This window comes from Sciurus vulgaris, assembly GCF_902686455.1.
Source record: "Sciurus vulgaris genome assembly, chromosome: 10".
Lineage (NCBI taxonomy): Eukaryota > Metazoa > Chordata > Mammalia > Rodentia > Sciuridae > Sciurus > Sciurus vulgaris.
The window spans coordinates 47,319,722-47,463,900 of record NC_136470.1 but is presented as its reverse complement, the minus strand read 5'-3'; the positions used below and the strand labels follow the sequence as shown (position 1 = coordinate 47,463,900).

At 35.6% G+C, this 144,179-nt stretch overlaps 3 protein-coding genes and 8 pseudogenes across 11 annotated transcripts; 8 read left to right on the top strand and 3 right to left on the bottom strand.

Annotated features, from left to right (window-relative positions):
• Positions 1-6,573: 6,573 nt before the first annotated feature.
• On the top strand, positions 6,574-7,716 carry LOC306637623 (cystathionine gamma-lyase-like; annotated as a pseudogene). The gene has a single exon. The product of its transcript is annotated as a cystathionine gamma-lyase-like (transcript).
• A 14,691-nt stretch (positions 7,717-22,407) lies between these two features.
• LOC306637622 (olfactory receptor 5K3-like) lies at positions 22,408-23,236 on the bottom strand (annotated as a pseudogene). Its single transcript has one exon. The product of its transcript is annotated as an olfactory receptor 5K3-like (transcript).
• A 14,723-nt stretch (positions 23,237-37,959) lies between these two features.
• Positions 37,960-38,887, bottom strand: LOC306637621 (olfactory receptor 5K3-like; annotated as a pseudogene). The gene has a single exon. The product of its transcript is annotated as an olfactory receptor 5K3-like (transcript).
• Positions 38,888-46,684: 7,797 nt separating this feature from the next.
• Positions 46,685-57,998, bottom strand: LOC306637620 (neuronal acetylcholine receptor subunit alpha-5-like; annotated as a pseudogene). The gene is made up of 2 exons: positions 57,946-57,998; positions 46,685-47,480 (listed from the first exon to the last, which is right to left on the bottom strand). The product of its transcript is annotated as a neuronal acetylcholine receptor subunit alpha-5-like (transcript).
• Positions 57,999-64,480: 6,482 nt separating this feature from the next.
• On the top strand, positions 64,481-65,434 carry LOC306637763 (olfactory receptor 5K16-like; the record flags this gene model as incomplete). Its single annotated transcript, XM_079100554.1, has 1 exon — positions 64,481-65,434. One exon carries the CDS (start codon positions 64,481-64,483, stop codon positions 65,432-65,434), a length of 954 nt encoding a protein of 317 aa, XP_078956680.1.
• Positions 65,435-71,618: 6,184 nt separating this feature from the next.
• Positions 71,619-72,845, top strand: LOC306637783 (neuronal acetylcholine receptor subunit alpha-5-like; annotated as a pseudogene). Its single transcript has one exon. The product of its transcript is annotated as a neuronal acetylcholine receptor subunit alpha-5-like (transcript).
• A 4,499-nt stretch (positions 72,846-77,344) lies between these two features.
• Positions 77,345-81,292, top strand: LOC306637619 (olfactory receptor 5K1-like; annotated as a pseudogene). The gene is made up of 2 exons: positions 77,345-77,363; positions 80,354-81,292. The product of its transcript is annotated as an olfactory receptor 5K1-like (transcript).
• Positions 81,293-82,571: 1,279 nt separating this feature from the next.
• LOC306637618 (large ribosomal subunit protein eL15-like) lies at positions 82,572-134,473 on the top strand (annotated as a pseudogene). Its single transcript has 3 exons — positions 82,572-82,657; positions 83,121-83,578; positions 134,270-134,473. The product of its transcript is annotated as a large ribosomal subunit protein eL15-like (transcript).
• On the top strand, positions 100,720-101,700 carry LOC306670385 (olfactory receptor 5K3-like; annotated as a pseudogene). The gene has a single exon. The product of its transcript is annotated as an olfactory receptor 5K3-like (transcript).
• Positions 109,941-114,356, top strand: LOC306637755 (serine/threonine-protein phosphatase 1 regulatory subunit 10-like). The gene has a single exon (XM_079100538.1). It carries the CDS (start codon positions 110,478-110,480, stop codon positions 113,202-113,204), a length of 2,727 nt encoding a protein of 908 aa, XP_078956664.1. The 5' UTR covers positions 109,941-110,477; the 3' UTR covers positions 113,205-114,356.
• Positions 129,930-130,874, top strand: LOC306670384 (olfactory receptor 5K3-like; the record flags this gene model as incomplete). The annotated part of the gene is made up of 1 exon (XM_079155073.1): positions 129,930-130,874. One exon carries the CDS (start codon positions 129,930-129,932, stop codon positions 130,872-130,874), a length of 945 nt encoding a protein of 314 aa, XP_079011199.1.
• Positions 134,474-144,179: the final 9,706 nt, after the last annotated feature.

Here is a 144,179-nt window from a genome sequence, read left to right as displayed (position 1 = left end):
TATAAAGTAAGGAAGGAAAACTCAGGACCAATGTATAGATATCAGAAAGTGTAAGAAATAATCAGATATTGTATAGAAAAGTAGTTTGGCCGAAACTTACAGTATGATATAAGGGAAAACTTACAAATGACATAAAGGAAATGAGAGTTTAATTGGAAAATTTTCTGGTAGGTTCCTTCCTGTTTATTCTTTGTGCCTCTGCCATTTCACTGAAACTTTTCTCTGGTAGTTGACATCCAACTCTAAATGTCATTTGAAAGAACATCTAAGTAACTTCTCCACCAATTGACCTGTTCCATTATCTAGCTCATCTAGAGATTTAACTGTCCTGTATGCTAGGGATTTCAGCAGAAGGCAGATTGCCACGAATTCTTTGTACATTAATATCAGTAAAATCACTTGAAAATTATTTAAATATTGACTACATATTTGATATATACAATGCTATGTATATTACAAAACATAAAAGTACAAATGAAAAAGAAATAAGATTGGGTGAATAAATAATAGATATTTTTTATGTGACTGACACAGAATGTTGTATAACATTCATATTTTTGCTTTGAATTATATGATTTCCTCCTATATTGTGTTTATCCTTTCTTTTTCATATGACTAACTAGCAAATATTTTATCCAACCCTTAAACTTATTTCTTCACAATTTCTTGTTCCCTTTCACATGCAGAAACTTCTTAGTTTGACATTATCTCATTTCTCTACTTTTATTTTTGCTGTTGTGATTTTGGGGTGTTATAAAATACAATTGCCTGTACTGTTGGCTTGAGTTGTTTCCCCCTTTCATTATTGTCTAGTAGTTTCATACACTCAAGCCTCTCATTTAGTTCTTTGATCTATTTTGAGGTTAGTTTAGGATATGGTGAGAAAATAAAGGTCTAGATTTTTCTGCATGTGGATATCGAATTTCCACCTTTATGAAGAGATAATCTTTTGTCCTGTGTTTATTTTTGGTGCCTTTTGTCAAAGTGAGTATTGTCCAAACAGGCGAGGAATAAATGGCATGATGGCAGAGTTGGGGTATCTGTCAGTTGCTAGGGTTGCTTTGGAAGGAATGTTGCAGTGTGCCCAGTAACAAGGGGTGAGCACCTGAAGGGTCTGAGGACTGCATGGAGGGAGGCTTTCAATAGTTGAATGGATAGTGGTGCCTATTTCTGATATTTGTGCAGGTGGCTTTGTCAGGCTATCAGAGGCCACTTGTCTCAAGGCAGGCTGCCGACTTTCTCCTTAAGGTAATGAGACATTGCATAGAGCTGCCAGTGTCTTCTTAGTATTGGGGTGGATAGGAAGATTGAACCATTTTGAATGGCAATGTGGCTGTTTTAGTATCTGAGGTGGGTGAGGAACCAAGATAACAGTGTGTGGTAGGAGCCTATAGTGAGGTAAGGTGTAGGCTCAGATTTTTCATGGCAATGTAGTAGAGTCATTTACTACTAGCTCCTGAATGTGGGTCCAGAGTCTGAGAGGGTTGCAGTCTTCTCCAGCAATAAATATTTCAGGTCTCCATGCCTGACTAGGGGCTACTGGGCACCTCTTGATTACCTATCTTGTGAAGTCCCTCTTAGTTAAGCTTGATCTCAATTAGAGAGAGAGGACGTTAAACATTTTTTCACACCTTCGTTATAATACCATCACAAGCTCCATGTTCCATATTGTCTTAGCCACATCCCCTGTGGACTCTGGCACTCAAACAATCTACTGAAATAGCAGTTAAGTTTTCATAGTTTTTGCTCCTTTTTGTTTTGGGAAATATACCAAGTACCACTGGCCATTAATTTTTTGCTGTCCTATATTCAAATGTTTCTTAATATCTGACACAGTTAAACATATATTATATACAGATGTATTTGTCCAAATCAGAGAAAATGCTAGTTTAAAATGGGTCCAACCAAGGCAATATACACCAACGGTCAATGGTCATTAGAGGGTGATATGTCTTCAGCAGGTTTAGTACTTGTGTTGAGCATCTCTCCTGAAGTATTTGTTCTCTGTGTCCATCTCTGAGCTGTAAGGGACTAGAGGTCCTGGTTCTCAGAAAGATATACTCTCACCAGGAAATTCTGCTAGGGTCCCATTAAATATAATTCTGTTCCTATACTTTGGGTTCATATTTTCACAAGACTATCAATTAAGAAAAGGAGTCACAGGTTTGCTGAAGTTACCGGCTGATAATCAGGAAGAAGTAGAGCTGCACTTACAATATTATTTTTAGCACCGTGTGATCCAAAGGCATCACACGGTTCTTAAATTTAACAATAAATTGATGAATGTCAAAACACTAATTATAAAAGTCATGTTGGTATGATGCTGAAATCCCTTAGGAACTGGTCTGCGGAAAGCCACCATGGTAGACATCTAACACATGACTAGGAGAGGATTTAGGCAAATATGAAGGGAATCAAAAGAGACTAGTAGATTACTTCTAGTATAGCTTTGATACTAGAACAAAGTGAGGATTGCACATTATTCTATTAGACTTCATCTCATAAAAGTCCTAAGAAGAGATATCCAAATCATGGGGGAGGGTCTGTTCCTAGAATTTATGAGTATTATGTAATTCTGAACAATTAAAGAGGTGTCCTGCAATGGATTTGTCATTCACAACCTAGAAATCACCTTATTTCCCTAGTTGTGAGTAAACTGTCAACTGACAGGTACCCAAAGAGCCCCTGTCCAGGAAATAGCCTAAGCTGAATAAAAATCATTGAATAGAAGAAATAAAATGAATAAAATAATAAAAATGATAAGAAAAAAGGGTCAAAAAGAGTACAGAGAACAAGATGGGTATAAAAATTTAACTGGGATGGTACAACACAGAAAGAAATCAGATATCTGTAAAGAAGAAGAACTAAAAAAAATTTTTTTTATGTCACAATCCAAAATTTTAAGTAAATAATCATATTTTAGTTTTTTGTCTCTGTGATCAAAATTCCTAACAGGAGCAATGTAGAGGAGGAAAAGTTTATTTTGGCTCACAGTGCCTCTCATTCAGTCCATGGTGAGCTAATTCTATACCTCTCAGCCCAGAATGAGGCAGAACAACATGGAAGAATGGCATGGTGCAAGAAAACTGTTCAGTTTGTGGCAGACAGGGAGCAGAGAGAAAGAACTCTGCTCACCAAGAACAAAATATAAACCCTAAAGGCATGCACCCATTGAGTAAATTCCAGCAGCCAAGATCCATTTAAACCATTAATCTATGAAGACTAATCTGATTAAATTCCAACTCTCATAATCTGATCATTTCATCTTGGAACATTCCAGTGTTGTTGCAAACATTAGCTTCTGGGGATACTTCATATTCAAACCATAACACAGAGATTTCATCCATGGTCAGCGATTCCATCACTCTGGCCTTGAGATGAAGCAGAACATAAGTGCATACAGATGAAAGCTGCTCAGCTTATGGAAGCTGGAAATCAGGGAGAGGAAGGGAGGGAGTGAAGGAGAAAGCGAGAGAAAGAGAGAGAGAGAGAATGAATGAATATGAGAAGCTGAGTTCCCCAGTGACCAGTTTCTTCCAGAAATGCCCCGTTTGTCTACATTTACCACTTAGTAAGTCAAATAATTAATCCATTAAGTGGATGAACCCACTGATTAGGTTTCAGTTCTATTTATCTAATCATTTCAATTAAACAATCCTGTATTGCCACATGAGCTTTTAGGGATATACCTTAATTAAACCATGACACTGTGGCACTGGTCCCCAAAGCTTGTGTCCAGCTCACACTGCAAACACATTTAGTCCATCTCCAAGAGTCCTCATAATCTTAAGAATTCCAATACCACCCAAAAGTGTAGGATGCAAGTTTATTCTGAGAATAAAGGTAAATTTTTGACTGTGAGACACTGAAAAAAATCATAAGGAGTTAAACACATTCAATATGCAATGGCACAGAGTAAACATTGCTATTCCAAAAGAGAGGAATAGGGTATGATGCAATCAAATAAATCCATATGGGCAAATAAGTCCTGTAGCTTCACCTCCAGCATATGGGGCACATGGTAGCAAGATGTGATCTTCAAAGTGCTTGGGCAGCCCCATCCCCATGTCTTTGCTAGTTGCAGCCCACATGCCCTCTTACTTAGGCTGGATCTGTCCATAGTTTGCTAACTTTCCTCAGAAGATATTCCATGGCATCTCATAAGTCAAGGGATCTCCATTGTATCTTCAGCTTCATTCTCACAGTTGTATGCAACCCCTTGTCAGGGAATACTTCCATGAATTCTGACCAGGAATCACACTGCCCAACTTCCTAGCCCAACCTTTGAAATATCAGTGAAAGACTCTGTGACCCCTAACTCCAGCACCCTACAGTCCTGCAGAACAACACCACATGGAAAGAGTCAAGGTCTGCTTCCAGTTCAAACAGCAGACCAAACCTCTAAGAGCATGTTTTTGCAGTAGCCACTGAGTAACTGTGTGACTGAGCGTGGTAAATGGAGTCTTGGAAAATCTACTTCCTAGGCACTCCTGTGAACAGTGTGTCCTCATTGTCTTTTAAATGAATTTTTGCATTTGTATCCTTTGTCCTGCCCATCACTGGGTTCCTGGTGATTCTTGAGATGCATTCAAGGCACCTTTCTTATTTATTTTTTCTATTAAATGAAAACCTCCATCTTATATTATGATATATATTATAGATCATGAAAACAACAGATACTGGTTTTTTATTTAGGTTTTCACACACCGGAATATATATATATATATGTGCATATATGTATATGAAATATGTGTGTATGTGTAAATTTAAATGGTCTAAAATAAAGGGATCAGAAGGGATATTTCAGGAAAAACATTGGCAAGAATTTCAATATTCATGCATAAAAAATTAGCTGAATAAGCACATAACAAAATATTATATATTTTTACAGAGAAGGGATCAATGACATTTTACCAGATTGAGCTACTGGTATGGAGTGATTTACAGTTATGTTGCAAAGTTATTAAAAGCAATGCCAGGATGTCTAAACACCCCCCACATGACCATTTGAGTAAAAAAGTTAAATAAGGATATGCATATTTTTGTGCATGATTTGTTTACTTATTTTTTAAATAAACAGAAAATACAGACAAGAAAATAGTGAAAATTATTTTGTATAAGTTCTCTTTATAAATGTATAATTCTCATTCTGGACAGAAATTACAATGCCATGGACTATATTTCGGATGTCATGGAGTGGGAAACCTTTTTGAGACTACTGGAATGATATCAGAAAGATTCTGGAACAAACATGAAGTTTTTGAGAGGAGTTCCCACTGGTAAAAGAGTAATAATTTAAGTTACTTAAGGAAATATGCTGAAAACCAAATTCATAATGATAATTTTAAAATATTAAAGATTTTCATGGGATAGTAAGGTATACACTTACTCTGAAAACTGATAAATGGATTTATATATTCTACTTTTTCTATGTAAAACATATTTGTTTTGTACCATCAGAATTTTTCTCATTAAGGAAGTAAAGCTTTAAATATTTAGAGAGAGAAAGAAAGAAAGGGAGATTAGGAGAATAATAAAGAAGAAAGGAAAATGAAAGGAATATAGAAAATAAAGAAATAAAAAAGAAAACAAGAAGTAGTAATTAGAGGAAGAAAGGAAGTAAAGAAAAAAAGAAAAAATAAAGAAGAAGGAAGGATAAAGAATGGAATTAAGGAAGGAAGAAGGGAGACCAAAAGGAAAGGAAGTAAAAGGAAGTAAAGTTGAAGGAAGACAATGAAGGCAAAAATAAAATGAAAAGATAAAACAACTGGGAAGAAAGGAACTAAGGATAGAAATAAGCCATCACCATCTTAAAAAATAAAAACACACCTGGCCAGCACTTGCGTTTCGAATACAGCCACGCTGGAAATCCCACCAGGAAGTGCTTGGAAAAAGCAGTGGCAGCACTGAATCGGGCCAAGTGCAGTTTGGCCTTTGCTTTGGGTTTATCAGTCACTTTGATCATTACTCATCTTTTAAAAGCGGGAGAACAAATTATTTGCATGGATGATGTGTATGGAGGTACAAACAGGTCTTTTAGGAAGGTGACTGCTGAATTTGGATTAAAGATTTCTTTTGTTGATTGTACCAAAATCAAATTGCTGGAGGCAGCAATTACACCAGAAACCAAGCTGGTTTGGATTGAAACCCCCACAAACCCTAACTTGAAGCTGATTGACATTGAAGCCTGTGCACATACTGTCCATAAGCACGGTGTCCCTGCCCGCAGCAACAACCCCGAGACTGAAAATCGGAGGCAGACTGGGAATGAGCACTATCTTTATTTAGGCCGAAGTTACTTCCTTCCCTTGCACCAGGGAAGGAGCGTCTTATATACAATGGAACAGCCAATCATCTTAGAATAGCCCGCACATGATCAGTGCAGGAGCACAGGCACTGTATAAGAAAGAGTAGGGAGCAAGAGTTGTCCACGAGTATGGAAGGAAACCTGACCAATCAGAGTAGAGATTACATATAAGCAAGCCCTACTTAGGCCACACATGCACCACAACTTGGCTCTCTGCCAGCCGCCGTCTTAGAACTACTTCCTCATATGACTATACAGAATATGTAATGTGTCTCTCACAGCATGGAGACATTATTTTGGTCGTGGATAACACTTTTATGTCAGCATATTTCTAGGGACCTTTGGCTCTGGGAGCTGATATTTGTATGTATTCTGCAACAAAATATATGAAAGGCCATAGTGATGTTGTAATGGGCTTAGCGTCTATTAATTCTGAAGACCTCCATAATAGACTTCTTGCAAAAGGCTCTTGGAGCAGTTCCGTCTCCTATGGAATGTTATCTCTGCAATCAAGTACAGAAGACTCTGCAAATCCGAATGGAGAAGCATTTCAAAAATTCAATGGCTGTTGCCCAATTCCTAGAATCTAATCTCCAGGTAGAAAAAGTTATTTATCCTGGTTTGCCCTCCATCCACAGCATGAGTTGCAAAGCACCAGTGCACAGGTTGCCCAGGTGTGATCACCTTTATTATTAAGGGCACTCTTCAACATGCTGAGACTTTCCTCAAGAACCTAAAGTTATTTTCTCTGGCTGAAAGCTTGGGAGGATATGAAAGTCTTGTTGAGTTTCTGGCAATCATGACCCACGCGTGCATCAGTGCCTAAGAATGACAGGGATATCCTTGGAATTAGTGACACACTGATTCGACTCTCTGTGGGCTTAGAGGATGAAAAAGACCTGCTAGAAGATCTAGATCAAGCTTTGAGGGCAGCACACCTTTCAAGTGGAAATTGCAACTAACATTCCAGAACTGCATTAGAAGCTGCTTGCTGAGAAGATCAAATCCTCCGAATAATTGAACACACCATTAACGAGCCTTCACAGAATGTTCAAATGAAAATTTTAGGGCACGGTATGAATTTTCACTGTAACCTTCTAAGGATCTTCCCTGTTAAAAGCAGTTTTCTATACATCTTATTGTAACCGACAGGCCAGTTCTGTTAATGCCTTTTGTTAATTCTGCTATACACATACCTCTGAAGGAAATGAGATTCGTGCTGCTTTTGGGGATCGTGTTCTTCTTTTCATAGCCTAAGATTTATTTTGATCATGTTTACAATATAATGGTTATTCAATTTTGATGTTTTGTGAAGATTAAGCATGATTTTTGCATATTGTTGAAAAGAACATTCCAAGCAATGGTTTACATTTAATTGCAGTAGCCAAAAATTAAATACGTGAAAAGCCTACTGTTAAATTCTATTGGTTTAAGGTAGTAAGTAATTCTCCTTTTTTGTTTAAAAATAAATCTAATTATCAAATCTCAAATAAAATAAAATAAAATAAAAACATTAGGACCCCCGCCCACCCGACCACACCCTGCCTTCAGGAACCCCAGTCTGCCTGCACCCCAGGCAGATTCAGCATCCACGCTGCAGCTCCTCATTTGCCAACGTGTGTGGAAGCTGGTGCAGTCATCTTGGATTATCTCAGAAGTGGAAGCCAACATTTTTAGGTGGGGGACTCCCATCCTGAGACGCCTGCTGGAGATTGGAAGCTCATTGTCAGTTACCGCTCATGCATCAGGCTACTGAAGACTGGGAGGTTTGGATAGTATATGACTGTTATAGTGTAGATTTTTTTCTCCTTTTTGAATTTTTAATTTTTTATTAGTTCATTTTTCTCACTCTCTCCATTTTCTTTTTGTTTACCTGTTTCCTCAGAGTCTCTTTCTCAATTTTCTGATGCTAAAAACCAACTTCTTTTGATTCTGCTTTCACTCTTCTTTCCATCTAGTACCTCTATATACTCTATTTTATTCCATTAACAGTTACATCCTATGCCCTTCCCGAACCTCTTCATCCACCATTAGAAACTGTAGACTTCATTGCAAATCAATTGGTTATGCTGTAGATAATAATCAAACTCATCTGTTTATTAGAACAATATTGTAATATCTTCATAGAGGTTATTTGGTTTAGGGCTGCATATTGTCTGTACTGAGTGCTTGGCATTAAAGGAGACATTTTGGAAAATTGCAGGGTCACTATAAGCCCATAGGGCGAAAATTGCAATTCTAAAAATCTGCAGTGCTAGAGGGGAATATACATGAACAACATGAAAAAACAAGGGAAGAATGTGTTCCAAACAAACAAAGATGCTATTTTAATAGAATCCAATGACAGCATGGTAGAAGAAATGTGAGAGAAGGAGTTCAGGATATACATAATTAAAATGATTCATGAATCAAAGGATGAGATAAGAGATAGAAAGCAAATCACTCCAATAAACAGTTAAAAGAGCAACTGCAGGAAGCAAAATTCCATCTCAATATAGAGATAGAGATTCTGGAAAACGACCAAACAGAAATACTTGAAGGAAACAATAAACCAAATAAAATACTCAATAGAAAGCATTGCCAACAGACTAGATTACTTGGCAGACAAAACCTCAGACAATGAAGACAAAATATTTAATCTTGAAAATAAAATTGGCCAAGCAGAGAAGATGGTAAGAAATTATGAATGGAACCTCCAAGAACTATGGAACATCATGAAAAGGCCAAATTTAAGAATTATCGGGATTGAGGAAGACACAGAGACACAAACCAAAGAAAGGAGCAATCTATTCAATGAAATAATATTAGAAAATTTCCCAAATATGAAGAATGAAATGGAAAATCAAATACAAGAAGCTTACAGAACGCTAAATGCACAGAATTAAAACAGATCCACACCAAGCACATTATAACAAAAGTGCCTAACATTTAAAATAAAGATAGGATTTTAAAGGCTGTGGGAGAAAGGCACCAGATTACATATAAGAGGAAACCAATACAGATATCAGCAGATTTCTCAGACAAAACACTAAAAGCTAGAATGACCTGGAAAAATATATTTCAAGCTTTGAAAGAACATGGATGCCAACCAAGAATCTTATACCCAGCAAAACTAACCTTCACTTTTGATGATGACATAAAATCCTTCCATGATAAACAAAAGTTAAAAGAATTTGCAAATAGAAAGTCTGCACTATAGAACATTCTCAGCAAAATATTTCATGAGGACAAAGTGAAAAATAACAATACAAGTCAGCAAAGGGAGGAACTTCCCTGAAGGAAAAGCCAATCAAAGGAGAAACCAAATCAATTTAAAAACCAAAAATAAGCCAAAATGACCAGGAATACAAATCATATCTCTATAATAACCCTGAATGTTAATGGCCCAAACTCATTAATCAATAGACGTAGATTAGCAGATTGGATTGAAAAGAAAGACCCAACAATATGCTGCCTTCAAGAGATCTATCTCATAGAAAAAGACATCCGGAGACTAAAGGTAAAAGGATGGGAAAAATCATACCACGCACACAAATTCAGTAAAAAAGTGGGAGTTTCCATTCTTATATTAGATAAAGTGGACTTTGAGCCAAAGTTAGCCAGAAGGGATAAAGAAGGACATTTCATACTACTTAAGGGAACCATAGATCAGCAAGATATAATGATCATAAATATTTATTCCCCAAACAATGGCAAACCCATGCACATAAAACAAATCCTTCTCAATTCCAGGAACCAAATAGATCACAACACAATAATTCTGTGTAACCTTAACACACCACTCTTACCACTGGATAGATCTTTCAAATAAAAACTGAACAAAGAGACTATACAACTCAATATAACAATAACTTACACTTAACAGACATATATAGAATATTTCATTCATCAATGAGTGAATACACTTTCTTCTCAGCAGCACATGGATTGCTCTCTAAAACAGACCATATGCTATGTCACAAAGCAGCCTTAGTAAATAGAAAAAAACAGAGATACTACCTTGTATTCTATCAGATCATAATGGAAGTAATTAGAAATTATGATAAAATTAAAACAGAAACTACTCCAACATCTGGAGACTAAATAATACTCTATTGAGTGAAGCATGGATAATAGCAGATATCAGGGAGGAGATAAAAAATTCTTAGAGGTAAATGAGAACAATGATACAACATATCAAAATCTCTGGGACACTCTGAAAGTGATACTATAGGGAAAATTCATTGCATGGAGCACATTCAAGAAAAGAATAAAAAGTCAACAGCTAAATGACCTAATATTACATCTCAAAGCCCTAATAAAAGAAGAACAGATCAACACCAAAAGTAGTGGAAGACAGGAAATAATTCAGAGCTGAAATCAATGAAATTGAAACAAAAGAAACAATTTAAAAAACTGACAAAACAGAAAGTTAATTCTTTGAAAAAGTAAACAAAATAGATAAACCCTACACACACTAATGAAGAGGAGAACTCAAATTACTAAAATTTGTGATGAAAAGGGAATTATCATGACAGACACCAGTGAAATACAAAACATAATAAGACTACTTTGAAAATCTATAGTCCAACAAAATAGAAAATCTCAAAGACATCAACAAAGTTTTAGAGACATGTGATCCTCCCAAACAAAATCAGGAGGACATACATAGTTTAAAATGATCAATTTCAAGCAATGAATCAGAAGAAGCCATCAAAAACCTAGCAACCAAGATAAGTCTGGGAACAGACAGATTCTCAGTCGCGTTCTACAAGACCTTCAAAGAACTTATACCAAAACTCCTCAAAGTATTCCATGAAACAGAAAATGAGGAAACTCTTCCAAATTCACTTTATGAAGCTAATACCACCCTAATACCAAAGAGACAAAGATGATCAAGGAAAGAAACATTTAGACCAATATCTCTAATGAACATAGATGCAAAAATTCTTAACAATATTCTGGCAAATCACATACAAAAACATATTAAAACGATAGTGCACCACAATCAAGTGAGGTTCATCCTGAGGATGCAAGTTTGGATCAATATTCAGAAATCAATAAATGTAATTCATCACATCAATAGACTTAAGATTATGAATCACATGATTATTTCAATAGATGCTGAGAAAGTGTTTGATAAAATACAGCATCTCTTTATGCTCAAAACACTAGAAAAAATAGAGATAGAAGGAACATAGCTGAACATTGTAAAGGCTGTATATAGCCAATGTCATTCTAACTGGAGAAAAACTGAAAGCATTCCCTCTAAAAACTGGAACAAGTCAGGAATTCTTGCTCTCACCACTTCTATTCCACATTGTCCCTGAAACACTAGCCAGAACAATCAGACAGACAAAATAAATTAAAGGGATACAAATAGGAAAAGAAGAACTCAAACTAACTATTTGCCAATGACATGATTCTATATTTAGAGCATCCAAAAAACTCCACAAGAAAACTTCTAGAACTAATAAGTGAATTCAGCAAAGTAGCAGGATATAAAATCCACACTAATAAATCTAATGACTTTCTATTCAAAAGTTCTCTGAAAGAGAACTTAGGAAAACCACTCAATTCACAATAGACTCAAAAAAATAAAATAATCAGAAATCAATCTAACAAAGGATGAAAGACCTCTACAATGAAACTACAGAACACTAAAGAAAGAAAGTAAAGAAAACCTTAGAAGATGGAAGGATCTCCCATGTTCTTGGATAGGCAGAATTATTATTCTCAAAATGGCCATACTTCCAAAGGCTCTATATAGATTCAATATGATTCCAATTAAAATCCCAATGACATTCTCATAGAAATAGAGAAAGCAATAATGAAATTCATCTGGAAGAATAAGAGACCCAGAATAGCTACAAGAATTCTGAGCAGGAAGAGTGAAGCAGGAAGTATCACAATACCAGACCTGCAACTATATTACAGAGTAATAGTAACAAAAACAGCATGGTATTGGCACCAAACTAGACAGGTAGACCAATGGTGCAGAATAGAAGACACAGAGACATACCCACTGCATACAGTTATCTCATACAGACAAAAGTGTCAAAAACATACAATGGGGAAAAGATAACCTGTTCAACAAATGGTGTGGGAATACTGGAAATCCACATGCAGTAAAATGAAATTAAACCCATATCTCTCAGCCTGCACAAAACTCAACTCAAAGTGGATCAAGGATGTAGGAATTAGATCTGAGACCCTTTACCAAATAGAAGAAAAATTAGGCCCGAATCATCATCATGTTGGCTTAGGATCAGACTTCCTTCCAAGAGCATAGGAAATCAAAGCAAGAATCAATAAATGGGATGGATTCAAATTAAAAGGTTTTTTCTCAGCAAAGGAAACAATCAATAATGTGAAAATGGAGCCTACAGTGTGGAAGAAAATCTTTTCCACATGCAATTCAGATAGAGCACTAATCTCCAAATTTTATAAAGAAGTTAAAAATTTTACACCAAAAGTACAAAGAACCCAGTTATTAAATGGGCTAAGGAACTGAGAAGACACTTTGCAGAAGAAGAAATGCAATTGATCAACAAATATATGAAAAAGTGCTCATCATCTCTAGTAATTAGAGAAATGCCAATCAACACCACCTGAATATTTCATGTAACTTCAATTAGAGTGGCTATTATCAAGAACACACGCAACAATAGGTGTTGACATGGATGTGAGGAAAAAGGTACACTCATACATTGCTGGTGAAGCTGAAAATTGGTGCATCCACTCTGGAAAGCAGTACAGAGATATGACCCAGCTCTCCCACTCTTCCGTTTATACCCAAAGGACTTAAAATCAGCATATTACAGTAACACAGTCACCTCATTGTTTATAGCAGTTCAATTCACAATAGCTAGATTTTGGATCCAACCTAGATTCCCTTCAGTTGATGAATGTCTGAAGAAACTGTGGTATATATACACAATAGAATACTATTCAGCCATAAAGAAGAATGAAATTATGGCATTTCCAGGTAAATGGATGGAGTTGGAGAATATCATGCTAAGTGAAATAAGCCAATTCTAAAAAAACAAAGGTCAAATGTTTACTCTGATAAGTGGATGATGATACATTACGGGGAGTGGGGGTGTCAAGGAGGTAAGGGAAAAAAGGAGGAAGTTTGGATTGTGTAGAGGGAAATGGGGCAGGAGGGAGTGGGGGAAGGAAAGGATAGTGGACTAAGACAGACATTATTACCCTATGTACATGTATGATTACATGAATGGTGTGAATCTACATTGTGCACAACCAGAGAAATAAAAAGTTGCACCCCATTTGTGTACAATGAATCAAAATGCAGCCTGTAAAAATAAAACTTAATTAATTAATTAATGAAAAAAACAACAAAATACATTGTGAAATCAAATCAAGACCAGGATAAGGAAGAGTTTCTGAAAATCATCAGAGAGACAAATGTGTAATGGAAAGAAAACAACAACATGCAATTCCTTAAAAGTTACCCAGCTTGCTAGAATATAAATGAAGAATGTGGTCACATTTCAGCAAAATGTAATTCTAAGAAAACCAAATTCTTAATTCTGTATAAGGAAACATTCTCAAAAGGCAGTCAAGATTCCTTAGAAAAATGAGAGTAAAAACCATTAAGTGGATGACAGAGCTTGAAAAGTATCTCACACAGGAAATGTTCCAGGGAAAACCTAAGAGAACCGCTAAGCATTGACCTAGAGAGAGGCCTGTCTGGATTACAGCAGGAGGACACAGTGCACCAGGAAGGAAGTCTCCAGCGTAAAAGGAACAACAGCTTAATGTGGTGATGTTTTTATGCAAGATTCTTGATAGACATACAACAGATCCAGTTGAGCCAAAGGGGAAATGACATTTTTATTAGCTTTAATAATAAGCATGTTAAAGAAACAAACATTAAAGAGAATTCGTCCCTAATAAAAACTGATTATCAAGTAATCCAAAATCATATTATATTGTCAAAGATGGAGAGGAGAGATCCTAAATCAATCACCTAATTAATATTAATTTTTCATAAAATAATGTGATTACTATGTCTATGATTTTAAGGAAGTTGACTATAAGAAATTACTAAAAATGATTCAAATGTGGTTGCAGATGAAATTCATGGGTCACAGTGGTCAGGGGACTACAGTTTTTGACATGCACCTTTCAGTAAGTGCTATTTTATTAATTGTATTATGTGCAAAAATTAAAAAGAAATAAAATCAGAAAAAGTAGATAGACTAATTTGAAGCTGTTTGATTTTGTTTGGGTGAGAAAGAACTGTGTGCAGAAGGTGTGAATGATGAGATTTGTCACACTGAGGAAATATCTCAGAGAGGGAGTTGGCAGTTCTTGTGAAAATTTTCCCAGTTCATTGCAGAAATCTACCATTACAGTAGGGACAGACAATATTTAGGGGAAATTCAAGAGCTGTTTTTGTCATGTTAAATTTGAGATACCTTTGAGGCATTCAAGTTACCATGTGAATCATATGTTGAATATGAGTCTGGACATTAGGTGAGTGAACCCAGCTATAAATATATATTCTGGATCATCTTGTATAATGATAATAAAAGTCATGAAATGGAGTATATTATATTTCATGAATGACTGGTTATGTCAAAATGAACCCCACTAGTATGAATAACTATAATGCATTAATAAAAAACCTTGAAAAATAAAGTCACAGAAATAGAAAATAGGGAAAATGATATTTTCTGAACCCTTAATAACAGAATGTATTAGAAGCAAAAGTGTCTTCCCCAGTCATTTCCTGTTATGTTGTACTTTTGTTATTTGTTTTCAAGTGTCCCTCTCATCTCTCAGGATAAAAGCGAATGCACTGGTCCTGTTTTTTGCTGGGCGAAGGTTAGAAATAAACTTGCCTATCTACTACACACATGTGATTGTATCAGCATACCCATACAAAAGGAGGCATGAAACTCAATAAGTAAGGGAAGAGTTGGTTAGCAAAAGTTTCTGGAACTAATGGCTAGTCCAAAATCAAATTTTAATTATGACTTTATAGCATTCAAAAACAAATTTAATCTACTTCAATGTCATTAAATTAAAATTCAAGTTCTGAAAAAATAAAAATATACAAATTTGTTAATAACAGCTTTCTCAAGGTGGGGTGAGGTCTTTTTGTAGTAATGGAAAAGATAAATATGTACTCAATTGTCCCAGGACCAAAAACCAATCCTTTATTCTTGCTGAATTTTTATTCCCTTCTTATTTTTTGTGCTAATTTACTTTGAATAATCTGATTTGTTGCATTCATATGTGTATCCATTCTTGATTTTAAACCAGTGTTTAAATTATTCAAACTTTATCATATATTCAATATATAATATATTACTATTTCATTGGTTTTTCCAGAAATACCTAGAATTTAAGAATTTAGAAAAATTTTTGAATCATTCTCCAGAATTCCAAAGCAATATTTTGATGCTTATCTGAATTATAATATTTATAATTTAGATAAAATAATATATAACTCAAATAAAATAGCATATTCAGTATATAGAAAACACATGCTAAATTTATTCTAAGATCTATAAGGTCAATGATTCTATATAACAATACTGTACATTTCAAAAGGCTAGCAGAAGGATTTTGTAAGTTTTCATAGTAGAAATGATAAATGCTTGAGATAGATGTGTTTAATCTGATTTAAGCATTATCCTATGTACAGGGTAAAATAAACGGGAAATTTCATCTTTTTGAACATGTATATCCAATTTTTCAAGTATCATTTATTGAAGAAGATTTACAAATGTCAGCAGTACCTGACTACAAGCATTATTAGCCATCAGAAAATATTTTATATGGATGTATATGTAGTACCTATGTACATATTATGTAGGCGTGGATATGAATTGTTCATGTCAATGTATAATTTAAAGATTTTCACAAATTAAATTCAGTTTTGAAATCTCAATTTTTTTTAAATTCAGGAAAGCATTTATATCACATATGCAAAATGAATGTAATACATCTGGAGGGTATTAATAAGATAAATTATTTGTAACATAAATTAAAGGAGCTCTTTGAAATTAGCTTATAAAGATAAATGAGTATTTCTGTAAATCGAACTTATCAAAAATGCACAAAAAATTATGGGATTGTATGGTTACATTAAGTGATATACAAGTGAGGATCCCTCAGAGAAAAAGAATCAATAGGAAATAGATAAGCAGGAAAATATGTATTATTTATTCTGGGAATTGGTTCACAATGTTGTGGAGGCCCAGAAGGTCAATTATCAACCACTCACCCTAAACAGAAGTAGGAAACTCCTTGAGTAATTTAGAATTATTTTGAAACCCTGAGAACGAAGAGATCTGATAGTGTAATGCCCAGTACGAAACCAAAGCTTTCAGAGAGAGAGAGAGAGAGAGAGAGAGAGAGAGAGAGAGAGAGAGAGGGAGAGAGAGAGAGAGAGAGAGAGAGAGAGAGAGAGAGAGAGAGAGAGAGAGAGAGAGAGAGAGAGAGAGACGGGGAAGAGAGGAGAGAGAGAGAGAGAGAGAGGAGTCAACTGTTCCTCGGTATTACTGTTCTATTCGAGCCCTAAAATATTGGATAATGTCCATCCTCATTGGTAAGGATGAATCTTCTTTACTCAGTCTTCCAATTTAAGTACAATAGACTATGGTTACAACCCTTTTCCTTGGGTAAGAGAAGTAGTTTATGGCAGTTAATTGTCAGCTTGTTCTAAAATATGGAAAAATCTACTGAAAAACAAAACCTTAGGAATATTTAGAAACATTGGGAAATTTGGCAAATGCATGATAAGGATCAACAAAAAACAGCAAAGATTATTCTGGGGGAATATGGAGTCTCTGCTCTCTGAGAAGATTACATAGAAGGTTAAAAAATAACCTTTTTCTTCCCTCTTGAAGAGCTTTAAGACCAATTTATTCTTTTACCAGAATAAATGCCAGATTCTAGTTGTGCATGACTACATTATATGACATTACAGATTTATGAGTTCCCCTTAATATTATCCATAAGTGAGCCCTTGATAAAGAGAGAGTTTCACTGAAGTTTTAATATCTTATAGTCTCTCTACAAATTCAGCAAATACAAACTAAGGCATATAGAATTCCCTTTCCTTCAATTGGTTTTTATTCACAATTTCTGAATCAGGCAGCCTTCAGAATCAGAATCAATTCAAAGAATTCTGGGCTGCAACGTGGGCAAGCATTTCTGGATCTAAAACAGAATTGATATGTAAAGACAGGTTAACTAGTTACAGTTCACTGTGTCTTATTTTATTCAGCTGCACAACTGTGACTGAAGCTGTGCTGCTGAAATTAACTAAGAATCAGCTGATGCTTGCAAGAACACATCACTAATGTAGGCTTTCATTTGCTTTACATACTAGATTAGGTTGAAGTTAATTACATAAGGACTCAGATGCAGAGGTGTTAGGCTTAAATTTAATTTAATTGAACTATATTATGTGTATAATATGCACAAGTATACACAATATATGTAAAAATGTATGTATATGTTCATCATATGTGTATATTTATTGTACATATGCACATATATTTTATAAGTATGTGTATAAACATTTTGAGATGAATAAATGTAAAAAAAGTGACACTTCTTCTCTCGGCCCCCCCATCCCACTACCCCATTATGTATTATCATCCACTTACCAGGGAAAACATTTAGTTTTTTGGGATTGGCTAATTTCACTTAGCATGATATTCTCCAATTCCATCCATTTATCTGAAAATACTATTATATTATTTTTCTTTATGACTGAATAATATTCCATTGTGTATGTATACCACAGTTTCTTTATCCATTCATCTAGGAATGATTCCATGAAGGGCATCTAGGTTGATTCCATAATCTGCTATTGTGAATTGAGCTGTTATAAACATTGAATAATAATAATAAAAAAGAAAGTGAAATAAAAAATAAATAAAAATTCAACTTGATTAGCATCAAAAAAATCTGAAAAAAAGTGTCAATTACTTATTTTATTAATTGACTAAAAATGCATGTGAGTTTTAGTTGTATTGCTTTCTCAAACATTTTCTGGATTGAAATTTTTCAAACTAAATTTGGGGATAACTGTAAATGAGCCACATCTCTCTTGAAAGTCTGCTCACTTAGATTCACAGCTTAGAAGCTTAAACATTGATAGGTATGCTATGGTATTTCTTTTATGACTTCATGGTTTAGACTATGGATTCTGAAGTCAGATAGCCTGCATTAGATTTCTGTGCTTCACCATTGTATTTCTGTGAACAAATTGAGATCTCTTAGTTTTTATTGTGGGATTATTGAAATTGAAAAATAGTAATGAGAGTAAAAGACTTAAAAGATGTGTTGAAAGATGATATAGATACCACCAAAAGCAAAAATTGTAAGAGGAATGGAGGAACATTAGATTATGTAGAGGAAAATGGGAAGGGTGGGGGTATGAAAAATGGTGGAATGAGACAGACATCATTACTCTATGGACATGTATGATTACATGAATGGTATGAATCTACAACGTGCACAACCATAAAAATGAAAAGTTGTACTCTATTTATGCACAATGAATCAAAATGCAGTCTGTAAAAAATGAAAAACAATAATTAAAAAAATAAAATTGTATGAGGATTAATTTAGATGTAAAGGGACATTATAAGAAAGAGGCAAGAGACATGAATGCAGCAATTAACATTTAATCATTTGCAAATAAAACACCTTCAAACGAGCCTGCATAGTAGTAAGATCTATTGCATTATATAACCGGAAGGAGGGCTTGGGCCAGATGTTTTTGTGTCTGTTTATCTCTGAATACTTCAGCTCTTGCTTCATTTCCCTGTTGACCCCATGTCTAGGCTGATTGTTTTTTGGAGGTAAAATGGAAATAGGCTCTGAAAGCTTTCACATTCATACATCCTGACATTCAGAGATGGTATTTTGTGTGTGTGTGTGAATTTCTTTTGAAATGAAGCAAACTTATTCCCTAGACACATAAAAATCACCTTTTTTGTCTCACTGACTCTAAATAAGTCACAACTCTTCCATCAGCAGATGTCTGAGATTCTGTGCTTATGAAGTTTAGGGGTTGTTGATGAAGAAATATATAACGTAAATCATGGTATTACTGGAAAAGGGAAAGGAAATCTAGACAACTGAAAATATTCATTAAAATACAGATTGTGCACTCTCCATTCAATTCAGAGCTTCTCAAGCTTTTTGATCTCTGCATTTGTTTACTAAAAATGTATTTAAATGTCGAAAGAACTTTAATTTCAGTAGGTTGTATCTATCAGTATTTAATATATTAGATATTGAATTTTTTTCTGATTGTTCTCACACAATTCACAAATTTTCATGTACAGATGTCTGGTATTCAAGGTTGCTATGGATTAGGGCTGAGTGATGAATAAATACTCAGCAAAAATCATGGTATTTCTAAGAAAGAGAAATAAAGAAATGTATTTAATTCTGACAACTCAAAATGTTCATTAAAATACAGTGTGTAACTGGGTATGGTGGTGCACATCTGTATTTCTAGTGGCTCAGGAGGCTAAGGCAGAAGGATCACAAGATCAAAACCAGCCTCAGCAACTTAGGGAGGCCCTCAGCAACTTAGTGAAACTCTCTCTCAAAATAAAAAATTAAAAGGGCTGGGGATGTGGCTTGTGGTTAAGCACCCCTGAGTTCAATGTTTGGGTACAAAACAAAACACTACACTGTAGTTTGTATATTTATAGATATACACATCATAATTTTCTCAAATTCATTATGGAAATAGTGGCCAAATTATGTTATGTGCATTTTAAATATAAATATAAATGTATATAACACAGTGAATTTCACCTGTATGTATATCTATAAAGCACCAATCATAAAATAAATAAATGAGTGAAAGGAAGACCAATAGAGTAGAGGAAAGAGAATGGGGGAGAGGGAGGGAAAGTTGGGGCACCAGGTACTGAAATGTAGTAAATTATTTTTCATTTATGTATTTTTGTCAGAATAAACTCAACAATTATATATAATTATAATTATCTTAAAAGGGAAAAATACAGCGTGTATACTATGCATAGAATTAAGAGCTTTTCAAATGTTTTGGCCCCTGGAGTTTCTTTTATTATTATTATTTTTTTTTAGTAGTCTGAAAATTCTATTTAAGACCCTTAAGAGCCATTGTTTATGTAGGTTGTAGCTATCTGTATTAACCAGATTAAAAATTAAAACTGAAAAACTAAAAAAGTTACTTAACATTCAAACCTAAAATAATTGTACATAAACTAACATAATTATAATAAGATCATTGATAACTAAATAGAACAAATAATAAACCTTTTTTAAAAAATTACAGTTAAGAAATTTAAAGGAAATACTTACTGAATGACCAAACATATCAGGGACTGGTAATATAAAATCAGATGTAATTCGATGGATGCAGGGAAGAAGACAGGATTTCATTTATTTCTACATAGTAGCAATATATGATATGATGTTTTTCTTTTTAAATGCTATTTGTATGTGTGTACCCCAGTCCTTTCTGAACCTATTCTCATCCCATCTCATCACCTAGGGTGTGAATCACTGAAACTAGTACATTCCAGTCTCTTTCCAATCAATTGCAAACTGGTTTTCTGAAAGATTGACTCTGCTGCCAGGAAGATGATAATGTCATGCCTCAGAACCAACTCAGATTCAATGTTCCTAGTGATCAGTTCCACTTTCGCCCTCACTTTCCCACATTCATTCTCTCCTACTCCTTGCCGACTTTCGAATCTGTCCCATTGTTCACCTCCACTTCCCACTCCCAGTGACACACTCACTTCCACGCACATTGATTCTGGTCATGCTAATTAATGTTTTGCTCTGTCAACATGGTTTCCATCTTTAAATAAACAGTTTACTTCTGTTGTTACTTATATCTAAATACCATAGGTAATATAACCTCCATTTCCTGAATCCCATGCATGTGGAGGAATGGCAGTATTGATTCACACTCCAGCTCCCTCTGACGTACCTGGATGAGGTTGGCAAGTTACTCAGTATGTAAATATATGAGGCTCTCATTCAAGAAAAAAAAAAATAGAAAGCATAACAAAGAACACCTAATTAGTTCATATATAAGTGATATATCTAGCTAAGGGCCTAGTAGATAGCACATTTTAATAAATTATTCTTCTTTTGTGTTTGTACATTTAGTTGAAGAACAAATTTTTTTAAAGAATTAGGATTTTTGTTATTTTTCTGCCTATGATACTTGAACAACTTCTCAATCTTTTGTTAATACTCTGAAATATCAGCATTTTTTCATTGGAATCAGTGCATGTTTTGTACTCCTAATATACAAAAATCAATGATAATGCTATCAGGAAGAAAAGTCTTGATTGAATTGATATATTCACTAATTACATGCCATATGTGATGGAAAATAAACAAACTACAGAAAAATTAAAATATATAGTGATTTCATTATGAATAGCACCAATTTAAGCTATAGGTTGATGAATCACAATATATAGATACTTTCAGAGTATTTGAATGTAAAAATGACTAGCAATATGAAACTACTCTCCATCAGAAAATAAGTACTCTGCATGAATACATATTCATAAATAATCTAAGGAAAGGACCAAATTCAAGATGAAAAGCAAATTCAAATATTTTACTTCCCATATATGGAGTTGCTTATGTAATGTTTATTATTTTTGAACTGTAAATAAACCTCTGATAGCAAATTATATTTTGGGACTTGAAAATTTTGAATATTAAACGGGGACTACTTTTATACGTACTGACTTTTGTTCCCAGCACTTTTGATTTTCTTTTTCAAAACTGTGACTGTTTACACTTTGACATAATGAATAATTATTTAGTTCACTCCTGATGAATCTTGCTGCCTTGGATTTTGAAGATGTTTTAGCATAATTTCTTGTCTACAAATTAATTTGAGTCAAATACCATCATGTTTAAATAATTTACTACTTTGACTATAAAGTGGCCACTTCCACTTTATTAGTATTTGTAGGTTTAAAAAAATATTAAGTTGAAATCAATTTTCCAAGGGAGTTTCTTGTTTCACAATGTTACAAAATTGTCTTTTTTTAATACTTCTTTTTCTAACATTCATTACTTCCTTATTTCTTAGACTATAAATGAAAGGATTTAACAAAGGAATGACTAGAGTATAAAAAATAGCCACAGGTATATCCTTATCCCCTTCATTAAGTGAACTCGGTCGAGTATACATGAAAAGAAGAGAACCATAGAATATGGAAACAGAGAGAAAGTGGGATGCACAAGTTGACAAAGCTTTGCCCCTTCCCTCTTTGGATTTCATTGTAAATATGTGAAAAGGATATAAAAATAAGAAATTACAACAATAGTAACTGTAAATATTAGCACTGACCCTGGCAAGATAAATATCCTCAATTTGTTGATAGAAGGGTCAACGCAGGAGAGTCTGTATATTGGAAGGACATCACAAAAAAAATGATTAATTCGATGAGACCCAAAGAAAGTTAACCTGAACAAAAGTCCTACATGAATCATGGGATGCAGGTTTCCAGCTACATAGGCTCCTGTGGTCATCTGAATGCAGAGTTTCTTTGACATCAGGGTGTGGTACTGCAGTGGTCTGCATATGGCCACATAGCGGTCATAGGCCATTGCTGCCAGAAGAAAGCAGTCTGTAGTCGCAGCAAAACAGAGAAAATAAAATTGGGCTATGCACTCATAGAGGGAAATCCTTCTGTCCTCAGAAAAGAAGTTCTCTAACATCTTGGGAGTGATGGCACAGGAACAGCAGGAGTCCATGAGAGCCAGGCTGCCCAGGAAGATGTACATTGGTGTGTGAAGATGGCGCTCCATGCAAATCAAGGCCACCGACCCTAGATTCCCCACCATGGTGACCAGATAGATGGCAGAGGACACCACAAACAGAAGGGTCTTCATGTCTGGGTGATCTGTAAATCCCATGAGGATAAATTCAGTTGTAAATGATCTGTTGTCCTGAGTCATCTCTACCTTTTTTGTTGAGATAGAAGTTAAGTAGACATAAGATCCTAACAGAGCGCATATAATTCTTCATTCAGTTTTTCTTTTAATAACAGAAGAGTTCTTCAAGCATCCCCTTCTAACTATGGTTTACAGCTTTATTTGCTTCTAAGGGCTGTTTGTTGCCTTATAATGTCAGCATCTCTGGCCTCAAGCTGTGATTCTGAACATTTACGAGGATATTTTGAAAAGTTCAGGGAGGGATTTGAAAATGTTTTACCTGCATGCTTTTGTGTAGTGAAGCATAAAATTAATGTTCAACATCTCTAGTAATAAGAGAAATGCAAATCAAAACTACCCTACGATTTCATCTCACCCCAATTAGTATGGCGATTATCAAGAACACAAGCAACAATAGGTGTTGGCGAGGATGTGGGGAAAAAGGTACACTCATACATTGCTGGTGGGGTTGCAAATTAGTGCAGCCACTCTGGAATGCAGTATGGAGATTCCTCAGAATGCTTGGAATGGAACCACCATTTGACCCAGCTATCCCACTCCTTGGCCTATACCCAAAGGACTTAAAATCAGCATACTACAGAGATACAGCCACATCAATGTTTATAGCTGCTCAATTCACCATAGCCAGAGTGTGGAACCAACCTAGATGCCCTTCAGTTGATGAATGGATAAAGAATCTGTGGCATATATATACAATGGAATATTATTCCGCCATGAAGAATGATAAAATGATGGCATTTGCAGGCAAATGGATGAAATTGGAGGATATCATGCTAAGTGAGATAAGCCAATCTCAAAAAACCAAAGGACGAATGATCTCGCTGATAAACGGATGAGGTCATACAAGGGGGGGGTAGGAGGGGTAGCGTTAGGGCTAGGGTTAGGTTTAGTGTTAGAGATAAGGATGGTGGTAAGAATGGAGGAAGGAAGGACTGTAGAGAGGGAAAAGAGGGGTGGGAGGGGTGGGGGGAGGGAAAAAAATAACAGAATGAATCAAACAATATTGCCCTATGTAAATTTATGATTTTTAATAAAAAAATGGAAAAAAAATTCCTTTGATTTTCATACAAAAAAAAAAAAGATGCTATGGGGAGAAGGCAGAATTTACCTACCTCAACTCCATGAACTGCTTGGGTGACCTTCATTTCAGTATCTTACTAATGATCTTCAGTGACCTCTTTGTCTCTGCTTAATGAGACGGTTAAAAAAGCATCTACAGGGGAACTTTCAAAATCATAATATTAAGAAGCCTTGATATCTTCCTTTTTTGTAACTTGATTCATCTCTACTTTTTTCCCTTTCCTCAGAACATTTTGTGTAAGATTCTCTAAAGTGTTCTACAACCAATGAAAAGCTAATAAACCAGAAACTCTATTGAATTTTATTTTTAACACTTACTTATAAAAAGAGAAACCTTTAAGCCCTAATAGTGTTTTTAATTAATTAATAAATTAAATTTATTTTGCCTCAAAAGCCTATTTCCTCTTATTACTTAGTGATTTATTGGGATTATATTAACTGACAAACATAATTATAGATTCTGTATTAAAATAGATTTGTATTTATATAATCAAAATATAAAAATAAAGGTAGTAGAATTTGTTCACTCCAAGTATTATATATAAGCTGTATAGTCAAAGTTAAAAATAACTTGCTTGAATTTTTCAAAATTTTTTTGGATCTTACTTGTCAATTTTGAAATTATACCTTATAATCTGGAGGTCAGATGACTACAGTATCATCCTACTTCCCCATTCCAGTGGGTTTTGCTAAGAGCTAAAACAAAGAGAAAGGGTTTAATTTAGAAACAATGAAAAATGATAAATTAGGGAAGTAAAACATTAAGTATTAATATTTCTCTTATCTACATTTCAGTGAGAAGAGCTTTTTGAAAGTTCCTTGTTTGCTTTATGGAAAACGTTGCCAAATTTAGGAATACAAATGTGTACAGTCTCGCTAAAATATTTGGGATTCAGAAAATGAAAATCTCAGAGATTACCTGTGGGTCAGTGTTAAGAATACATCTTTGCACTGCCAATTTAGTTTTTCATCAAATTCTGAAGGGATTTTTCTTCACTGATATAAGTGCACTTCCGTGGAAATGTTAAGTCATGAAAGCATGCAAACCACTTGAAATTAACTGAAGATGTCCTTCGAGACAATTAGGCTAAAGCAAATGACATGCACTAAAGTCTGATGATCACCTTGTAACTGGCTTGATTTATACAATTTATAAAATTCTCATTATTGTACTAACCACAAAATGGCTCAGCTGGTTTGACCTCTTCTGGAGGAAGTAGAATTAATGTAGTTCATGAAAACAAAATTAATTTGGAGAGGAAGCTAGAAGATTGTCAGGTTCAGTGAAGGTCAAAAACTTCTTCTCTCTGTGGCTGGGATTTATCCCCATATTCTACAATGCACCTAGTGGAAATTTGATTTTATTATTTTTCCTGTATACAAATTACTGAGACATTCTCTTTGACTTCTTTTCTTATAACCTACCTTTAACTTTTCTTATCCGATTGTTTTATTTATCTTCATACTGCTAATCACACTTCACTAACCTATATCTGTCCTTCCATCTATAATTGGTCATTTCTTTCCCTGTTCCCACACTTAGCACATTGTCTCCATGAGAAAGGATTTCTTTCATATATCCATTTCTATGTTTGCAGAACTCTGAATAGTGCCTGTCATTTTCTAGTATTTTGTTGAATGAATTTTTAAAAATTATAGCTTCCTGCTCAAGAATTTCTCAGAACTGTGATATTCATTTTCCTTGTTTTGGAGTTCCAGATACTCCACAGGCTGTCTGCAACTTGTCCTCTTGCTTCTCCTGTGCAATCACTTCCCTGTTCCTCACAAGCCTGCTTCTGATAATTTGATAGCAGTGTTCCCTCACCTATAGTAACTTCTCCTTTTTCTTTTCCATTGAACTCATCTTTGAGCTCAAACATGAACTTCTCATGAGAACTTTTCCTGGTCTTTGTAATCAGATTTTTCTTCCCTTTCTTCAGCTAAACGGTACTCACTAGACTTTATAGAAAAATTCCACTTAATCAGTCAAGATTTGAAATACATAGATCACAGTGGGCAGGAGACGACAGCTTTTGTTGCACCTTTCAGTAACTGCTGCTTCAATAATAGGAATATGAACAAAAATGTAAAAGAAATCAAATCAGCAAAATCAGGTAGACAAATTTGAAGCTATTCATACTGCTTGGCAGAGAGAGAACTGTATGTGTGTGGTGTGCATGGAGAGATTTGGCACATTGGAGAAAAACGGAGGAAGCTGACATTTCTTGTGAAAGTTTGGTTTCAGGGGAGAGAGAAACGGAGGATTACTGACTTGCCCAGTTTGTTGAAGGAAGCTAAAATTACAAAAAAGACCATCGAGGGACAATATTTAGGGGGAATTCAAGAGTTGTGTTTTGAGCATGTTAAATTTCAGATGTCTTTGAGACATTTAAGTTACCATGTGAGATATGCAGTGGAGTGTATGAGTTTGGAGATCAGGGGAGTTAACATAGTTGGAATTCCATATTTTGGGGACCTTTTTAATATTAACATATTAAGAGTGATAAAAAGAGTCACATATAAATCAAGAATAGAGGAAATTGATATCTTATATATGAACTCTCTTGAATCCTAATAATGTACTTGGGTAGAAATGATAAAGAGCATGAAGAGCAAGCATACAAAATAGGAGAGAATCTTTGCTAGTTACTCTTCTGACAGGGGATTAATATCCAAAATATGTAAACAATACAAAAAAATTAACATCGAATAAATGAACAAAAGACCCCAAAGAATCCAATCAATAAATGGGCAAGAAACTAAACAGACATTTCTCAAAAGAAGAAATATAAATGGCCAACAAGTATATGAAATAATGTTCTACATCCTTCGTAATCAGAGAAATGCAAATCAAAACTATACTGAGATTTCATCTCACCCTGGTCAGAATGGCAATTATCATGAATAAAAATAACAACAAATGCTGTTGAGGAGGAGGAGAATGTACACTCTTACACTGGTGGGGCATCTGAAAATTAGTATCATCACTATGAAAAATAATATAGAGACTCCTCAAAATATGAAGAATGGAGCAACCATATGACCCAGCTATCCTACTTCTTGGAATTTATCCCCCAAATCTAAAATCTGCATACTCTAGTGATACAGCCACATCAGTATTTAGAAGTGCAACTCACAAAGCCAAGATATGGAACCAACTCAGGCACTCATCAACAGATGAATACTTTAAGAAAATATGCTATATATATATATATAAAATGGAGTTTTACTTGTCCATTAAGAAGAATGAAATTAACTGCACTTGACAGTAAATGGATGGAAATGGAAAACATGCTGAGTGAAATAAGCCAGATTCAGAAAATCACAAGGGTTGAATATTTTCTCTTACATGTAGACTCAGTAAAGTAAGGGGAAAAGGAATGAGGTAGGGGTCTGATATCCTCAAGATAGAGGGAAAGTCAGTGAACTAGAAAAAGGAAGTTGAGGAAAAGGAAGGAAGGATGGGGAAGAGGAGGAAACACAGAGTGATTTTGACAAAATCACACTCTGTGCTTATATAAATACTCCACAGTGTGTTCTGCCTTTATGTATATCTATAAATGCTCAATAAAAAATGAATGAATAGAGTAAAACATAGACCAGCAGAGTAGAAGGGAAATAGGGAGGGAGGAGTGGAGGTAAAGGGGGAAACCAAGGAATGAAATGGAATAAATTAAATTCTGTGCATGTATGATTCTGTCAAAGTGAACTCAACTATTATGTACAAGTATAATGTACCAATAGATGAAAAAAAAAGAACAAAATTCAAACTATAGAAAAATATACAAAAATTCATTTATAAAAATCTCTGAATGTGAGATAAGGACTTAAAAATTTTAACACAAATGGAAAGGGTAAGTGCTCAGCTGACCCAAGACCACAAATAATTTTTCTTTTCTTTCTTTCTTTTAAACTTTTTTTTTACTTATTGCTCTTCTAATCTTATGTGGAAATTTTCTTTTGGATAATATTAGTTGCTCCATTGTTCTATATATTATTTCTTCATTTAAAGCCAGACTGTTGTAATTTTTACAACTTTATTATATGTTTTGGTATATGATGCATCATTTATTTTACTGATTATCATTGGGTAGAAGTATTGAGAACTTAAGAAAAATTTAAAATCAGTTTCCCTGATTCGCAAGGAAATTCCTTAATGTTTCTCTGAATTAAAATAACCTGTGGGTTAATTTTGGAGGACCAGGCCAAATAAGTAACACTTTCCCTTATGCCATACACAATCTTCTCTCTAAGAGAAATCAAGAGAACTTCCACAAATTTAAACTTTTCTAAAAAAGAGAATAAGGAGGAGGAGATGAGCCTTCAGATTAAAACAAAACAAACAAAACAAAACTGTGGACCAAAGGCATCATACAGATCACATAAGAAACATAAAATAATAGGAGTATTTCAAATTAAAACATTTGTAAATTATAAACATTGCAAACATGTTAAAAGACTGTCAGCACACAGAAATCATTTGCCTCAGAGTTGAAACATTTTAACTTCTTTACTCTATAAACTGTGTTACAAACAAATCTGTGCAAAAAGTTTTGTTTAAAGGAAAATAATAGAAAAATCATAAAAATTAAAAGTGGCCAAAGAATACATACAATTTGGGTACATCTTATTATTAATAAAATATAGAAAATAAAGCAACAATGTCTTCACAATTTTAGATGTTTTATTCAGTGTTTGATATGCAAGTCACTGTTTTTTATTCTGCATGTTCTTGATGATTTCAAAATGAAAAAGTCCTTAATCATAGTCCAAATTAAGGTACACATTCTTCTTCAGGATTTGGTAAACTTCATTGTTAATTATTCTATAAAATATGTGTGTTTATTCTTTCTCAATTCACTCTTTATATTCTTGGGATCTTATTTAAATAAAACTTTATTATTTTAAAAATAGATTACAGCAATTACTTTGTTTCTCATTTCTCTTCCTTCAAATTAGCCTACAAGTTTCTGACAGATTGTTTTTCTGAAAAACAATCATTTCATAATTTAACAATATTTTGGATACTAAGTCAATTTACTGAGGCTTTGAATAGAACTTTCTCACTATTCCATGAGACCACTGAGAGTTCACGATTACAGTTACCTTTAAGTTTCCCTTGACTTACCCTGTTCGCATAATTTGGATTAAAATTTGCCAAATGATTTTTTAATTCTAGTACTTATCCATTTATGTATGATTTATCTAAATGCATAAATGCATTCTACTGTCATGTATAACTAATTAGCACAAATAAATAAACAAAAGAAATATAACCAAATGATTTAATGTCACATATTGTGTATAAGACATTTTATTTTTCTGTTTCTCATTTATGCAAACTTTCTAATAGATTGAAATCCGTTTGCTATAGATGATGAAGTTTAAAGATATTATAAGTTCTCGATTTTTCTAGAATATTTATTGCCCCCTTAGTTCTTGGGCTCTATATAAAGGAATTTAAAAATGAAATCACAATATTGAATTATCATCACTAGTGTATCTAGAATGGTCTAATATACATGAGGAGACAACTGTAGATATTAAGAGTGAGAGAAAGTGGGATGCATATGTTGAAAGTACTTTACTTCTCCCCTCCTTGGATTTTATTTAGAAAATTGTGAAAATAATACAGAGCTAAGTGTCCAAGGTAGTAGAAATGGTAAATATTTGAATTGGCACCAAAAACATGTATATAGTGTCAGTTCAAAATAAAAGTTATTACAGGAAAGTCTAGAAAGATATTACAAAAAGTGATAAATTAGATTAAACCTGAAGAACATGAATCTTAATTGAAGCCTTACCTAAATCATCTCTGTGGACGTCTGAATGGAGTTCCTTTGACATGGTGGTGTGGTGCTGCAGAGAGCTACATACGGCCACACAGTGTTCATAAACCATTGCTGCCAGAAGGAGGCAGTCTGCCTTTTCAGCAAGATAGACAAAACAGAATTGTTCCATACATCCAAAGAGGGAAATCCTTCTGTCCTCAGAAAAGACATTCTTTAACATCTTGGTGGTGATGGAACAGGAAGAGCAGAACTCCATCCCATCCAGGTTGCCCAGTAAGATGTACATTGAAGATAATTTCCCATGTAAATCAAGGCCACTAAACTAAGATTCCCCAAAATTGCCATCAGAGAGATGGCAGAGAGTACCACAAACAGAAGGATCTTGAGCTCTGGGTGATTTGTAAACCCCATTAGGATAAATTAATTTGTTAAGGAGAAATTTGTCTCAGTCATTCCTGACTTCTCTGTTGAAGCATAAATTGATGAATTATAAAGAAAATCATTTGAGACCTGGAGATCTTCCCCTTGGGCCAGCTGCCCCTAACATTGCTGCCCCTAATGCCATGGCTGAGGATGCCTGGAGGTATTTTCTCTAGGCGTGGCTGCAGTCTACACTGCTGCCACCAACATAACTGCAGTTAATGCAACTTCTACTGTCTGGAGGTCGCCTGTGGTCTTCTCTTGGGGTGCCGCAGCTACCACTGATCCACTGCCTGCTGCCTACCACTACTGCTTCCACCATCACCCAGAAGGAGACTCCAGGTTTGGTTGCATGTGGATGCATCCATCTTGGGAGGCAGGCCAGGGTCTGGGGAATTAGGGTGCCAGCAGGTTTGCTGCCAATGCCATCTTGGGGCACACTGCTCTGGTCAGTTGATGCTGGCCAGGACCTGAAGGTTCAGTGACAGGGTGCCTACAGGATTGGCTATCCCTAGGGTATTCCTCCTGGGAGTGCTGGTGGTCACCATCCAGTTGCTATTTCTCAGGATTGCTCATCCCTGGTGGTCTCTCTCCAAATTACAGTGACATTGAGATCTTGGGATTCCAAAGTGGTGGAACCCAGAATATCTAAACCTAGTTTGATGGAATAGTGACTGGGTCTTCCAGAGCCAGTCTGGGCCAGACAATGCAGTGAGAAGTCAAAGACAGAGCTGAGAAACTTTTGAACAACAACAGAAAAAGTTGTTTTCCATTGAGATTTATTTTATTTCTAATTTTTTCTTCTCTAACATCTCTCTCCATCATATTTGGAACAAGGTATTTTTCATGCATCAGTTTGGTGAGGACAGGATATACTCATGGTGTTTTGCAGTTCTGTTGTATATTCTTACATTTTTAATTCTTTTCTCTTTGTATGTATTCTTTCTCTCACTTGTCTCTTTCTACGTTTTCTCCACCTAACAGCCAATCTCTGTTGGTTCCTCTTCCACTCTTCATGTGAATTTTTACTTCTAACTTCCCTCTTCTTCCCACATGAACATGAGGTCCTACACTATTTCTGTTCTCCCTTTGTTCACCATTTGAAATTGTAAACCCCTTTTAGTAAATTTTCTGTTTATATTGTAGTTGCTGATTGAACTCATCATTTCTATTTAGAGCAAGAAAGCACTAGGCAATTTAGTGGGATCTCTTAGAATTAAGGTTATATATTGTTTACACTGGGTGCTGTTGATATTGGTCTCCCTCTTAAAAGAGCGGTACTGGAAATCTTCAGGGACAATATAAGTCTACAGGGTAAAATCTGAACTGCATCAGATCCATACAGCAAGAGGGAAAAACACACAAACTACATGAAAAAAACGAGGGATCAAGTGCCCAAACAAACCAAGATGCCCCAATAAGAGAATCCACTGACAACACATGAGAAGAAATATCTGAAAAGGAGTTTAGAATGTACATAGTTAAACTGATCTGCAAAGTAAAGGATGGTCTAAAAAAGTGAAATCAAAGAGAAAATACACTGAAAATTGACTCCATTAAAGAGTTAGAGATTCTGAGAAAAAAAAAAAAAAAAAACAAGCAGAAATGCTTGATATGAAGGAATCAATGAACCATATTATATATTCAATGGAAAGCATCATCAACAGACTAGATCATTTGGAAGAGAGATTTTCAGGCAATAGAGACAAAATATACAAATTTGAAAATAAAGTTGATGATGCAGAAAAGATGGTAAGAATCCATGAACAGAATCATCCATCCCAAGAAATATTGGATAACATAAAAAGACCAAATTGAAGAGTTCAGGATTGATGAAGGAGCAGAGGATACAAACCAAAGGAATGCACAATCTTTTCAATGACATATTATCAGAAAAGTTCCCAAACCTAAATAATGAAACAGAAGATCAAACACAAGAGACTTATATGTCAATAGACTTAAAAACAAGAATCATATTATCACTTCAATAGATGCACAAAAAGCATTTGATGAAATACAGCACCCCTTCATGTTCAAAATGCTAGAAAAACTAGGGGTAGTAGGAAGATATCTCAACATGGTAAAAGCTATATATGCTAAACCCAAGGCCAACAAAATTCTAATTGGAGAAAAACTGAAAGCGTTCCCTCTATAAACTGTAACAAGAGAGGAATGCCCTCTTTCACCACTTCTATTCAACATCATCCTTGAAACTCTAGCCAGAGCAATTAGACCAAAGAAATTAACGGTATACAATAAGTAAAGAAGAACTCAAACTATCACTATTTGCAAATGACATAATTCTATATTTAGAAGATTATAGGGGATTCTGCCACATCCTGCATGGGTATGGGAAAGGGTTTTTGGAGGAAGAAGGTGCTGGCTGTGGATTAATCAGTAAGAAACTTATTTAATAGAATAATCAAAGGAGACAATTATCTTTTTAAATTGAACGTGGGGTGATGGAGTGAGCCATGCCAAGATCTGGCCTCTGCCCTTTGGGGATTACATTTTGTTACCGAGTACCCCTTATACTTGAGAATAAGCTACAAGAATCATTTGCCTTGCTGGGTTTAGATCTTGTTTTGTTCCAATCCTTTCTTTCTTTGCCCCTGCACAGCCCTTTTGGAATAGAAATCTTTACTCCATGCATTATATGTAGATTATATGAAACTTACTTTTGATTTTTTCAAGGGTTCACACACAAGAGCCTGCCTTGAGTCTCTGATGAGACTTTTGACTTGTACTTAGGACAATCATGGACCTGTTAAGACTATCTCTAGGAGATGCACTAAGTGTATTTTTCATTGTGACATGGATATGAGCTTTTGAGGGTCAGAGGAAAAATATTATTGTTTGGATATGAGGTACCCACCAAAAGACCCTGTGCTAATGCAAGAATGTTCAAAGGTAAAATTATTAGATTATAAGAGCTATTATATAATTGGTCCATCCTAGTTTGAATAGACTATGTAAGCACTTGGGTCATGACTGGAGAATGTGGGTCACTGGAGTCCTCCCTGGGAAGGGTTCATCTTCTCTGTGGCCCCTTCTCCTCTCTCTGTCTCTCTGCTTCTGGGCCACCATGAGTGAAGTTGTGTTCCTCCACCACACCTTTCCGCCATGATGTTCTACTTCACTTGATCCCCAGAGTAATGGAGGTGGCTAATTTGGAGTGAACATCTCATATTGCTTTTTGTTTTTACACTGTTGAGCCTATCATGTGTGGCATTTTACTGAGTCTTGAGATGCCCTTAAGAAAGAGTTCAAAGAATTCATATTATCTCTGTGCAAGGTCCTTAACTTCTTTAGGGTGGCAGTAAAATCTTCAGAGTATACAGGTTTACACACGATTTTCTGGCAATCTGCAATATTTGAAAATCTTTCTTCTCTCCTTTTTGCTCCCAATTCTCATTAAAAAAATACTTATGCCAATGCCTGAATGCTGTGTTGTTTTGAAATTTCCTCTGCCAGATTAATTTGTTCATCACCTTTAAATTCAGCTTCACACTAAGTCTCCAGACATGAGAAAATGTAGACAAGGTTTTTGCCAAGATATAACTCAAGGTCTTTGGTCCAATTTCCAAAAGAATTCTCATGCCTCTCTGAAACTTCATGAGCAAAGTGTTTTTTTTCCTCATTCAAATATCTGTTCTGTGTCTTCTGATCTTCCACTAAAATTGCCCATTAATCTCTGTTTGCAGTGTTCTAAGGCTTCTCCAGCTTGTATCCTCAAACTCTTTGGAATCCTCCCACAAATCAATATGAAAAGCTAAACCACATGGTGTCATTAGTCACAGCAATGTCCCCACTTCTCCACACCAATTTCTCTGTTAGCTTTCCCTTGCTGTGACAAAAACACCTAAGAAGAACTAATTAGAGGAGGAAGAGTTCATTTTGAACTCCTGGTTTCGGAGGTTCAGACAATGATCTGTGGGTCCATTGACCTGGGTATTAGGGGAGGTGAAACATCATGGTACAAAGGCGAGGCTGAGGAACACTACTCTGCTTATGGTGGTTGGTATACAGAGAGATAGGAAAAGATTTCAGGGAAGAGGATGCTTCCATGGCATAACCCCAGTGACCTACCTTCTCCAGTCATGTGCCACCTGCCTACTTACCACTGAGTTAGTTCACTCAAAGTAGGACAAACTAATTACTTTAAAGCTGTCATAATCCAATAATTTTATTCCTGACTATTCTTGCATTAACATAAGAGCTTTTGAAGAATACCTTAGTTCTCAATAATAATAAGGCACAAAGCATATTTGTATAATGGAGAATAAACCAAGGACCTAGATCCTTAAAAAAGAGTCTTTATAATAGTAACAGCCTCTTGAAGTAGGTTTATTCTTTTGTAAATAGTGTCATTTAAGGAAATATTTCCTTTCAGAAAAAAGAACTGTACAAATAAAACACAGGATTGAACTTCTTAAAAATGTGGGCTTTAGTTGAGCTCACACTTTTCTACATATAACTCAGATTTAGGATTCTCCCATCCAACATGTTTCTAAGCAAAATCAAATTTAAAAGTCTGTGCTTGCAAAACTTCAAGAAATCCAACCTCTTAAATAATCCAGGAAAGTATTTTATCATCTCAATGACATTGTATATTTTATCACTTGCACCAAAAAAAAAAAAAAAAAAATTACAGAGCTGGATCCAAAACTCACCTAATACAGAATTTGTTTTAAATGCATTATCCCACACAGTATGCTCTAAATACTGACATTTAATTTCATAATAAGTTAAAGACAAGAAATGCTTATCTTTTTAGAAACAAGATACACCATCACTTATCATGTTCAAACACTATTGCATTTTGACTTCCCTAATTTGATAAAGCATTCATGAAATAATCTGCCAACTAGTATTAATGCAAACATAGTAACATCTTTAAGCAGCTATAACTGTGGTAAATTGTTTATTAGGTATGAACTTTACAAATATTGTTTAACAGTGAAGTGGGAGAGTATAAACCTTTCTCAAGTTGCATGGTGGAGATGCCCAATAGTGGGTTTGACTTGTGACCCTTTCCAAAGCCACCATTCTTGTGGTCAGTGGATATCAGCCTTTGCTTTTCCCTGTCTTGTGAACTGGTTTGGTGATTCACCGTGTCTCAGGATATCTTCTGACAACTTTATGGAATGGGTCAATGAGGATAAGCCAAAAGAATCTGTATGTGAAATCTTCCCTAATCCAGTCAGAATTCAAGACGCTCAGAACCCCAGTGTTGCATCCAGCTCACTCCTGGCCATCGCTGAAGATTTTGAGCAAACTTTAGCTGATTTACACAATGATGGATAAGTTTGCCATAGGTTGGACCCTTGGAAACTGGGCACATATGAATCCTACGAACAAGAAAACCTTGCTTGGCCTTGTATCCCAGTCTGTTTGCTTTATCTGAATGGGAGGGATGGGGATTTCTGTGGAGCACCGAGAACTAGTGGTGTTGCCAGCAGGGGACCCACAGAAGAAAACACATCACATTGGAGTGCTTCTTCCTCCATAGCTCCTGGACGTATGTGAATGCTACATGTACCCATCTTGACTTATCTGATGACTTTGCCAGATTGAAAGGAAAAAACCTCTCTCCACTATTCAGATGTTTTTAGTCCAAAATCCATTTTCCAGGAATTTCCAAAAACATCACTTCTTTTGTCTCACTAGCTCCAAATAAGACATACATCTTCATCAACAGATGCCTAAAGTAATTGTTCAAAGAATTAGGAATGGGGGATATCATAAAACATGATATTATTAGAAAAGGGAAAGAGAATCAAGGGATGGAGTTCTGGCAATGAAAATGTCCATTAAAATAGAGTGTGCGCATTCCATTCAATTTAGAGTTTCTCAAATTTCTGATCTCAGCATTTGCTTAAGTAGAGTTTATTTATCAGTATTTAACTTATTAGGTGCAAAAACAGAAAAAATTTAAAAGGTTATATTCAATCATAATAAAATAATCAACCAATTGTACCTTAACATAAAAACAACTTGAAGGAAATATACACTGAATGCCCTCTTATTTTTGCACTGCTTGACACTGGGAATATAAGTCAGATGTAACATGGTGGATGCAGGAAGCAAGTCGGACTTCATTCTATTCTCCCATAGTTAAAGTTAATGTTCATTTTTCTTTTAAAATGTTGTCCATAAGGGTTTTCCCTGTTCTTTCTTAAATTATGGTCAAGTTCTGATCTTATCACCTAACATGAGTTATTGAAGTTGGTCTCTTTCTAGTCAACTGCCAAATTAGTTTCTGAAAGATACAATCATGTTACTCTGCTGCCAGGAAGACACCAAGGTGTTATGGCTCTAGAAAAATTTAGATTCCTCGAAGTGTCATTTACGCTTCTCAGTGATATGACCCATTCCCCTTCTTACTTCCCACACTCATCATGAGTTCCCTACAACTCTTTGCCACTTTGATGACTGTCTCACTGTTCACTTGTGTTTCTATACACATAGACACTCATTTCCAAGAACATTGATCCTGGTCATGCTAATTTCTGGTTTGCTCTACTGATCAAAAATTTTTCCATCTTTAAAGGTATTTTTTACTTATGATGCTATGTAATAACTAAATATTTCACGAATATAGTCTCTTGTTTTTGAGCCTCCGAGCAGGCAAAGAAAAGGCAGTATCAATTAATACTCCAGCTCCCTCTTACTTACCTGGTTGAGCCTGAGCAAGTTACTTAACATGTCAATGTATGAGGCTTTTATGAAAGAAACGCATAAAAGAATGTCTCTCTAGTTGGTATTTTAATCACATATTTAATATGTAATCGAGGTATACAGTAACTCAAAGCGAATTGGAAAGTGAAATTAATTTATATTAACTATGAAAATATTCATTATTAGAAACTAAATATTCTGCATGAATATTTACTTTATGTGAATGGAATGTTAAGCATATTCTCTTGAAAGACTAAAGTTAATTCAAAATCAAATACAACCATACAATATATATTCAATTGATGGAATTAATAAGGAAAAACAATTCAAACTTGGAATATGCCTGTGATTGTAAAATTATGCTTGGGATATGAGAAATATGACAACAGTATTAAATAGAGGCTAGTTTTTCATATATTGACATGTATTCCTAGATTTGATGGTTTGTTGAAAAGTGAAAAATTGCAATCTGACACTCATGAATAATTATTTAGTTCACTCATGATGTATCTCTTGACATTTAATTCTGAAGTATATTTATGCACACACACTCTTTGGAACTAATTTGTATCAAATTCCATCAATATTTTAATGATTAATATTCTGATTATGAAGTGAACATTTGCCATTTTCTCAGTATTTGCAGGTATAGAAAAGGTAGTATCAAGTTCCAATCAATTTTTAATGAGAAATGCTATGTATCATAGAAAATTACAAAATTGACTTTTCTTCATAATTCTTTTCATAATATTTATTACTTCCTTGTTTCTTAGAGTATAAATAAAAGGATTTAATGAAGGAAATATTAGAGTATGAAAATAGCAGCAGGTACATCTGTATCCCCTTTGTTAAATGAACTTGATTTGGCATACAGAAAGAGCAGAGAACCACAGAATATTGAAACCGAAAGGAAGTGGGATGCACAGGTAGATACAGTTTGCCCCTCCCCTCTTTGGATTTCATTGTGAATATATTGAAAAGGACATAGAGATAAGTGATTAGCACTACAGGAATTGTAAATAGCAGACCTAATCCTGCCAAGATAAGTATCATCAATTCATTGATATAAGGGTCAACACAGAAGAGTCTGTATAATGGAAGGACATCACAAAAAAAAGTAAGTGATTTCATGAGATCCACAGAAAACCAACCTTAACAAAAGACCTTCTTCAATCATGGAATGCAGGACTATGTAGGCTGCTGTGGTCATCTGAATGCAGAGTTTCTTTGACATCAGGGTGTGGTACTGCAGTGGTCTGCATATGGCCACATAGCGGTCATAGGCCATTGCTGCCAGAAGAAAGCAGTCTGCAGTCTCAGCAAAACAGAGAAAATAAAATTGTGCCATGCACTCATAGAGGGAAATCCTTCTGTCCTCAGAAAAGAAGTTCTCTAACATCTTGGGAGTGATGGCACAGGAACAGCAGGAGTCCATGAGAGCCAGGTTGCCCAGGAAGATGTACATTGGTGTGTGAAGACGGTGCTCCATGGAAATCAAGGCCACCAACCCTAGATTCCCCACCATGGTGACCAGATAGATGGCAGAGAACACCACAAACAGAAGGGCCTTCAGGTCTGGGTTATCTCTAAATCCCATGAGGATAAATTTCATTGTCAGTGAGTGATCGTCCTCAATCATCTCTACCTTGTCTGTTGAGATAGGAATTATGGAGATATTAAACTGCACTTGAAAACATCTAATTCTTCTTTCTTTTTGTAGGTAGAAGTATTTCTTCTTTCGATCCCCTGCTGTTCCCATCAGACAGCTCCACATACTTCTAGGGGAACATTTCTTACATTGAAGAGTCAGCATCTTTGACCTAATGCTGAAACTCTCAAAATCAATAGGATTCAGTAAATCCACAGAGGATATTTAAAGTGGAGAAGATTATCATTCAGTAGTAATACATGATAGCATGAAAAATTTGACCCATTTAATTAATTTTCCCATTTGATTAACCTTCCTCAATAATTTCAGTGTGAATTTTTAAGATTCTAAAATACCCAGGGTGTAGTGGCACCCACCTGTAATCCCAGTGATTTGGAAGGCAGAGTTTGGAGGACAGCAAGTTGGAGGCCAAGTGTCAACCACTTAAGAAGATCCTGTCTCAAAATAAAACTAAAAACATAAAAAGAATTAGGGATGTAGCTCGGTGGCAATGCACCTTTGGGTTTAATCCTTAGTACCCCTCCCCCCCCCCCAAATATGTCCAAAATAATTTTAAAATCAATTTTCCTGTAAGCACATATTTTTTTTATTAAAAATCATAAATTTACATAGGGCAATGTTGTTTGATTCATTCTCTTATTTTTTTCCTTCACCCCCACCCCTTCCACCTCTCTTTTCCCTCTATACAGTCCTTCCTTCCTCCGTTGTTACCACCCTCCTTATCCCTAATCCTAAACCTAACCCGAAACCTAACACTAATGCTTCCTACCCCCCATTATACGTCCTCATCCGCTTATCAGCGAGATCATTTGTCCTTTTGTTTTTTGAGATTGGCTTATCTCACTTAGCATGATATTCTCCAATTTCATCCATTTGCCTGCAAATGCCATACTTTTTTATTATTCTTCATGGTGGAGTAATATTCCATTGTGTGTGTGTGTGTGTGTGTATATATATATATATATATATATATATATATATATATATATATATATATATATATGCCACAGTTTCTTTATCCATTCATCAACTGAAGGGCATCTAGGTTGGTTCCACAATCTGGCATGGTGAATTGAGCAGCAATGAACATTGATGTGGCTGTATCTCAGTAGTATGCTGATTTTAAGTCCTTTGGGTATAGGCCAAGGAGTGGGATAGCTGGGGCAAATGGTGGTTCCATTCCAAGCTTTCTAAGGAATCTCTATAATGCTTTCCAGAGTGGTTGCACTAATTTGCAACCCCACCAGCAATGTATGAGTGTACCTTTTTCCCCACATCCTCGCCAACACCTATTGTTGCGTGTGTTCTTGATAATCACCATTCTAATTGGGGTGAGATGAAATCTTAGGGTGGTTTTGATTTGCATTTATCTTATTATTGGAGATGTTGAACATTTTTTCATATTCCATTGATTGCTTGTACATCTTCTTCTGTGAAGTGTCTGTCATTTCCTTAGCCCATTTGTTCACTGGATTATTTGTATTCTTGGTGTAGGGTTTTCGAGTTCTTTATATATTCTGGAAATTAGCGCTCTATCTGAAGTATGATTGGCAAAGATATTCTCCCACTCTGTAGGCTCTCTCTTCACATTGCTGATAGTTTCCTTTGCTGAGAGAAAGCTTTTTAGTTTGAATCTATCCCAGTTGTTGGTTCTTGCTTTTATTTCTTGGGCTATGAGAGTCTTTTTAAGAAAGTCTGATCCTAAACCAACAAGTTGAAAGTTTGGACCTACATTTTCTTCTATAAGATGCGAGGTCTCTGGTCTGATTCCAAGTTACAAGATCAATGCTCATAAATCCAATGCATTTTTATACATAAGTGATGAGTCTTCAGAAAGAGAAATTAGGAAAACTACCCCATTCACAATAGCATCGAAAAAAATAAAATACTTGGGAATCAATCTAACAGAAGAGGTGAAAGACCTCTACAATGAGAACTACAGAACACTAAAGAATGAAATTAAAGAAAACCTTAGAAGATGGAAAGATCTCCCATGTTCTTGGATAGGAAGAATTAATATTGTCAAAATGGCCATCCTACCAAAAGTGCTATACAGATTCAATGCAATTCCAATTTAAATCCCAATGATGTACCTCATGGAAATAGAGCAAGCAATCATGAAATTCATCTGGAAGAATAAGAAACCCAGAATAGCTAAAGCAATCCTCAGTAGAAAGAGCGAAGCCGGGGGTATAGCAATACCAGGTCTTCAACTCTATTACAAAGCAATAGTAACAAAAACAGCATGGTATTGGTACCAAAATAGACAGGTAGATCAACGGTACAGAAAAGTGGACATGGACTCAAACCGAAATAAATACAATTTTCTCATGCTAGACAAAGGTGCCAAAAATATGCAATGGAGAAGAGATAGCCTCTTCAACAAATGGTGCTGGGAAAACTGGAAAACCATATGCAACAGAATGAAATTAAACCCCTATCTCTCACCAAGCACATATTTTTTTAAACTAGGGGACAGTTTTTATACCTACTCCTGGAAAAAAGAATATTTTAACATATATTACACATGTGTTAATTAGATTGATTTCCACAAAACCCAGTAAGGACTTAGGAGAATACTTATTTAGAAGGAAAATTAACATGGAAGGCAAAAGGTATAAAAGTCCATAGATCATTCCTTTTTTTTCTGTTTATGAATAAATATTTTTTAATTTCATTAAAAAATACATAATTTTATATTTAAAAATACAGTGTTATAAGGCTTAAGTCAGAAAGAACTTAGAATGATGTCTATATCTTATAAGTGCTGTGTATATTTGGGTTTTTTTTTTTGTTTTTTTTGTTTTTATTTTTTTTCTCATCATCCTCTTTATTTGTATGTTTTGTTTTTTTGTTTTTTTTTTTTGATCCCTTTTCCCAATGTTACACCCATTGTCATGAACACTGATTCTGTGAATTCCATTATTTCCATTGATATTTTTCCAAATTGTAAATTATTTCTCTTTTGCTGAGGCACAACTGTTTGCAGGTAATGCTACTTAATAAAATCTTAACTAAGTATTCTAGACCCTACTGACCTTATTTTTGAATTGTAGAGCATATGTTCTTTGCTCAACACAATCTACAATTTTTCGTGGGTTATCTAAATTTCACTGCTCAGTCACATGTTTATGTATAATTTCCTTATTATAATCATTTTCAGGCGACTTGTAACATACTTCTATAAATGAAGGCATACAATTATAAGGGGAGAAGGCCAGATTAATTAGATGTGTTATGGTGAACAAGTGTGGGTCACCTACTTTTCAGTTTCCTACTCATGATCCCTATTGACCTCTTTGCCTCTGCATATTCAGACTGTTAGCTTTGAGAAAAGGTCCACAGGGAAATTTTTCAAAATTATCATCTTAAGAAATTAAGGTATATTCCCTTTATCTAAATTACCTCTTTTCTATTAGAATATTATATGAATTCTTAAAAGTTCACCATAGTAGCTATCAAGGAAATAAGAACAAATTAACCTTTATACTTCAGTTTTATCACTTGAAAAAACAAAAGATATTTTAAATCTTTATAGAAAGTTAGAATTCAAATTTTGTTTTCCTTTTAAAGTCTATTTCCTCTTACTATTTAGTAACCTGTTGGGGTGTATTGACTGAAGAATCTTATCATATAAATTCTATAATCAAAATGTGTATTGATAAAGTCAAAACATTAAAAGGCAGTAGAAATTAGTTTTTCTCAAATATTAAAATGAGCCAAATATTAATGTAAGCCATGTAGTAGGTTCATTATATATAAATAGCTTTAAATGTATGTCTAAATTTTTAATAGAATTTTATGATCTAATATTTGTATTTTGAAATTCTGTTATAATTGGAAAATCAGATGGCTCACAGTATTGCATATTATCCTAGTTCACAACATTATTGAATTCTCAGGAGTTAGAGAAATAAATAGGCAATTAAAATTTAAAATTAATGAAAAATGGTAAAAACTAGAAGTAAATATTTATTTACTAAAATTAATAATAAAAAATACATTCAGCCACATCTTTACCTAGAATGCATTGAGAAGAGTTTTGTGAAATGGCCATGTTTCCTCAATGATAAAGTTCTCAGAATTTAAGCATGTATTGGTGTATATTTTTGCTAAGTTTAGAATGAAGGGAAGGCAACTCTGAGACTACCTCTACAGGTCGATGTTAATAATGTGTCCTTTCACTGCCAAGTTAGTTTTCCAGATCCTGAAGGGATTTCCTTGCACTTACATCAGTGTATTTCTGAGGAGATATTAAGTCCAAAAACCATGTGAACCACTTGACATTCATTAAAGTTGTCCTTGAGACAATGAGATTAAAGCAAATGAGCTTCTCCGAAGACCATTTGATCCTGTTGATTTTTATTTAACTGATGCCATTTCTACAATTCTCTTCATCATGTTGTCCATAAAATATAAAACAGGTAGGAAATAGACTCAGGCTCTTTGAACCCCTTTCTGGAGGAAGTGGAATTACAATGGTTTATGAAAACAATTAACTTTGGAGAGGAAACTGGGAGGTATAATAACTTCAGTCAAGGTCATCGACTTTTCACTCTGTGCTTTGAATGCCCGTGTCCTAAACACAATGACTGGTAATTCGATTTTCCTATTTGTCCTGTATACAAATGCCTGAGATTGTTCTGTGTTTTCTGTTCATACCATGCTCCTTTTACCTTTCTTACCTTGCTATTATCTCTTCTTCCTATAGTTAATCACTTTGTACTAATTATGCATTTATTTGGGAGTACATCTGTAGTTGGTCACTCCTTCAGCACCCCACAACTGATGCTGTGGTTTAGGGAGAAGAGATTTCTTTCATATGTCCAATTCTGTATTTCCAATGCTCTGGATTGTTTGTCATTTTGTAGTGCTCATTGTTGAATGAATTTAAAAAGTGATACTTCTCTTCTCAAGAATTTAACAGGACCTCATTACTTTCAAACCAGAACTATTTCCCTAACTTTGAAATCCCAAATCTGCCTGTATCTTGTCACTTTGCTCTCTCCTGTGCAGCAGAGGGAAGATGGCCAAGGGCACCACTTCCTCTATTCCTAGTGCACCTGCATCAATCTACCAAGAGCAATGTTTCCTACATCTAAAAGAACTCCTTCCTTTTTTTTTTTTTTATTTAAATCTTCCTTGTCTTTAAGCTCAAACGTACATAAACTCCTCCATGAGAATTTTCCCTGGTCTGTGTAATTAAATTCTTTTTTTGTCTCTTATTCACTTAAATTATACTCCCTGCCTTCATACTAGTTTCCAGGTAATCAGGTGTGATTTGTATATACCTGGATTATGTAACTGTACTAAATGGCCTTAAGGTAGGTATCATTTCATAGTCGTTTTGGGTTCTTTACAGCAAACTGAGCTAAATTCACAATATATATCAATTTCTTTGATTACTAAATTATATACAAGGCACTAGAAATGACAGTGGGTAGAGGGGGCACAGGGTAACTTAATGATGTTTGTGTTTACCTGGGTTCTGTCCCTGTCCTTCATATACTTTAAATCTAGAATATTCCCTTAATTACCAATATCTTCTAGAATTGCAGTTGTCATCTATCTGCTTGTGAGTTCAGATGAGAGATTGCAATAATTTTGTTTGTAAATTGACATCAGTAAAGTTATTTTAAAATTCTTGAAATACGTGCCTATTCTACAATAAAAGATAGATGTAGTAATACACTACAATGCTATGCATTTTCCAAAACATGCAAATAGAAATAAAATAGTAAGATTGAATGAAAGAAATGGAATAAAATTTTCGGTTTTTATACAAATGATACAAAATCACTTTGTACTATTCATATACTACTATTAACTGATTTCATAATACAATATTCAGAAAAAAATTGATGATATGTGACTATTTTTGAATGACTGTGTGATATAGCAGTTCAAGGATATATTTCCAAACTTTTATTTTTGAAAATTTATTTTTACTGGCCAATAGTCATTGAACAATTTCTGGGCACAAGGGATAATTTGACACATTTTAAAAATGTGTAGCTATCAAATCAGGATCGTTACAATTTCCAACTTCATAATCATTTACTTGTGCTGGAAACCTATGAATTCTTCTGTTCAATTTGTTCAGAAAAATTATCATAAGTTGTTGTAAACTGTTGTCACCTGCTGTGCTGTTGAACACTTGGTTTTCCGCCTATCTAGTTGTATATGGGTTCATATTATTCCACCTTCCTTTGTCTCTTCTCCCCTATCTTTCCTAGCCACTGGGCATCACTATTTCACTTTCCTCTTCTAGAAGACCAACATTTTTATCATCCACAGATGACTGAAAGCTTATGGTATTTACCCTCTATGCCCAGTGTATTTCACTTAAGGTCTTTCAGTTCCATATATTTTGCTGCAAGTGAAAAGTGATTCTTTGTTATAGGTGCATAATATTTCATCATGCATGTATAAAACATTTTCTTTATCCACTCATCCTTCATTCTATACTTCAGTTGATTCCTTATCTTGGCTATTGTGAATGATGGTGTAATAAACATTGGAATGCAGGTATCTCTGATAAACTGATTTTATTCCTTTGGATAAAATGCAGACTTCAGATAAATGGGTGATATGGTAGTTTTATTTTTTGTTTGTGGTGAAACTCTACTGTTTTTTGTAATAGTTGTACTTAACTTTATTTTGATCAACAGAGTGTAAGAATTTCTCTTTCTCCACATCCTTGTAAATATTTTGTGTTTTTTGTCTTTTTGTAGATAGTCATTCTAACTGAAGAGAGATGAATCTTATTGTGGCTTTGGTTTGCATTTTCCTGATGACTTGTGACTGTAAACATTTTTCTTTCACTCTGGGTGTTTCTTCATTTGAACAATCTCTATTGATATCATTTGTCCATTTATGAATCAGATTATTGGTATTTTTTATTTTGATATGAGTTCCTTATTTGTTCCTTTGTCACATGAATACTTTGCAAATACTTCTCCCACTCTGAAGTTTGTTTCTTTACACTTTTAATTCATTTTTTGTTTGTTTGTTTTTTCCAATCCCCATTTTTCATTTATTAAAAATGTTGGTTATAAAACAGCAGCATCATTTTGTCACTACTATACTTTACTTACTAGAGCAGTAGAATACACTGAAGATTAGCTGTTACTTATTGACTACAGGACAGACAAAGAATTTTTAAATGTATCCCTTAGGCACAGTGGCACACAGCTCTAGTCCCAGCTGCTCAGGAGGCTAAGGGCAGGAGAATCACTTGAATCCAAGAGTTTGGCCAGTCTGGACACTTTATCAAGATCCCATCTCAAAAAAAAAAAAAAAAAAAAGTATACTTTTACCAACTCCTGAACAAGTTTTAAAATCTGTCATCAAACACAACTAGAATTTTCCAGCACTCAAAAGATGAGCTTGGGCTGGAGGTATGGCTCAGAGGGTAGAACACTTTGCTTGGATGTGCCAGGTCTTGGTTCAATCCCCAGTAACAAAAAAAATAAAAAATAAAAAAAAATAAAATCCCAAGAGATGAGCTTCACTGTTGATTACAAACTCTGAAAACATTAGATTTTCACTAGTACAGTTAGGATAATATTTTGCTGCTATTTTTAGTTATTACTTCAGCCATGCAGGTAGATGTTCTAATGAACAATCTATTAGGAAAACCAATGTTAGCAACTATTAATCCGTTACAGCTTGCATCAGATTTTAAACACAACTTTATGTTCACGTAAGTGTAGACATGCCATGAGAGATGTATATTTTTTAACTAAGTTCAAACCCTTGAAAGTTTCACTTATTTGTATTTCCAATGTGAACTGGTACAATTATATTTGCCCATTCATAAATCACAGGAACAAAAAGCCCAAGAGATCCAACAATTGAAACCATAAGAAAAGTCCACAAAAACGACCGATCAAGAACCTAGGCTATGAATTTCCAATCTTCAACAACCTCACAGGCATCATTCTCCTTCATGACATGTCTTATAATGTAGCAAACAGAATCAAGAGCAGCTTCCAATGTGTTTCTAGAAGATTTTGGTTCACTACCATTCTCGGTTTCCTCTCTGACTGAAATACCTGTGTACATGACTTCTCATGCAAAGCAGTTTGGGAAGCTTGTGAAGAAATGTCTTGCGGACCCAGGGTGCCATAGCATTGTGTGTTGAGGAAGAACAATAGTGAATGTTGATGGCGAAGACAGTCACCATAATTGATAGGGTCACAAAAATCATGGTAAACACCAGGTGCTCTCCAATCAGAGGTATAACTCTGGAAGACAAGGGTCTGATCTCTTCAATAACCAGAAGAAAGTCAGTCAGAGAGACAAGGACTGAAGTGCACAGACTAATCTTTTCACCTTCATTGGAAGAAAGAAGACAACTACCATCAGGATGAGAGCCCGATACAGGGTATAATAAGGAACAAGGTATAAAAGAGAGGTAGTCACTTAATTACAAAGGTGTAAGTGACATAAGGGCACCAGCAGCAGCTGTCAGTTGTTACCTTTGCTCCCCGCTGCACTCACGATCTCCCATTTTCCCTTATCAGAAAAATCTGTCTTGTCTACAATTAAACTGCTATCTCTCACCCTCCACAAAACTCAACTCAAAATGGATCAAGAACCTCGGATAAGACCAGAGACCCTGCATTTTATAGAAGAAAAAGTAGGTATAAACCTTCAACTTGTTAGCTTAGGATCAGACTTCCTTAATAGGACTCCCATAGCACAAGAAATAAAAGCAAGAATCAATAACTGGTATAGATTCAAACTAAAGAGAGAGCCTACAGAGTGGGAAAATATCTTTGCCACTCATACTTCAGATAGAGCACTAATTTCCAGAATATATAAAGAACTCAAAAAACTCAACACCAAGAATACAAATAACCCAGTCAACAAATGGGGTCAGGATATGAACAGACACTTCCCAGAAGATCTACTGGCAATCAAGAGATATATGAAAAAGTGTTCAACATCTCTAGTAATAAGAGAAATGCAAATCAAAACCACCCTAAGATTTCATCTCACCCTAATTGGAATGGTGATTATCAAGAACACAAGCAACAATAGGTGTTGGCAAGGATGTGGGGAGAAAGGTACACTCATACATTGCTGGTGGGGTTGCAAATTAGTGCAGCCACTCTGGAAAGCAGTATGGAGATTCCTCAGAAAGCTTGGAATGGAACCACCATTTGACCCAGTTATCCCACTCCTTGGCCTATACCCAAAGGACTTAAAATCAGCATACTACAGAGATACAGCCATATCTATGTTCATTGCTGCTCAATTCACCATGCCAGATTGTGGAACCAACCTAGATGCCCTTCAGTTGATGAATGGATAAAGAAACTGGCATATGGTTTCAAGATGGCGGCCTAGAGGGTGGCTGCATTTCATGTTGCTCCAGGACTCAGGATTCAAAAGAGGAGATATTGAGAGACATGGGACCAACTCAAAGCAGCCGGTGAGTCTCTCCCGTTGGGGAGGTGTCCCGGATAGGACGGTAGTCCCGGAATGCAGGGAACTTTGTGAAGTAGAGCTACCGGCGAGACGCCCCTTCCCCCGCTGGAGCAGTGAACTCGGACAACTGGGAGCATCGGAGAGGAGGCCATTCAGCACAGCGCTGGGACTCGGAGCAACCACTGGGGCTCCGGCGGCTGCCCAGGGGAGGAGCGGCGAGGAGAGCTGTTTGGACTCAGAACGAGCATTTCTGAACACTCCTGCCCTGAGGAGGAGGAGGAGGAGGAGCGCGGCGGGTCGTTTGGACTCGCAGTGACTTCATTAGAGCTCCAGGCGGCTGCTTAGAGGAGGGGCAATTGGTGAGTTGTTTGGACTTAAAGCGACCACTCCTGAACACAGGGGGGCTGCCTGGAGGAGAAGCGCGGTGGGTCACTTGGTCTCAAGTGGCTGCACCAGAGCTCCGGGCGGTTGCCCAGAGGACGCGTGCAGCGGGTCACGTGGATTCAGAGCCACTCAGAGCGACCGCTCCTGAACACCCAGGGGTTTACCTGGAGGAGGAGGAGGAACAGGGAGGGTCATTTCGACTTGGAGTGATTGATTGCCCAGGGATATGGGTGGTTGGTGGGAGGAGGCACACAGTGAGTTGCTTGGACTCCTTGACGGCACTGGAATACTGGGCGGCTGTCTGGAGAAAGAGGTGTGTGGCAGGTCTCTAGAACTCAGAGCGATAGTATGGCGCCGCAGGTGGCTGCACAGGGGAGAGGCCGCATAGCCAGGCGATTAGGTGCAGACCAGGGTCCCAGGATCTAGGAGGCTTCTTGGTGGAAGAGCCCCACAGAGACACGCCTAGGGGCGGAGCGAAGGTTCCAGGACTGTGGGCAGATTTTCTGAGGAGGGGCAGCCTAAGGAGATTCATCTGCGAAGGGTGAGGCTCCCAGGCCCAGGAAGTCGGGCCGGGCCACTGGGAACGTTGCAGAGGAAGGCAGCCCAGCCCAGGCGGTAGCTGTAAATTGAGGGGAACCTCTAGGAGGGAACTGACCAGCGAGACCTCCCCACTGGGTGAGTCTTCCATGCCGGGTGAGGTTTCCCCACAAGGACGGTAAAACCAGAGACACAGGCCCAAACAGGCCTTGCCTCAGCCCGCAGCCTAGTTCCCCTTTGGATGACCATTGGTCAACAAGTGGAGGCACCTCTGCCCAATAGCAGGGACTATATCCAACCTGAAGGCCACCACTCCTAGAGAGGCAGCTTCCTTGTGGAGCACCGCGCTATCAACTTCCTCCAAGACTTCAGCCTACTGAAAGCTAAGAGGGGTTATATATAGAAGTCTTCAGGGACATTGTAAGTCAATAGAGGAAATCTGCAATATCTCAGCGGTCCACTGATACCTGAACAATATGAGAAAACAAGGAAAGAAAATGCTGCAAACAAATCTAGATGTTACATCAATAACACCCAATGGCAGCATGGAAGAAGAAATGACAGAAAAGGAGTTCAGAATGTACATAATTAAAATGATCAGGGAAGCAAACGACATGTAAGAGCAAATGCAGGCATTGAATGATTGCACAAATCAACAGTTAAAAGAGCAAATACAGGAAGCAAAAGATCATTTCAATAAAGAGTTAGAGATATTGAAAAAAAACCAAACAGAAATCCTTGACATGAAGGAAACAATAAACCAAATTAAGAACTCCATAGAAAGCATATCCAGTAGGATAGAACACCTGGAAGACAGAACCTCAGACATTGAAGACAAAATATTTAACCTTGAAAACAAAGTTGAACAAACAGAAAATATGGTAAGAAATCATGAACAGAATCTACAAGAACTATGGGATATCATGAAAAGGTCAAATTTAAGAATTATTGGGATTGAGGAAGGCTTAGAGAAACAAACCAAAGGAATGAACAATCTATTCAATGAAATAATATCAGAAAATTTCCCAAATCTGAAGAATGAAATGGAAAATCAAATTGAAGAGGCTTATAGGACTCCAAATACACAAAATTACAACAGACCCACACCAAGGCACATTATAATGAAAATGCCTAACATACAAAATAAAGACAGGATTTTAAAGACTGTGAGAGAAAAGAACCAAATTACATTCAGGGGGAGACCAATACGGATATCAGCAGATTTTTCAATCCAGACCCTAAAAGCTAGAAGGGCCTGGAACAACATTTTTCAAGCCCTGAAAGAAAATGGATGCCAACCAAGAATCTTATACCCAGCAAAACTGACCTTCAAATTTGACGATGAAATAAAATCCTTCCATGATAAACAAAAGCTAAAGGAATTTACAAAAAGAAAGCCAGCATTACAGAACATTCTCAGCAAAATATTCCATGAGGAAGAGGTGAAAAACAAACAAGCAAATCAGCAAAGGGAGGAATTATCCTAAAGGAATTGTCAAATAAAGGAGGAGCCAAGTTGTGTCAAACAAATAAATAAATAAAATTTTAAAAATGAACCAAATGACCGGGAAACCAAATCATATCTCAATAATAACCCTGAATGTTAATGGCCTGAATACATCAATCAAAAGTCATAGACTGGCAGATTGGATTAAAAAGAAAGATCCAACAATATGTTGCCTGCAAGAGACTCACCTCATAGAAAAAGATACCCATAGACTAAAGGTGAAAGGATGGGGAAAAACATACCATGCACATGGAATCAGCAAAAAAGCTGAAGTATCCATCCTCATTTCCGATAATGTGGACTTCAAGCCAAAGTTAGTCAGAAGGGATAAAGAAGGTCATTTCATACTGCTTAAGGGAAGCATAAATCACCAAGATATAACAACCATAAACATCTATGCCCCAAACAGTGGCTCATCCATGTATGTCAAACAAATCCTTCTCAATTTCAGAAACCAAATAGACCATAACACAATAATACTAGGTGATTTTAACACGCCTCTCTCACCACTGGACAGATCTTCCAGACAATAATTGAACAAAGAAACCATAGATCTCAATAACACAATCAATAATTTAGATTAACAGACATTTATAGAATATACCATCCAACCAAGAGCGAATACACTTTCTTCTCAGCAGCACATGGATCCTTCTCTAAAACAGACCATATATCATGCCACAAAGCTAATGTTAGCAAATACAAGAAGATAGAGACACTACCATGTATTCTATCAAATCATAATGGATTGAAGTTAGAAATAAATGAAAGAGTAAAACACAGAAACTATTCCAACATCTGGAGATTAAACAATATGCTATTATATGATGAATGGATAACAGAAGATATTAGGAAGGAAATTAAGAAATTCTTAGAGGTAAATGAGAACAAAGAAACATCATATCAAAATCTCTGGGACACTATGAAAGCAGTACTTAGAGGGAAATTTATTTCATGGAGCGCATTTAATAAAAGAAGTAAAACTCACCAAATAAACGACCTAACATTATAGCTCAAAGCCCTAGAAAAAGAACAGAACAGCACGAAAAGTAGTAGAAGACAGGAAATAGTTAAACTCAGAGCTGAAATCAATGAAATTGAAACAAAAGAAACAATACAAAAAATTGAGAAAATAAATAGTTGGTTCTTCGAAAAAATAAACAAAATTGATAAACCTTTAGCCGCACTAACAAAGAGAAGAGAGAAAACCCAAATCACTAAAATTTGGAATAAACAAGGAAATATCACAACAGACAGGATTGAAATACAAAACATAATTAGAAGCTATTTTGAAAATCTGTACTCCAACAAAATAGAAAATTTCGAAGACATCAACAGGTTTCTAGAGACATATGAATTGCCTAAACTGAATGAGGAGGACATACACAATTTAAATAGACCAATTTGAAGTACTGAAATAGAAGAAGTCATCAAAAGCCTACCAACAAAGAAAAGTCCGGGACCAGATGGGTTCTCAGCCGAGTTCTACAAAACCTTTAAAGAAGAGCTCATTCCAATACTTCTCAAAGTATTCCATAAAATAGAAGAGGAGGGAACCCTCCCAAACTCATTCTATGAAGCCAATATCACACTGATACCTAAACCAGACAGAGACTCATCAAGGAAAGAAAATTTCAGACCAATATCCTTAATGAACATCGACGCAAAAATTCTCTACAAAATTTTAGCAAATCGCATACAAAAATATATTAAAAAGACAGTGCACCATGATCAAGTGGGTTTCATCCCAGGGATGCAAGGTTGGTTCAACATCAGGAAATCGATAAACGTAATTCACCATATCAATAGACTTAAAGTCAAGAATCACATGATGATTTCAATAGATGCAGAAGAAGCATTTGATAAAATACAGCACCCCTTCATGCTCAAAACACTAGAAAAAATAGGGATAGTGGGAACTTTCCTTAACATTGTGAAGGCCATTTATGCTAAGCCCATGGCTAATGTCATTCTAAATGGTGAAGAACTGAAAGCATTCCCCCTAAAAGCTGGAACAAGGCAGGGATGCCCTCTTTCACCACTTCTATTCAACATCGTTCTTGAGACTCTAGCCAGAGCAACTAGACAAACCAAAGAAATTAAAGGGATACGAATTGGAAAAGAAGAACTCAAACTATCCTTGTTCGCTGATGACATGATTATATATTTAGAGGAACCTGGAAATTCCACCAGAAAACTCTTAGAACTCATAAATGAATTCAGTAAAGTAGCAGGTTACAAGATCAATACTCATAAATCCAACGCATTTTTATACATAAGTGATGAATCTTCAGAAAGAGAAATTAGGAAAACTACCCCATTCACAATAGCCTCGAAAAAAATAAAATACTTTGGAATCAATCTCACAAAAGTGGTGAAAGACCTCTACAATGAGAACTACAGAACACTAAAGAAAGAAATTAAAGAACACCTTAGAAGATGGAAAGATCTTCCATGTTCTTGGATAGGAAGAATTAATATTGTCAAAATGGCCATACTACCTAAAGTGCTATACAAATTCATGCAATTCCAATTAAAATCCCAATGACGTACCTTACAGAAATAGAGCAAGCAATTATGAAATTCATGTGGAAGAATAAGAAACCCAGAATAGCTAAAGCAATCCTTAGCAGGAAGAGTGAAACAGGGGATATTGCAATACCAGATCTTCAACTCTACTACAAAGCAATAGTAACAAAAACGGCATGGTATTGGTACCAAAATAGAAAGGTAGATCAATGGTACAGAATAGAGGACACGGACACAAACCCAAATAAATACAATTTTCTCATACAAGACAAAGGGGCCAAAAATATGCAATGGGGAAAAGATAGCCTCTTCAAGAAATGGTGCTGGGAAAACTGGAAATCCATATGCAACAGAATGGAATTAAACCCATATCTCTCACCGTGCACGAAACTAAACTCAAAATGGATTAAGGACCTCGGAATCAGACCAGAGACCCTGCAGATTATAGAAGAAAAAGTAGGTCCAGATCTTCAACATGTCGGCTTAGGACCAGACTTCCTTAACAGGACTCCCATAGCACAAGAAATAAAAGCAAGAATCAATAACTGGGATAGATTCAAACTAAAAAGCTTTCTCTCAGCAAAGGAAACTATCAGCAATGTGAAGAAAGAGCCTACAGAGTGGGAAAATATCTTTGCCAATCATACTTCAGATAGAGCACTAATCTCCAGAATCTATAAAGAACTCAAAAAACTCTACTCCAAGAATTCAAATAATCCACTCTACAAATGGGCTAAGGAAATGAATAGACACTTCACAGAAGAAGATCTACAAGCAATCAACAAACATATGGAAAAATGTTCAACATCTCTAGTAATAAGAGAAATGCAAATCAAAACCACCCTAAGATTCCATCTCACCCCAATTAGAATGGCGATTATCAAGAATACGAGCAACAACAGGTGTTGGCGAGGATGTGGGGAGAAAGGTACACTCATACATTGCTGATGGGGTTGCAAATTAGTGCAGCCACTCTGGAAAGCAGTGTGGAGATTCCTTAGAAAACTTGGAATGGACCCACCATTTGACCCAGCTATCCCACTCATTGGCCTATACCCAAAGGACTTAAAATCAGCATACTACAGAGATACAGCCACATCAATGTTCATAGCTGCTCAATTCACAATAGCCAGACTGTGGAACCAACCTAGATGCTCTTCAATTGATGAGTGGATAAAGAAACTGTGGTATATATATACAATGGAATATTACTTATCCATAAAGAATCATAAAATTATGGCATTTGCAGGCAAATGGATGACATTGGAGAATATCATGCTAAGTGAGATAAGCCAATCTCAAAAAGCCAAAGGACGAATGATATCACTAATAAGTGGATGATGACACATAATGGGGGGAGGGAAGGGTTAGTGTTAGGGTTAGAGTTCGGGTTAGGGAGGGGGGCAAGTATGGAGGAAGGAAGCACTGTATAGAGGGAAAAGAGGGTTGGGAGGGGTGGGTGGAAGGGAAAAAATAACAGAATGAATCAAACAACATTACTCTATGTAAATTTATGATTACACAAATGGTATGCCTTTACACCATGTACAAACAGAGAAACAACATGTATCCCATTTTTTTACAATAAAATAAAATAAAATAAAAATCTGAATCACCATAAAAAAAAAAAGTGGCATATATATACAATGGAATATTATTCCGCCATGAAGAATGATAAAATTATGGCATTTGCAGGCAAATGGATGAAATTGGAGGATATCATGCTAAGTGAGATATGCCAATCTCAAAGAACTAAAGGACGAATGATCTCGCTGATAAGAGAATGAGGACATATAATGGGGGATGGGAGGGGTTAGCATTGGGTTAGGGTTAGGTTTAGGGGTAGGGATAAGGAGGGTGGTAAGAATGGAGGAAGGAAGGACAGTATAGAGGGAAAAGAGGGGTGGGAGGGGTGGGGGAAGGGAAAAATAACAGAATGAATCAAACAACATTACCCTATGTAAATTTATGATTACAGAAACGGTATGCCTTGACTCCATGTACAGAGAAACATCATGTATCCCAATTGTTTACAATCAAGAAAAAAAAAAAAGAAAAGAAAATACATTCTCTGAAGGACCAGGCTAACCTTACAGAGTCAGAAGGTTCAAATTGATGGACAGTAGAAACCAAGGGTCAATAGATACATGAGGCTCGACTAGGAGGGCCTTTGAAAGGCAGGTCAAGTTGTTTCAATTTAACCTAAAGGACAATAATTGCTAAATTTTATTTCACATAAACTTTGTTAATATCTGTTACACACACACACACACACACACACACACACACACACCAGTTTAGTGGCCCAATGATTTAAAAAAAAATTAAAATAAAAACAAAAACAAATGAACAAACAAACAAACAAAAAACCTCATAAAAGTAGAGACCAGTAGAGTAGAGAATGGGGACCAGGGAGAGGGAGAAACATAGGGAAAGCAAAAATACTGGAGAATGAAATTGGTCAAATTACATTATGTGGATGTACAAATATATCACAGTGGGCCCTGCCAGTATGCATAATTCTAATGGACAAATAAAATAAGTTTTTTAAAAAATTGCAAAGATAATATAGTAATTAAGAAACTATAATATTACAGTAATAATTAAGACACAGACCTTGGACTCTGGAATCAAACTTGCTGGGTGGTAGTACTAGGTTGTTACAAACCAGGTGTGGGACTTTCAGTGATTACTAAGATTCTTATATTAGCTTCCCTTCCCCTTCTGTAGAACTGAGATACTTATTGTATAGGAGAATGAAATTGAAAGGACTTAGAATATTAAGTTTTTAAAAGAATTTCTAGAATGAAATAACTGCTTGGTAAATGTCAATTTTATTATGCAATATTCATTTTATTGTTTTATAAGTTTTACTAAATGACAAAAAGTTAAGAAGCCCCTATTGAGGTGACTTAAAGTAAAACCAATAAGCAGCATATCATTGAGAAAACACTTGTTTCTCCTTACTCAGTAAATAATTGGCATGGATTTAAAAAAAAAAAATTGGTAGAACGATACAAAAAAGCAATATGTCCACAAAGTAAATTGGAATCATTATCAGTAAGAAACTGATACACTTAATTTATGGGTGTTAATTTTTTTATACACCAATGATGAATCCGTTGAAAGAGAAATTAAGAAAACTATCCTATTCACAATAGCCTCAAAAAATATTTAGCAATCAATTTAACAAAAGAGGTGAAAGACCTCTACAACAAAAACCACAGACAATAAAGGAAGAAATTGAAGATGACCTTAGAGCATGTAAAGGTCACCTACAGTTTTAGATAGGGAGAATCAATATTGTCAAAATGGCCATACTACCAAAAGTGCTATTCAGATTTAATGCAATGACTATTAAAAATCCAGTGATGTCAAAAAAAAAAAAATAAAATACTTGGGTATCAATCTAACCAAAGAGGTAAAAGATCTCTACAATGAAACCTACAAAACACTGAAGAAAGAAATTAAGGAAGACCTTAGAAGATGGAAAGATCTCCCATCTTCTTGGATAGGCAGAATTAATATTGTCAAAATGGCCATACTACCAAAAGTGTCATACAGATTCAATGCAATTCCAATTAAAATCCCAATGACGTACCTCACAGAAATAGAGCAAGCAATCATGAAATTCATCTGGAAGAATAAGAAACCCAGAATAGCTAAAGCAATCCTTAGCAGGAAGAATGAAACAGGGGGTATCGCAATACCAGAACTTCAACTATACTACAAAGCAATAGTAACAAAAACAGCGTGGTATTGGCACCAAAATAGAAAGGTAGATCAATGGTACAGAATAGAGGACATGGACACAAACCCAAATAAATACAATTTTCTCATACTAGACAAAGGTGCCAAAAATATGCAATGGAGAAGAGATAGCCTCTTCAAGAAATGGTGCTGGGAGAACTGGAAATCCATATGCAACAGAATGAAACTAAACCCCTATCTCTCACCCTGCACAAAACTCAACTCACAATGGTTCAAGGACCTTGAAATCAGACCAGAGACCCTGCATCTTATAGACGAAAAAGTAGGTCCAAATCTTCACCTTCTTGGCTTAGGATCAGACTTCCTTTACATGACTCCCATAGCACAAGAAATAAAAGCAAGAATCAATAACTGGGATAGATTCAAACTAAATAACTTTCTCTCAGCAAAGGAAACTATCAGCAATGCGAAGAGAGAGCCTACAGAGTGGGAGAATATCTTTGTCAATCATACTTCAGATAGAGCACTAATTTCCAGAATCTATAAAGAACTCAAAAAACTCTACACTAAGAATACAAATAATCCAATCAACAAATGGGCTAAGGAAATGAACAGACACTTCACAGAAGAAGATGTACAAGCAATCAACGGATATATGAAAAAATGTTCAACATCTTTAGTAATAAGAGAAATGCAAATCAAAACTACACTAAGATTCCATCTCACCCCAATTAGAATGGCAATTATCAAGAATACAAACAACAATAGGTGTTGGAGAGGATGTGGGGAAAAAGGTACACTCATACATTGCTGGTGGGATTGCAAATTAATGCAGTCACTCTGGAAAGCAGTGTGGAGATTCCTTAGAAAACTTGGAATGGACCTACCATTTGACCCAGCTATCCCACTCCTCGGCCTATACCCAAAGGACTTATGATCAGCACACTGCAGAGATACAGCGACATCAATGTTCATAGTGGCTCAATTCACAATAGCCCGAATATGGAACCAACCTGGATGCCCTTCAACTGATGAATGGATAAAGAAACTGTGGTATATATATATACAATGGAATATTACTCAGCTATAAAGAATAATAAAATTATGGCATTTGCAGGCAAATGGATGAAATTGGAGAATATCATGTTAAGTGAGATAAGCCAATCTCAAAAATCCAAAAGAGGAATAATCTCACTGATAAGCGGATGATGACACTTAATGGGGGGTGGGAGTGGGGCAAGAATGGAGGAAGGAGGGACTGTATAGAGGGAAAAGAGAGGTTGGGAGGGGTAGGGGGGAGGAAAAAAATAATGGAATGAATCAAACAGTATTACTCTCTGTAAATTTGTGAATATGCAAATGGTATGCTGTTACTCCATGTACAAACAGAAACAATATTTATCCCATTTGTTTACAATAAAAATAAATTTAAAAAAGAAAAAAAAGAAATTATTAAAAAAAAAAACTCAATAGGGGAGGAGCAGAACAAAATAAAAAAAAAAAATTCCAGTGATGTTCTTCCTATAAGTAGAAAAAGCAGTCATGAGATTCATTTGGAAAAATAAGGGGCCCAGAATAGCTGAAGCAACCTTAGTGAGAAAAGAGAAGCAAGAGGCATCACAATACCAGACCCTTAAATTATACCACAAAACTATAATAACAAAAACAGCATGGTTTTGGCATGAAAACAGACCTGAAGACCAATGGAACAGAACAGAAGACACAGAGACACACCCACAAAAATAGAGTTATCTCATCCTAGACAAAGGTGCCATAAACATATATTGGAGAAAAGACAGCCTCTTCAACAAATGGTACTAGGTAAACTGGAAATCAAAATGTAATAGAATGAAATTGAATCCCTATCTTCCACCCTGCACAAAATTCCACTCAAAGTGGATCAAAGACCTAGGAAATAGACCAGAGACCCTGTGCCTATTAGAGGAAAGTGCAGGACCAAATCTCCATCATGTCAGCTTAGAAACTGCCTTCCTCAACAAGACACCTAAAGTGCAAGAAGTGAAATCAAGAATCAATAAATAGGATGGGATGAAACTTAGGAACTTCTTCATAGCAAATAAAACAATCAAGAATGTAAAGAGAGAACCTACAGAATGGGAGAAAATCTTTGCCACCTGCATCTCAAATTGAGCATTCATCTCCAGGATTTATACCAAACAACAACAACAAACCCACATATACACAAAAACACCAAATAACTCAATCAAAAAATGGGCAAAGGAACTGAACAGGTAATTCACAGAAGAAGAAATATAATCAGTCAACAAATATATTTTTAAAATGTTCAAATTTTCTAGCAAGTAGAGAAAAGCAAATTAAAACTGCACTGAGATTCTCATTCACTCCAGTCAAATGGCAATTGTCAAGAATGTGAGTAATAATAAATGTTGGCGAGGATTTGAGGGAAAAAGTTTCACTCATAAATTATTGGTGGGACTGCAAATTGGGGCAACCACTATGGAAAGCAGTTTTCCTCAGAAAACGAAATGGAACACCATTTGACTCTGTTATACCACTCCTCAGTATACCCAAAAGACTTAAAATCAGGATCCTATAGTGTTGCCGCCACATCAATGTTCATAGCAGCTCAATTCACAATAATGAAGCTATGGAACCAACCTGGGTGTCCTAAAGCAGAAGAATGGATAAAGAAAATGTGGCATATATACATAATGGAGTATTACTCAGTCATAAAGAAGAATAAAATCATGGCATTTGCTGATAAATGGATGAAACTGGAGACTAGAATGCTAAGAGAAATTAGCCAATCCCCAAAATACCAAAGGCTGAATATTTTCACTGATATATGGGTGATAACACACAATAACAGCAGTTGGGTAGAGGGAAGAATAGAAATTCATTGGATTAGACAATGGGGAATGAAGGGAAGGGAATTAGAAAGATAGTGGTTAAGAATCCAACCTAACTTTCTTATGTTGATATGTGAGTACAGAACCAGTGAAACTCCACATCATGTACATCCACAAGCATGAGATCCTAATTAGTATAAGTTATACTCCATGTATGTGTAATATATCAAAAACACGCTACTGTCATGTATATCTAAAAAGAACAAATTAAAAAGATGAAACTGATGCACTATCAATCAATGAATAGAACAAGTGGAAACACCACTCCATTTGAAAATAATCATTTTCATCATTTATATGAAAACTATTGCAGTACAGAAACTATTGTCAGGAGTGCATGAAAAGACACAGAATGTCACTGATGTGATTAGATTTTATAAAAAAATGATTTTTGAAATACTAGACATGTTATGATATTGTATACAAAGATTTGATTGGAATAATGTCAATACTTAAAATTAATTGCTGAATTTAGGATAAACCATATACATACATAACTTTTAATAAAAATAGGTGTTCTAAATTTGCTGATCCATTCTCTGATGATAAAGTTATTTGTCAAATACTTCAAAAGTAATTAACATAATTGTCCTTTAATATAAGTGTGATTGATATTTGGTTAAGTGAAATGTAACTGCTTTGTAAAAAGAAACCATACAATACAGATAAAATTTTTATACTTGCTTGACATAGTTTCATATATCACTTTATTCTAAGAAAAATGATATGAATAACATTTTAAAACTTTTATGTTAGCATGTTTATAAAAAGTTTGATGGTAAAATTTTCTCATCTTTGTAATGATATTCTAAAGAATGTTATGAAAGTTATAAATATAGATGTTTGCTTTGTGTAAAGTCAACAAGAAAATAAATCTATCTGAGAAAAACAAACTCGACCATGAAGATCAACTGGATGAATGAATCCCGATTCAGATATCTTTGCATCATAAGGACAGCAATTACTCTGCACATTAAAAATCTGAAGATAAATTCATGGTGTGAATCGGACCTCACCCAAAAATTGAATAGATTTAGATAGAGAAATAGCCAAGAGGGCATTTCAGATAGGACGAGAGTCTGAATAAATACCCAGGATTGAAATCTAGTACATCGAGAGCTAGAGGAGTGATGAGGATATTCCTAGAGATGGGTTCATAAAGGAGAATGGGAGAAAACAAAGGAATAGGTGCCATCAACCCCATCTGCAGAGTCCTTGGAATCCAAGATATAGGACAAAGACTTGGACTATAGGGTCACAAGCAGTCAGCAACACCTCCAGTGTGAGAAAGCATATCCATAGTAGCGAAAGGATGAAGATGGGAGACCAATAAAAGCTGCCTTATGACTGTGGCATTGTTGATGGTGACGGTTTCAGAGTATAATAAATTTACGTGTGTGTGTGTGTGTGTGTGTGTGTGTGTGTGTGTGTGTGTACTGTTTTAATTTTGAAAATACTTCAATAAATTTTTGGTTTCTTTCATATTATCTTATGTTCCATAAGTGAAACTAAAGAAATACAATGTCAGACAATTTATATCTATAGGATTTAGACAGATTCATTGTAGGAAGTAAAAGAAAAGGAATTCAACAGAGGTTGATCACACCACACTTTGGCTTCTTCTCTTCAAATCCAATCTCTCCTCAAATCTTTGTTTAACGTCCCCTTGATTGAAATGAATCTTTCTCCTTAGTCCATTTTAGTATTCAAGTAAACAATGATTGAGAGGGAGAGAGAGAAATCAAGTTTTTGAAAAATGATGATGATCCATAAGCCAACTTTATTGATGGCCATTGGATTTAATCTCAGAATCTCAAACTTCATGTATCCTCCACTTATTTCTTTGGTTGGTGTTTGGGGAACCATGCCTCTCAGATTAGGAATCTCTGTAAGGTTACCCTGATGTCATTGCCAAGGAAATACTGTTAGGATCAGTGGATTACTTTAACTTTGCCCTGTGGCTAACGTAATTATTGTTACTGACCTATGAATAGAGAAGGTATTCTAGATTATCATAATTTATTCCCCAATGTTTTAAACACCAAAGATTTTGTTCCCAATTTTCCTAATTGAGTGTGTGTGTGTGTGTGTGTGTGTGTGTATAGTCAATGAGCTTGTATAAAATGTTTTAGCAAACTCATAATATGAGGATGGATTTCTAACTTGTTTATATTATAAATGAGGAGAAATACATATTTCTGTAAAACACTTCAGTATGTTAAATTGTTTTTAGATTTTATCCACCTTATTATTTATTTAGTTTATCTCTGAATTGAGGATGCTAATGAAACTCAATAATTAACGATCATTTTGGCAACTGCAAGTTCAAAGTGTCATAGTTTAATCAGCAAATATACAGGTAAGTCTGCCAGCAACTCTGTAAAATAATTCTGGGTTACATAGTAAAAGTGATTTATGACTCAAGTGAATAATTATATTTTTCACTGGTAAAGAAAATGTTATTTTTTTTACATTTTGGTACTATATCTTCTAAATAAAATGTTAATGCTTGATATCTAAGCCAATTTTTCTGAATTCCACATAGGTATTTTCAGTTGATTTACCATTAGGTGTTACTAAAATAATGATTAAAAGCAGTATTTTTATAATTTTACAAATAATTTTTAAAATGTTATAATTCTGAGGGATATTTTAAAAGTGTTAGAGACCTAAAAATAAAGTACAATTTAATTTTATTCATTGTATTATAGACTACATTGTGTGAGTAAATAGTAAATAGCACATAAAATTCAGTATAGAAAATAATAAGAAACAGAAAAATACTAACCAAAATATGTTTTTAAAACACCACACTTTGAGTAACTATTGTAGATTCTCTCCAAAAATGTCTTCTATCTGAAGTGTGTTAAATCTAAAAATGTGCAGCTATTTCTGGAAGAAAGATGATCATGTCATATTTTTAAAACACATTACTGCTTCTGCCCCTGAAATGTTGTAATAGTATGTTCACCAAACTATATAAATATGTAATAAATTTGGGTGATCATTGAACTAACACATAAATGTGTGGCAGATCAGAGGTAAATGAGTTTGCAAATCTAATTAAATATGAAATCTCCATAGGATGCAATGAAAATGACTTTATTTTCTAGAGATGTTTGAAATGGTGCAAGAGAAGTATATATCATGAAGAATATGCACACTGTGAGTGGAGACTGTCAACAAGTCTTATAATGTCAGATATGCCTATAGGACAACTTTAAAATTAGAGGGAGAAAGCATTAAGACAAATTTTTTAAGAGTAATAACTGCTTCAGAAGTCTGTCCTCCAACATAGGAGTAGGATTCCAAATATGTTATAATGAATATAATTAACTTACATTTTATATTTCTATCATTTTAAAAATTCAATAGATCTGCTGGGCATGGTGGTGCGTGCCTGTAATCCCAGCAGTTTGAGAGGTTGAGGCAGGGAGATTGAAAGTTCAAAGTCAGCCTCAGCAACTTGGGGAGGCTCTAAGCAACTTAGCAAGACCTTGTCTCAAAAATAAAATATAAAAATGACTGGGAAAGTGGCTCAGTGGTTAAGCATCCCTGGGTTCAATCCACAGTAAAAATAAAAATTAAAAAAAACAATAATAATAAATAGATCTTTTTTTATTTTTTTTTAATTTTTACAGACTGCATTTTGATTCACTGTACACAAATGGGGTACATCTTTTCATTTCAATGGTTCTGCATGATGTAGATTTATACCATTCTTGTAGTCATACATGTACAAAGGGTAATGATGTGTGTCTCATTTCACCATTTTTCATACCTGCTCCCTCAGATCTTTCTTTAAGATATCTCTTGGTGACCTGGTCTGGGAAAGATTACCAATATAGAGAAAACATTTTTCAAACTCAGAGTGATTCTGCAGTTTCAAACAGACATTTAGCCATTTAAAATTTCAAAAGATCAATTTATTTTTAAATGCTTCATAGGTCCCATAGGATAACATTTAAAACTTTTTATCTTTCTTTTTTATTTTATTGATTTCTTTTAGTTATACATGACAGAAGAGGAAAAGTGTTTCTACATGCATTATCAAATCCCCACGTAGAAATAAATAATTTGGTATTTTCCAAATTAAAAGGTATTTTCTTATGGTAACTTTCTCTAAAGAAAGATAAATATACAGTCATGTATTTCTTTATATGCTGTTATATATTTATGTAATTTATACTTTATTTACATACTATCATGCATTTGTCTTTATTTAGAGGAAGTTACATAAGAAATATCTTTTAATTGGGAAATGGCAACTTATATATTGACTGTGAATTTATACATGGGGATTTGATAATGCATGTGGAAACACTTTTCCACCATAGGAATTCACAAAGACATTTTAAGCCAATTCCCGTGTACACAATGATCGTGAATCCTCTCAAAAGACTAGACATAATGTGAGTGTGCTACTGATCAGGACACAGGGTAGGGTGATTGGAAGAAGAGGTGCTCTTGATACATACAGTAGTTGGAGCAGCTAAATTAAATGCGTTCTGCTTATAATCTCAATTGAGTTTCTTTATGATTTATATCACAGCACAGAAGTCGGGAATGCCTGAGGCAAATCACTCAATAACAACTGAATTTATCCTCATGGGGTTTAGAGATCACCCAGATATGAAGGCCATGCAGTTTGTGATGTTCTCTGCCATCTATCTGGTCACCATGGTGGGGAATCTAGGGTTGGTGGCCTTGATTTACATGGAGCTCCGTCTTCACACACCAATGTACATCTTCCTGGGCAACCTGGCTGTCATGGACTCCTGCTGTTCCTGTGCTGTCACTCCCAAGATGTTAGAGAACTTCTTTTCTGAGGACAGAAGGATTTCCCTCTCTGAGTGCATGGCACAGGTCTATTTTCTCTGTTTTGCTGAGACTGCAGACTGCTTTCTTCTGGCAGCAATGGCCTATGACCGCTATGTGGCCATATGCAGACCACTGCAGTACCACACCCTGATGTCAAAGAAACTCTGCATTCAGATGACCACAGGAACCTTCATAGCTAGTAATCTGCATTCTATGATTCATGTAGGACTTCTATTAAGGCTAACTTTCTGCAGGTCTCATCAGATTGATCACTTTTTCTGTGATATCCTTCCACTTTATAGACTATCCTGTACTGATCCTTTTATTAATGAACTAATGATATATATTTTTTCAATGCCAATTCAGATCTTTACCATTTCCACTGTTTTGATCTCTTATTTTTGCATTATTATTGCAATTTTCAAAATGAACTCCAAGGAGGGGAGAGGTAGAGCATTTTCTACGTGTGCATCCCACTTTCTCTCAGTCTCGATATTCTACATTTGTCTCCTCATGTATATTCGGCCTTTTGAAGAAGGGGATAAAGATATACCAGTGGCAATTTTTTATACAATAGTAATTCCCCTTTTAAACCTTTTTATATACAGTCTGAGAAATAAGGAGGTGAAAAATGTACTTAAAAATGTTCTGCAGTCGTATAACATTCTTAAACCAACTTCATCCCCTATAGCAAATTAATTTTAATTTATCAAAATGTTTTCATAAATAATGAACATAGAAAAGGGAAATAATGTTTTACATAATTATCTTTAAGTCATTAAGTGGTGTGTATTAAAGGTTATATGATAGAATTTCATTATCATTCGACAAATCTTAATCCATATTAAACAATCAGAGTAAATCTAAGGAAACTCAAAGGTCACTAGTTTACCAACTCTTATTAGTCTCATGAAATTATGTGACTGTATTGTTACAAGCCTCAATAAATCAAAAGAGAATCAAAATTAAATATTTAAATGAGAAAAGAATCTCCTTTGATTAATATTATCCAGTTAAAGGAAAAAAGTTTTTTTTTTTTCTGATTCTATGCAGTGTTTGAGACATTTAATATTCCAAGGGCAACAGGTTGAGATGATATATATTTTTTTATTTTCAGAAAAATGGTATGGCAGACACTTGTAGTTAGTACAGAGGTAGAGAAATTATAAACTAATTGCAGTAGTCCATAAAGTAATGAAGTTTTATTTAGATGTTTCCAAGAACGGGAAAAGAATGGAATGAGTTGAAATAAACACAAATATTTTGTAGAATAATTAACAGTGAATTATAAAAAATTAGATAAGGTCTACTTTAACCTGAGTATGAGTAAGATTCTTTTCTTTCCTAAAGGCATCAAACATGTTATATGTTATGCAATATAAAACAATAAGTTACTTACACATCAAGCAGTTACTAAAAAACTTTAAAACATATTAATGATGACTATTTATTTTCTATATTAACTAATAGTAATAGGTACCCCGAATATATGTGTTTATCAGCCATTTTTACTCCTATGAAGTGTCTATTCATTTTTCTCTACCTTACATTTTTCATAGTTATTTGTACCACCAATTTCAGAGAAACCATTCTAAATTGTTACATATATTTATGGCATAAACTTCTCTCTGTGTTGATAGTTTTTAAAATTTTTGTGATGTTTAAAATCTACAAAAAAAAGATTTAAAAAATTTCCTTAAACTTTCATATAAATACTGTGTTTTCAATTAAGAACTACACAATGACAAAAAGCTACAGTCAGTAAAACTTTCGAATGAATATCCTTTTTTTAAACACAACAATATAAGTGTCCATTTGAATCCACATTTTGTGAAATATATGATTTGTTCAGAATTTGATTTGTTAAGAATTTTAGATGTGAAATGATCTTTTTCTTAAGCATGACCACATTCTTCATTTATATCCTAGCAAGCTGTGTTACTTTTAAAAAATTGCATGTTTTTCATTCTTTGATCATCTCTTATAAAGATTTTCAGGAAATTTTCCTTATCCTGGGCTTTAAATTAAATCTATGAATGGATGTTTTTGGTATTTTTTCACTTGTTTTGCTAGAACTTTCTTTAGAGCTTTCCATCTCATCTTTTGTCTTCTTTTCTCTTTTCTATTCTTGTCTTGAAATTTTTCTCTTTTCCACTCCTTTTCCTTTGGTCTTTCCTTCCTTCATTCCTTGTTTCCTCCCTTCCTTTCCCCCCTTGCTTCTTTACTTCCTTTCTTCCTTCAATTATCTCCCCTTCTTTATTTTGTCATTTCATTTCTTCTCACATTCTTTCATTTCTTTTTTATTCTCTTAATTTCCTTTCTTCCTTCTCTTTCTTACTCCAAACATTTAAGATTTTATTTCCTCAATGAGAAAAAAGCCCAATGGGTATAAAATAAATATGATCCACATGAAAAAGCAGAATTTATAAATCTAATTATCAGTTCATAGAAGTTTCTTTCTTATTATCCTATGAAAATTTTTGATATTTTAATATTATCATCACAAATGCAGAGATTTAAACATGCTTCTTACCTTGTTATAATTATTACTCTTTGACCAGTAGGAACTCATTTTAAAACTTCAAATTTGTTCCTGAGTCTTTCTGATATGATCACAGTAATCAGTAATTTCTAAAAGGTTTTCCCTTTTATGATAAAAGAAATCAAGTTCAATGTATGTATTGCAATTACTGTCTCAGAATGGAAATTAGATATTTTTGCAAAGCAGTCCTGTAAGAATTTTCACTAGTGTAGTCTATATTTTCTGTTTGTTTTAAAAATAAGTAAGCAAATAAACCATACATAAAAAATATACATTCATTTCACCTTCTTCTTTATGCAAATAGTTGTGTGTAAATCTTGGCATTGATTTTTTAAGCTTTACAACATAAACTTAAAATCACTTCATTCCAGTATCTAGTAAACCGTCATTTATATCTCTTTTTAAGAAAATGTAGTTATAGTACTCTGTTACATGTTTATTTAACTGTTTTTATGTCTGAGTATTGAGATTCTTGCTGATATTTTTTTCTGAAATATCTCTACTAATGCCTTTATTTGTAAAGAATAGAACTTGGGTTCATATTTGAACAAATCTGAAAATCTTATAATTGATGAGTTAGTAACATGTATATAAACTTTTATGACTAATTTGACTTAACCCTGTTTACATTATTTCTTTATTGTTTACACACTTTATTGTGTTATAGTTATTGCTGGTTAATTTAGATGGTTCTTTAATTTAGTTGGTTTTTTTTTTTTTTTACTTCTTTTTTGCTATTTCTTCTGCTATTTTAGATGGTTTTGCATTTTCATTTAGTTGTCTCATGTTAATGCTTTTATTATTTATAATACTGCATGTGTCATGCTACTTTTGTTTTGTCAGATGTTAATTATTTGACCACCACTAGCATTATACAGCAATTCAGGAACTTAACTTTAGCTCTTTCCCAGTTGAGGTACATACTCTAACCCCTCCCTTCTATTTTATTTGTTGTTACTACTTATTAGTAGTGATGACATTAGTTTTATAAGAACTTACAAGGAGAGTTCATTGTATACTCGATCAAATTTCCCCAATTGTGAATATCTTACAGAATCATGACATCCTTTTCAAAGTTAAGATGTTAACATTGGTACAATACTATGAATTAATTATAAGCTTTATTTTTTATTTCAGCATTATTTCCATTAAGGTTTTCTTTCTGTTCCATGACCCAATCCAGTATTTCAATTTGAACCTGTTGTTGACACAGCTTAGTTTCCAACAATCAATGACAGTTTCAGTTTTTCTTTCTCATTCATAAACTTGACATTTTATAAGAGGTTTCTGCAGCTGTTTTGTACAGTGTCCTTTGGTTTTGGTTTGTTTTGTGTTTGCTTATGATGAGACAATCTAAGGAATTTGAGGAATAATGACACAGAATTAAAGTTCTTTTCTCATTGTATCATATTAAGGGGTGCTTGATATAAACATGACTTATTACTAATACTGTTAGCTTGGGTCACTTGGTTAAAATGAGGTCTGATAGGTTTCAGCACTATATAGATAATGGTTTTCTCCTTCTCCTATGCCATTCTTTAGAAACAAGTCACTAAATACAGATCTCACTCCAGAGAGTATACTGATATTTTATCTCTTGAAGGGAGTAGTTTGAAGAATAGTGAAAATATCTTAACATCATACAAGTAATTTAAAATATTTGAAAGAGGTAATAGGAAAATATACAAATAACTTATTTCTGTAGAGAATTTTGCACAACTATGGATTTCATCAATAATCCCTGCAGTATTATAATGGTGATTTTCAATTTTCCTGATTCTTTCTACATGTACCTGGAAATTACAACTTAACTAGATGTACAATCATTGGAGAATACTTTTTGCCTTGAGTTTATTGAAAATATAGATTCAAAGTTATCTTACTTTGTATGTTTTGAGAAGCCAGATGCAATCAGATTTCAAGGTAGACTGATTTTCTACACTAAGGTGTAGGTATTCTTTTATAATGACATTTAATACTATAATGACATTTATTTTATTAATAAAACATGTTGTTTATGTTTCTGGGCCAATAATCACAAGCAGGTTTCAATACACATTCAGGTCATCTGTTTGATGGAGTATGCCAACCATGAACTGAACCTCTGATACCCTGAGCTTGAAATAAGCTTTTCCTACTATAAGTGAGGGAGATATAGAAGGGCTTAGGCAGCCAGGGCAAAATGGCAAGTGAGGAGGTTACAGGCAGGGCCAGAACAAAGGAGCATGGAGAGGGTCTTCTGATGAGATCGACTTCTTGCTTGTCAAAAGTGCTTATGGACATAAGCAGGGGACCCAATCAGTCACATCTGTACTTGTACTCCTAGTGGGGGATTCAATAGAAAAACTAAAACTAATGCATGGACAGAGCGGGTACCAATCAATAATGGTGATGAGAACATGGACAGGAGAGGAGATAAGGAAAGAAGGAATTTCCAGAGACCATAAAAAGAAGCCCAAACTTCCCCCACTGGATTCCCAGCTCTGGGCCCCTTTCTATTTGGCCCCCTTCCATCTCTGTCACTTTAACAATAAATCTCCTTCTTGCTTGCTATTTCCTCAATTCTTGTTCTGTTCCTCAATTCTTTGCTGAACAGAGACAATGAACCCAGTGCTACTAGCGGGTAACCTAAGTAGTTCTTGTCAGGTTTTTGGTCACAGTGACAAAAAACTGACTAACACAGAAATTGATACTAAATAGTGGGTCTTTTCAGTGACTCACCTGACCAGGTGATATGAGAGCCTTTAGGAATGGTTTGCAGGAGACTTTAGAAAGTTAGAAGATTCAGGATGGGAAGACTTAGAATGTCTTAAGGATAACTTAATAGATAATTCAGATGTGAGCTGGGAAGACCAGAATGTTGATTGGGATATTGACAATAAAGACTGTGCTCATGAGGTTTCAAAGGGTAATAAGCATTCTATGGGGAATTGGGCAAGAAGCCATTTGTATTGTATCCTTGTAACATTTGTATTGTATCCTTGTAGAACTTGTCTACATTTTGCCCATGCCCTGAGACTTAACATGAGATTGAATTTTAGGGTGATGGACTAATTAATCTGAAGAAAGAAAGCAGGGACCAAGGAAGATGTGGTTGTTGAAGAGATTACCATCACTAAAAAGAACCTAATGAATGACAAGACTGCGTTCCCCTGAAAAAATCTAAGTCTAAATTGTGCCTCACTCCAGACTGCTGCTGCACACTTTATCTTGATACTTCATTCTCCAGGGATACTAAATCAGCCAGGTAATCATTTCAAATGATTAAGGCTTCCTAGCAATCCCAACCCTAACAATAGATTGGCAGCCCCACACATCCTCCCATGGCCCTAAGAAGTGATTTGACAACCTACCTTGAAGAGCATGGCCCCTGCAAAACCAGAGAAAGGCACCCATGCAAACATTAGACATAGCCAGGCATCCCTCTCAGTTCAACCATTGAAATCCTCACCTCCATGCAATCCTCAGACCCTTCAGGTGCCCATCCCCTGCTACTGGGTATACTATAGCAAACCTGCCTTAATCTTCCGAAGCAGCCCTTTACCCATGAGACCCTAGGAAACTATAAAGACCCCTCCCCACTATCATGTCATGTGTCCCTTGCTGTCTTTGATAATATTCACTTTGGCTAGAGGTACAAAAAAACATGCATTGAAGAAAGAACTATCTCTTCAATAAATGGCAATGCAAAAACTGGATATCCACATGCACAATGAAACTAGACTCTTATTTCTCACCATATAGTAAACTTAACTCAAAATAGTTCAAAGAACCAAATGTCATAACTAAATCCTTGAAACTACCAGAAGATAACAAAGGGGTAACATTTCAAGTCAACCATATGGGCAATTTTTTTTTATATTACCCTAAAAGCACAATAACAAAACTAACAGTAGACAAATGAGATAATATCAAACTAAGATGCTTCTTTACATGAACATAAAGAATTAAAGGTGTAGGGCTGTGGCTTCTTCTCTGCCCTCTTCTCCTCCACCTTTCCCGCAGCATCTGAAAATTTCTATTTTTGCCAGAGATGAAGTGTGTTTGTCGCAGAATGTTAGGCATCGGACTTCCCTGCATTTGATTAGCTCCTTTGGAGCATGACTTTTTTCACTCTGCTGCTTTTCAAGATATTTTGAACTGGAATCAAAAAAGTAAAAGAAACACTTAGTACTTTTTCAAATTTTAAGTGCTTTAGAAAGATTTTAGAGCTATTCTTCTCAGTACCTTGAAGAAAAATACTATCATTGATAGAGCACCAATGGTGTACCCTAGACATAGAGGAGGATTATCTGAATTATCCTTCGTTGCAAAACATGAAGACAATTTGTTTAAGGATTTATTTCAAGACTATGAAAGATGGAATACCTGAATAACAAAATAAAAATCAAGTTTGGCCTTGCAATATCTCAATTAGTGGATGTGGATGGGAAAAATCAGTTAATGACAACAAATGTCTGGTTGAAACAGGAATGGACAGATGTAAAATTAAGATGGAACCCTGATGACTATGGTGGAATGAAAGTTATTTGTGTCCTTCAGTCTCCCTCTGGACCCCAGACATTGTTTTGTTTGATAATGCAGACGGACGTTTTGAAGGGACCAGTACAAAAGCAGTTGTCAGGTACAATGGCACTGTCAGCTCGATACAGCCGGCAAACTACAAAAGATCCCGTATCATTAATGTCACATTTTTCCCATTTGATCTCCAAAACTGTTCCTTGAAATTTGGCTCTTGGACGTATGATGGATCTCAGGTTGATATAATCCTAGAGGACCAAGATGTAGGCAAGACAGATTTTTCTGATAATGGAAAATGGGAGATCGTGAGTGCAGCGGGGAGCAAAGGTAACAACTGACAGCTCTGCTGGGTGCCCTTATGTCACTTACTCCTTTGTAATTAAGCGACTACCTCTCTTTTATACCTTGTTCCTTATTATACCCTGTATCGGGCTCTCATCCTGATGGTAGTTGTCTTCTATCTTTCTTCCAATGAAGGTGAAAAGATTAGTCTGTGCACTTCAGTCCTTGTCTCTCTGACTGACTTTCTTCTGGTTATTGAAGAGATCAGACCCTCGTCTTCCAGAGTTATACCTCTGATTGGAGAGCACCTGGTGTTTACCATGATTTTTGTGACCCTATCAATTATGGTGACTGTCTTCGCCATCAACATTCACTATTGTTCTTCCTCAACACACAATGCTATGGCACCCTGGGTCCGCAAGACATTTCTTCACAAGCTTCCCAAACTGTTTTGCATGAGAAGTCATGTACACAGGTATTTCAGTCAGAGAGGAAACCGAGAATGGTAGTGAACCAAAATCTTCTAGAAACACATTGGAAGCTGCTCTTGATTTTGTTTGCTACATAATAAGACATGTCACGAAGGAGAATGATGTCCGAGAGGTTGTTGAAGATTGGAAATTCATAGCCCAGGTTTTTGATCGGATGTTTTTGTGGACTTTTCTTATGGTTTCAATTGTTGGATCTCTTGGGCTTTTTGTTCCTGTGATTTATGAATGGGCAAATATAATTGTACCAGTTCACATTGGAAATACAAATAAGTGAAACTTTCAAGGGTTTGAACTTAGTTAAAAAATATACATCTCTCATGGCATGTCTCCACTTACGCAAACATAAAGTTGTGTTTAAAATCTGATGCAAGCTGTAACAGATTAATAGTTGCTAACATTGGTTTTCCTAATAGATTATTCATTAGAACATCTACCTGCATGGCTGAAGTAATAACTAAAAATAGCAGCAAAATATTATCCTAACTGTACTAGTGAAAATCTAATGTTTTCAGAGTTTGTAATCAACAGTGAAGCTCATCTTATGGAAGTTTGTTTGTTTGTTTTTTGGTACTGGGGATTGAACCAAGACCTGGCACGTGCTAGGCAAAGTGCTCTACCCTCTGAGCCATACCTCCAGCCCAAGCTCATCTTTTGAGTGCTGGAAAATTCTAGTTGTGTTTGATGACAGATTTTAAAACTTGTTCAGGAGTTGGTAAAAGTCTTTTTTTTTTTTTTTTTTTTTTTTTTTTTTTTTTGGGGGGATGGGATCTTGATAAAGTGTCCAGACTGGCCAAACTCTTGGGTTCCAGTGATTCTCCTGCCCTTAGCCTCCTGAGCAGCTGGGACTATAGCTGTGTGCCACTGTGCCTAAGGGATACATTTAAAAATTGTTTGTCTGTCCTGTAGTCAATAAGTAACAGCTAATCTTCAGTGTATTCTACTGCTCTAGTAAGTAAACAGATTAGTCAGTATAGTAGTGACAAAATGATGCTGCTGTTTTATAACCAACATTTTTAATAAATGAAAAATGGGGACTGGAAAAAACAAACAAACAAAAAATGAATTAAAAGTGTAAAGAAACAAACTTCAGAGTGGGAGAAGTATTTGCAAAGTATTCATGTGACAAAGGAACAAATAAGGAACTCATATCAAAATAAAAAATACCAATAATCTGATTCATAAATGGACAAATGATATCAATAGAGATTGCTCAAATGAAGAAATACCCAGAGTGAAAGAAAAATGTTTACAGTCACAAGTCATCAGGAAAATGCAAACCAAAGCCACAATAAGATTCATCTCTCTTCAGTTAGAATGACTATCTACAAAAAGACAAAAAACACAATATATTAACAAGGATGTGGAGAAAGAGAAATTCTTACACTCTGTTGATCAAAATAAAGTTAAGTACAACTATTACAAAAAACAGTAGAGTTTCACCACAAACAAAAAATAAAACTACCATATCACCCATTTATCTGACGTCTGCATTTTATCCAAAGGAATAAAATCAGTTTATCAGAGATACCTGCATTCCCATGTTTATTACACCATCATTCACAATAGCCAAGATAAGGAATCAACTGAAGTATAGAATGAAGGATGAGTGGATAAAGAAAATGTTTTATACATGCATGATGAAATATTATGCACCTATAACAAAGAATCACTTTTCACTTGCAGCAAAATATATGGAACTGAAAGACCTTAAGTGAAATACACTGGGCATAGAGAGCAAATACCATATGCTTTCAGTCATCTGTGGATGATAAAAATGTTGGTCTTCTAGAAGAGGAAAGTGAAATAGTGATGCCCAGTGGCTAGGAAAGATAGGGGAGAAGAGACAAAGGAAGGTGGAATAATATGAACCCATATACAACTAGATAGGAGGAAGACCAAGTGTTCGACAGTACAGCACGTGACCACAGTTTACAACAACTTATGATAATTTTTCTGAACAAATTGAACAGAAGAATTCATAGGTTCCCAGCACAAGTAACTGATTATGAAGTCGGAAATTGTAACGATCCTGATTTGATAGCTACATATTTTTAAAATGTGTCAAATTATCCCTTGTGCCAGAAATAGTTCAATGACTATTTGACAGTAAAAATAAATTTTCAAAAATAAAAGTTTGGAAATATATCCTTGAACTGCTATATCACACAGTCATTCAAAAATAGTCACACATCATCAATTTTTTTCTGAATATTGTATTATGAAATCAGTTAATAGTAGTATATGAATAGTACAAAGTGATTTTGTATCATTTGTATAAAAACTGAAAATTTTATTCCATTTCTTTCATTCAATCTTACTATTTTATTTCTATTTGTATGTTTTGGAAAATGCATAGCATGGTAGTGTATTTCTACATCCACCCTTAATTGTAGAATAGGCACATCATTCAAGAATTTTGAAATAACTTTACTGATGTCAATTTACAAACAAAATTATTGCAATCTCTCATCTGAACTCACAAGCAGATAGATGGCAACTGCAATTCTAGAAGATATTGGTAATTAAGGGAATATTCTAGATTGAAAGTATATAAAGGACAGGGACAGAACCTAAGTAAACACAAACATCATTAAGTTACCCTGTGCCCCCTCTACCCACTGTCTTTTCTAGTGCCTTCTATATAATTTAGTAATCAATGAAATTGATATATATTGTAAATTTAGCTCAGTTTGCTGTAAAGAACCCAAAACGACTATGAAATGATACCTACCTTAAGGCCATTTAATACAGTTACATAATCCAGGTACATACAAATCACATCTGATACCTGGAAACTAGTATGAAGGCAAGGAGTATAATTTAAGTGAATAAGAGACAAAAAAGAATTTAATTACACAGACCAGGGAAAATTCTCATGGAGGAGTTTATGTTTGAGCTTAAAGACAAGGAAGATTTAAATTAAAAAAAAAAAAAGAATAGAAGGAAGGAATTCTTTTAGATGTAGGAAACATTGCTCTTGGTAGATTGAAGCAGGTGCACCAGGAATAGAGGAAGTGGTGCCCTTGGCCATCTTCCCTCTGCTGCACAGGAGAGAGCAAAGTGACAAGATACAGGCAGATTTGGGATTTCAAAGTTAGGGAAATAGTTCTGGTTTGAAAGTAATGAGGTCCTGTTAAATTCTTGAGTAGAGAAGTATCACTTTTTAAATTCATTCAACAATGAGCACTACAAAATGACAAACAATCCAGAGCATTGGAAATACAGAATTGGACATATGAAAGAAATCTCTTCTCCCTAAACCACAGCATCAGTTGTGGGGTGGGGAAGGAGTGACCAACTACAGATGTACTCCCAAATAAATGCATAATTAGTACAAAGTGATTAGCTGCAGGAAGAAGAGATAATAGCAGGGTAAGGAAGGTAAAAGGAGCATGGTATGAAGAGAAAACACAGAACAATCTCAGGCATTTGTATACAGGACAAATAGGAAAATCGAATTTCCAGTCATTGTGTTTAGGACACGGGCATTCAAAGCACAGAGTGAAAAGTCGATGACCTTGACTGAAGTTATTATACCTCCCAGTTTCCTCTCCAAAGTTAATTGTTTTCATAAACCATAGTAATTCCACTTCCTCCAGAAAGGGGTTCAAAGAGCCTGAGTCTATTTCCTGCCTGTTTTATATTTTATGGACAACATGATGAAGAGAATTGTAAAAATGGCATCAGTTAAATAAAAATCAACAGGATCAAATGGTCTTCGGAGAAGCTCATTTGCTTTAATCTCATTGTCTCAAGGACAACTTTAATGAATGTCAAGTGGTTCAAATGCTTTTTGGACTTAATATCTCCTCAGAAATACACTGATGTAAGTGCAAGAAAATCCCTTCAGGATCTGGAAAACTAACTTGGCAGTGAAAGGACACATTATTAACATCGACCTGTAGAGGTAGTCTCAGAGTTGCCTTCCCTTCATTCTAAACTTAGCAAAAATATACACCAATACATGCTTAAATTCTGAGAACTTTATCATTGAGGAAACATGGCCATTTCACAACTCTTCTCAATGCATTCTAGGTAAAGATGTGGCTGAATGTATTTTTTATTATTAATTTTAGTAAATAAATATTTACTTCTAGTTTTTACCATTTTTCATTAATTTTAAATTTTAATTGCCTATTTATTTCTCTAACTCCTGAGAATTCAATAATGTTGTGAACTAGGATAATATACAATATTGTGAGTCATCTGATTTTCCAATTATAACATAGAATTTCAAAATACAAATATTAGATCATAAAATTCTATTAAAAATTTAGACATACATTTAAAGCTATTTATATGTAATGAACCTACTACATGGCTTACATTAATATTTGGCTCATTTTAATATTTGAGAAAAACTAATTTCTACTGCCTTTTAATGTTTTGACTTTATCAATACACATTTTGATTATAGAATTTATATGATAAGATTCTTCAGTCAATACACCCCAACAGATTATTAAATAGTAAGAGGAAATAGACTTTAAAAGGAAAACAAAATTTGAACTCTAACTTTCTATAAAGATTTAAAGCATCTTTTTTTTTCAAGTGATAAAACTGAAGTATAAAGTTTAATTTGTTTTTATTTCCTTGATAGCTACTATGGTGAACTTTCAAGAATTCATATAATATTCTAATAGAAAAGCGGTAATTTAGATAAAGTGAATATACCTTAATTTCTTAAGATGATAATTTTGAAAAATTTCCCTGTGGACCTTTTCTCAAAGCTAACAGTCTGAATATGCAGAGGCAAAGAGGTCAATAGGGATCATGAGTAGGAAACTGAAAAGTAGGTAACCCACACTTGTTCACCATAACACATCTAATTAATCTGGCCTTCTCCCCATATAATTGTATGCCTTCATTTATAGAAGTATGTTACAACTAGCCTGAAAATGATTATAATAAGGAAATTGTACCTAAAAATGTGACTGAGCAATGAAATTTAGATAACACATAAAAAATTGTAGATTGTGTTGAGCAAAGAACATATGCTCTACAATTCAAAAATAAGGTCAGTAGGGTCTAGAATACTTAGTTAAGATTTTATTAAGTAGCATTACCTGCAAATAGTTGTGCCTCAGCAAAAGAGAAATAATTTACAATTTGGAAAATATCAATGGAAATAATGGAATTCACAGAATCAGTGTTCATGACAATGGGTGTAACATTGGGAAAAGGGATCAAAAAGGAATGATCTATGGACTTTTATACCTTTTGCCTTCCATGTTAATTTTCCTTCTAGATAAGTATTCTCCTAAGTCCTTACTGGGTTTTGTGGAAATCAAACTAATTAACACATGTGTAATATATGTTAAAATATTCATTTTTCCAGGAGTAGGTATAAAAACTGTCCCCTAGTTTAAAAAAATATGTGCTTGGTGAGAGATAGGGATTTAATTTCATTCTGTTGCATGTGGTTTTCCAGTTTTCCCAGCACCATTTGTTGAAGAGGCTATCTTTTCTCCATTGCATATTTTTGGCACCTTTGTCTAGTATGAGAAAATTGTATTTATTTGGGTTTGTGTCCATGTCCTCTATTCTGTACCATTGATCTACCTGTCTATTTTGGTACCAATACCATGCCGTTTTATTACTATTGCTTTGTAATAGAGTTGAAGATCTGGTATTGCTATACCCCCTGCTTCGCTCTTTCTACTGAGGATTGCTTTAGCTATTCTGGGTTTCTTATTGTTCCAGATGAATTTCATGATTGCTTGCTCTATTTCTGTAAGGTGCATCATTGGGATTTTAATTGGAATTGCATTGAATCTGTATAGCGCTTTTGGTAGTATGGCCATTTTGATAATGTTAATTCTTCCTATGCAAGAACATGGGAGATCTTTCTATCTTCTAAGGTTTTCTTTAATTTCTATCTTTAGTGTTCTGTAGTTCTCATTGTAGAGGTCTTTCACCTCTTTTGTGAGATTGATTCCCAAGTATTTTATTTTTTTTGATGCTATTGTGATTGGGGTAGTTTCCTAATTTCTCTTTCTGAAGATTCATCACTTATGTATAAAAATGCATTGGATTTATGAGCATTGATCTTGTAACTTGGAATCAGACCAGAGACCCTGCATCGTATAGAAGAAAAAGTAGGTCCAAACCTTTATCTTGTTGGCTTAGGATCAGACTTTCTTAAGAGGACTCCCATAGCCCAAGAAATAAAAGCAAGAATCAACAACTGGGATATATTCAAACTAAAAAGCTTTCCTCTCAGCAAAGGAAACTATCAGTAATGTGATGAGAGAGCCTACAAAGTGGGAGAATATTTTTGCCACTCATACTTCAGATAGAGCACTAATTTCCAGAATATATAAAGAACTCAAAAACTCTACACCAAGACTACAAATGATCCAATCAACAAAAGGGCTAAGGAAATGAACAGACACTTCACAGAAGAAGATCTACAAGCAATCAACAGATATATGAAAAAATGTTCAACATCTCTAGTAATAAGAGAAATGCAAATCAAAACTACCCTAAGATTTCATCTCACCCCAATTAGAAAGGTGATTATCAAGAACACAAGCAACAATAGGTGTTGGCGAGGATGTGGCGAAAAAGGTACACTCATACATTGCTGGTGGGGTTGCATATTAGTGCAGCCACTCTGGAAAGCAGTATGGAGATTCCTCAGAAAGCTTGGAATGGAACCACCATTTGACCCAGCTATCCCACTCCTTGGCCTATACCCAAAGGACTTAAAATCAGCATACTACAGAGATACAGCCACATCAATGTTCATAGCTACTCATTTCACCATAGCCAAATTGTGGAACCAACCTAGATGCCCTTCAGTTGATGAATGGATAAAGAAACTTTGGCATATACATATACAATGATATATTATTCCGCCATGAAGAATGATAAAAGTATGGCATTTGTAGGCAAATGGATGAAATTGGAGAATATCATGCTAAGTGAGATAAGTCGATCTCAAAAAACTAAAGGACGAATGATCTTGCTGATAAGCGAATGAGGACATGTAATCGGGGGTAGGAGGGGTTAGTGTTAGAGTTAGGGTTAGGTTTAGGGTTAGGGATAAGGAGGGTGGTAAGAATGGAGGAAGGAAGGACTGTATAGAGGGAAAAGAGAGGTGGGAGGGGTGGGGGGGAAGGAAAAAAAAACAGAATGAATCAAACAACATTGCCCTATGTAAATTTATGATTTTTAATAAAAAAAAATATGTGCTTCCAGGAAAATTGATTTTAAAATTATTTTGGACATATTTTGGGGGTGGAGGGGTACTAAGGATTAAACCCAAAGGTGAATTGCCACCAAGCTACATCCCTAGTTCTTTTTAGATTTTAGTTTTATTTTGAGACAGGATCTTCTTAAGTGGTTGACACTTGGCCTCCAACTTGCTGTCCTCCAAACTCTGCCTTCCAAATCATTGGGATTATAGGTGGGTGCCACTACAACCTTGGTATTTTAGAATCTTAAAAATTCACACTGAAATTATTGAGGAAGGTTAATCAAATGGGAAAATTAATTAAATGGGTCAAATTTTTTATGCTATCATGCATTACTACTGAATGATAATCTTCTCCACCTTAAATATCCCCTCAGGATTTACCGAATCCTATTAATTTTGAGAGTTGCAGCATTAGGTCATAGATGCTGACTCTTCAATGTAAGAAATGTCCCCCTAGAAGTAGGTGGAGCTGTCTGATGGAAACAGGGGATCGGAAGAAGATATCCTCTACCTATAAAAAGAAAGAAAAAATAGATGTTTCCAAGTGCAATTTAATATCTCCATAATTCCTATCTCAACAGACAAGGTAGAGAGGATTGAGGACAATCACTCACTGACAATGAAATTTATCCTCATGGGATTTACAGATAATCCAGACATGACGATCCTTCTGTTTGTGGTGTTCTCTGCCATCTATCTGGTCACCATGGTGGGGAATCTAGGTTTGATGGCCTTGATTTACATGGAGCGCCGTCTTCATACACCAATGTACATCTTCCTGGGCAACCTGGCTCTCATGGACTCCTGCTGTTCCTGTACCATCACTCCCAAGATGTTAGAGAACTTCTTTTCTGAGGTCAGAAGGATTTCCCTCTATGAGTGCATGGCACAATTTTACTTTCTCTGTTTTGCTGAGACTGCAGACTGCTTTCTTCTGGCAGCAATGGCCTATGACCACTATGTGGCCATATGCAGACCACTGTAGTACCACAGCAAGATGTCAAAGAAACTCTGCATTCAGATGACCACAGCAGCCTACATAGTCCTGCATTCCATGATTGAAGAAGGGCTTTTGTTAAGGTTGGTTTTCTGTGGGTCTCATGCAATCACTTACTTTTTTTGTGATGTCTTTCCATTATACAGACTCTTCTGTGTTGACTCTTATATCAATGAATTGATGATACTTATCTTGGCAGGATTAGGTCTGCTATTTACAATTCCTGTAGTGCTAATCACTTATCTCTATGTCCTTTTCAATATATTCACAATGAAATCGAAAGAGGGAAGGGGCAAACTGTATCTACCTGTGCATCCCACTTTCTTTCGGTTTCAATATTCTATGGTTCTCTGCTCTTTCTGTATGCCAAACCAAGTTCATTTAACAAAGGGGATACAGATGTACCTGCTGCTATTTTTAATACTCTAATATTTCCTTCATTAAATCCTTTTATTTATACTCTAAGAAACAACGAAGTAATAAATATTATGAAAAGAATTATGAAGAAAAGTCAATTTTGTAATTTTCTATGATACATAGCATTTCTCATTAAAAATTGATTGGAACTTGATACTACCTTATGTAAACCTGCAAATACTGAGAAAATGGCAAATGTTCACTTCATTATCAGAATATTAATCATTAAAATATTGATGGAATTTGATACAAATTAGTTCCAAAGAGAGTGTGTGTGCATAAATATATTTCAGAATTAAATGTCAAGAGATACATCATGAGTGAACTAAATAATTATTCATGAGTGTCAGATTGCAATTTTTCACTTTTCAACAAAACCATCAAATCTAGGAATACATATCAATATATGAAAAACTAGCCTCTATTTAATACTGTTGTCATATTTCTCATAGCCCAAGTATAATTTTACAATCACAGGCATATTCCAAGTTTGAATTGTTTTTCCTTAGTAATTCCATGAATTGAATATATATTGTATGGTTGTATTTGATTTTGAATTAACTTTAGTCTTTCAAGAGAATATGCTTAACATTCCATTCACATAAAGTAAATATTCATGCAGAATATTTAGTTTCTAATAATGATATTTTCATAGTTAATATAAATTAATTTCACTTTCCAATTCTCTTTGAGTTACTGTATACCTCGATTACATATTAAATATGTGATTAAATTACCAACTAGAGAGACATTCTTTTATGCTTTTCTTTCATAAAAACCTCATACATTGACATGTTAAGTAACTTGCTCAGGCTTAACCAGGTAAGTAAGAGGGAGCTGGAGTATAAATTGATACTGCCTTTTCTTTGCCTGCTCAGAGGCTCAAAAACAAGGGACTATATTCCTGAAATATTTAGTTATTACATAGCATCATAAGTAAAAAATACCTTTAAAGATGGAAAAATTTTTGATCAGTAGAGCAAACCAGAAATTAGCATGACCAGGATCAATGTTCTTGGAAATGAGTGTCTATGTGTATAGAAACACAAGTGAACAGTGAGACAGTCATCAAAGTGGCAAAGAGTTGTAGGGAATTTGTGATGAGTGTGGGAAGGAAGAAGGGGAATGGGTCATATCACTGAGAAGCGTAAATGACACTTCGAGGAATCTAAATTTTTCTAGAGCCATAATACCTTGGTGTCTTCCTGGCAGCAGAGTAACATGATTGTATCTTTCAGAAACTAATTTGGCAGTTGACTAGAAAGAGACCAACTTCAATAACTCATGTTAGGTGATAAGATCAGAACTTGACCATAATTTAAGAAAGAATAGGGAAAACCCATATGGACAACATTTTAAAAGTAAAATGAACAGTAACTTTAACTATGGGAGAACAGAATGAAGTCCGACTTTCTTCCTGCATCCACCATGTTACATCTGACTTATATTCCCAGTGTCAAGCAGTGCAAAAGTAAGAGGGCATTCAGTGTATATTTCCTTCAAGTTGTTTTTATGTTAAGGTAGAATTCGTTGATTATTTTATTTTGATTGACTATAACCTTTTAAAAATTCTTCTGTTTTTGCACCTAATAAGTTAAATACTGATAGATAAACTCTACTTAAACAAAAACACAATAGGGGTTAATAGTGTAAGCAAATGCTGAGATCAGAAATTTGAGAAACTCTAAATTGAATGGAATGTGCACACTCTATTTTAATGGACATTTTCATTGCCAGAACTCCATCCCTTGATTCTCTTTCCCTTTTCTAATAATATCATGTTTTATGATATCCCCCATTCCTAATTCTTTGAACAATTACTTTAGGCATCTGTTGATGAAGATGTATGTCTTATTTGGAGCTAGTGAGACAAAAGAAGTGATGTTTTTGGAAATTCCTGGAAAATGGATTTTGGACTAAAAACATCTGAATAGTGGAGAGAGGTTCCTTCCTTTCAATCTGGCAAAGTCATCAGATAAGTCAAGATGGGTACATGTAGCATACACATACGTCCAGGAGCTATGGAGGAAGAAGCACTCCAATGTGATGTGTTTTCTTCTGTGGGTCCCCTGCTGGCAATACCACTAGTTCTCGGTGCTCCACAGAAATCCCCATCCCTCCCATTCAGATAAAGCAAACAGACTGGGATACAAGGCCAAGCAAGGTTTTCTTGTTCGTAGGATTCATATGTGCCCAGTTTCCAAGGGTCCAACCTATGGCAAACTTATCCATCATTGTGTAAATCAGCTAAAGTTTGCTCAAAACCTTCAGCGATGGCCAGGAGTGAGCTGGATGCAACACTGGGGTTCTGAGCGTCTTGAATTCTGACTGGATTAGGGAAGATTTCACATACAGATTCTTTTGGCTTATCCTCATTGACCCATTCCATAAAGTTGTCAGAAGATATCCTGAGACACGGTGAATCACCAAACCAGTTCACAAGACAGGGAAAAGCAAAGGCTGATATCCACTGACCACAAGAATGGTGGCTTTGGAAAGGGTCACAAGTCAAACCCACTATTGGGCATCTCCACCATGCAACTTGAGAAGGGTTTATACTCTCCCACTTCACTGTTAAACAATATTTGTAAAGTTCATACCTAATAAACAATTTACCACACTTATAGCTGCTTAAAGATGTTACTATATGTATATTAATACTAGTTGGCAGATTATTTCATGAATGCTTTATCAAATTAGGGAAGTCAAAATGCAATAGTGTTTGAACATGATAAGTGATGGTGTATCTTGTTTCTAAAAAGATAAGCATTTCTTGTCTTTAACTTATTATGAAATTAAATGTCAATATTTAGAGCATACTGTGTGGGATAATGCATTTAAAACAAATTCTGTATTAGGTGAATTTTGGAACCAGCTCTGTAAATTTTTTTTTTTTTTTTTTTTTTTTTTGGTGCAAGTGAAAAAAATATACAATGTCTTGGAGATGATAAAGTGCTCTCCTGGATTGTTTAAGGTGGTTGGGTTTCTTGGAGTTTTGCAAGCATAGACTTTTAAATTCGATTTTGCTTAGAAACATGTTGGATGGGAGAATCCTAAATCTGAGTTATATGTAGAAAAGTGTGAGCTCAACTAAAGCCCACATTTTTAAGAAGTTCAATCCTGTGTTTTATTTGTATAGTTCTTTTTTCTGAAAGGAAATATTTCCTTAAATGACACTATTTACAAAAGAATAAACCTACTTCAAGAGGCTGTTACTATTATAAAGACTCTTTTTTAAGGATCTAGGTCCTTGGTTTATTCTCCATTATATAAATATGCTTTGTGCCTTATTATTATTGGGATCTAAGGTATTCTTCAAAAGCTCTTATGTTAATGCAAGAATATTCAGGAATAAAATTATTGGATTATGACAGCTTTAAAGTAATTAGTTTGTCCTATTTTGAGTGAACTAACTCAGTGGTAAGTAGGCAGGTGACACATGACTGGAGAAGGTAGGTCACTGGGGTTATGCCATGGAAGCATCCTCTTCCCTGAAATCTTTTCCTATCTCTCTGTATACCAACCACCATAAGCAGAGTAGTGTTCCTCAGCCTCACCTTTGTACCATGATGTTTCACCTCCCCTAAGACCCAGGTCAATGGACCCACAGATCATTGTCTGAACCTCCGAAACCAGGAGTTCAAAATGAACTCTTCCTCCTCTAATTAGTTCTTCTTAGGTGTTTTTGTCACAGCAAGGGAAAGCTAACAGAGAAATTGGTGTGGAGAAGTGGGGACATTGCTGTGAATAATGACACCATGTGGTTTAGCTTTTCATATTGATTTGTGGGAGGGTTCCAAAGAGTTTGAGGATACAAGCTGGAGAAGCCTTAGAACACTGCAAACAGAAATTAATGGGCAATTTTAGTGGAAGATCAGAAGACACAGAACAGATATTTGAATGAGGAAAAAAACCACTTTGCTCATGAAGTTTCAGAGAGGCATGAGAATTCTTTTGGGAATTGGACCAAAGACCTTGAGTTATATCTTGGCAAAAACCTTGTCTACATTTTCTCATGTCTGGAGACTTAGTGTGAAGCTGAATTTAAAGGTGATGAACAAATTAATCTGGCAGAGGAAATTTCAAAACAACACAGCATTCAGGCATTGGCATAAGTATTTTTTTAATGAGAATTGGGAGTAAAAAGGAGAGAAGAAAGATTTTCAAATATTGCAGATTGCCAGAAAATCGTGTGTAAACCTGTATACTCTGAAGATTTTACTGCCACCCTAAAGAAGTTAAGGACTTTGCACAGAGATAATATGAATTCTTTGAACTCTTTCTTAAGGACATCTCAAGACTCAGTAAAATGCCACACATGATAGGCTCAACAGTGTAAAAGCAAAAAGCAATATGAGACCATAGAGGCATTCTGCTCACACAGGGTTGCCCAGAAAGTCATTTCTCCAGGATTTATTTCACTGTGCTTAGCCACCCAGCACTCAGAGGCTATTGCACCCATAGGCCAGGGGGTCCAAGCTACTGCTCAGGTTGATGGCAGACCTTGGCATTATCCACCTGGTGATGTTCCTGTAGGAATACAGCATGCTATAATTAAAGGGTCATGGAGGCTTCCATCAATATTTCAAGGGAAGACCTGGGGGGAGGCCAGGCAAAGTGTAGCAGGGTTGGAATCCTTTAGGCTCTCCCTGACCAGGTAATGCATGAATCTGTGAGAAGGATGCCAAAGTTACAGTAGATATTCATGATTAAGAGATGCCAGTATGGTAGAACATTTGTTGGCAAAGGAAATAATAAGGCAAACAGGACACATGGGCTTAACCCAGCAAAGTCAAAGGTGCAGGGCTGGCATGCCCTTTGGGGATTACATTTTGCTACCGAGTACCCCTTATACTTGAGAATAAGCTACAAGAATCATTTGCCTTGCTGGGTTTAGATCTTGTTTTGTTCCAATCCTTTCTTTCTTTGCCCCTACACAGCCCTTTTGGAATAGAAATCTTTACTCTATGCATTATATGTAGATTATATGAAACTTACTTTTGATTTTTTCAAGGGTTCACACACAAGAGCCTGCCTTGAGTCTCTGATGAGACTTTTGACTTGTACTTAGGACAATCATGGACCTGTTAAGACTATCTCTAGGAGGTGCACTAAGTGTATTTTTCATTGTGACATGGATATGAGCTTTTGAGGGTTAGAGGAAAAATATTATTGTTTGGATATGAGGTACCCACCAAAAGACCCTGTGCTAATGCAAGTATGTTCAGAGGTAAAATTATTAGATTATAAGAGCTATTACATAATTGGTCCATCCTAGTTTGAATAGACTATGTAGGCACTTGGGTCACGACTGGAGAATGTGGGTCCTCCCTGGGAAGGGTTCATCTTCTCTGTGGCCCCTTCTCCTCTCTCTGTCTCTCTGCTTCTGGGCCACCATGAGTGAAGTTGTGTTCCTCCACCACACCTTTCCGCCATGATGTTCTACTTCACTTGATCCCCAGAGTAATGGAGGTGGCTAAATTTGGAGCGAACATCCAAAACCAAGAACTAAAAATAAACTTTTTCTCCTCTAAATTTTTCTTGTTGGGTATTTTCATCACAGTGACAAAAATTATGGTAGCCTTCAGACAAGATTAAAGTTACCATTGATTTTAAAGGGATTTCCTTGGCATTGATATCAAGATAATTCTGCAGGAATTCCTAATCTGAGGGACATGGTTCCCAAAATATCAATGAACCAAAAAACCTATATTAAGGATGGATGTACTCTGAGGAAATGTGTCTCACAACACTAGAAACTGAAGGAATACATGATTAGAGGTAAAAACATAGATGTTTGAAAGCCCTGAGACTAATATAGTTATTGTCACTGAACCATGAGTAGAGAGGGTGTCTGATTTTCATAATCTATTCCTCAGTGTTTTAAAGTTCAAATTTTTAATAATAATTTCCCCATACTGAAGAATATGATATTTCCAAGTAGTTATAGTAAAAATATTTATCAGTCAACATGGCATAAGAATGGATTAACATTTATAATGAAAACATAAATGTTCATTTCTTTAAGATACTTTAGTATTTTTATTGTTTTTGTGCTTGTCTATTTTGTTTTAGTTTGTCTCTAAATTGTAGACACTATGGAAAAAAATCATGCCACACAGTAAGCAGCTCATTCAGTGTATGCTAGGCATAAAGGCAATATAGTTTTATCACCAAATATACAGGTAAGTCTATAAATGACCACTTAAAATAATTCTGGAATGTATTATAAAATTGTTTCTGATTAACAACAATAATTATACTTTGCAAAAGAAGAAAAAATGACTTTTCACTTATTAAATTCTTATAGAATGTCTCTTAAATAAAATGACAACATTAAAAACTAAACCAACTTTTCCAGAATACAAGAAGTATTTTCAGCTTAATCATCAATGAATATTGTTTAAATAATGAGAAAAGAGCATTTCTCACATCCATAAATACTTTTCAAAATATTCAAACCTAAGGATATTTTAAAGTGAAGTAGACCTAAAATACAAAGGGCAATTTATAAACCTCTAGTGATAAAACTCTAGAAAATCATCCCTGAAATTTGTGAATGAATAGAAAACGGTATATTAAAGTCAATGTAGAAAAGAATGAGACACCAATAAATGCTAATCAAAATGTATTTTAAAAACTATGTATATTTTGAACAACTATTGTAGGCTTTTATTGAAAATTGCATATTGGAAGTATGTTAAAGTCAAAGACTTGTAGCAAAGTCTCCAAGAAAAGAAAGCAGATCTTACCATACTGTTATTTCTGCATTTGAAATATTGTTGCCCATATTAAATATGTAGTACATTTGCATGAATACTTAATTCCTATAAGTATATAGTAACTTGGGAGTAAATTGGTGTGTAAATTTAAATAATGAGATCAGAGTAGAATCTCCATGTAACTCAATAAAAATGCAGACATTAACTTCTAGAGGAAAGGATATTATCTCAGAAAGGGTACTAATCTAGAGAAATCATTATTCGAATTCACTCTGATTTTTTTTTGTCATTTCTAAAATTAGACATTTAGTTATTTAAAATATCAAAAGCGTAACATATTTTTAAACACTGAATCTATCTCATATGTCAGACTTTATAAATTCTTCCCTAATCCTTGGATAGAAAGTTACAATAATAAAATGTCTTTTAAATTGGGAAATAGAAAGTTAATTATATGGATCATAGATCATTGAGTGGAAACAGGGTACTTCATATAACAAGAGTTTTCCCACTTTAGGAATTCATACATACATTTCTAGACAAGCCCTGTGTGCTTAATGCATGATACATTTCTTGTCACAAACCTGAAATATTCTAACTGTGCTAGTATTCAGGGACAGCATAGGGTAATTTGAAGAAGAGATGTTAACCTTTGGTGAGGTTTAATAGGGGAGTGAATTAGACACTTTCAATGAATTTTTAAAAAATATTTTTATTAATTTTTTATTTGTTCTAATTAGTTACACATGACAGTAGAATGCATTTATACTTTTTTTTTAATTCAGAAATTTGGTCATATTTATAGCCCAAAACATACCTGAAAAAATGTTATTTTTCCATACTAGTGTACAATGACATTTTAGCTGTTAGAAACTGGCTTTCAGATAATCATTTGGTTTTGATAAGGATGTCTGATAACATTCCTGCATTTATACTTTTTGATAGATCATACATGGAATATAATTTCTCATTTTTCTGATTGTACATTTTGTAGGATCACATTAGTCATGTGTACATGAGGTAATAAGGTCTGTTTCACTCTACTGTCCTTCCTATGCACATCCCCCTTCCCCTCCCTTTACTCCTCATTACCTCATATGAAGTAACTCTATTCTTCCCTAGAGCCCCCACCCTTTATTGTGAATTAATATTGGCATATCAGAGAATATGTTCACCCTTTGTTTTTTGGAGATTGGCTTATTTTGCATAATATTTATTTTGCATAATACTTTATTTATTTTGCATAATGATATTCTTCAACTCCATCCATTTACCAGCAAATGCCATAATTTCATTCTACTTAAAAGCTAAATAAGTAATATTCCGTCATATATATATATATATATATATATATATACATACATATATATATGTGTGTTTACATATATATGTACCTCATTTTCTTTATCCATTCATCTATTATGAGTTGAGCTGCTCTAAACATTGATGTGGCTGCATCACTGTAGTATGCTGATTTTAAGTCATTTGGGTATCAACTGATGAGTGGGATAGCTGGGTCAAATGGTGGTTCCATTCCAAGTTTTCTAAGGAATCTCCATACTGCCTTCCAGAGTGGTTGCACCAATTTGCATTCCCATCAGCAACGTATGAGTGCACCTTTTCCCCCACATCCTCACCAAAATTTATTGTTGCTTGTATTCTTGATAATTGCCATTCTGATTGGAGTGAGATGAAATCTTAGAGTAGTTTTGATTTGCATTGCTTTAATTGTTAGAGATGTTGAACATTTTTTTCATATATTTGTTGATCGATGATTGTATTTCTTCTTCTATGAAGTGTCTCTTCAGTTCTTTAGCCCATTTATTGATTGGGTTATTTGTTGTTTCGGTGTTAAGCTTTTGGTGTTCATTATATATCCAAGAGATTAATGCTATATCTAAGGTGCATGTGGTAAAGATTTTTCTCCCAAAATGTAGGCTCTCTCTTCATATTATTGTTTCTTTTGCTGAGAAGGAGTTTTTTTTTTTTTATTGTGAATCCATCCCCTTTATTGATTCTTGATTTCACTTCTTGTTATTTAGGGGTCTCATTGAGGAAGTCAGATCCTAGGCTGACATGGTGAAGATTTGGGCCTACTTTTGCTTCCAGTAGTTGCAGGGTCTCAGTTGTAGTGCCTACATTTTTGATGATCTTTGAGTTGAGTTTCATGCAGGATGAGAGATAAAGGTTTAACTTCATTTTGTTACCTGTGACTTTCATTTTTCCCAGCACCATTTGTTGAATAGGCTATCTTTTCTCCAGTAAATGTTTTTGCTGTCATTGTCTAGTATGAGATAATTGTATTTATGTGGGTTTGTCTCTGTATCTTCTATTCTGTTCCATTGGTCTACATGTCTGTTTTGTTGCCAATACCATGATGTTGTTATTACTATAACTCTTTAGTAGAGTTTAAGGTCTGGTATTGGGATCCCCCTGTTTCACTTTTCTTGTTAAGGATTGCTTTGGCTATTCTGGGCTTCTTATTTTTCCAAATGAATTTTGTAATTGCTTTTTCTAATTCTATGAAGATGTTATTGGAATTTTAATAAGAATTGCATTAAATTTGAATAACACTTTGGGTAGTATAGCAGTTTTGACAATATTAATTCTGCCTTTCCTGGAGCATGGGAAGTCTTTCTATCTTCTAAGGCTTTCGATTTCTTTCTTTAGTGTTCTGTAGTTTTTGTTGTAGAGGTCTTTCATCTCTATTGTTAGGTTGATTTCCAAGTATTTTATTACTTTTGAGGCTACTGTGAATGGGGTAGTTTTCTTAATTTCTCTTTTAGTGAATTCATTACTGATGTACAGAAATGTGTTTGATTTATGGATATTGACTTGATATCCTACTACTTTGCTGAATTCACTTATTAATTCTGTAAGTTTTTTGGTGGAATTTTTTGGATCTTCTGTGGGAAGTCATCCATGACTAGCAGAATCAGGCTTGACTAAGCCATGGGACATGGAAATCTGACTCCTAGGAACTGACAGTCATGAGAGACTGTTTCAGAGAGCCTGAGGTAGGTGACACTGTGCAGAGTGGCTCACCACCTGAGGAAATGCTATTCCTACTGGGATGACCTGCTATAAAGCATCTGACTTCCTTACCTCCACCCTATCCTCTCCCTCATAGAAGTTCCTCCTATTTTCCCTTCACCTGTATGACTATAAATAAAGGGAAGGTGGACTCCACCATGTTGGTAGAGGCCAGATCTTGGCATGGCTCACTCCATCACCCCACCTTCAATTTAAAACAATAATTGTCTCCTGTGATTATTCTATTAAATAAGTTTCTTACTGATTAATCTACAGCCAGCACCTTCTTCCTCCAGAAACCCTTTCCCACACCCATGCTGGATGTGGCAGAATCCCCTATAATCTTCTAAATATAGAATCATGTCATTTGCAAATAGTGATAGTTTGAGTTCTTCTTTACCTATTGTATGCCTTTAATTTCTTTGGTCTAATTGCTCTGGCTAGAGTTTCAAGGATGATGTTGAATAGAAGTGGTGAAAGAGGGCATTCCTGTCTTGTTACAGTTTTCAGAGGGAATGCTTTCAATTTTTCTCCAACTAGAATTTTGTTGTCCTTGGGTTTAGCATATATAGCTTTTACCATGTTGAGATATCTTCCTACTACCCCTAGTTCTTCTAGTGTTTTGAACATGAAGGGGTGCTGTATTTCGTCAAATGCTTTTTGTGCATCTATTGAAGTGATAATATGATTCTTGTTTTTAAGTCTATTGACATATAAGTCTCCTGTGCTTGATTTTCTGTTTCATTATTTAGGTTTGGGAACTTTTCTGATAGTATGTCATTGAAAAGATTGTGCATTCCTTTGGTTTGTATCCTCTGCTCCTTCATCTATCCTGAACTCTTCAATTTGGTCTTTTTATGTTATCCCATATTTCTTGGGATGGATGATTCTGTTCATGGATTCTTACCATCTTTTCTGCATCATCAACTTTATTTTCAAATTTGTATATTTTGACTCTATTGCCTGAAATTCTCTCTTCCAAATGATCTAGTCTGTTGATGATGCTTCCCATTGAATATATAATATGGTTCATTGATTCCTTCATATCAAGCATTTCTGCTTGTTTTTTTTTTTTTTTTTTCAGAACCTCTAACTCTTTAATGGAGTCATCTTTCAGTGTATTTTCTCTTTGATTTCACTTTTTTAGACCATCCTTTACTTTGCAGATCAGTTTAACTATGTACATTCTAAACTCCTTTTCAGATATTTCTTCTCATGTGTTGTCAGTGGATTCTCTTATTGGGGCATCTTGGTTTGTTTGGGCACTTGGTCCCTCGTTTTTTTCATGTTGTTTGTGTGCTTTTCCCTTTTGCTGTTTGGATCTGATGCAGTTCAGATTTTACCCTGTAGACTTATATTGTCCCTGAAGGTTTCCAGTACCTCTCCTTTAAGAGGGAGACCAATATCAACAGCACCCAGTGTAAACAATATATAACCTTAATTCTAAGAGATCCCACTAAATTGCCTAGTGCTTTCTTGCTCTAAATAGAAATGATGAGTTCAATCACCAACTACAATATAAACAGAAAATTTACTAAAAGGGGTTTACAATTTCAAATGGTGGACAAAGGGAGAACAGAAATAGTGTAGGACCTCATGTTCATGTGGGAAGAAGAGGGAAGTTAGAAGTAAAAATTCACATGAAGAGTGGAAGAGGAACCAACAGAGATTGGCTGTTAGGTGGAGAAAACGTAGAAAGAGACAAGTGAGAGAAAGAATACATACAAAGAGAAAAGAATTAAAAATGTAAGAATATACAACAGATCTGCAAAACACCATGAGTATATCCTGTCCTCACCAAACTGATGCATGAAAAATACCTTGCTCCAAATATGATGGAGAGAGATGTTAGAGAAGAAAAAAATAGAAATAAAATAAATCTCAATGGAAAACAACTTTTTCTGTTGTTGTTCAAAAGTTTCTCGGCTCTGTCTTTGACTTCTCACTGCATTGTCTGGCCCAGACTGGCTCTGGAAGACCCAGTCACTATTCCATCAATCTAGGTTTAGATAATCTGGGTTCCGCCACTTTGGAATCCCAAGATCTCAATGTCACTGTAATTTGGAGAGAGACCACCAGGGATGAGCAATCCTGAGAAATAGCAACTGGATGGTGACCACCCACCAGCACTCCCAGGAGGAAGATCCTAGGTATAGCCAATCCTCTAGGCACCCTGTCACTGAACCTCCAGCTCCTGGCCAGCATCAACTGACCAGAGAAGTTTGCCCCAAGATGGCATTGGCAGCAAACCTGCTGGTACCCTAATTCCCCAGACCCTGGCCTTCCTCCCAAGATGGATGCATCCACATGCAACCAAATCTGGAGTCTCCCTCTGGGTGATGGTGGAAGCAGTAGTGGTGGGCAGCAGGCAGTGGGTCAGTGGCAGCTGCGGCACCCCGAGAGAAGACCGCAGGCGACCTCCAGACAGTAGAAGTTGCATTAACTGCAGTTATGTTGGTGGCAGCAGTGTAGACTGCAGCCACGCCCAGAGAAAATACCTCCAGGCATCCACAGCCATGGCATTAGGGGCAGCAATGTTAGGGGCAGCTGGCCCAAGGGGAAGATCTCCAGGCCTCAAATAATTTTCTTTATAATTGATCAATTTATGCCTCAACAGAGAAGTCAGGAATGCATGAGACAAATTTCTTCTTAACAAATTAATTTATCCTAATGGGGTTTACAAATCACCCAGAGCTCAAGATCCTTCTGTTTGTGGTACTCTCTGCCATCTCTCTGATGGCAATTTTGGGGAATCTTAGTTTGTGGCCTTGATTTACATGGGAAATTATCTTCAATGTACATCTTACTGGGCAACCTGGATGGGATGGAGTTCTGCTCTTCCTGTGCCATCACCACCAAGATGTTAAAGAATGTCTTTTCTGAAGACAGAAGGATTTCCGTCTATGGATGTATGGAACAATTCTGTTTTGTCTAAAAAGGCAGACTGCCTCCTTCTGGCAGCAATGGTTTATGAACACTGTGTGGCCGTATGTAGCTCTCTGCAGCACCACACCACCATGTCAAAGGAACTGCATTCAGATGTCCACAAAGATGATTTAGGTAAGGCTTCAATTAAGATTCATGTTCTTCAGGTTAAATTTAATTGATCACTTTTTTGTAATATCTTTCTAGACTTTCCTGTAATAACTTTTATTTTGAACTGACACTATATACATGTGTTTGGTGCCAATTCAAATATTTACCATTTCTACTATCTTGGTCACTTAGCTCTGTATTATTTTCACAATTTTCTAAATAAAATCCAAGGAGGGGAGAAGTAAAGTACTTTCAACATATGCATCCCACTTTCTCTCACTCTTAATATCTACAGTTGTCTCCTCATGTATATTAGACCATTCTAGATACACTAGTGATGATAATTCAAAATTGTGATTTCATTTTTAAATTCTTTTATATAGAGCCCAAGAACTAAGCGGGCAATAAATATTCTAGAAAAATCGAGAACTTATAATATCTTTAAACTTCATCATCTATAGCAAACGGATTTCAATCTATTAGAAAGTTTGCATAAATGAGAAACAGAAAAATAAAATGTCTTATACACAATATGTGACATTAAATCATTTGGTTATATTTCTTTTATTTTTTTTATTTGTGCTAATTAGTTATACATGACAGTAGAATGCATTTATGCATTTAGATAAATCATACATAAATGGATAAGTACTAGAATTAAAAAATCATTTGGCAAATTTTAATCCAAATTATGCGAACAGGGTAAGTCAAGGGAAACTTAAAGGTAACTGTAATCGTAAACTCAGTGGTCTCATGAAATAGTGAGGAAGTTCTATTCAAAGCCTCAGTAAATTGACTTAGTATCCAAAATATTGTTAAATTATGAAATGATTGTTTTCAGAAAAACAATGTCAGAAACTTGTAGGCTAATTTGGAGGAAGAGAAATGAGAAACAAAGTAATTGCTGTAATCTATTTTTAAGGTAATAAAGTTTTATTTAAATAAGATCCCAAGAATATAAAGAGTGAATTGAGAAAGAATAAACACACATATTTTACAGAATAATTAACAATGAAATTTACCAAATCCTGAAGAAGAATGTGTACCTTAATTTGGACTATGATTAAGGACTTTTTCATTTTGAAATCATCAAGAACATACAGAATAAAACACAGTGACTTGCATATCAAACACTGAATAAAACATCCTAAATTGTGAAGACATTGTTGCTTTATTTTCTATATTTTATTAATAATAAGATGTACCCAAATTGTATGTATTCATTGGCCACTTTTAATTTTTATGATTTTACTGTTATTTTCCTTTAAACAAAACTTTTTGCACTTATTTGTTTGTAACACAGTTTATAGAGTAAAGAAGTTAAAATGTTTCAACTCTGAGGCAAATGATTTCTGTGTGCTGACAGTCTTTTAACATGTTTGCAATGTTTATAATTTACAAATGTTTTAATTTGAAATACTCCTATTATTTTATGTTTCTTATGTGATCTGTATGATGCCTTTGGTCCACAGTTTTGTTTTGTTTGTTTAGTTTTAATCTGAAGGCTCATCTACTCCTCCTTATTCTCTTTTTTAGAAAAGTTTAAATTTGTGGAAGTTCTCTTGATTTCTCTTAGAGAGAAGATTGTGTATGGCATAAGGGAAAGTGTTACTTATTTGGCCTGGTCCTCCAAAATTAACCCACAGGTTATTTTAATTCAGAGAAACATTAAGGAATTTCCTTGCGAATCAGGGAAACTGATTTTAAATTTTTCTTAAGTTCTCCGTACTTCTACCCAATGATAATCAGTAAAATAAATGATGCATCATATACCAAAACATATAATAAAGTTGTAAAAATTACAACAGTCTGGCTTTAAATGAAGAAATAATACATAGAACAATGGAGCAACTAATATTATCCAAAAGAAAATTTCCACATAAGATTAGAAGAGCAATAAGTAAAAAACAAAGTTTAAAAGAAAGAAAGAAAAGAAAAAGAAAAATTATTTGTGGTCTTGGGTCAGCTGAGCACTTACCCTTTCCATTTGTGTTAAAATTTTTAAGTCCTTATCTCACATTCAGAGATTTTTATAAATGAATTTTTGTATTTTTTTCTATAGTTTGAATTTTGTTCTTTTTTTTTTCATCTATTGGTACATTATACTTGTACATAATAGTTGAGTTCACTTTGACAGAATCATACATGCACAGAATTTAATTTATTCCATTTCATTCCTTGGTTTCCCCCTTTACCTCCACTCCTCCCTCCCTATTTCCCTTCTACTCTGCTGGTCTATGTTTTACTCTATTCATTCATTTTTTATTGAGCATTTATAGATATACATAAAGGCAGAACACACTGTGGAGTATTTATATAAGCACATAGTGTGATTTTGTCAAAATCACTCTGTGTTTCCTCCTCTTCCCCATCCTTCCTTCCTTTTCCTCAACTTCCTTTTTCTAGTTCACTGACTTTCCCTCTATCTTGAGGATATCAGACCCCTACCTCATTCCTTTTCCCCTTACTTTACTGAGTCTACATGTAAGAGAAAATATTCAACCCTTGTGATTTTCTGAATCTGGCTTATTTCACTCAGCATGTTTTCCATTTCCATCCATTTGCTGTCAAGTGCAGTTAATTTCATTCTTCTTAATGGACAAGTAAAACTCCATTATATATATATATTGCATATTTTCTTAAAGTATTCATCTGTTGATGAGTGCCTGAGTTGGTTCCATATCTTGGCTTTGTGAGTTGCACTTCTAAATATTGATGTGGCTGTATCACTATAGTACACAGATTTTAGATTTGGGGGATAAATTCCAAGAAGTAGGATAGCTGGGTCATATGGTTGCTCCATTCCTCATATTTTGAGGAGTCTCTATATTATTTTTCATAGTGATGATACTAATTTTCAGATGCCCCACCAGTGTAAGAGTGTACATTCTCCTCCTCCTCAACAGCATTTGTTGTTATTTTTATTCATGATAATTGCCATTCTGACCAGGGTGAGTGAAATCTCAGTATAGTTTTGATTTGCATTTCTCTGATTACGAAGGATGTAGAACATTATTTCATATACTTGTTGGCCATTTATATTTCTTCTTTTGAGAAATGTCTGTTTAGTTTCTTGCCCATTTATTGATTGGATTCTTTGGGGTCTTTTGTTCATTTATTCGATGTTAATTTTTTTGTATTGTTTACATATTTTGGATATTAATCCCCTGTCAGAAGAGTAACTAGCAAAGATTCTCTCCTATTTTGTATGCTTGCTCTTCATGCTTTTTATCATTTCTACCCAAGTACATTGTTAGGATTCAAGACAGTTCATATATAAGATATCAATTTCCTCTATTCTTGATTTATATGTGACTCTTTTTATCACTCTTAATATGTTAATATTAAAAAGGTCCCCAAAATATGGAATTCCAACTATGTTAACTCCCCTGATCTCCAAACTCATACACTCCACTGCATATCTCACATGGTAACTTAAATGTCTCAAAGACATCTCAAATTTAACATGCTCAAAACACAACTCTTGAATTCCCCCTAAATATTGTCCCTCGATGGTCTTTTTTGTAATTTTAGCTTCCTTCAACAAACTGGGCAAGTCAGTAATCCTCCGTTTCTCTCTCCCCTGAAACCAAACTTTCACAAGAAATGTCAACTTCCTCCATTTTTCTCCAATGTGCCAAATCTCTCCATGCACACCACACACATACAATTCTCTTTCTGCCAAGCAGTATGAATAGCTTCAAATTTGTCTATCTGATTTTGCTGATTTGATTTCTTTTACATTTTTGTTCATATTCCTATTATTGAAGCAGCAGTTACTGAAAGGTGCAACAAAAGCTGTTGTCTCCTGCCCACTGTGATCTATGTATTTCAAATCTTGACTGATTAAGTGGAATTTTTCTATAAAGTCTAGTGAGTACCGTTTAGCTGAAGAAAGGGAAGAAAAATCTGATTACAAAGACCAGGAAAAGTTCTCATGAGAAGTTCATGTTTGAGCTCAAAGATGAGTTCAATGGAAAAGAAAAAGGAGAAGTTACTATAGGTGAGGGAACACTGCTATCAAATTATCAGAAGCAGGCTTGTGAGGAACAGGGAAGTGATTGCACAGGAGAAGCAAGAGGACAAGTTGCAGACAGCCTGTGGAGTATCTGGAACTCCAAAACAAGGAAAATGGATATCGCAGTTCTGAGAAATTCTTGAGCAGGAAACTATAATTTTTAAAAATTCATTCAACAAAAAACTAGAAAATGACAGGCACTATTCAGAGTTCTGCAAACATAGAAATGGATATATGAAAGAAATCCTTTCTCATGGAGACAATGTGCTAAGTGTAGGAACAGGGAAAGAAATGACCAATTATAGATGGAAGGACAGATATAGGTTAGTGAAGTGTGATTAGCAGTATGAAGATGAATAAAACAATCGGATAAGAAAAGTTAAAGGTAGGTTATAAGAAAAGAAGTCAAAGAGAATAATCTCAGTAATTTGTATACAGGAAAAATAATAAAATCAAATTTCCACTAGGTGCATTGTAGAATATGGGGATAAATCCCAGCCACAGAGAGAAGAAGTTTTTGACCTTCACTGAACCTGACAATCTTCTAGCTTCCTCTCCAAATTAATTTTGTTTTCATGAACTACATTAATTCCACTTCCTCCAGAAGAGGTCAAACCAGCTGAGCCATTTTGTGGTTAGTACAATAATGAGAATTTTATAAATTGTTTAAATCAAGCCAGTTACAAGGTGATCATCAGACTTTAGTGTATGTCATTTGCTTTAGCCTAATTGTCTCGAAGGACATCTTTAGTTAATTTCAAGTGGTTTGCATGCTTTTATGACTTAACATTTCCACAGAAGTGCACTTATATCAGTGAAGAAAAATCCCTTCAGAATTTGATGAAAAACTAAATTGGCAGTGCAAAGACATATTCTTAACACTGACCCACAGGTAATCTCTGAGAGTTTCATTTTCTGAATCCCAAATATTTTAGCGAGACTGTACACATTTGTATTCCTAAATTTGGCAACGTTTTCCATAAAGCAAACAAGGAACTTTCAAAAAGCTCTTCTCACTGAAATGTAGATAAGAGAAATATTAGTCCTTAATGTTTTACTTCCCTAATTTATCATTTTTCATTGTTTCTAAATTAAACCCTTTCTCTTTGTTTTAGCTCTTAGCAAAACCCACTGGAATGGGGAAGTAGGATGATACTGTAGTCATCTGACCTCCAGATTATAAGGTATAATTTCAAAATTGACAGGTAAGATCTGAAAAATTTTTGAGAAATTCAATCAAGTTATTTTTAACTTTGACTATACAGCTTATATATAATACTTGGAGTGAACAAATTCTACAACCTTTATTTTTATATTTTGATTATATAAATACAAATCTTTTTTAATACAGAATTTATAATCATGTTTGTCAGTTAATATATCCCAATAAATCACTAGGTAATAAGAGGAAATAGGCTTTTGAGGGAAAATAAATTTAATTTTTTAATTAATTAAAAACTCTATTAGGGCTTAAAGGTTTCTCTTTTTATAAGTAAGTGTTAAAAATAAAATTGAAAAGGGTCTCTGGTTTATTAGCTTTTCATTGACTGTAGAACACTTTAGAGAATGTTACACAAAATGTTCTGAGGAAAGGGAAAAAAGTAGAGATGAATCAAGTTACAAAAAAGGAAGATATCAAGGCTTCTTAATATTATGATTTTGAAAGTTCCCCTGTAGATGCTTTTTCAGGGTTAACAGTCTCATTATGCAGAGGCAAAGAGGTCACTGAAGATCATTAGTAAGATACTGAAATGAAGGTCACCCACAGCAGTTCATAGAGTTGAGGTAGGTAAATTCTGCCTTCTCCCCATAGTATCTTATTGCCCCTTTCAGAGAAGTATGAATCGCCTCATTTCAAAATGCTTATAATATAGTAAGAAAATTGTTCAGATCATGGGAAAGAATAAAATAATGTGAACTATACATGAAAAATTGAAGGTTGTCTGGGGTATAGAAAACATGCTCCACTACTCACAGGATTAGAACAGTGTATTCTAGGGCATTTATTTAAAACCATTGGTCAGCTTTATACATAAACTATGTCTTCCTGAAAAGGAAGAAAGGTATAGATTTATACAAAAATCAATCAGATGAATTAAATGGACAAAGTCAGTGTTTATGAAAATGAGTAAAACCCTCAGAAAAGTATAAGAATAGATTTTCTGTGGACATTTATTTCTTTTGCTTTTCTAACGTAATTTTCAATGAGATGAATAGCACCTGCTATGTTTCTTAGTGATCTTTGTGCAATCTGTAATATAAATATATCTGTAATATGCTTTTTAAAATATTCACTCCTCTAGAATAACATATATAAACAGTTTTCTCAACAGAAAATACATATGATAGGAAAATTGATTTTTAATTATTTTAGAGATCTTAAAAAAATACGGCATCACAATTGTTTGGGATCAATGGTTCAAATACTGTTACCTTAATTTTATACTTCCCTACACAAAAGCATGAAAGTAAAACATTTTCAAGTTCCTCCCTGAACTTTTCAAAATATCCTCGTAAATGTTCAGAATCACAGCTTGAGGCCAGAGATGCTGACATTGTAAGGCAACAAACAGCCCTTAGAAGCAAATAAAGCTGTAAACCATAGATAGAAGGGGATGCTTGAAGAACTCTTCTGTTATTAAAAGAAAAACTGAATAAAAAATTATATGCGCTCTGTTAGGATCTTATGTCTACTTAACTTCTATCTCAACAAAAAAGGTAGAGATGACTCAGAACAACAGATCATTTACAACTGAATTTATCCTCATGGAATTTACAGATCACCCAGACATGAAGACCCTTCTGTTTGTGGTGTTCTCTGCCATCTATCTGGTCACCATGGTGGGGAATCTAGGGTTGGTGGCCTTGATTTGCATGGAGCGCCATCTTCACACACCAATGTACATCTTCCTGGGCAGCCTGGCTCTCATGGACTCCTGCTGTTCCTGTGCCATCACTCCCAAGATGTTAGAGAACTTCTTTTCTGAGGACAGAAGGATTTCCCTATATGAGTGCATGGCCCAATTTTATTTTCTCTGTTTTGCTGCGACTACAGACTGCTTTCTTCTGGCAGCAATGGCCTATGACCTCTATGTGGCCATATGCAGACCACTGCAGTACCACACCCTGATGTCAAAGAAACTCTGCATTCAGATGACCACAGGAGCCTATGTAGCTGGAAACCTGCATCCCATGATTCATGTAGGACTTTTGTTCAGGTTAACTTTCTGTGGGTCTCATCAAATTAATCATTTTGTTTTTTTTTTTTTGTGATGTCCTTCCAATATACAGACTCTCCTGCGTTGACCCTTCTATCAACAAATTGAGGATACTTATCGTGCCAGGGTCAGTGCTAATATTTACAGTTACTATTGTTGTAATTTCTTATTTTTATATCCTTTTCACATATTTACAATGAAATCCAAAGAGGGAAGGTGCAAAGCTTTGTCAACTTGTGCATCCCACTTTCTCTCTGTTTCCATATTCTATGGTTCTCTTCTTTTCATGTATACTCGACCAAGTTCACTCAATGAAGGGGATAATGATATACCTGTGACTATTTTTTATACTCTAGTCATTCCTTTGTTAAATCCTTTCATTTATAGTCTAAGAAATAAGGAAGTAATGAATGTTAGAAAAAGAAGTATTAAAAAAAAAAGACAATTTTGTAACATTGTGAAACAAGAATCTCCCTTGGGAAATTGATTTCAACTTAATATTTTTTTAAACCTACAAATAATGATAAAGTGGAAGTGGCCACGTTATAGTCAAAGTAGTAAATTATTTAAACATGATGGTATTTGACTCAAATTAATTTGTAGACAAGAAATTATGCTAAAACATCTTCAAAATCCAAGGCAGCAAGATTCATCAGGAGTGAACTAAATAATTATTCATTATGGCAAAGTGTAAGCAGTCACAGTTTTGAAAAAGAAAATCAAAAGTGCTGGGAACAAAAGTCAGTACGTATAAAAGTAGTCCCCGTTTAATATTCAAAATTTTCAAGTCCCAAAATATAATTTGCAATCAGAGGTTTATTTACAGTTCAAAAATATTAAACATTACATAAGCAACTCCATATATGGGAAGTAAAATATTTGAATTTGCTTTTCATCTTGAATTCAGTCCTTTCCTTAGATTATTTATGAATATGTATTCATGCAGAGTACTTATTTTCTGATGGAGAGTAGTTTCATATTGCTAGTCATTTTTACATTCAAATACTCTGAAAGTATCTGTACATTGTGATTAATCAACCTATAGCTTAAACTGATGCTATTAATAATGAAATCACTATATATTTTAATTTTTCTTGTAGTTTTATTTTCCATCATATATGGCAATGTAATTAGTGAAAATATCAATTCAATCAAGACTCTTCTTCCTGATAGCATTATCATTGATATTTGTTCATTAGGAGTATAAAACATACACTGATTCCAATGAAAAATATTGATATTTCATAGTATTAACAAAAGATGGAGAAGTTGTTCAAGTATCATAGGCAGAAAAATAACAAAAATCCTAATTCTTTAAACAAAGTTTGTTCTTCAACTAAATGTACAAACACAAAAGAAAAATAATTTATTAAAATGTGCTGTCTACTAGGCCCTAAGCTAGATATATCACTTATATATGAACTAATTAGGTGTTCTTTGTTATGTTTTCTATTTTTTTTTCTTGAATGAGAGCCTCATATATTGACATACCGAGTAACTTGCCCAACCTCATCCAGGTACGTCAGAGGGAGCTGGAGTGTGAATCAATACTGCCATTCCTCCACATGCATGGGATTCAGGAAATGGAGGTTATATTACCTATGGTATTTAGATATAAGTAACAACAGAAGTAAACTGTTTATTTAAAGATGGAAACCATGTTGACAGAGAAAACATAAATTAGCATGACCAGAATCAATGTGCGTGGAAGTGAGTGTGTCACTGGGAGTGGGAAGTGGTGGTGAACAATGGGACAGATTCAAAAGTCGGCAAGGAGTAGGAGAGAATGAATGTGGGAAAGTGAGGGCGGAAGTGGAACTGATCACTAAGAACATTGAATCTGAGTTGGTTCTGAGGCATGACATTATCATCTTCTTGGCAGCAGAGTAATATGACTTTATCTTTCAGAAAACCAGTTTGCAATTGATTGGAAAGAGACTGGAATGTACTAGTTTCAGTGATTCACACCCTAGGTGATGAGATGGGATGAGAATAGGTTCAGAAAGGACTGGGGTACACACATACAAATAGCATTTAAAAAGAAAAACATCATATCATATATTGCTACTATGTGGAAATAAATGAAATCCTATCTTCTTCCCTGCATCCATCGAACCACATCTGATTTTATATTACCAGTCCCTGATATGTTTGGTCATTTAGTAAGTATTTCCTTTAAATTTCTTATTTGTAATTTTTTTTAAAAAAGGTTTATGGTTTGTTCTATTTGGTTATCCATGATCTTATTATAATTATGTTAGTTTATGTACAATTATTTTAGGTTTGAATGTTAGTAACTTTTTTCGTTTTTCAGTTTTAATTTTTAATCTGGTTAATGCAGATAGCTACAACCTACATAAACAATGGCTCTTAAGGGTCTTAAATAGAATTTTCAGACTACTAAAAAAAAAAAAAAAAAAAGAAACTCCAAGGGCCAAAACATTTGAAAAGCTCTTAATTCTATGCATAGTGTACACACTGTATTTTTCCCTTTTAAGAGAATTATAATTATATATAATTGTTGAGTTTATTCTGACAAAAATACATAAATGAAAATTAATTTACTCCATTTCAGTTGGTGCCCCAACTTTCCCTCCCTCTCCCCCATTCTCTTTCTTCTACCCTATTGGTCTTCCTTTCACTCATTTATTTATTTTATGATTGGTGCTTTATAGATATACATACAGGTGAAATTCACTGTGTTATATACATTTATATTTATATTTAAATTTAAAATGCACATAACATAATTTGGCAACTATTTGCATAATGAATTTGACAAAATTGTGATGTGTGTATCTATAAATATACAAACTACAGTGTTTTGTTTGTTTGTACCCAGACATTGAACTCAGGGGTGCTTAACCACAAGCCACATCCCCAGCCCTTTTAATTTTTTATTTTGAGACAGTTTCATTAAGTTGCTTAGGGCCTGCCTAAGTTGCTGAAGCTGGTTTTGATCTTGTGATACTTCTGCCTTAGTCTCCTGAGCCACTAGGAGTACAGATGTGCACCACCATACCCAGTTACACACTGTATTTTAGTGAACATTTTGAGTTGTCAGAATTAAATCCATTTCTTTATTTCTCTTTCTTAGTAATACCATGATTTTTGCTGAGTATTTATTCATCACTCAGCCCTAATCCATAGCAACCTTGAATACCAGACATCTGTACATGAAAATTTGTGAATTGTGTGGGAACAATAAGAAAAAAATTCAATATACAATATATTAAATACTGATAGATACAACCTACTGAAATTAAAGTTCTTTCGACATTTAAATACATTTTTAGTAAACAAATGCAGAGATCAAAAAGCTTGAGAAGCTCTGAATTGAATGGAGAGTGCACAATCTGTATTTAATGAATATTTTCAGTTGTCTAGATTTCCTTTCCCTTTTCCAGTAATACCATGATTTACGTTATATATTTCTTCATCAACAACCCCTAAATTTTATTAACACAGAATCCCAGACATCAGTTGATGGAAGAGTTGTGACTTATTTAGAGTCAGTGAGACAAAAAAGGTGATTTTTATGTGTCTAGGGAATAAGTTTGCTTCATTTCAAAAGAAATCCACACACACACACACAAAATACCATCTCTGAATGTCAGGATGTATGAATGTGAAAGCTTTCAGAGTCTATTTCCATTTTACCTCCAAAAAACAATCAGCCTAGACATGTGGTCAACAGGGAAATGAAGCAAGAGCTGAAGTATTCACAGATAAACAGACACAAAAACATCTGGCCCAAGCCCTCCTTCCGGTTATATAATGCAATAGATCTTACTACTATGCAGGCTCGTTTGAAGGTGTTTTATTTGCAAATGATTAAATGTTAATTGCTGCATTCATGTCTCTTGCCTCTTTCTTATAATGTCCCTTTACATCTAAATTAATCCTCATACAATTTTATTTTTTTAATTATTGTTTTTCATTTTTTACAGACTGCATTTTGATTCATTGTGCATAAATAGAGTACAACTTTTCATTTTTATGGTTGTGCACGTTGTAGATTCATACCATTCATGTAATCATACATGTCCATAGAGTAATGATGTCTGTCTCATTCCACCATTTTTCATACCCCCACCCTTCCCATTTTCCTCTACATAATCTAATGTTCCTCCATTCCTCTTACAATTTTTGCTTTTGGTGGTATCTATATCATCTTTCAACACATCTTTTAAGTCTTTTACTCTCATTACTATTTTTCAATTTCAATAATCCCACAATAAAAACTAAGAGATCTCAATTTGTTCACAGAAATACAATGGTGAAGCACAGAAATCTAATGCAGGCTATCTGACTTCAGAATCCATAGTCTAAACCATGAAGTCATAAAAGAAATACCATAGCATACCTATCAATGTTTAAGCTTCTAAGCTGTGAATCTAAGTGAGCAGACTTTCAAGAGAGATGTGGCTCATTTACAGATATCCCCAAATTTAGTTTGAAAAATTTCAATCCAGAAAATGTTTGAGAAAGCAATACAACTAAAACTCACATGCATTTTTAGTCAATTAATAAAATAAGTAATTGACACTTTTTTTCAGATTTCTTTTTTTTGATGCTAATCAAGTTGAATTTTTATTTATTTTTTATTTCACTTTCTTTTTTATTATTATTATTCAATGTTTATAACAGCTCAATTCACAATAGCAGATTATGGAATCAACCTAGATGCCCTTCATGGAATCATTCCTAGATGAATGGATAAAGAAACTGTGGTATACATACACAATGGAATATTATTCAGTCATAAAGAAAAATAATATAATAGTATTTTCAGATAAATGGATGGAATTGGAGAATATCATGCTAAGTGAAATTAGCCAATCCCAAAAAACTAAATGTTTTCCCTGGTAAGTGGATGATAATACATAATGGGGTAGTGGGATGGGGGGGCCGAGAGAAGAAGTGTCACTTTTTTTACATTTATTCATCTCAAAATGTTTATACACATACTTATAAAATATATGTGCATATGTACAATAAATATACACATATGATGAACATATACATACATTTTTACATATATTGTGTATACTTGTGCATATTATACACATAATATAGTTCAATTAAATTAAATTTAAGCCTAACACCTCTGCATCTGAGTCCTTATGTAATTAACTTCAACCTAATCTAGTATGTAAAGCAAATGAAAGCCTACATTAGTGATGTGTTCTTGCAAGCATCAGCTGATTCTTAGTTAATTTCAGCAGCACAGCTTCAGTCACAGTTGTGCAGCTGAATAAAATAAGACACAGTGAACTGTAACTAGTTAACCTGTCTTTACATATCAATTCTGTTTTAGATCCAGAAATGCTTGCCCACGTTGCAGCCCAGAATTCTTTGAATTGATTCTGATTCTGAAGGCTGCCTGATTCAGAAATTGTGAATAAAAACCAATTGAAGGAAAGGGAATTCTATATGCCTTAGTTTGTATTTGCTGAATTTGTAGAGAGACTATAAGATATTAAAACTTCAGTGAAACTCTCTCTTTATCAAGGGCTCACTTATGGATAATATTAAGGGGAACTCATAAATCTGTAATGTCATATAATGTAGTCATGCACAACGAGAATCTGGCATTTATTCTGGTAAAAGAATAAATTGGTCTTAAAGCTCTTCAAGAGGGAAGAAAAAGGTTATTTTTTAACCTTCTATGTAATCTTCTCAGAGAGCAGAGACTCCATATTCCCCCAGAATAATCTTTGCTGTTTTTTGTTGATCCTTATCATGCATTTGCCAAATTTCCCAATGTTTCTAAATATTCCTAAGGTTTTGTTTTTCAGTAGATTTTTCCATATTTTAGAACAAGCTGACAATTAACTGCCATAAACTACTTCTCTTACCCAAGGAAAAGGGTTGTAACCATAGTCTATTGTACTTAAATTGGAAGACTGAGTAAAGAAGATTCATCCTTACCAATGAGGATGGACATTATCCAATATTTTAGGGCTCGAATAGAACAGTAATACCGAGGAACAGTTGACTCCTCTCTCTCTCTCTCTCTCTCTCTCTCCCTCTCTCTCCTCTCTCTCTCTCTCTCTCTCTCTCTCTCTCTCTCTCTCTCTCTCTCTCTCTCCCTCTCTCTCCTCTCTCTCTCTCTCTCTCTCTCTCTCTCTCTCTCTCTCTCTCTCTCTGAAAGCTTTGGTTTCGTACTGGGCATTACACTATCAGATCTCTTCGTTCTCAGGGTTTCAAAATAATTCTAAATTACTCAAGGAGTTTCCTACTTCTGTTTAGGGTGAGTGGTTGATAATTGACCTTCTGGGCCTCCACAACATTGTGAACCAATTCCCAGAATAAATAATACATATTTTCCTGCTTATCTATTTCCTATTGATTCTTTTTCTCTGAGGGATCCTCACTTGTATATCACTTAATGTAACCATACAATCCCATAATTTTTTGTGCATTTTTGATAAGTTCGATTTACAGAAATACTCATTTATCTTTATAAGCTAATTTCAAAGAGCTCCTTTAATTTATGTTACAAATAATTTATTTTATTAATACCCTCAGATGTATTACATTCATTTTACATATGTGATATAAATGCCTTCCTGAATTTCCAAAAAAAAAAAAACAACTGAGATTTCAAAACTGAATTTAATTTGTGAATATCTTTAAATTATACATTGACATGAACAATGCATATCCACACCTACATAATATGTACATATGTACTACATATACATCCATATAAAACATTTTCTTGATGGCTAATAATGCTTGAAGTCAGGTACTAGTGACATTTGTAAATCTTCTTCAATAAATGGTACTTGATAAATTGGATATACATATTCAAAAGGATGAAATTTCAATTTTATTTTACCCTGTACATAAGATAATGCTTAAATCAGATTAAACACATCTATCTCAAACATTTATCATTTCTACTATGAAAACTTACAAAATCCTTCTGCTAGCCTTTTGAAATATACAGTATTGTTATATAGAATCATTGACCATTCGTCTTAGAATTAATTTAGCATGTGTTTTGTATATATTGAATATGTTATTTTATTTGAGTTATATATTATTTTATCTAAATTATAAATATTATAATTCAGATAAGCATCAAAATATTGCTTTGGAATTCTGGAGAATGATTCAAAAATTTTTCTAAATTCTTAAATTCTAGGTATTTCTGGAAAAACCAATGAAATAGTAATATATTATATATTGAATATATGATAAAGTTTGAATAATTTAAACACTGGTTTAAAATCAAGAATGGATACACATATGAATGCAACAAATCAGATTATTCAAAGTAAATTAGCACAAAAAATAAGAAGGGAATAAAAATTCAGCAAGAATAAAGGATTGGTTTTTGGTCCTGGGACAATTGAGTACATATTTATCTTTTCCATTACTACAAAAAGACCTCACCCCACCTTGAGAAAGCTGTTATTAACAAATTTGTATATTTTTATTTTTTCAGAACTTGAATTTTAATTTAATGACATTGAAGTAGATTGAATTTGTTTTTGAATGCTATAAAGTCATAATTAAAATTTGATTTTGGACTAGCCATTAGTTCCAGAAACTTTTGCTAACCAACTCTTCCCTTACTTATTGAGTTTCATGCCTCCTTTTGTATGGGTATGCTGATACAATCACATGTGTGTAGTAGATAGGCAAGTTTATTTCTAACCTTCGCCCAGCAAAAAACAGGACCAGTGCATTCGCTTTTATCCTGAGAGATGAGAGAGACACTTGAAAACAAATAACAAAAGTACAACATAACAGGAAATGACTGGGGAAGACACTTTTGCTTCTAATACATTCTGTTATTAAGGGTTCAGAAAATATCATTTTCCCTATTTTCTATTTCTGTGACTTTATTTTTCAAGGTTTTTTATTAATGCATTACAGTTATTCATACTAGTGGGGTTCATTTTGACATAACCAATCATTCATGAAATATAATATACTCCATTTCATGACTTTTATTATCATTATACAAGATTATCCAGAATATATATTTATAGCTGGGTTCACTCACCTAATCTCCAGACTCATATTCAACATATGATTCACATGGTAACTTGAATGCCTCAAAGGCATCTCAAATTTAATATGACAAAAACAGCTCTTGAATTTCCCCTAAACATTGTCTGTCCCACTGTAATGGTAGATTTCTGCAATGAACTAGGAAAATTTTCACAAGAACTGCCAACTCCCTCTCTGAGATATTTCCTCAGTGTGACAAATCTCATCATTCACACCTTCTGCACACAGTTCTTTCTCACCCAAACAAAATCAAACAGCTTCAAATTAGTCTATCTACTTTTTCTGATTTTATTTCTTTTTAATTTTTGCACATAATACAATTAATAAAATAGCACTTACTGAAAGGTGCATGTCAAAAACTGTAGTCCCCTGATCACTGTGACCCATGAATTTCGTCTGCAACCACATTTGAATCATTTTTAGTAATTTCTTATAGTCAACTTCCTTAAAATCATAGATATAGTAATCACATTATTTTATGAAAAATTAATATTAATTAGGTGATTGATTTAGGATCTCTCCTCTCCATCTTTGACAATATAATATGATTTTGGATAACTTGATAATCAGTTTTTATTAGGGACGAATTCTCTTTAATGTTTCTTTAACATGCTTATTATTAAAGCTAATAAAAATGTCATTTCCCCTTTGGCTCAACTGGATCTGTTGTATGTCTATCAAGAATCTGGGGTTCATTTAGAGGTTTGAATTTTCTCGGAGAAAGACAGGCCGGCCACGAGGAAAACAGAAACAAGCCGCAGCAACATCTAAGCCCTTGAAAGGATCCTGAGAGGGGGGAAAGGGAAAACAGCAGCCACCAGCCCAACCACTTGTGTCTTCTGCCCCTACCCACCTATCTTGCCCACCCCACCAGCCCACGCTGCTTGGGACTTGAAATCTGTGGCCAAAGGACCGTCACCACATAACTTGAAAAATAATCAACCACCCTCCCTTCCCAAATCCACCCAATTTCACTCATCCAGCGTTTCCTTTTTTGATTCCACTCAGAATTTTTTTCTACGGCCCCCCTCCCTAAATGGAGTTGGGTGGGGGGGGGAGTGAATACTGAGTTGGCTTTATTTTTTAAGAGACTTTTTGATCCAATGAGGCCCCCCAAATAATTTGAGTTTTGGGTCCTGGTTGGTTGTTTTATTTTTTTTCTCCAAAATTTTACCCCCTCCCCCCTGAGCCCAAGGTGCTGATGTCGCAAAAAAATTGAATAAAACCACAATCATGGGTTCAGGTCCCATAGACCCCAAAGAGCTTCTTAAGGGCCTGGATAGCTTCCTGAACCGAGACGGGGAAGTCAAGAGTGTGGATGGGATTTCTAAGATCTTCAGCCTGATGAAAGAAGCACGGAAGATCGTGAGTCGATGCACTTATTTGAACATTCTTCTGCAGACCCGTTCATCGGAAATACTGGTCAAGTTTATTGATGTTGGTGGCTACAAGCTTCTTAACAATTGGCTGACATATTCAAAGACAACCAACAACATTCCCCTCCTCCAGCAAATTCTGCTGACCCTCCAGCACCTACCAGTCACTGTGGATCATCTCAAGCAGAACAACACTGCTAAACTGGTGAAGCAACTGAGCAAGTCAAGTAAGGATGAAGAGCTCCAAAAATTGGCCTCAGTCCTTGTCAGTGACTGGATGGCTGTCATTCGTTCCCAGAGCAGTACCCAACCTGCTGAGAAAGAAAAGAAAAAACGTAAAGAAGAGGGAAAGAGTCGAGCCACTCCTCCTGAACGACCTTTGACTGAGGTGAAGGCTGAGACCCGGGCTGAAGAGGTCCCAGAGAAGAAGAAGGAGAAACCCAAGTCTCTTCGAACCACAGCACCAAGTCATGCTAAGTTCCGTTCCACTGGACTAGAGCTGGAGACACCATCTTTGGTACCTGTGAAGAAGAACGCCAGTATAGTGGTAGTTTCTGACAAGTATAACCTCAAACCCATCCCCCTCAAGCGCCAGAGTGCCACAACTGCTCCAGGAGATGCTGCCCCTCCTACAGAGAAGAAGTATAAGCCCCTCAACACAACACCCAATGCCACCAAAGAGATCAAAGTGAAGATCATCCCTCCACAGCCTATGGAGGGCCTGGGCTTTCTGGATGCTCTCAATTCGGCCCCTGTTCCAGGCATCAAAATTAAAAAGAAGAAGAAGGTGCTGTCACCTACTGCTGCCAAGCCCAGCCCCTTTGAAGGGAAAACAAGCACAGAACCAAGTGCAGCCAAACCTTCCCCAGAACCAGCGCCCCCTGCTGAGACAATGGACATAGACCGCCCAGGCACCCCAGTGCCACCTGTTGAAGTCCCTGAGCTCATGGACACAGCGTCTTTGGAACCAGGAGCTCTGGATGCAAAGCCAGTGGAAAGCCCTGGAGATCCTAGCCAGCTGACCCGGAAGGGAAGGAAAAGGAAAACTGTGACGTGGCCTGAGGAGGGCAAACTGAGAGAATATTTCTATTTTGAACTGGATGAAACTGAACGAGTAAATGTAAACAAGATCAAGGACTTTGGTGAGGCAGCTAAAAGAGAGATATTGTCAGACCGACATGCATTTGAGACGGCCCGGCGTCTAAGTCATGATAACATGGAGGAGAAGGTGCCCTGGGTGTGCCCTAGGCCCCTGGTTCTGCCCTCACCTCTTGTCACCCCTGGAAGCAACAGCCAAGAGCGATACATCCAGGCTGAGCGGGAAAAAGGGTTACTTCAGGAGCTCTTCCTGAACAAGGAGAGTCCTCATGAGCCTGATCCTGAGCCCTATGAACCCATACCTCCTAAACTCATTCCACTAGATGAGGAATGTTCCATGGATGAGACCCCATATGTTGAAACCCTGGAGCCTGGGGGGTCAGGTGGCTCACCTGATGGGGCTGGAGGCTCCAAGCTGCCTCCAGTTCTAGCCAATCTTATGGGAAGCATGGGTGCTGGGAAAAGCCCCCAAGGGCCTGGAGGAGGAGGCATCAATGTCCAGGAGATTCTTATCTCTATCATGGGCAGCCCAAACAGTCATCCCTCAGAGGAACTACTGAAACAGCCAGACTATTCAGACAAGATCAAGCAGATGTTGGTGCCACATGAACTTCTAGGTCCTGGTCCAATAGCCAATGGTTTCCCACCAGAAGGCCCTGGGGGTCCCAAAGGCATGCAGCACTTCCCTCCTGGGCCTGGGGGACCTATGCCAGGTCCCCATGGAGGCCCTGGTGGACCAGTGGGTCCACGTCTTCTGGGCTCCCCACCCCCTCCCAGGGGTGGTGATCCCTTCTGGGATTGCCCAGGTGACCCCATGAGGGGTGGCCCAATGCGGGGGGGTCCAGGACCTGGTCCTGGACCATACCATAGAGGCCGAGGTGGCCGAGGAGGAAATGAACCACCACCGCCACTTCCATTCCGAGGGGCCAGAGGAGGTCGCTCTGGAGGAGAACCTCCAAATGGACGAGGGGGTCCTGGTGGGGGTATGGTTGGAGGTGGTGGGCATTGTCCTCATGAAGGCCCCGGTGGGGGCATGGGCAGCAGCAGTGGACATCGTCCTCATGAAGGCCCTGGCGGGGGAATGGGCAGTGGCAGTGGACATCGTCCCCATGAAGGCCCTGACAGTGGCATGGGTGCCAGTGGTGGACATCGTCCCCATGAAGGCCCTGGTGGGAGCATGGGTGGAAGTGGTGGACATCGCCCGCATGAAGGCCCTGGACACGGGGGACCCAATGGCCACCGACCACATGATGTTCCTGGTCACCGAGGCCATGATCATCGAGGGCCACCTCCTCATGAGCACCGTGGCCATGATGGCCCTGGCCACGGGGGAGGAGGCCACCGAGGGCATGATGGAGGCCACAGTCATGGAGGAGATATGTCAAATCGCCCTGTCTGTCGACATTTCATGATGAAGGGCAACTGCCGCTATGAGAACAACTGTGCCTTCTACTACCCGGGTGTCAATGGGCCCCCCTTGCCCTAGGGACCACCTGCCAACCCCGCCCACATGCCCCCCTGTGAACTGCAGCCTTGCTCCTTCCACCCTGTTATGGCTTCTGTGAGGCCCAATTTCCCCTTTCCCCAGCTGATGAGGAGCCGGCCCCCTCAGTTCCCACCTGCTTGGGTTCCTGAGGATTTTCTGATCACTGGTGCGCATTGATGTACATATTTTCTCCAGTCTGGGGAGGAGAGAGACTGGACACATTCTGTAACCTGGACTGCTGAAGAGGAGACCCAGTTGGCTTCACTTTATGAGGAGATTCGCCCTGTGTCCCAAACCCCATTCCAGTATTACCCCTAATGCCTGAGAACCTAAAGCTGGTTATCCTGGAGAACACCTCTACTCTCCTATTGTGGGTCCTCCACATGCACACAGAACTCAGACATGGGATCCGCTGCACTTAGGAATATATCCCAGCCAAGTTCATTATTCCTCATGGGGTGGGGAGATGGTAGGGGTATTATATATCCCATTGCACTGAGGGCTCAATCAGGCTGGATTTGAGTTCTGAAACACATCATCCCCATTCCTGCCCCAACTTGGGCTTTGTACTCTTGAGTTCTTTCTCAAGACTTTGCAACTTTCTTTCTACACCCAAGTTTGCATCTTGGGTCTGCTAGGTTTGATGATGGCAAATTTATATCTGCATCTATCCAGTGAAAGTTTTATCTGGCAGAGGTGTGGCACGTGGTGTCGGTCTGCCCTTGCCAACCTGCTGTTCTGGAGACTTCATAAAACACTTCAGTGAGACCAACTTTTCATCAATTTAAGCCCACTATGCTGGGCCCGACAGTCACACTACATGCACTGCCTTTGGGAGTTTGCTTGCTCCTTACCCCCACTTGGAACCTTGTCAGTGTGAGACTTCCAGCAATCTTGCCCTGTCAGCCACCTCTGAATCCCCATCAGGTGCTTCCTGGGTGGATTCAATAAGATGATTTTTGCCCCTTCCCAGTCCCTCCCTTCACCTGTCTTGGCATCAGTTGTTTTCTATGAAAACAGTGAATTGGTTGGGTTTTGTGCAGGGTCTTTGGTTAGAGCCACAATGGATTTGAGGATGAGTATTTCTTTTTCTTTTGGTTTTGTATATTTTGTACATTAATAATAAACAGTGGAAAGAGAAGCAGCTTATTTAAAAAAAAAAAAAGAATCTTGCATAAAAACATCACCACATTAAGCTGTTGTTCCTTTTACGCTGGAGACTTCCTTCCTGGTGCACTGTGTCCTCCTGCTGTAGTCCAGGCAGGCCTCTCTCTAGGTCAATGCTTAGCGGTTCTCTTAGGCTTTCCCTGGAAGATTTCCTGTGTGAGATACTTTTCAAGCTCTGTCATCCACTTAATGATTTTTACTCTCATTTTTCTAAGGAATCTTGAATGCCTTTTGACAATCTTTCTTTATACATAATTAAGAATTTGGATTTCTAAGAATTACATTTTACTGAAATGTGACCACATTCTTCATTTATATTCTAGCAAGCTGTGTAACTTTTAAGGAATTGCATGTTGTTGTTTTTTCTCCATTACACTTTTGTCTCTCTGATGATTTTCTGAAATGTTTCCTTATCCTGGTCTTGATTAGATTTCAGAATGTATGCTTTTTTTGTTTTTTTCATTAATTAATTAATTAAGATTTTTTTACAGGCTGCATTTTGATTCATTGTACACAAATGGGGTACAACTATTTCTCTGGTTGTACACTATGTAGATGCACACAATTTATGTAATCATACATGTACATAGGGAAATAATGTCTGTCTTAGTCCACTATCCTTTCCTTCCCCCACTCCCTCCTGCCCCATTTCCCTCTACACAAGCCAAAGTTCCTCCTTTTTTTCCTTTACATCCTTGACACCCGCCACCCCCCATAATGTATCATCATCCACTTATCAGAGTAAACATTTGACCTTTGGTTTTTAGAATTGGCTTATTTCACTTAGCATGATATTCTCCAACTCTATCCATTTACTTGGAAATGCCATAATTTCATTCTTCTTTATGGTTGAATAGTATTCTATTGTGTATATATAACACAGTTTCTTCAGACATTCATCAACTGAAGAGCATCTAGGTTGAATTCAAAATCCAGCTGTCGTGAATTGAACTGCTATAAACAATGAGGTGAGTGTGTTACTGTAATATGCTGATTTTAAGTCCTTTGGGTATACACAGAAGAGTGGGAGAGCTGGGTCATATCTCCATACTGCTTTCCAGAGTAGATGCACCAATTTTCAGCTTCACCAGCAATGTATGAGTGTACCTTTTTCCTCACATCCACTGTCAACACCTATTGTTGCTTGTGTTCTTGATAATAGCCACTTCTAATTGAAGTTACATGAAATATTCAGGTGGTGTTGATTGGCATTTCTCTAATTACTAGAGATGATGAGCACTTTTTCATATATTTGTTGATCGATTGCATTTCTTCTTCTGCAAAGTGTCTTCTCAGTTCCTTAGCCCATTTAATAACTGGGTTCTTTGTACTTTCGGTGTAAATTTTTTTAAGTTCTTTATAAAATTTGGAGATTAGTGCTCTATCTGAATTGCATGTGGAAAAGATTTTCTTCCACACTGTAGGCTCCATTTTCACATTATTGATTGTTTCCTTTGCTGAGAGAAACCTTTTAATTTGAATCCATCCCATTTATTGATTCTTGCTTTGATTTCCTATGCTCTTGGAGAGGAAGTCTGATCCTAAGCCAACATGATGAAGATTCGGGCCTACTTTTTCTTCTATTTGGTAAAGGGTCTCAGATCTAATTCCTAGATCCTTGATCCACTTTGAGTTGAGTTTTGTGCAGGGTGAGAGATATGGGTTTAATTTCATTTTACTGCATGTGGATTTCCAGTATTCCCACACCATTTGTTGAACAGGTTATCTTTTCTTCATTGTATGTTTTTGACACTTTTGTCTGTATGAGATAACTGTACTTAGAGGGTATGTCTCTGTGTCTTCTATTCTGCACCATTGGTCTACCTGTCTAGTTTGGTGCCAATACCATGCTGTTTTTGTTACTATTGCTCTGTAATATAGTTGCAGGTCTGGTATTGTGATACCTCCTGCTTCACTCTTCCTGCTCAGAATTCTTGTAGCTATTCTGGGTCTCTTATTCTTCCAGATGAATTTCATTATTGCTTTCTCTATTTCTATGAGGATGTCATTGGGATTTTAATAGGAATCGCATTGAATCTGTGTAGAGCCTTTGGAAGTATGGCCATTTTGAGAATAATAATCCTGCCTATCCAAGAACATGGGAGATTCTTCCATCTTGTAAGGTTTTCTTTAATTTCTTTCTTTAGTGTTCTGTAGTTTTCATTGTAGAGGTCTTACACCTCTTTTGTTAGGTTGATTTCCAATTATTTTATTTTATTGAGGCTATTGTGAATGGAGTGGTTTTCCTAATTTCTCTTTCAGAGGATTCAGCACTTTTGAATAGAAAGTCATTAGATTTATTAGTGTGGACTTTATATCCTACTACTTTGCTGAATTCATTTATTAGTTCTAGAAGTTTCTTGTGGAGATTTTTGGATGCTCTAAATATAGAATCATGTCATTGGCAAATAGTTTGAGTTCTTCTTTTCCTATTTGTATCCCTTTAATTTCTATTGTCTGTCTGATTGCTCTGGCTAGTGCTTCAAGGACAATGTGGAATAGAAGTGGTGAGAGCAAGCATTCCTGCCTTGTTCCAGTTTTTAGAGGGAATGCTTTCAGTTTTTCTCCAGTTAGAATGATGTTGGATATAAACAGCCTTTACAATGTTGAGCTATGTTCCTTCTATCCCTATTTTTCTAGTGTTTTGAGCATAAAGAGATGCTGTATTTTATCAAACACTTTCTCAGCATCTATTGAAATAATCATGTGATTCATAATCTTAAGTCTATTGATGTGATGAATTACATTTATTGATTTCTGAATATTGATCCAAACTTGCATCCTCAGGATGAACCTCACTTGATTGTGGTGCACTATCGTTTTAATATGTTTTTGTATGTGATTTGCCAGAATATTGTTAAGAATTTTTGCATCAATGTTCATTAGAGATATTGGTCTAAATGTTTCTTTCCTTGATCATCTTTGTCTCTTTGGTATCAGGGTGATACTAGCTTCATAAAGTGAATTTGGAAGAGTTCCCATCTTTCCTGTTTCATGGAATACTTTGAGGAGTTTGGTATAAGTTCATCTTTGAAGGTCTTGTAGAACTTGACTGAGAATCTGTCTGGTCCCAGACTTATCTTCGCTGCTAGGTTTTTGATGGCTTCTTCTGATTCATTGCTTGAAATTGATCATTTTAAACTATGTATGTCCTCCTGATTTTGTTTGGGAGGATCACATGTCTCTAAAAATTTGTTGAAGTCTTTGAGATTTTCTATTTTGGTGGAGTATAGATTTTCAAAGTAGCTTCTTATTATGTTTTCTATTTCAATGGTGTCTGTCATGATAATTCCTTTTTCATCACAAATGTTAGTAATCTGTGTTTTCCTCTTGTTAGTGTGTGTAGGGTTTATCTATTTTGTTTACCTTTTCAAAGAATCAACTTTCTGTTTTGTCAGCTTTTTAAATTGTTTCTTTGTTTCAATTTCACTGATTTCAGCTCTGAATTATTTCCTGCCTTCCACTACTTTTGACATTGATCTGTTCTTCTTTTCCTAGAGCTTTGAGATGTAATATTAGGTCATTTAGCTGTTGACTTTTTATTCTTTTCTTGAATGTGCTCCATGCAATGAATTTTCCCAATAGTACCACTTTCAGAGTGTCCCAGAGATTTTGATATGTTGTATCATTTTTCTCATTTACCTCTAAGAATTTTTTATCTCCTCCCTGATGTCTGCTATTATCCATGCTTCACTCAATAGAGTATTATTTAGTCTCCAGATGTTGGAGTAGTTTCTGTTTTAATTTTATCATAATTTCTAATTACTTCCATTATGATCTGATAGAATACAAGGTAGTATCTCTGTTTTTTTCTATTTACTAAGGCTGCTTTGTGGCATAGCATATGGTCTGTTTTGGAATACAAGAGGCTTACAGAACACTAAATGCACAGGATTACAACAGATCCACATCAAGCACATTATAACAAAAGTGCCTAACATTTAAAATAAAGATAGGATTTTAAAGGCTGTGAGAGAAAGGCACCAGATTACATATAAGAGGAAACCAATACAGATATCAGCAGATTTCTCAGACAAAACACTAAAAGCTAGAATGGCCTGGAAAAATATATTTCAAGCTTTGAAAGAACATGGATGCCAACCAAGAATCTTATACCCAGGAAAACTAACCTTCATTTTTGATGATGATATAAAATCTTTCCATGATAAACAAAACTTAAAAGAATTTACAAATAGAAAGTCTGCACTGTAGAACATTCTCAGGAAAATATTTCATGAGGACAAAGTGAAAAATAACAATACAAGTCAGCAAAGGGAGGAACTTCCCTGAAGGAAAAGCCAATCAAAGGAGAAACCAAGTTAATTTAAAAACCAAAAATAAGCCAAAATGACCAGGAATACAAATCATATCTCTATAATAACCCTGAATGTTAATGGCCCAAACTCATTAATCAAAAGACGTAGACTAGCAGATTGGATTGAAAAGAAAGACCCAACAATATGCTGCCTTCAAGAGATCCATCTCATAGTTAAAGACATCTGTAGACTAAAGGTAAAAGGATGGGAAAAATCATATCCTGCACACAAATTCAGTAAAAAAGTGGGAGTTTCCATCCTTATATTAGATAAAGTGGACTTTGAGTCAAAGTTAGCCAGAAGGACATTTCATACTACTTAAGGGAATCATAGATCAGAAAGACGTAATGATCATAAATATTTATGCCCCAAACAATGGCAAACCCATGCACATAAAACGAATCCTTCTTAATTCCAGGAACCAAATAGATCACAACACAATAATTCTGTGTAACCTTAACACACCACTCTTACCACTGGATAGATCTTTCAAATAAAAACTGAACAAAGAAACTATAGAGCTCAATATAACAATTAACAACTTAGACTTTAACAGACATATATAGAATATTCCATTCATCAATGAGTGAATACACTTTCTTCTTAGCTGCACATGGATTGCTCTCTAAATAACTTCAGGTTCTTGAGGAAAGTCTCAGCATATTGAAGAGTGCCCTTAATTATAAAGGTGATCACACCCGGGCAACCTGTGCACTGACGCTTTGCCACCTCATGCTGTGGATGGGAGGGCAAACCAGGATAAATAACTTTTTCTACCTGGGGATTAGATTCTAGGAATTGGGCAACTGCCATTCCACTTTTAAAATGCTTCTCCATTCGGATTTGCAGAGTTTTCAGGCCTCGATTGCAGAGATAACAGTCCATAGGAGACGGAACTGCTCCAAGAGCGTTTGGTAGAAGTCTATTATGGAGGTCTTCAGAATTAATAGACGCTAAGCCCATTACAACATCACTGTGGCCATTCATATATTTTGTTGCAGAAGACATACAAATATCAGCTCCCAGAGCCAAAGGTCCCTAGAAATATACTGACATAAAAGTGTTATCCACGACCAGAATAATGTCTCCATGCTGTGAGAGACACATTACATATTCTGTATAGTCATATGAGTAAGTAGTTCTAAGACGGCGGCTGGCAGAGAGCCAAGAGGTGGTGCATGTGTGGCCTTAGTAGGGCTTGCTTATATGTAATCTCTACTTTGATTGGTCAGGTTTCCTTCCATACTCGTGGACAACTCTTGCTCCCTATTCTTTCTTATATAGTGCCTGTGCTTGTGCACTGATCATGCGCAGGCTATTCTAAGAAGATTGACTGTGATTGTATATTAGACGCACCTTCCCTGGTGCAAGGGAAGGAAGTAACTTCGGGCTAAATAAATATACTGCTCATTCCCAGTCTGCCTCCGATTTTCAGTCTCGAGGGGTTGTTGCTGCGGGCAGGGACACCGTGCTTATGGACAGTATGTGCACAGGCTTCAATGTCAATCAGCTTCAAGTTAGGGTTTGTGAGGGTTTCAATCCAAACCAGCTTGGTTTCTGGTGTGATTGCTGCCTCCAGCAGTTTGGTTTTGGTACAATCAACAAAAGAAATCTTTAATCCAAATTCAGCAGTCACCTTCCTAAAAGACCTGTTTGTACCTCCATACACATCATCCATGCAAATAATTTGTTCTCCCGCTTTTAAAAGATGAGTAATAATCAAGGTGACTGATAAACCCAAAGCAAAGGCCAAACTGCACTTGGCCCGATCCAGTGCTGCACTGCTTTTTCCAAGCACTTCCTGGTGGGATTTCCAGCGTGGCTGTATTCAAAACGCAAGTGCTGGCCAGGTGTGTTTTTATTTTTTAAGATGGTGATGGCTTACTTCTTTCCTTAGTTCCTTTCTTCCCAGTTGTTTTATCTTTTCATTTTATTTTGCCTTCATTGTCTTCCTTCAACTTTTCTTCCTTTTATTTCTTTCTTTTTGGTCTCCCTTCTTCCTTCCTTAATTCCATGCTTTATCCTTCCTTTTTCTTTATTTTTTCCTTTTTTCTTTACTTTCTCTCTTCCCCTAATTCCTACTTCTTGTTTATTTTTTCTTTATTTTCTACATTCCTTTCATTTCCCTTTTTCTTTATTATTCTCCTAATCTTCCTTTTTTCCTTTCTCTCTCTAAATATTTAAAACTTTACTTCCTTAGTGAGAAAAATTCTAACAGTACAAAACAAATATGTTTTTACATAGAAAAAGTAGAATATATAAATCCATTTATCAGTTTTCAGAGTAAGTGTATAACTTACTATCCCATGAAAATCTTTAATATTTTAAAATTATCATGAATTTGGTTTTCAGCATATTTCCTTAAGTGACTTATAATTATTACTCTTTTACCAGTGGGAACTCCTCTCAAAATGTTCATGTTTGTTCCAGAATCTTTCTGATATCATTCCAGTAGTCTCTAAAAGGTTTCCCACTCCATGACATCAGAAATATAGTCCAAGGCAGTGTAATTTCTGTCCAGAATGAGAATCATACATTTCTAAAGAGAACTTATACAAAATAATTTTCACTATTTTCTGGTCTATATTTTGTTTATTTTAAAAATATGTAAACAAACAAATCATGCACAAAAGTATGCATATCCTTATTTAACTTTTTTACTCAAAAGGTCATGTGCGGGGTGCTTAGACATCCTGGCATTGCTCTTAATAACTTTGCAACATAACCATAAATCACTCCATACCAGTAGCTAAATCTGGTAAAATGTCATTGATCCCTTCTTTGTAAAAATATATAATATTTTGTTATCTGCTTATTTAGCTATTTTTATGCATAAATATTGAAATTCTTACCAATATTTTTCCCGAAATATCCCTGCTGATCCCTTTATTTTAGACCATTTAAATTTATACATGCACACACACATATTTTATTTTCATATATACACATATATACATATTCGTGTGAGTGAAACCTAAATAGAAAACCAGTATCTATTGTCTTTATGATCTATAATATATATCATAATATAAGATGGAGGTTTTCATTTAATAGAAAAAATAAATAAGAAAATTGCCTTGAAGGCATCTCAAGAATCAGCAGGAACCCAGCCATGCGCAGAATAAAGGATTCAAATGCAAAAATTCATTTAAGAGACAATGGGGACACACTGTTCACACAAGAGTGCCCAGGAAGTAGATTTCCCAAGACTCCATTTACCATGCTCAGTCACACAGTTACTCAGTGGCTACTGCAAAAACATGCTCTTAGAGGTTTGGTCTGCTGTTTGAACTGGAAGCAGTCCTTGACTCTTTCCATGTGGTGGTGTTCTGCAGGACTGTAGGATGCTGGAGTTAGGGGTCACATAGTCTTTCACTGATATTTCAAAGGTTGGGCTGGGAAGTTGGGCAGTGTGATTCCTGGTCAGAATTCATGGAAGTATTCCCTGACAAGGGGTTGCATACAACTGTGAGAATGAAGCTGAAGATACAATGGAGATCCCTTGACTTATGAGATGCCATGGAATATCTTTTGAGGAAAGTTAGCAAACTATGGACAGATTCAGCCTAAGTAAGAGGGCATGTGGGCTGCAACTAGCAAAGACATGGGGATGGGGCTGCCCAAGCCCTTTGAAGATCACATCTTGCTACCATGTGCCCCATATGCTGGAGGTGAGGCTACAGGACTTATTTGCCTATATGGATTTATTTGATTGCATCATACATTATTCCTTCTTTTGGAATAGCAATGTTTACTCTGTGCCATTGCATATTGAATGTGTACAGCTCCTTATGATTTTTTTCAGTGTCTCACAGTCAACAATTTGCCTTTATTCTCAGAATAAACTTTCAAACTGCACTTTTGGGTGGTATTGGAATTCTTAAGATTATGAGGACTCTTGGAGATGGACTAAATGTGTTTGCAGTGTGAGCTGGACACAAGCTTTGGGGGCCAGTGCCAAAGTGTCATGGTTTAGTTGAGGTATCTCCCTAAAAACTCATGTGGCAATACAGGATTGTTTAGTTGAAATGATTAGATAAATAGAACTGAAACCTAATCAGTGGGTTCATCCACTTAATGGATTAATTATTTGACTTACTAAGTGGTAAAAGTAGACAAACGGGGCATTTCTGGAAGAAACTGGTCACTGGGGAACTCAGCTTCTCATATTCATTCATTCTCTCTCTCTCTCTCTTTCTCTCGCTTTCTCCTTCACTCCCTCCCTTCCTCTCCCTGATTTCCAGCTTCCATAAACTGAGCAGCTTTCATCTGTATGCACTTATGTTCTGCTTCATCTCAAGGCCAGAGTGATAGAATCTTCTGACCATGGATGAAATCTCTGTGTTATGGTTTGAATATGAAGTATCCCCAGAAGCTAATGTTTGCAACAACACTGGAATGTTCCAAGATGAAATGATTGGATTATGAGAGTTGGAATTTAATCAGATTAGTCCTCATAGATTAATGATTTAAATGGATCTTGGCTGCTGGAATTTACTCAATGGGTGCATGCCTTTAGGGTTTATATTTTGTTCTTGATGAGCAGAGTTCTTTCTCTCTGCTCCCTGTCTGCCACAAACTGAACAGTTTTCTTGCACCATGCCATTCTTCCATGTTGTTCTGCCTCATTCTGGGCTGAGAGGTATAGAATTAGCTGACCATGGACTGAATGAGAGGCACTGTGAGCCAAAATAAACTTTTTCTCATCTACATTGCTCCTGTTAGGAATTTTGATCACAGAGACAAAAAACTAAAATATGATTATTTACTTAAAATTTTGGATTGTTACATAAAAAAATTTTTTTAGTTCTTCTTTTTTACAGATATCTGATTTCTCTCTGTGTTGTACCACTCCAGTTAATTTTTTATACCCATCTTGTTCTCTGTACTCTTTTTGACGCTTTTTTTCTTATCATTTTTATTATCTTACTCATTTTATTTCTTCTGTTTAATGAGTTTTATTCAGCTTAGGCTATTTCCTGGACAGGGGCTCTTTGCGTACCTGTCAGTTGACAGTTTACTCACACCTAGGAAAATAAGGTGATTTCTAGGTTGTGAATGACAGATCCATTGCAGGACACCTCTTTAACTGTTCAGAATTACATAATACTCATAAATTCTAGGAACAGACCCTCCCCCCATGATTTGGATATCTCTTCTTAGGACTTTTATGAGATGAAGTCTAATAGAATAATGTGCAATCCTCACTTTTGATCTAGTAGCAAAGCTATACTAGAAGTAATCTACTAGTCTCTTTTGATTCCCTTCATATTTGCCTAAATCCTCTCCTAGTCATGTGTTAGATGTCTACCATGGTGGCTTTCTGCAGACCAGTTCCTAAGGGATTTCAGCATCATACCAACATGACTTTTATAATTAGTGTTTTGACATTCATCAATTTATTGTTAAATTTAAGAACCATGTGATGCCTTTGGATCATATGGTGCTAAAAATAATATTGTAAGTGCAGCTCTACTTCTTCCTGATTATCAGTCAGTAATTTCAGCAAATCTGTGACTCCTTTTCTTAATTGATAGTCTTGTAGAAATATGAACCCAAAGTACAGGCACAGATTTATATTTAATGGGACCCTAGCAGAATTTCCTGGTGAGAGTATATCTTTCTGAGAATCAGGACTTCTAGTCCCTTACAGCTCAGAGATGGACACAGAGTACAAATACTTCAGGAGAGGTGCTCAACACAAGTACTAAACCTGCTGAAGACATATCACCCTATAATGACCATTGACCGTTGGTGTATATTGCCTTGGTTGGACCCATTTTAAACTAGCATTTTCTCTGATTTGGACAAATACATCTATATATAATATATTTTTAACTGTGTCAGATATTAAGAAACATTTGAATATAGGACAGCAAAAAAATTAATGGCCAGTGGTACTTGGTATATTTCCCAAAACAAAAAGGAGCAAAAACTATGAAAACTTAACTGCTATTTCACTGGATTGTTTGAGTGCCAGAGTCCACAGGGGATGTGGCTAAGACAATATGGAACATGGAGCTTATGATGGTATTATAACAAAGGTGTGAAAAAATGTTTAACATCCCATCTCTCTAATTGAGATCAAGCTTAACTAAGAGGGACTTCACAAGATATGTAATCAAGAGGTTCCCAGTAGCCCCTAGTCAGGCATGGAGACCTGAAATATTTATTGCTGGAAAAGACTGCAACCCTCTCAGACTCTGGACCCACATTCAGGAGCTAGTGGTAAATGACACTACTACATTGCCATGAAAAATCTGAGCCTACACCTTACCTCACTATAGGCTCCTACCACAAACTGTTATCTTGGTTCCTCACCCCCCTCAGATACTAAAACAGCCACATTGGCATTCAAAATGGTTCAACCTTCCTATCCACCCCAATACTAAGAGGAGACTGGTAGCTCTATTTCTCTCATTACCTTAAGGAGAAAGTCGGCAGCCTGCCTTGAGAAAAGTGGCCTCTGAAAGCCTGACAAAGCTACCTGCACAACTATTAGAAATAGGCACCACTCTCTATTCAACTATTGAAAGCCTCCCTCCATGCAGTCCTCAGACCCTTCAGGTGCTCACCCCTTGTTACTGGGCACACTGCAACATTCCTGCCTTGATCTTCCAAAGCAACCCTAGCAACTGACAGATACCCCAACTCTGTCATCATGCCAGTTATCCCTCGCCTGTTTGGACAGTACTCACTTTGACAAAGGCACCAAAAATAAACACAGGACAAAAGATTACCTCTTCAATAAAGGTGAAAATTGGATATCCACATGCAGAAAAATCTAGACCTTTATTTTCTCACCATATCCTAAACTAACCTCAAAATAGATCAAAGAACTAAATGAGAGGCTTGAGTGTATGAAACTACTAGACAATAATGAAAGGGGGAAACAACTCAAGCCAACAGTATAGGCAATTGTATTTTATAACACCCCAAAATCACAACAGCAAAAATAAAAATAGACAAATGAAATAATGTCGAGCTAAGAAGTTTCTGCATGTGAAAGGGAACAAGAAATTGTGAAGAAATAAGTTTAAGGGTTGGATAAAATATTTGCAAGTTAGCCATATGAAAAAGAAAGGATAAACACAATATAGGAGGAAATCATATAATTCAAAGCAAAAATATGAATGTTATACAACATTCTGTGTCACTCACAGAAAAAATTTCATGTTATTTATTCACCCAATCTTATTTCTTTTTCATTTTTACTTTTATGTTTTATAATGTACATAGCATTGTATATATCAAATATGTAGGAGAATAGTCAATATTTAAATAATTTTCAAGTGATTTTACTGATATGAATGTACAAAGAATTCGTGGCAATCTGCCTTCTGCTGAAGTCCCTAGCAGATACAGGACAGTTGAATCTCTAGATGAGCTAGATAATGGAACAGGTCAATTGGTGGAGAAGTGTCTTAGTTGTTCTTTCAAATGACATTTAGAGTTGGATGTCAACTACCAGAGAAAAGTTTCAGTGAAATGGCAGAGGCACAAAGAATAAACAGGAAGGAACCTACCAGAAAATTTTCCAATTAAACTCTCATTTCCTTTATGTCATTTGTAAGTTTTCCCTTATATCATACTGTAAGTTTCGGCCAAACTACTTTTCTATACAATATCTGATTATTTCTTACACTTTCTGATATCTATACATTGGTCCTGAGTTTTCCTTCCTTACTTTATATTCTCATGCTCTATGCTGTTTATAGCATTCTTACCCTCAGAAGTTTACCTGAAATCACAAATCCATTGGGAAAATATATTTAAAATATGAATATTGAAATAATATGTGTTAGGAATTTAGCCCAGCTGGCTGTAAAGAGCCAAGAACTATGAAATGATACCTATCTTAAGGCTGTTTAGAACATAGGTACAGAACAATCCAGGGACATATAAGTGACACCTGATAAATTAAATACTGAGATATAGAAAGAACAATTTAGGAAATGAAGAGGAAGTTCTCACATAAAAGGTGACCATATCTGACCTTAAATATGAGCAGGATTGAAATGGAAAAAGAGGGAGAAGTTATTTTGGGTGTGGGAAACAGCTTAAAGCAGGTGCACAAGAAACGGAAGTGAGGCACATGGTCATCTTCCCTCTGGTGCACTGGAGAGAGCAAAGTGACAAGATGCAGTCTTGGGAATATCTAGAATTCCAAATTAGGTACATGGATCTGGTTGAGAAATAATGAGGTTCTATTAAGAACTCTTGAGCAGGGAAGTATTGCTTTTTAAATTCATTCAACAAACAATGAGTACTACAAAATGACAAACAATTCAGAGCATTGGAAATACAGGATTAGACATATCGAAGAAATCCTTCTCCCTAAACCAGGGCACCAGTTGTGGGGTGGGGAAGGAACGACCAATTACTGATGTACTCACAAATGAAAGCATAATATTACAGAGGGTTTAGTGGATGAAGAAGAGGACACAGCAGGGTAAGAAAGGTAAGAGACATGTGATATGAAGAGAAAAACAGGAGGACAATCACAGAAATCGTTATACAGGACAAATAAAAAAATCAAATTTCCATTGAGTGTGTTGTAGGACATAGGCACTCAAGGCACAGAGTGAAAAGTTGATTTCCCTAACTCAACTATCAGGCCTTCCAGGTTCCTCTCAAAAGTTAATTATCTTTCATACACCATATTAAATTCTACTTCCTCCAGAAAGGGGTTCGAAGAACCCAAGACTATTTTTCTGCCTGTTCTACCTTGTATGGACAGTATGGTGAAGAGAATTGTAAAAACTGAGTCAGTTACATACAAATTGGCAGGATCAAACAGACTTTAGTAAATGTCATTTGCTTTAATCTCACTATCTCATGAGACATCTTTAATGAATGACAAGTGGTTCATATGCTTTTAGGATTTAATATCACACAGAAATACAATGATGTAAGTGCAAGGAAATCCCTTCAGGGTTTGATGGAAAACTTTAACTTGGCAGTGAAAGGACACATTATTAACGCTGACCTATAGTCTCTGAGATTTGTGTTCTCTTAATCCCAAATGTTTTTGCAAGAATGTACACTTATATATTCTTAAATTCTGAGACCTTCAACATAAACATCATAAAGCAAAAATTGCACTTGCCAAAAGTTCTTATAAAAATCTATCTAGAAGTGTTTGAATTTTTTTAAATTTAAATTTTGACATATTTGAAAATTTACTTCCTAGAATTATTTATCATGTTTGGTTATTTCTATATTTTAATTGTTTATTAGTGCTGTAGCTCTACTCAATATTTAATAGCATTGTGAAATCGGGAAAGGTACAAAGCTGTGATTCATGTGAATCTCTGATTATAACATAGAACTTCAAAATATATAGGTAAGATGCAAAATTTTGTTAATTTATCTAGGAATATACATTGAAAGTTATTTGTAGTTTAACTGAATTGCTACACTGGTATTTACCTTATTTTAATATTTTAGGAAAAAAATAAGTTTCTACTGTTTTCCTTTTAGTATCTTATTTATGGGAAATAAAAACACAGTTTGGTCACAGAATTTATATGATCAGCTTTATCAGTGAATCACTGCTCAGTGATCAACTTTATCACTAAGTAATGGAAAAAATAGCCCTTTAAAGTAAACTGAAATTTGTAATAAAATTTTCTATCAGAATTTAAAGGTTTTCCTCTTTTCCAAGTGGTGAAATTGAAGTATGAGATGAATCTGCTTTTATCCAACTGGATATCTACTACTGTAAATTTGGAAAGCCTTATGAAATCTTATAGTAAAAATATATAGTTTTGACAAAGGAAATATACCTTGGTTTCTTAAGAAGATGATTTTTAAAATTTTCCTTGTGGACCTTTCTTCAAAGCTAAGAGTCTGAGTTTGTAGAGGCAAAGAGGTCAGTTGGGATCATGAGTAGGAAACAGAAAAGAAGTCATAGCATGGAGCCAGGATTGGACTTCATTTGGCCTTTTTCTTAGAGCTCCAAACAGAAGTATTTAAAATGTATCCTCACAATGATTATAAGTAACACTCATGTACATGTGAAAGAATAATGCAATGTAGATGACACACATAAAACTGTAGATTGTGTTGAACGTCTAACATATGCACCATAAGTCAAGTGTGGTCAATGTGGTCTGGGATCCTCAGTTAAAGTTTATTGAGTGATGCTTTATGCAAACTATGCTTTAGCAAAAGAGGAAGAGCTTAGAATTAGGAGAAAATCAATGTGAATAATTTAATGGACAGAATCATTGTTCATGAAAAGGGTGTAACAGTAGGTTATGCAAAGGTTATGATCTGTGGACATTTATACCTTTAGCTTTTTCTGTTAATTTTCCTTTTAGATAAAATATACTCCATATTCCTTACTGATCTTTGTGCCATCTTGAACATGTGATTTAACATATGTATAAAATATTGTAAACCATTCATTCCCCTAGAAGAATAGATGAAGATCATTATCACAGTAGAAAAACATGACTTTATAGGAAAATTGATTTAAATTTTAGTTTAGGATTTTTTTTGTGTTTTGTACTGAGGATTAAACACACATTACCACTGAGCTGCATACCCAGGTTTTCATTATTTATTTTGTTAACACTGGCCTCCAAATTGTGGGTCCTTCATCTCACCCTCCCCAGTTACTGGGGTTGCAGGTATATGCCACTACAAACATCATATTTAAGGTACATTTTTAAAAAAACTGACACAAATTATTTGGGAAAATGAATCAAATATGGGTAGCTTAAATGTTTATATGAATATGATTAAAAATTTAAAGATGTCATTTCTGTGTTTTTCTTTTGTACCAGAGATTGAATCCAGGGGTGTTTAACCCCTGAGCAACATTTTCAGCCCTTCTTTTTTTTTTTTTTTAAACAGGGTCTTGCTAAGCTGCCTAGGGCCTTCCTGAGTTGCTGAGACTGGCTTTGAACTTGCAATCCTCCTGCCTCAGTGTCCAAAGCCACTCGGATTATGGGCATGCACCACTGTGCCCAGCAACTTTCTGTTCTTTAACCATCCTCCCTGGAATTATAATATCCTTGTTAATTTTGAGAGTCTCAGCTTGAGGCCATAGTTGCTGACTCTTCAAAAGACAAATGATCCCTGGAAGTATGTGGCATTTTGGACTGGGCATAACAGGGTTTGGTAAAGAAAAAAATTCTCTACCCACATAAAAAGAAAAAAATTAATGGAAAATTATATGGTGTTAATGAGAATTTAAGTCTCATTGATATTTATCTCAATAGGCAAGACAGAGATGACTAAAGCCAATCATTCTTTGACAAATGAATTCATCCTCATGGGACTTACAGATAACCCAGACCTGAAGATCCTTCTGTTTGTGGTGTTCTCTGCCATCTATCTGGTTACCATGGTGGGGAATCTAGGGTTGGTGGCCTTGATTTACATGGAGCGCCGTCTTCATACACCAATGTACATCTTCCTTGGCAACCTGGCTCTCATGGACTCCTTCTGTTCCTGTGCTGTCACTCCCAAGATGTTAGAGAACTTCTTTTCCGAGGACAGAAGGATTTCCCTGTATGAATGTATGGTGCAGTTTTATTTTCTCTGTGTTGCTGAATCAACAGACTCCTTTCTTCTGGCAGCAATGGCCTATGACCGTTATGTGGCCATTTGCAGACCACTGCAGTACCACACCCTGATGTCAAAGAAACTCTGCATTCACATGACCACAGGAGCCTACATAGGTGGAGTCCTGCATCCCATGGTAGAAGTGGGGCTTTTGTTAAGGTTGGTTTTCTGTGGATCTCATCAAATCAATCACTTTTTTTGTGATATCCTTCCATTATACAGACTCTCCTGTGTTGATCCCTATATCAATGAATTGGTGGTACATATTTTGGCAGGGTCAATTCTAACATTTACTATCACTGTAGTGGTAATCTCCTATCTCTATATTCTTTTCACTATATTCACAATGAAATCCAAAGAGGGAAGGGGCAAAGCCATCTCTACCTGTGTATCCCACTTTCTCTCTGTATCAATATTCTATGGTTCTCTGCTCTTCCTGTATGCTCGACCAAGTTCAGTTAATGAAGGGGATACAGATGTACCTGCTGCTGTATTTTATGCTCTAATAGTTCCCTTATTGAATCCTTTTATTTATACTTTAAGAAACAAGGAAGTAATAAATGTTATAAAAATAATTTTGAAGAAGGGTTCACATTGTAACTTTCTATGACAAGTATCATCTCCCTTGAAAGATTGATTTCAACTTTATAGTACTTTTTAGAAACCTACAAATACTGAGAAATTAGATAATTATCCCTTCAAAATCAAAATATTAGATTGTTAAAACCTTGATGGTATTTGAGTAAAATTAACTCCAAAGGGAAAGAGTATGCAAAAATATACTTCAAAATCAAACATGGTGAAATCTATTAGGAGTGGATCAGATAATTATTCACAAATTTTATAGTGCAATTAGACATAATTTTCAACAAAACAAACAAATGCTAGAAGTAAAAGTTAGTATACAAAGACGTAGCTTCCCTTTAACAGTATTAGCAAATTTCTTGTATCCCAAAGAGTAATTTTTACTATCCCAGGCATACTCTAGGTTCTCAAATCCTAAGTTTTTCTTAGCAATTCCATCTGTCTAAGTAAACGATGTATTTGAATTTGATTTTGAACTAGACTTTAGTTATCTCAAGAGATTATATTTCAGTATGTATGTATAAAATATTAATTCTCTAAATAATATTTTCATATTTAGTTTTATTCAATTTTACTTTCAATTCTCTAGAGTATCTTCATATTGTGATTTAACAACATGTAGTTTAAAATGATGCTTTTGAGAAAGGAAGATGATAGAAGGAGAAGGAAGGGAGGGGCATGTGGAAGGATGGGGGATTGCAATCTACAAAATTATGCTCTGTCCATGCACCAATATACCATAATGAATCCCACTTATGTATATGTAATTATAATGCACAAATTAAAATAAAAACAATTGTAATAGAAAGGAGAGCAGTAGAGTAGAGCAACAGATTATTTGTGGGGAAGAGGGGAGATAGGGAATGCACTAGTGAATGAGATTGATCAAATCATGTATGTGCATGTAACAGGCATAATGAACCTAATTTTATATATGGTTATAAAGCACCATGAGAAATGCTATTCATTATAAATCCTGGTCAATTTTAATTTTTCATGTAGTTTATTTCTCCATCACATAACAATGTAATTAATGAAAATATCGACGAAATGAAGTGTGGCAGGCGACGCCTGGAGTCTCGCCACAAAGACCATGCTAAGACCAAGCTAAGATGGTGGCTGGTACAGCGCCAGTGGGCATGTAGTTTGTCTCTCGCCTTAAACAGGAAGATGAGCACACTGGCTATCCCTGTCAGACCATGCCTAAGCTATCAGATAGTAAATTCCAAGACTTACTTCCCCTTGGCAACAAGTTTCTGATTGGTTTGTTAACTGTATATAAGTCGGTGTTCTTCCTAATAAAGCCCCCCTTTTTTCCCCCCCGCTCAAGAAAAAGCACGTGCTCCTTATGTCCCAGCTGGATGGCGACAATGAAGATTTTTTCTCCCTGACATCATTCTTTGTCTTTTATTCAATAGGAGTATGAGAACCCTTTCCTGCTTCCTATGAAATGTATTAATATATTCACAGAATTAACTAAAAGTTGGAAATATTGTTCAAAAATAAATAAGAGGGAACAAAGGAATGAACATCCTAGGTACATGACAAAATATTTATATACTAAATAAATTAATAAACACAAAAGAAAAAATAATTTCCTGAAATATACTACCTGCTAAACACAGACTTGACTTTTCATGTGCACTTAAATAACTAACTAAAGAGATATTCTTTTTGTTGTTTTCTTGAATGAAAACCTCATATATTGATATGTTGAGTAGCTTGCCTGAGTTCAACTGAGTAAGCCAGAAGAAACCAGAGTGTAAATCAATAATATTTTTCCACATGCTTGGGGGTTCAGGAAATGGAGATAATATTATTTGATATATTTAGTTATTAAGTGAAGTGAGACATAAACTGTACATTTAAAGATTTGTAAATCTTTGTTAAATTTGTTTAAAAATTTCGTTATCATTGAAGTAAAACAGAAATTATCATGACCAGAATTAATGTTTGTGAAAATGAGTGTGTTCTCTGCATATGAGAAGAAGAGTGAACAGTGGAACAGAACAATCATAGTGGCTGACTGTTGGACAGATTCTTGGTGAGTTTGGGAAGGAAGTGGGAAAGTGTGCAAGATCACTGAAAATCTTACATGCCATTCTAAGAATCTGAATTTACTTAGAGGCAACAGACATTGGTGTCCTCCTGGCAGCAGAGTAATATGCTTGACTCAGCAAACCAATTTGGTGATTGATTAAAAAGAGACTAACTTCAATAATTCACATATTAGGCAAAGAGTTTAGAAAACAAGCATAGTTTAAGAAAAAAAATGGAGTACACATATTTAAACTTTTTTTAAATATTAATTTTAAGTGTAGAAAATAAAATGAAGTCCTACTTCTTTCTGTGACTTCATCACGTCATATCTGATTTTGTATTATCAATACTCAAACAGTGCCTGACATGCATACAGCACATATTTCCTTCAAATGTTTTAATGGATTATGTCAGTTAATGTATAATGGGTTTATTATTTTTAATTTTAATGACTAGAACATTTAAAAATTTTTTTCAGTATTAATATCTATATGTTAAATACTGATCAATACAACCTTTGGAGATAATAGCTCTTTAGGGCAATAATTACATTTTAAGAGTGTGAACAAAATGAACTGATCACAAAATTGAGAAACTAAATTGAATAGAGAGTGCACACACTATTTTTATGGACATTTTTCAGTTATCAAAATTATATTCCTTGATTCCTTTTCCTTTTTCCTAATGATACTATGATTTATGTCATCCATTTTCAAATAACTCACACCTTGTCCTTATGAACGCTGTTCCACACAAATTTAATGGAAGAGTATGTGATTTATTTGGGACCAGTGAGATAAAAGAGGTGATGTTTATGGAAGTTTCTGGGAAATGAGCTACCTTTGTATTTAAGGAGCTCCACAAAAAAATATATCTGGACAGGAGAGAGAGGCTCCTTTCTTTTCACCAGGTAGCAGCCATCAGGTAAATTATGATGGTTTCATACAAGTACGTCCTGGAGCTGGGCAGGAAGAAGCAATCTGATGTGACGTGCTCTTCTTGTGGGTCCCTGCTGGCAATACCACCTGCTCTCTGTGCGTTGTGGGGCTCTCTACCCAACTCATCCAGGTAAAGTGTGCAGACTGGGGTACAAGTCAAGCAGAGTCATGTCATATGGAGGATTCATGTGTGCCTTAGTGGCTGCAAATGCCCCGTTTTGAAAAGTGCAATGTATGGCAAGCCTGTCCATCATGCTGTTAACCAGGTAAAATTCACGGAAACCTTCAGAAACCTGTTGTTAGGATCAGCTACAAGCAAACTGTGGGCTCTGAGAGTCTGACTTCTAACCGGGTTGGTAAAGAATCCACATAAAAATTCTTTCATTTATTTCTTTAATTGCGTATAAATTCTTTCACATTGTTCATGGATCCATTCCAGAGAGTTATCATAAGAAATCCTGACACTCAGTGGATCACCAAACCAGTCCAAAAACACAGGGAGATGCTGGGGCTGATGTTTGCAAACCACAAGAGTGGTGGCCTTCAAAAGGACCACAAGTTCCACCACACTCTTGTTGGCTCCTTGAAATTTAGAGAAGACACAATATTCCTAGATTCTATTTTCTTTTTTCACCACTTAATGTAAGTATAATATTTGTTAATTTCATACCTAATAACGAATTTAGCACAGTCCATGTCTGCCTAAAGGTATTTCTGTAGAAAGTAGTTTGCCAGAATATTCCATAAATATTTAGTTAAATGATAGAAGTTAAAGTGCAATGATTTTTGAAGTTAATAAGGAAGTGTGTACCTTTCTTTCTAAAAAAAATAAACTTTTCTTGTCTTTGCATTATTATTTTAGATAGTTACGTCAGTGGTTAATACATTCTGTGTGGTATAAGAGGTGTAAATAAATTTCTAACAAAGGAAAATACTTCCCTAAATTTCATAAGACTAAACCTGTGGCAAAGTGTTTCTCACAAATCTAGTTTACACTAAACACAATTGTCCTGTCTCTATAGAACAGTGTAAATTCACCTAAAGGATGAAAGCTGATTCAATCCTATATCTCTGTGGAATCTAGAATCCTGAATTGTTGCACAGTAGTCATTCCATGATATTCATACCAGTATCCTTAAATTGAGGGGAATTTACCATTAGTTATTTTTTTCCCTTAAGATTTTTAAGGTAGGGTGTGGATCCAATGATGGCGGACTAGAGGGAGGCTGCGTTCCTTGTTGCTTCCGTAATGCTGGTTTCAAGCAGAGGATATCTGTTTCTTGGTGAGGCAGTTTTTGCTACTTATCGATCCCCTGGTGTTTACCCATTTGTCTGCTGTGATGACCTGCAATCTGCCAGCATATTGACGCATTTTTGAGAGCAGATGGCTCACTGTCAGGTGTCTATCATCCGCCACTTGCCTGCCTCTCAGTGTGTCCATCGCCTGCCTTACCCCTATCCATTACCCAACGCTCGAGGTTCACCTCCCGATCGTCTGACAACTGCCAGCAGATTGACCGCAGACCGCCAGTGGAGAACCAGCTGCCTGCTGTCCGCCTGGAAGTTCACTGTTACAATACCTGCAGGTTTGATTACACGTGGCTGCTGCCATTTTGAGACAACAGCCAGGCCCCTTAGAACCCCTGGCTGGACTGACTGAGCCCTGTCTCCAGGATCCATCAGCCCAACCGATCACTCCATGCCTCTGGGCCCTCACATCGACTGACTGCTCCCTGCCGCCAGGACACCCAGACCAACTGACTGTGCCCTATCACCGGGAACCCAGACTGACTGCACCTGGCCTCCAGGATCCCACAACCACACCAAACACACCGACCTCCAGGACCCCTGCCGGACCAACTGCATTCTGTCTCCAGGACCCTCCAGCTGACCACATCCACCCCTGAGCTGCAACTCCCCATTTGCCAACACATTTCAAACCAGAGCAGCCATCTTGGATAATCCTGGAAGCTGTAGCTCTTGATCTTTGGGTGGGGCAAATCCCATCCTGAGACTTGCTGCTGGGGCTTGAAGCTCATTGTCAGGTACCTCTCATGCATAGGCTACTGAACTCTGGGGAGGTTCATTACTATATGACTGTTATACTGTAGATTTTCTTTTTCTCCTTTATTGGAAAATTTGTGTTTATTCTCACTTTTCTTGCTTTCTTTTCCTTTTGTTTAAGTGTTCCCTCAGAGTCTCTTTCTCCCTTTTTGCACACTAAACATCCGATTTCTTTTGATTACACTCTCACCCTCTCTAGTTCTATGAACTTCTGTATATTCTTGTCTTGTCCCATTAACAGCCACATTCTACATCCCTCTGCAACCTCTTTGTCCTCCATTAGAAACTGCAGAACCTTATTTCAACCTTTTTGTTTTACTGAAGATAACATTTGAACTCATTTTGTTTATTATGACAATTTTGTTATTGTCCCATAGGGGCTATTTGGTCTAGGATGCATAGTGTCCTGATTTGGGCACTGCCTAATCTGATCTCCACTTAAAGAAAGGGTTGTAGAAACCTATAGGGCCCACAAATAAGCCTATAGGGGGAAATCTGCCATACCCCAGATCTGCACTGCTAGAGGGGAAGATACATGAACAACATGAAAAAAACAAGGGAAGAAAATGAATCCAAACAAATCAAGATTTTATAGTAATAGAATCCAATGACAGTATGTTAGAAGAAATGTCAGGAAAGGTCTTCAGATTATACATGATTAAGATGATTTACGAAGCAAAGGAAGAGATAAGAGAGCAAATGCAGGCAATGAATGATAATACCAATAAGCTGAAAGAGCACCTGCAGGAAGCAAAAGATCATTTCAACAAAGAGATAGAGATTCTCAAAAAAAAAAACAACAAAAAAAAAAAAAAAACAGAAATCCTTGAAATGAAGAAACAATAAACCAAATAAAAAATCAATGGAAAGCATCACAAAAGGACTAGACCACTTGGAAGACAGAACCTCAGACAATGAAGACAAAATATTTCATCTTAAAAATAGGGTGGCCCAAAAGAGAATATGGTAAGAAATCATGAGCAGAATCTCCAAGAACTATGGGACATCATGAAAAGACCAAATTTAAGAATTATTGGGATTGAGGAAGGCACAGAGATCCAAACCAAAGGAATGAACAACCTATTCAATGAAATAATATTAGAAAATTTCCCAAACCCGAAGAATGAAATGGAAAATCAAATACAAGAGGCTTACAGAACATCAAATGCACAAAATCACAACAGATCCACACCAAGGCACATTATAATGAAAATGCCTAACATTCAAAATAAAGATAGGATTTTGAAGGCTGAGAGAGAAAAGCATCAGATTACATATAGGGGGAGACCAATACAGATATCAGCCTACTTCTCAACCCAGACTCTAAAAGCTAGAAGGACCTGGACCAACATAATTCAAGCTCTGAAAGAAATGGTTGCCCCAAGAATCCTATACCCAGCTAAACTAACCTTCAGATTTGAAGATGAAATAAAATCCTTCCATGATAAACAAAAGTTAAAAGAATTTACAATAGAAAGCCTGCACTACAGAATGTTCTCAACAAAATATTCCATGAGGAGGAAAGGAAAAACAACAATGAGGTCAGCAAAGGAAGGAACTACCTTAGAGAAAAACCACTCAAAGGAGAAAGCAAGACAACTTAAAAACCAAAAATAAGCCAAATGACTGGGAATACAAATCATTTCTCAATAATAACCCTGAACATTAATGGCCTAAACTCATCAATCAAAAGAAATAGACTGGCAGAATGGATTAAAAAGAAAGACCCAACAATATGCTGCCTGCAAGAGACTCATCTCACAGAAAAAGACATCCACAGACTTAAAGGATAGAAAAAAAAAACCTACCACACGCATGGACTCAGTAAAAAAGCATGGGTTTCCATCCTTATATCAGATAAAGTGGACTTCAAGCCAAAGTTAGTCAGAAGGGATAAAGAAGGACATTTCATACTGCTCAAGGGAACCATAAATCAGGAAGACATAACGATAGTAAATATTTATGCCCCAAACAATGGTGCATCCCTGTACATCAAACAAATCCTTCTCAATTTCAGGAATCACATAGACCACAGCGCAATAATTCTGGGTGACTTTAACGCACTGCGGTCACCACTACATCGATCTTCCAAACAAAATCCAACCAAAGAAACCATAGAACTCAATAACACAATCAGTAACCTAGAATTAATAGACATATATAGAATATTCCATCCATCAACGAGCAGATACACTTTCTTCTCAGCAGCACATGGAACCTTCTCAAAAATAGACCTTATTTTATGCTACAAAGCAGCCCTTAGGAAATGAAAAAATAGAGATACTGACTTGTGTTCTATCAGATCATAATGGACTGAGAGTAGAAATCAATGACAAAATAATAAAAGGAAATTACTCCAACACTTGGAGACTAAATAATATGCTATTGAATGAAACATGGAAAACAAAAAACATCAGAGAGGAGATTAAAAAATTCTTAGAGGTCAATGAGAATGATGATACAACATATCAAAATCTCTGGGACACTATGAAAGTGTACTAAGAGGAAAATTCATTGCCTGGAGCACATTCCAGAAAAGAATGAAAAGTCAACAATTAAGTGACCTAACATTACAGCTCAAAGCCCTAGAAAAAGAAAGAATAACAGCAAAAGTAGTAGAAGACAGGAAATAATTAAAATCAGAGCTGAAATCAATGAAATTGAAACAAAAGAAACAATTCAAAAAATTGACAAAACAAAAAGTTGGTTCTTTGAGACAGTAAACAAAATAGACAAATCCTTAGCCACACTAACAAAGAGAAGGAGAGAGAAGACTCAAATTACCAAAATACATGATGCAAAAGGAAATATCACGACAGACACACTGAGATACAGAACATAATGAGAAGCTACTTTCAAAATCTGTATTCCAACAAAATAGAAACTACCAAAGACATTGACAAATTTTTAGAGACCTATGCTCCTCCCAAACTGAACCAGGAGGACATACATGATTCAAACAGATCAATATCAAGCAATGAAATAGAAGAAGCCATTAAAAATCTACCATCCAAAAAAAGCCCAGGACCAGACGGATTCTCAGCTGAGTTCTACAAGACCTTCAAAGAAGAAATCATTCCAATACTTCTCAAAGTATTCTAGGAAATAGAAAAGGAGGGTACCCTACCGAACTCATTCTATGAAGCTAATATCACCCTCACACACAAACCAGGAAAAGACACATCAAGGAAAGAAAATTTTAGACCAATATCCTTGATGAATATAGATACAAAGATCCTTAATAAATATTGGCAAACCGTATGCAAAAACATATTAAGAAAATTGTGCACCACGATCAAGTGGGGTTCATTCCTGGAATGCAAGGATGGTTCAACATTCATAAATCAATAAACGTAATCCATCATTTCAATAGACTTAAGGATAAGAATCATATGGTTATTTCAATTGATGCAGAAAAAGCATTTGACAAAATACAACACCCCTTCATGCTCAAAACACTAGAAAAAATGGGGTTAGTAGGAACTTACCTGAACATTGTAAAGGCTATTTATGCTAAGCCATGGCCAGCATCATTCTTAATGGAGAAAAATGAAACCATTCCCTTCAAAAATGGGAACAAGACAGGGATGTCCTCTTTTACCACTGCTATTCAACATTGTCCTCGAAACTTTAGCCAGAGCAATTAGGAAGACTAAAGAAATTAAAGGGATACGAATAGGAAAAGAGGAACTTAAGTTGTGACTATTTGCAGATGACATGATTCTATATTTAGAGGATCCAAAAACCTCCTCCAGAAAACTTCTAGACCTCATCAATGAGTTTTAAAATAGCAGGCTATAAAATCAACACGCATAAATCTACAGCATTTTATACTCAAGTGACGAAACAGCTGAAAGGGAAATGAGGAAAAAACTCCATTTGCAATAGCCTCAAAAAAAAAAAAAATACTTGGGCATGAATCTAACCAAAGAGGTAAAAGATATCTACAATGAAAATTAGAAAACATTGAAGAAAGAAATTAAGGAAGACCTTAGAAAATGGAAAGATCTCCCATATTCTTGGATAGGAAGAATTAATATTGTCAAAATGGCCATACTACCAAAAGTTATACAGATTCAATGCAATTCCAATTAAAATCCCAATGACATACCTCACAGAAACAGAGCAAGCAATCATGAACTTCATCTGGAAGAATAAGAAACCCAGAATAGCTAAAGCAATCCTTAGCAGGAAGAGTGAAACAGAGGGTATCACAATACCAGATCTTCAACTATACTACAAAGCAATATTAATAAAAACAGCATGGTATTGGCACCAAAATAGACAGGTAGATCAATGGTACAGAATAGAGGACATGGACACAAACCCAAATAAATACAATTTTCTCATACTAGACAAAGGTGCCAAAAACATACAATGGAGAAAAGATAGGCTCTTCAACAAATGGTTCTCGGAGAACTGGAAATCAACATGCAGCCGAATGAAATTAAAACCCTATCTCTCACCCTGCACATAACTCAACTCAAAATGGATCAGGAACCTAGAAATTAGACAGGAGACCCTGAGCCAAATAGGAGAAAATGTAGGCCCCAATCTTCGTCATGTTGGTTGAGGATCAGACTTCCTTAACATGACTCCCAAAGCAAAAAATAAAAGCAGGAATCAATTATTTGGATAGATTCAAACTAAAAAGCTTTTTCCCAGCAAAGGAAACTATCAGCAATGTGAAGAGAGAGCCTATGGACTGGGAGAAAATTTGGCCACACATACTTCAGATAGAGCACTATCTCCAGATTTAAAAGAACTCAAAAATCTTTATACCAAAATTACAAATAATTCAATAAATACATGAACTAAGGAACTGAGAAAACACAGAACACTTACAAGCAATCAACGGATACATGAAAAAAATGTTCAACATCTCTAGTAATAAGAGAAATGCTAATCTAAACTATCTTCAGATTGCATCTCATCCCAATTAGAATGTCTACCAGCAAGAATACAAGTAACAATAGGTGTTGGTGAGGATGTGGGATAAAGATACTCATACATTGCTTGTGGGGTTGCAAATTGCTTCAGCCACTTTAGAAAGCAGCATAGAGATTCCTCAGAAAACTTAGAATGGACCCATCATTTGACCCAGTTATCCCACAGCTTGGCCTATACCCAAAAGACTTAAAATCAGCATACCACAGTGATGCAGTCACATCGATGTTTATAGCAGCTCAATTCACCATAGCTAGATTGTAGAACCAACCTAGATGCACTTCGATAGATGAACGGATAAAGTAGAATATATACACAAAGGAATATTATTCATCCATAAAAAAGAATAAAATTATTGCATTTGCAGGTAAGTGAATGCAGTTGGAGAATATCATGCTAAGTGAGATAAGCCAATCCCCAAAAACAAGGCTGAAAGTTTACTCTGATAGGTGGATGCTGATATATAAATGAGGGGAGGGCATAAGTGAAGAATGAATGAATGTTGGATGATATAGAGGGATATAAGGGCAGGGGAGAAAACAGGGGGAAGGAAAGTTGGCCGAATGTGACAAACATCATTACCCTGTGTACATGTAAGATTACATGAATGGTGTGACTCTACATTGTGTACATCCAGAGAAATGAACAGTTGTACACCATTTGTAGACAATGAATCAAAATGTATTCTGCAATCATGTATAACTAAATAGAACAAACAATAAAAGAGAAACTCAATGTCAGATTTAAAAGATTATAAAGTCCTTTCTGTAACACTAATATTAACAAATATGAATCATGGCATTTCTAGCATGTTCCCACATTCTGGCTTCCTTGGTTTATTCTTCATTGAGTAGATATGTTTTGTGCTTTGTTATTGCTTGGATATAATATATCCTCCAAAAACTCCTGCATTAATGTAAGAATATTCAATGATGAAATGATTGTATTATTAGAAAGTTAATTAGTCCATCCTAATTTTAATGGGCTAATTGGGTGATAAGTGTAGGCAGGTGGGACAGGACTAGAAGAGGTAGGTCAGTGATGGTGCTCTGGAAAGTTTCATCTTCTCTTTAACCCCTTGCCCTCTCACTATGCTTTCCAGGACCCTTATCCTTCTGCTGCTAGGCACAGAGCAATGGAACCTGCCAACATCGCCTGAACCTCTAAAACCAGGAACTCAAAATAAACATGTCCTCCCCTAAATAGTTCTTGTCAGGCAGTTTTAGTCACATTGATGAGAAACTAAAACAAATTGGTACTGACAAAGTACTTTGCACACAGATATTCGGAAAGGTGCCTTCAGGCAAGATCACACCCATGATAGTCTCCAGGGTGTTAAAGCAAAAGTCAACTTAAGAGACCATGGGGGCAGCTTGCTTGCACAGGGATGCTCAGAGAAAAATTTCCCCAAGATTCTTCTTGTTGTTCTCGTCACTCAGCACATGGAGAATCTTGCAACCATGTGTCTAGATGGCCCACCTGCTCAAGCTGGCAGCAGACCTTGGTTTCACCCACATGGTGTTGGTCCTTCAGGAATGCAGGATAGTGAAGTAAAAAGGTCAGGGAAGCTTCCACCAAGATTTCAAAGGAAGGTCAGGGAAGCCAGGCAAAGTATAGTGGGGATGGGATAGAATCCAGTTGGCAGAATCTAAGAAGGTGATGCATGTGGTCATGAGAAGAAAGTCAAAGCTTCAGTGGAGAATCCCATGATTAAGATGACTGTCTACCAGTCACAGGTAGAAGCAGGTTTAAAGAGATGACATGTGGGCTGAAATCAGCAAGGCCAAAGATGGCAGGCAGCCTAAGTTGTTTGGGTATCACATGTGCCACCATGTGACCCAGATGCTGGAGGTAGAACTACATATAATGTTTACCTGACTGGATTTAGGTCTTGCCTTGGTCCCATGGTCTCTTTCTATGACCTACTCCTCCCTTTTAGCATGGGAAAACTTTACACAGAGCTATTATATTTTGGTTGTATATAACCTACTTTTTATTTTTATAGGTACTCAGAGCCAAAAGATTGCCTTGAGTTTTAGATGAGACTTTTGATTTGTACTTCTGGGCAATGCTGGAACAGTTAAGACTATGATAACTCTAGGAGATGGACTAAAAGCGTTTTGCATTGTAGGATGGACTTAAGGTGTGGGATCTATGCGCAGAATGTAATTGTTTGGATAAATTGTGGCTGTAAAAACCCCTATGTTAATGCAGGAAATATTCAGAGGTAAAATGATTGCATTATGAGAGTTGTAACCTAATCAGTCCATCATAGTTTGAATGAATGAACTGTGTGGTAACTGTAGGCATGTGAGGCATGGCTCCAAGAGGTGGGTCACCTGAGTTATTTCCCAGAATGGTTTATCTTCCCTTTGGCCCTTCCCCTTTCTTCTCTGCTCCTTCATCACGGTGACCGAGAGTTCTCAACAACTCCCTTCCATCATGATTTTCTACCTCACCTTCAGCTCAGAGCAATGTGAATTGAACCTGTGAAACTGTGAATTCAAATAAACTTTTCATTTTATAAATTGTTCTTGTTGGATATTATGCTCACAGTGAAGAAAAGCTGAATAACACATGCTTTGAAACATATATACTTTTAAAATTATCATACTATTCCTTCACTTTTTAATGCTGTGACACATACTTTCTGCCTGTTGAAATGTAACTAATCCTTCAAGAACCATGGGAAATGTTTCTTTGATCATTTCATCCCTTAGAACTCTAAGTTTATTCCTCTCAGTTTTTCCATGTTTCCTGCTTTAAGTTCTATATGTTTTGTTTCTTTAAAAAATGAATTTTATTTTTTATTTTTTGACTGATTCACAGAAACATAAAAAATTCACGTATTACTAGGGTACTATGTCAGGTTTCAAAACGTGTTTCCATTTCGTATGATGAGAGTTTTCCAAAAGTATATTTATCTCCAAATTCATGAAGATGCATACTGTAAAATTTGACAGCATTTGCAAGCTAATCATTCTTTAACCAGTGACATTTTCTAGTCATCTTATGATGCATGAATTAAATAACGCTGACACGAAGTCAGCGTTTCAGAGAATGAATCTAAAGTGTTTGGTCAAATTCACTGTAAGACGTGAAATAAAGGAAAGCAGTACTAATTGGTCAAGTTACATTTTGCCTCCATGAATCCAACTCTCTCTTCAAATATCTCTTTAACTTCCACATCAAGTAATAAGTACAAATCTTTTTTCTGCCCATTATACTTTTCATGTAAATAAACTGTGTAGAGAGAGAGAGAGAGAGAGAGAGAGAGAGAGAGAGAGAGAGAGAGAGAGAGAGAAGAGAGAAAATCAAAAACAAAAAATAAAAGTAAAAAC

What these genes read in the sequence shown, in the direction of transcription:
- LOC306637755 (XM_079100538.1), top strand. Translation starts at nt 110,478, where the DNA reads ATGGGTTCAGGTCCCATAGACCCCAAAGAGCTTCTTAAGGGCCTGGAT.